A 144179-nucleotide genomic window follows, 5' to 3' on the forward strand; every position below is an offset into this window, starting at 1 on the left:
ACGAGTAAAGTATGATGACACATAAGAATAAGTGGAACCGGGATCAAATAATACAGAGGCATCTCTGTGGTAGATTGAGACAATACCTATAATCACAGCATTCAAAGCAATAACATCTGGTCTAACTGGGAGTGCATAGAAACGAGCCTGACCACCACCTGATCGACCTCCCCCTCTGGGGCGACCAATAGCTGACTGACCCCCATCCCTAGCTACCTGAGTGGGTGGTGAAGTAACTGGAGCTGAAGTCGAGGGCTGACCCCTCTGCTGAGATGGACCCTCAATAAGACGAGGACATTGCTTCCTCATATGCCCAAACTCTCCACACTCATAACAAATCTCTGGTGCTGGAGATGGGGACTGAAGGGAACCCCTAGCATCGGAATGACCAGTAGAAGGACCTGGCATGGAAGAACCCTAAACTGATGGAGTAGGGGACGAACTCTGGGCTGGACGGGCACTGAGTGATGAATGGCCCTGATGAGAACTGTGAGAACTATGACCCGATGATGCCCCACGATAACCTGGGCGAGCTGACTGAGTCTACCTGAATGGACGGCATCTAACATACTGAAACTGACCTCTCGCATGAGCACTACCAAAGCTACCAGATCCCCAAGGCCTCTTGGCATCCCTGTTCTCTCGCTCCTGGCGATGCACTGACTCAATCTCGCAGGCGGTGTCACCAACCTCCTCAAAAGTAGCACCTGACACCCTCTCCCTAGTCATGAGAATCCGAAGTTGATATGTGAGTCCATCAACGAACCTCCTGATCCTCTCTCGATCTATGGGAACCAACTAGACCGCATGACGAGCTAACTCAAAAAACCGCATCTCATACTATGTCACATTCATTTCTCCCTGATGTAACTGCTCGAACTGCATGCGCAACTCCTCTCGGTTAGACTGTGGCACATACTTCTCCAGAAATAGAATGGAGAACTACTGCCAGGTAAGGGGCGCTACACCAACAGGCCTACGCCTCTCATAAGCCTCCCACCAAGTGAAGGCAGCTCCAGAAAACTGAAAAGTAGTGAAAGCGACCCCGCTAGTCTCTAAAATACCCGTTGTACGAAGAATCCTCTGACACTTATCCAAGAAACCCCGGGTATCCTTGCCCTATGCACCACTGAAAGTCGGAGGCTAGAGTCTACCAAACCTCTCCAATCGACGCTGCTCGTCGTCAAGCATAATTGGTACCACATACTCTTGATCTGGAGCAACCGGCTGGGCTGGAGGTGCCCCCGGTGTTTGGAGTCCCTGCACAACCTGCTTAGGTGTGCGAGCAACGGGGGTTTGAGTGCCTCCCCCGGCCTGAGAAGTAGCTGCAGCCGTAGTAACTGAGACCGCCTGAGCCAAACCAGTGCATACTGATAGAATTTAAGCCAGGGCCTCCTGAAGACCCAGAATCACAATGGGCATAGCTGGTGCCTGAGTTGGAGCGTCCACAATTGGGACCTGATTATGAACTGGGCCGGCTGGGGGATCTGCAGATGCTGCCTAGCTGCGATGCATGCTACACCTCTACCCCTACACGGCCTTGACTGCATCCTCGGCCTCTAGTGGCCCCAACTGGTGGTACTGGTGGTCATCCATCCTGACTGGTAGCACATGTCCTCACCATCTATGAGAAAATAGAATAACAAAAGTTTAGTACTAGAATTCAACAGATTCGCACGACAGGAATTTCAAGAATGTGAAGTTTTCCTAAAGGTTCTGCAGCCTCCCGAGGATAAATACAAACGTCTCTGTACCGATCTGCGAGACTCTACTAAACCGGCTCATGAATCACGAGACCTATGTAACCTAGGCTCTGATAACAACTTGTCACGACCCCAAATAACCGGTCGTGATGGCGCCTATCACAATACTAGGCAAGCCAACCCAATCAAGTATCCACAGGCAATTTCTTTTAAATAAAAATGGTTTCTAATATTTAATAAAGTCTCAATTTTTCATAAGAAATATCTAAATCACTGAAATGTGTGGAAAACAATAAAACATCAAACCAACATAGCCCAACAATCTGGTGTCATGAGTCTAGAGCCTTTAAATACAGCAAGTCCGACTGTCTATTACATAACAAGTCTAACTATGCGGAAAACAAGGATAGGAAGGAGGAAAACAGGGCTGCAGATGCCGTGCAGCTACCTTGCAATCTCCGATAAGCTCCGATAATGCTGGGGACCCTCACTCTGCCGCTCGGGCACCTTGATCTACACACAAGGTGCATGGAGTAACATGAGTACGACAACTCAATAAGTAACTAAAGTAAATAAGGTCTAAGAGCAGTGACGCGCAGTTAAAGTCATATATAAGAGTACACAACAGAGTATCAAATCAAACTCAACGGTTTAAAAGCCGAATTTTCCGTAAAAATTCAGTTTCAGTTTAAATACTTTGAAATCATTTACTTAGCAGTCTTCAATAGAGGCTTATTATAAAAAGGAAGAGTGAAATCAGCAAAATGTCATAAATGAGCCCCTCGGGCAAGGTATCACTCATATATATAGCCTCTCGGGCAAGCCTATCGGTCACTCGTGACTCAGCTCTCATCACACAGTACTCACACTCAACACTCTAGATCGATAATATCTCATAACAATCATAATTATAATAATCGTTGCGGCATGCAGTTCGATCCATAGTTTATAGTTGACTACGCTCATTGGGGTGTACAGACTCCGGAGGGGCTCCTACAGTCCAACCGTCAAATCATTGTGGCGCGCAGCCCGACCCAATATATATATATATCGATGCGGCGTGCAGCTCGATCCATATAAGTATCGCTGCGGCATGCAGCCCGATCCATAATATATATATAATCATCACTATTAGGTCCTCAACCTCTCTCAGTCATTAACTTCACCGCCACTCGGGCATAACAGTGGAAATTAGGGAAACTCAACCCAAACAGTTTTCACATTTTAAGAAGTAGAGTGATAAAAACTAGTTTTAAACAATAAACAAGTAAAACATGACTGAGGATATGCTTTCAAACAAATAGAGTGAGGAAAACAGTAAAAATGCCCCTAAGGGTCTCAACAAGTCGGCACAAGGCCCCAAACATGGCATACAGCCCATAATATAGTATAAATCTCTAAAATACGTGATATTATAATATTCAAATCAAATACGCAGCTTAATAGTCGCTACAGACGGACCAAGTCACAATCCCTACCGGTGCATGCCCACACTCTCGTCACCTCATTTGTCAAAACAATACGAAATACCAGGGTTTTATACCTTTAATTCCAGATTTACAATGGTTACTTACCTCAAGCTGGATGAAATACTACTCCGCAACGCCTTTGCCTCTTTCCTCGACCTCAACTCGCGCCGAATCTACCCAAAAACATAATCATAACATTAGAATATGCTAAGGGAACGAAGCCCATGCGAAAATAATCAAATTATACCAAAAAATCTCGAAATTGGTCCAACCCGACCCCTGGGCCCACATCTCAAAATTTGATAAAAGTCACATCAACGGAATTCTTATCCTCCCACGAGTTCATACATACCAAGACTACCAAAATTCGACCACAAATGGCCCATCAAATCCCTAGATTAAGGTCTCAAGTTTCTAAGCCCTAACTCCCCAATTTATGCTTCAAATCCCCTAAATTTCATGTTTAATTAGGTAGAAATCACAATAGGATCGAGTCTTAAGTCCATAATTCTTACCTCCAAGAAGTTCTCTTTGATTCCCTCTTCAATCTCTCTCAAAAAGCTCCAAAACCGAGTCAAAAATGGTGAAAATGACTGTTAAACATTCTGCCCAGTGATTTAAAATCCTTCTTCACGAACGCGGTCAAAGCCTCGCATTTGCGAAGCACAAAAACGTCGTTGACCAAAAATCCTCTTATGCGAATGCGACCACCCCTCGCAAACGCGATGCCTCAGCCACTCGAACCTTCGCAAACGAGATGAACAATGACCCAGTCCTTTGCGAACGCAGGACCCTCATCCCGAACGCGAAGGCCAATGCTCCTGGCTCACACCCCAAACCTTCGCGAATGCGAGGGTCCACTCGCGAACGCGAAGCACAATTGTCTGCAACACTAACAACAGATTTTCTGCAGTCTTTTCCAACTTGAAATGATCCGTTCAACCACCCGAAACTCACCCGAGGCTCTCGGGACCTCAACCAAACTTGCCAACATATCCCATAACTTCATTCAAACTTGTTCCAGCCTTCGGGATGCCCAAAACAACATCAAAACACCAAAATCACATCTGATTCAAGCCAAAAATTTCAGAAACTTCCAAATTCCGCTTTCGATCATAAAGACTATCAAACCAAGTCCGAATGACTTTAAATTTTGCACACACATCCCAAATGATACAATGGACCTACTGTAACTCCCGGAATTTCATTCTGACCCCTATATCAAATTCTCACTTATCAGCTGGAAAACGCCAGAATTCCAATTTCGCCAATTCAAGCCTAAATCTACTTCGGACCTCCAAAACACATTCCGATCATGCTCCTAAGTCCTAAATAATCTCTCAAATCTATCCAAACCATCGGAATTCATATCCGAGCCCTTATTCACATATGTCAACATCCTGTTGACTTTTTCAACTTAAGCTTACTCAAAAGAGACTAAGTGTTTCAAACCTTATCAAAACATCTCCGAACCCGAACCAATCAACCCGATAACATATAATATAGCTGAACAAAATAATAAGAAGCAAAAATGGGAAAAATGGAGCGGTAATTCATGAAACGGCCGGTTGGGTCGTTACACGCGCACCATGAGAATTGTGACCTGGGTGATTCCATGTCACCGTTTAGTGACTCCATCCTGTAGATATCCATATTTTCATCATGCGATAAAGTAATTGAGCTGTAAATCATGCTAGATATCATGTTTATGCTTTATGTCGGTATTGTGGGACCCTTAGTAGTCGTTTCTTGTTGTCATCTCACTATTTTCATTAGTATTCTGTACTCAGTCATGTTCATGCATTTTTATATTATATCTACTTCTCATTTATTTATTGATTCATCATATCATTGTTCCGGGTTTGTTTTTCATGATATTGTGAGCCCGTGAATGAGACTGGAGAGATTGATGAGTGAGTGAGGCCGAGATCCTGGTGATAAGTGACAATTATGGGATCGAGCTACATGCTGCAGCAGTTATATTGATGGTTATGATAGCACTTGGGCTGTAGGAGCCCCTCCGGAGTCTTTAACACACCACAGTGAGTGCGGATGATATTATTGAGGGATGGATTTCCCTGGACATAGATTTGTCCGAAGTACTTGATACTTGGAGATGGATCTTCCCCACAGGGTTGGATTTCCCTTTTTCCTCAGTACTAGGTGAATTATAGTCAGTGGTTGTATATGTTCCGTGATGGATCTTCCCTAGGTAGGATAGCCATATACAGTACTGAGTGGTTGAGCACTTGAGAGTGGGAGCACATGGTGCATTTCATAGACTCTGTGCATTGGCATGTAGAGATAGCTGAGTTGTATACCTTACACTGTTTAGATATGTATTTACTGTGTTTCCTTGAGCTGTCTATTTAACTTGAAAGCATGCCTACGTTTCTGCACATTTATTTCTATTATATCTGTTGCGGTTGAGTTCGTCACTACCTTTTAGTCCAAAGTTTGGATTTGTTACTTACTGAGTTGGTGTACTCACGTTACTCCCTGCACCTCGTGTGCAGATCCAGGCGACTCTGTTCATGGCGGCAGTTGCTGATTGAGGCCTTAGAATGTGGAGACTATCAAGGTAGTTGCACAGCGTTCATAGGCCTTGACTCTCCTTCTTTATCATTTGATGTATTTTTCAGTTGTTTTCTTTAGACATCGTAGTGGATTGTATTCCAAGGAGACGCTCATGTACTCAGTAACACCCCGGTTTTGGGCTGGATTGTATCGTACTTTGAGATTTGTTATGTTTTTCAAAAAGGTTTCTTTTATGTTAACTGCTTCCGTCATTATTTCAAGGTTATTTTACTGTGTTGGGTTGTTGAGTTGAGGCTGGCCTAGTTCTATGATAGGCTCCATCACATCGTTGATTTTGGATCGTTTACAAAAGATTATATAATACACTCACAAGTGTGGCCTAGTGATCAATGAAATAGGTTGAGAATTATGAGAAGTCGTGTTCAAATTTAGCTGGCGCAAAAACACTAGATGATTTCTTTATCGATATCTGTGTTGGTAGGAGGTAATAGATAAGCCTTGAAATAATTGAGGTGTCCGCGAGCTAACCTAAACACTGGTGGAAAAACACTTGTAGTATAATGAAAGACAAAAATAAAAGGATCGGAAAAACAAATAAGTAAACTATATAGTCTGTGCAAAAGTTACTGGGTATCTTCGCTTGCGATCTAGATCTGCCATTGTATCTATAAATATTTGACTATGAATTTAGCTATTATTATCTATTAAGTTGATGTAGCTATAAAAACGTATAAATTTTAAATCCTAGCTAGATCCGCCTCTTTAGATAAGCTTTAAATGTATAAAACGTGTACATGTATAGACAAACAAGATATATAGATCTAGAAGATTATGACAACTATTCTCATTACGTAGTTTTGATTTCAACAAAACAATAGTAGTAGTATTGTAATAAACCTTTTCTTCCTACTCAAATAGCAGTAACACATAAATAGTTCTGATCAATATTAACTACTATTTCAAAAGATCTTCGTTTGGTTATAGGATTAGCTAAGGCAATGAAGGAAATCGTAGAATACCCTGCTCACACTTATTACAAAGGAATATATAGATCTAGAAGATTATAACAACCATTCTCATTGCTTAGTTTTTGATTTCAACAAAACAATAGTCAATAGTATGAGATGGAGTAGAGTACTATTGCAGCTCCCATACCCATAAACTATTTCTTCCTACTCAAATAGTAGTAAATGCATAAATAGTTCTAACATATATGAACTTTTTCAAAAGACTTCTTTTGCTTATAGAATTAGCTAAGGCAATGATGGAAATTGTAAGATATCCTGCTCACACTCACTACAAAGAAATATATCTGGAATAGCTTCTTGGTTTGGGATATTAACACAACGTGTGTGTTGCCAAACTTCACAAATATCACAACAAACCATTCTTTCACCATCTTCATCTTTAGCCCCACAAAGGCAATCCACAACAATATTATCCTTAATTCCTTCAGATATTCCTATATTATTATGATCAATATTTGACATAATCCCTCCTAAAACAATCTTGTTTCCAGGTTTCATCACATTAAAAACCAATTCTGTACCAATAATAGGACTCAAATTGTTAATTGATCTTATGGCAAAGTTCCTTAATCCCCAATATATATTCCCAAATGTTCTTACCACTTCAATCTTTAGCTCATCAAATGTGACATCTTTTCTTAATATGAAGCACTCAAATGGGGTCATTACTTTTTCTTCAACCCCAAATCCATTCTTGGTTACCAACATAATTGCACAATAAATCTTGGATTTGTCAACTTCAATTCTTGAATCCGCCTCCCCTTTATATTCCTTGAGGAAGTATTTCGTGTCCAATATTATTCGAGAAGCTGTTGGGATTGTAGCAAAGATGCTTGTGTAGTTTGACATTCCCTTGAGCTCTTTTAGGATATTCTTGTACAAGAAATATATGTCCTTCATAAGTTGAACCCATGTGATTTTGTATTGTTGATTCCCTTTTGAGTCATTAACCGAAAAACCTTGATCATGTTTAGGGAATGCTTTAGATATATCCTCTAAACAATATTCCAAAACTTTGGTTACTGGATTTAAGCATCGACGAACTAAATACTTCCCAACAATATGATTTCCCAATGACTTGAGCACGAAATCTAGTAATCCAGTGTCACCAATGTATGCACGAGCAGCATCACGAACCTCTTGCCTAGAAATCCACCGCGAATCAGCTCTTTTTAGGGCTTCCACAACAACCCTAATAGCCATCTCAACGCGTTTAGGTGACCATCTACAAGTGTTGTCTACCAATAGGCCCGGGTAACACGAGCTAAGGTTACTTTCTTTTGGAATTCGCGATTTGAGCTCCAGCATGAAATGGAAGGCGTCACAAAGTGTGACTAATGAATGGCCTGATAACATTTGGTACCTTGATAACACTGTTAATATTTCATAATTATTTATGTGATGTGCCAATAAGGCTAATGGCATGTTTTGTATGCCATTGATTGCACTTTGGTATGTTTCTTGAATTACTCCAAAACTTCCACGGCCAAATCTATAGCCCCAATGTCCAAACCACGGCTCACCATAGGCCACTGTATTGAGTAGCCTTAGATCCATGCCTTTCTTCTGTGAGATATCTCTTAAGCTCACTTTCCTTCAAAATAAATAAAATATTAGAAAATTAATTTTTGCATTTAATCTCAAATATTAGTCGTTTTATTAATTTGAATTTGTTTTAAAAGTTTGATGTTTTAGAAAGGTAAGAACTCATTTAGTATTAATGTTTGTTGATTTCTCTTTAGTGTATTAATTTAGTGAAACGTTTGAAAAAAGATAAAGAGTAATTTAGACAAATATTTGTATGATTAAGACAGAGGAGTGTGCAAAAACCTTAAAAGACAAATAATATGAACCAGAAAGTATTGGATTATTATGTAAAGGTTAAACCTCTTGCATTTCTTGTATTATAATCTTTGAAAGTAAAATCTCTAAGGGAAAAGATGTTACTTACCCCACCTCCATATTCTCTTATGGGTAAACTGACTGGAGTTTAATTTGATGGGATATTTGGAAGGAAGAATTTAATTTATATATATTTAGACACAAGCTTTTATTTAGTCGTTGAGAATTGGCTCTATCTAAAAATAATTTAGACTTTTATCTGACACCACTCATAAGAAAAAAATAATTAAAATTGTATGTCCCGTCAAACAGGTTCGCATAAAATGAAACGGACGACAAACCTTGCACGAAGTCCAATGCAAAGGCGATCCCAGAAGTCCATGATAGAGTGGCCAGGCAAGTCAGAACCAGTTTCCAATCCATTGATACATAGCAAATGCCCAAAACCATTAGAGTGAAACACACCATGCATTATATGACCCTCTAATTCAATCAAATTCGACGACGACTTACTTCTAATTTCTCCATCTGTATAATTAGTGTTTTGGTTATTATTGCCTCCTTGATGATCATACCTCAAACAAGCTGCTATTGTATCCTTTGAAGGCAACAGGAAATGATATTTCTTGTTGCATATCAGATGGTTTCCCCAGCCTGTGCTACATTTTAATTACTATAACCATGAGAATTTAAAAACAGCCTACCTAAAATAAAAACACAATATTACATAGATTTTCTTCATTGATGCTAGCAACTCTTTCTTCCCATATTTATTTGACATAATGAGGAACAATTCTAACTTTTTTTGGTGCGAAAGAATTACTTTTACACTAATAATTGGGATTAGCAACCTGAAAATACCGCAGGTTATTTGCTAGAACGACTAGTTCAAATATAATGGTAATGTAAATTTCTTTACACTCATTGCATATATAAATTTTATTATAGTTTTCTTGAATTTAACATTATAATTATTGAAGAAGTGGAGATTCAACATACTACAAAGGTTGATTTCAAAAGGAGAACCGTGCTGAATAATGCAAAATTTCTTTACACTGTGTATATAAGTTTTATTGTTTTCTTACTACAAAGGCCAATTTCAAAAGGAGAATCGTGCCAAATAAATTGAAATTCGCAAGCTGTTAAAGTATTCTCATTTATCTTGGCACAAAGCCGACACAAAATTTTTTTTAAAAAAAATTATAAAATAAATTAGTGATTCAATTATTTGATTTTCCGACGTGTGTATCGGGACTGATCACGACCATTTTCCACCAGACACTCACCTAACATGAAATTACATGTTTTACGAAGTATTTCTTCTTATGTACTGTCACTAGCATCACATCATTTGCAGTACTGCAATAAGATGAAGTGAGATCTAGAGAGAGCTAAGATTAATTATTTGTGTCAATTATCATGGAAACTTTGTCAAAATATATTTAACTTAGCTACAGAGACAATATAATAAAACTTGTTATAATAGGTAGCCTGCTTGCATTAGTTTATTACTATATTTTCGCAAAAACCAAAACCTATCATTACGTACGAAGATACACGAGACGTTAAAAGGGTTACATAAATTGTTAAGTTGAACCAAGTCATGATCAAAATTTCCTTAACCAGAAAAGTGAAACCATATTGATACATCTGCAATTTATCCAAAATTGAATAAAAATAATTTTCAACAGAGAAGCTTATACATACCTATATATTTACAGTGTTTGCAATGATGACTGAGGGATAATTCAACTGGTTCTTCAACAACAAACAGGTATATATGCATCGGCGGATGACGATGAACTTCCAGCTGAAATGACCAGCTAGCCATGGCATGATCACCATTTTCTTCTGGCTGTGCAAATTCCAAAAGAAGCTTAACATTTTGTTCAAAGTTACACCCTATGAACTCTGTAGGAAACCCTTGTTCACCAAAAGTCTTGAACTTAAAAACCCTTTGATCATTTCTCTTCCTTTTCTTTGATCCACTCAGATCTAAATTCGACATCTTAATCTTCTCCTTCATGTAGAAACAAAGAGGAATCAAAATAACATGAATTTCAAGAAAATTTAAAGGGTGTTACTTATTACCACTTACCAACCTCTATAGCTAGCTAGGTTAAAAAAAGAAAGAAAAATAATAAAAAGGATCACACACACTTTGCCAAAAGGACTAAATTTATAAAGGATTTTAATTACAAGCTTGTTGATAAGCATGAAATGTTTGTAGAAATTGGAATTGTTGCAAATCTATCGCAGAAAGCAAGAGTTACATGCATGCAATTAAAAAATAAAGCCATGCTTTTGGCCATGACAAATCTTAACCATTTAAATTGCTTGTTGTCCCGGCAAATTCTAAGGTCAGTTGAGGCACGCTGAAAGTTACGTTATTAAGGGGGTGTACTATATTTAGTATGAAAATTAACACAATATTACTGGCCAACTACTTAGCTAAGTCCTTTAATTTTAAGTAAGAGTTTTGAGTATAAACTCTTAATCAAGACATATAATCACTATCAAACTAAACATTTATGGTTCATGTAAAGCAGACCCTGAGGTATATGTTGGAGGTGTTATTCGCAATAGTAAAGGTGAATGAATCGTTGGATTATAAAATTTATAAATAAAAAAAAGTCCAGTAAAATACTCTTACTGACACTACTAAAAAGATAAGGATTAGCAACAGACAAAATATGTAGTTAAACTCGCTAATTCTATTTATCACTGATTAACAACAACTTTTCAAGAAATTGTGTTAGTTACAAGCGCTTTAACGACGGAGTTTATTTTGTTGGTAGTATGTGTATTTTGACGAACCACCTCGGTTATACTTAAAAGAATGGGATAATGTACCCAAGACTCTCCTTATGTAATACTTCAATTTAATATCTATAATGTATTTTTTATGTAATATGAATAGTGTTCCAAAAAGATATACATATAATAATCCTTCTATGTGCATGAGTTTAATTTGGCGTGAGAGAGTCAAACACCTTATTTACATTGTGAATTCAGACATAACTTATTCAAGTTTCCAATAGAAACTCGGCATCCTTCCCTCCAAGAACTTCCCACCTTACTCTTGGGAAGAGTCGAACTTACAACCTCTTGGTTGGAAGTGGAGGTTGCTTACCATAAGAGCAACCCCTCTTGTCTTAGACATAACTTGTTCAATAAAAGATAAAATTTATAACCTCAGAACTTCCAAGAAAAGTACTATAGATAATAAAAATTACTGTACATAAGTATATAAGAAATCATACGAGAAGATAAATTGTTGGGAGAAATTCAAAAATAGTCAGATTTACAAAGTGATCATTCAAAAATAGCCACAGTTTCAAAAATAATTGAAATTTAGCCACTTTTCATGTGAAGATAAATCAGAACGAAAACACTGTTCAAAATCTGGAAAAATACTCCAGTATACTGGAATCCTAGTATAATATACCAGTCCAGCATAATATACTGGAGATTGTCCAGTATATTATACTCAAACTTTCCGCGTGTTGGAGTTCCAGCATAATATGCTGGAAATTCATATACAGGTGCACCGATCTCCAGTATATATTATGCTGGAACTTTCCGTGTTGCAGCAAAATAGTAGCTATTTTTCAATGACTTTGCAAATGCTGGCTATTTTTGAATGATCAATCCGAAAACTAGCTAGCCCGTGCTATTTTTACTAAATTGTTTTCCTCTCTAAATAGTTTTGAGATAAAATGTACTGAGCATATCCTTAGAATATTTGGAAGAAAAAAAAACGGAAGTTTTACATATTATAGTCACCCTCAAAATAATAGCTAGAAAATATTTATTTTGTTGTATATTATTATCACTACAAGAAAAATGCTCAATAGCGAAGGGAAAACTGGTCCTTAAAAGTAAGGAATTGGTCGCAAATGCTCAATAGCGACCAACCAATCTGGTCCTTATAGCTTCCGCCGCTAAAGGTCATTAAGGATGAGATAGTGTGATGGTCGCTAAACAAGTTTCGTGACCAGTTTAAAACTGACCGTTAAATAGGTTTTAAGGACCATGTTTCTGGTACTTATTTGCATATTTTAGGGACTAAATTTCTGGTCCTTAAAATGTTTTCACAACTAGTTTAAATGTGGTCGTTAAAACGTTTCACGGCAGTTAGAAGCTGGCCGGTATATCTATTCAGAGAAGGAGCTGGTCCCTAAAGAAACAAGTCACAAGTCCCTAAATCACATTTAGTTTGCAACTAGAAAATCGAGAATATTATAATATATAGATAATGTTGCTTTCATAAAATAATACCAAAAATTATCAACATCAGTTAATTAGTTGCACCGTACATCAATGATGTAAGCTAGTCACAACATTGTGTTCATAAACATTTAGCAAAAAACTACATATACTAATAATATTTTCGATTGTAATGTAAAATTTTCTTAAAATTCCCAGCAAAATGATGGTTAATCTGTATGTCGTCAAAAATCGGCTTCTAGTAAGCTTCAATATCCAAAACCTGTTGAAGAAATAAGAAATTTCAGTTAGAAAAAATATATATAACAGACGTATAGATACTCAAGTTTTCGGAAAGAGTATAGTCTCAACAATGATTAGGATACAACCGACTTGTCACCCCCCCCCCCAGACAACAAAATTTAGTGAAAGAAATGATAAATAGATGACTTTGCAAATTTTAACCACATAAGAGGTAAAACAGTGTCACTGAACTGAGCTGCAGAAAGTTACTCCACAGAGATCAATCATTAATCAGCCATAGTAAACATCTAACACGCATATCCATTCAAACAATGAACATTTAAGACACTTTGTAACTCATCTTAATATTTTAAATAACAAGGGATCAATAGACAGCTAAAACTCAAGCAATAGATCACGAGTCTAAAGTACATTGGGGATTATTTTGGTTGTGCTATACCTAGAAGGAGACAGCTGCTCCAATTTCTTGTCTTTATATATTTGTCCAGGACTATTGATTAGGCCACCAGTTTGAAAGTTTGATACTCTTTTTCAGTTCCAGAATCTTTTATAACTAGGCATAACTAAAATAATGCATCACAGCAGTCAACTCATCGCATGATATTTTTGCTGAAAAGTCATTGCGGTTTGCAGATTAGCAATTATGCTAGCATTCTTTTCATAGGACTTTTCATAATGATTGCTGCCACGAGTGTTCTTGAGATGCAATTGGGAGGTGTTAGTATTGATAACTGGTGGAGAAACGAGCAGTTCTGGGTCAATGGTGGTGCCTCATCTCACCTATTTGCTCTTGTCGATGAAGATGATGAGCTCAAGAGAGATGAGGAGGGTGCTGTTGAGGAGGTTGATGAGGATAAAGAGAAGGAGAAAGGAAAGAAAAAGAAGATTAAAGAGGTTTCTCACGTGTGCAGCTCATCAACAAGCAGAAATCAATCTGGTTGCGTAAACCAGTCTTCATTTACAAATGTAGTAAATGAAACCAGTATGTCGACACGCGGTTGTCTGGCTAGGCCATTGTGTTAAGTATATATATAAATAACACACTAGTTTACCAGTCACAATGTATTTATGTGATCACCTAGCTCTCTCCATATATATATATATATATATATATATATATATATGGCACGAATATGTATGAAAGAGCAAAACCAGAAAGTGTAGAATTCATGATAGAGAGATCGATTGAGATGCGTTTGTTTCAAGCACGTCATCCCCCCCCCCCCACACACACACAACTTAGTAATTTTTTGAGATTACTGAAAGCAAAACCAGTAGTATAGGCACTTAGTAGATAAAGCACTGAACAGAACGCAGGGAGCTAAAGCTAAAAAGCCTTATTTACTATTTACCGGAAGCGAGATCTGGTTGCGTAAACCAGAGGAGATCACCAAGGATGAGTATACCTCTTTCTACAAGAGTTTGACTCTAATGACTTGCCACTCAACATTTCCCATGAGATGTTGCAACAGAACAAGATTCTCAAGGTGATTAGGAAAAACCTGGTGAAGAAACCAGCTCTAGGGTTGCTGAAAATGGTGGCTGACCAGACGAAGAAATCAAAGACAAGTGTAGAGGAAAACGCAGATCAAATTGACACCGATGAAATTCGTAATTAACAGAAGAATAAATTCCGCAAATGATATACAATTACATACACTTAAATCAATAAAATAAATTGAGGTTTCATGTAAGTTGTTACTCACCTAGTATCATCAAGGATCCGAATAGTCATTCCCCTGAGCTGGAGGCTGGAAATTGGTTTGTTACGCTAATACTAATTCTTTTATTTTTCTCAGTTCTCTCATCTCATTTTCGAAGTTAGACAGACGATCCTTCAAAGACTGGTTTTCATTTTCAGTTGAATGTAGCTTAGCCAATAATTCAGTTTTTGAGGTAGTTCCACCTTTCAAATCTTTCGCCTTTAATCCACCCCCCAAAGCCAAATACATGACTACGACTTTGAGGTCCAAAGCATTTTTCTACAATCTCTATGTTAGGAAGTGACGGTTCAGACTGCACCAATTCCTTGATTTGAGCCTACAAAGTATATAGAAATTTTTTTGTCAGATTCCATAATAACTAAAAGTAAAGAACATGTTCAATTAACCAAATGCACATGTTTCTCGATTGTTTCAGCATCGACAAGTGTGTTATTCTTCTTGCGAGTCTCAAAGAAAATAGTTGCCAAATCTGGTGGTTAGTCATCTTTTCCGTCCTTTACATAAAAGTAAATATGTCAAATAATGTCTCGTCAATATTAAGCAAAAATATATTTGATGATAATATCTTTTGATAAATAATCTCTCTAATTGGCTTGCTACCAATATGATGAAGCATCTTCAACTTAGTTATATTTGCTGCATTCCTGTTACTTCTCGCCTATATTTGAGTGACAACATTAAATTCATATGCTATAAATAAATTATCAATTAAAAGATCACTGTATAAAATAAAATTACATAATTAGGTATTATGTCAAACCTGAAAACTTTCTGTAGAAAAATGTTCCTTTACCAACCACTCCCATTGTTTCTTGTCTACCCCCTTGGGCACATTCTTAAGAACCTCTTGGATTGGCTTACCCTTCACATATTTTGTATGCAATTGTCCTCTCCGTTTGTTCCATAACTCTTTCATCCATCCCAAAATATGATCACGATGTATATCCATGTCATCACTCTCAAATTTATCCTGCAATACATCAAACATAGATTGATATCCAATATCATCACAGAAACTCCATGTGATAGAAGAAAACATAGTTCTACAATAAGGCTTGAATTAATAAATACCTTACATTTATTTCAATTTTGTGAATTTAGAACATAGAACATGCAGCAACAGTAACGTTTGATGAACAATCAAAGTGTAATTACATACATAATACATGTGATTTGAATACTTATTTATGAATTTGAGGTTAATAACCAAATTTGACAGTTTGATGCAAATTTATGAAACAAGTATTCAATCTGATGTCTACTATTAGGAACTGCATTTTAACTACTTAATCATGGCCTGCTAAGGTCTTTTAAGGCAGTATGGTAGAATTTGCTAACATATTAAAAGTTTTTATATTCAACACCTTAGTTTATATTCTCTAGCTATTTCATGAATGAAACAGCTGCATGTATATTCATTCTAAAGTTAAACTTGCTCATTGGTAAAGATAAAGTGTTTTTTCGCAAATGCTGATACCCCTTTCAGAATATAGAACAATTAAAGAGAACAGCTAAGCTATCATTTCAATGAAGTTAACACCAACTTTTTATCTACTATTACGGCAACTAAGCTATCATTTCAATGAAGTTAACACCAACTTTTTATCTACTATTACGGCAACTAGCAATTCAAAAAGGATTATATACAGTTGATATACTAATTCTCTTTAGAAAGGGAATTCTTAGATGGGCATTTGCTCCAAAGTCCAACCAGTAGCTCATTTGCTCCATTCTTGGTGGGCAGGATACCTTGGTATCCTGTGCTTGTGAACTAGATAGGATAATCAGTGCTTTTTGGAATTATCCAAGGAGAATGGTGTGATCAATACCTCATTACTTAGGTACTACTTCAAAATACAAGTAGAGGAGAGCAAAGCAAGGTGTAACTACTAGTCTACTACAACAAATCAATTTGGTTATTGTTATGCAGTAACCAGTGTCAGTCACTAAGTCTAGTACCTTACAACCTATGTTGGGCGGACTCTCCAAATAGCTACCGCATCCGTGTGGATCCTTCAAAAATTTCACTCTTTTTGGATGATCCGACATGCACCCACCAACACTTTTGGAGAATTCGAGCAACATAGCTTACAACAGAAAACATTACTAGAAATTGGAAGGGTGAAGGGTAAGGAAGATAGAGCAACAAATGTTAGGCATTTGGTTTTTGCCTTATGGTACCACCAACTGTCATACCAAAAAACAATGAGTCAGAAAAACAAGTACCAAAGGATAACTTGATCTTGAACACGGACTACATAGCAATAAGCAACAACTCTTTTTAGAGTGTAAAAGTACCTAGAATCCGATAAGAAAATCAAATGACTTGAATAATCACGAGTTGAATTAACACACAATTTATTTTTCTTTCTATGTTAGCTACAGCACAAGCTAGCTGGTTACTACCCCATTCAACCAGTGAAGTTTTGCACTGCTCTCTTTGATGAAACACTAAAGGTTCTCTCTTAATCACTTTCAAAATGTAGGCTGAAATCTCAACATTGAGGCCATAATCACTTTTCATAAAATCAGTGTCAATCAGGAACTCAATAACCCAAAGGCTAACAGAGTAACGCCAAATCCAATAGTCTTGAATATTACATCCATTGCTGAACCTTGATGTTCATCGTGCAAAGGTAAAAAAGCAAAAATTCGTGGCTAAACCTTTAATGGCCATCCATGGCCAAATTAAGAGTCAATCAGAACTTACTCATAAATCACAAAGAGGTAATAAGAAAAGGAGAAATAGAGATAGAAACTAACCTAGAAGATGGGCCCGTCACAAATCTGCCGTACACCGCCTGTTGCCTTGCCGTTCGCCGCTTGCTGCCGTCCACCGTCAGTCGCGCGGATGTTGCAAAAAACAACTAAAGAAACAAAAATTGTAGAACCCTTTTTCCAATTTCTGATTCAATTGGGAAAAACAAGACGAAGAAGAAAGAAGAAACATAACTGATTAAAGAAAAAGAAATTGAACTCACTATTGATTAGGCGGATAATCTAAGAAAGATGAATTTTCGCACCAACCTAACTTTTGAGTTCTCTGCAACTTCTGAACTTTGATGAAGATTAGCAGCGAGCCTCTTAGGAATTTTGATGGCCTACTTTTTAGTTTTGTCTCTTAGAAGTTTAGGGATTTTGTGAAACTATTTTGGAGGGATTAAGCGTGAAAGTGAATTTGGAGGGATTACCGTGAAATTTTGGAGCATTTTGCCTTCTTTTTTTTCATTACTTTTTTCGTTAGTTTCGCGCGCTATCCCGCCGAAATCAATTATTATAGACCAGATATTAACTTTTGTATAGACTAGAATAAGTATGGTCGTGTATTTAAAAAATAAATTTGTCTTTTAAAGACCAAATAAATTCTCATCGATGTAAGTACACTTTTAGGGATCATATTTAAAATTGGTCGCTAAATGATAGTCCCTAATAAGGCTTTTTCTTGTTGTGTATTATATATTATCAGTTGTATATTTCTTTGTATATTTAGCTAGCAACTATAATTATTGTTAAAATAGCACGGACTAACGAGTTTTCGGACTGGTTATTCAAAAATAGCCAGCGTTTGCAAAGTCAGTAAAAAATAGTTACTATTTTTGCTGCAACAGGGATCTCCAATATAATATAGTGGAGATCGGTGCACCTATGTATGAATTTCCAGCATATTATGTTGGAACTCCAACACGCGGAAAGTTCCAGCATAATATACTGGAGATTGAAGCACCTATGTATGAACTTCTAACATGTTATATTGGACCGGTATATTATGCTGGAACTCCATTATATTATGCTGAAGTTCAAGTATACTTATGCTGAAACTCCATTATAATATGCTGGAGTTCCAGTATACTTATGCTGGAACTCCATTGTGATATGTTGGAGATCCAGTATACTTATGCTGGAACTCCAGTATATTATGCTGGAGTATTTTCCAGATTTGAAGCAGTGTTTTCGTTCAGATTTATCTTAACATGAACAGTGCTAAATTTCTATTACTTTTGAAACTGTGGCTATTTTTGAATGACCACTTGTAAATCTGGCTATTTTGAATTTCTCCCTATTGTTAAAATAGGCTGATCTGCAAAATGTGTTAAAAGCCCAGAAAAGAGAGTAATAACATTGGAGGCCCAATTGGATGATAGGCCCAACTTTCAGTTAATGTTTGGCCCAGCAACAATTTTTCCTCAGTCGTCTTTCTTTTTCTGCCAAGTTTAGCAACGCTCTCCGTCTCCGGCGAACTTTTGCTTCTCTCCGCCGAAAATCAAGCTGTGAGTTCCCTTTTTGTCATCTGTGGTAATCCCTTTTTCTAATGCTCTTTAGTTGTAAATATTCTTAATAGAAAATGAAAAGAAAAGAAAAGGAGAATGCCATAAAAAGTGCATTTTTTTATAATTATATTTTTAGTTTTCAGCATTCTTTTTAGTGGTAATACAATAATCTGTGAACTGGGTTTTGTCCTTTTGGTGTTTACTGTTAGTTACTGCATAAGGAGTATCAACTTCAATTTCTGATTTTTCCAATTTAATATGCATTTTAGCTTTCCATGTTAATTAGTGTCCTGGGATATTCTTAATTGAAAAAAAGAAATAAAAAAGGAGGATAAGTCCATAAAGGTGTAATCTTTATCATTATTTTGCTGGTTTTCAGCATTCTTTTTTAATAGTAAAACACGAATTCAAAATTTACCTGCACCCGGTGTTTACACCAAACCATACTAATTTACTATGGTTAATCATATATTAAGGTGAGATGCATTTTAACTAACTACTATATTTTGGTGATAAGCGTGAAGGGAGCCTTGGAGCAACTAGGTCACGGAGTTTGAGCCTTGGAAGCAGCTACTAATGCTTGCATTAAGGGAAGCTGTCTACATCACACTCTCTTGGAGCGGCCCTTCCCGAACCGTGCGTGAATGCATGATGCCTTGTGCACCGGGTTGCCTTTTATTTTGGTGATAAGTGTGTATGTGAAGACATCTATTATATATTCATCGGGTTTGGGTTTGGGGTTATCATGGTTAGTGTATACTATCACTACATAATGAAAGATTCAAGTTTGATTTATACCTTTTTTATGATTTTTAGAAGTTAATTTTGCATTCTTGTTTACTTCTTATATTGGTTACTCTCAAATCTTCTTAGTATGAAAAAGAAAAATGGGAATTTGGTTATCTAAAGGTGTAATGTTAATCATTTTTATTGCAAACGTTCAGCATGCTTTTTAGTTGTAGAACACGAATTTTGAATTGTGGTTGCCAAGCTCAGGGTCTACTTTCACTGCATAAAGAATTAGCAACTCCAATTTGTATGCTTCGTTATTATATTTGCAAGTTAATATGTGATTTTATTTGGTTCCGATGTTAATCTACTGATATCTTCTTAATATATAAATAGAAAAAGAGAATAATGCCATAAAAGTGCAATATTTGTCATCATATTGCGAGTTTTAGCCACTTGTATTGAAATGGTATATTTCAAGTCATATAGGAAATCGTAGCATCTGAAATCCATGAACTCAAGATATCCCCTCCTGAGTTAAGGTGAGCATGTCAGGAAAATTGGTATATTGATTTTGAACCAAAAGAAAAAGAACTTGGTAATTAATCTCTAACATTCTGATTCTTTTAATTATTCGGCAAGATTCAGCATGAAGTGAAGAACTAGGAATGCTACTTGGAGAAAATGATCGCTCTCAGGAAGTTGAACCTCGGGATAGCAGCTTGCCCCTTTTCTTTGCTCCGGTTGATTGCTGTCAATGGTCATTATGTAGTTTTCAAACACACAATTCAGTCTGGTTGGAGTAGTGAGTTTGTCAATCGGTTAGGTGGCTTCAGTCGAGGAAACATAGAGATTCAGAGTGGAGTCGGCTGCACTGCGTTTGCTCAGACTGCTCCATTTTCTACCATTGCTGGGACAATCTTAGTCCAGGCTCAAGACCTCGGTAAAATGTCTGAGGAGTTAGAAAATGTGATTGATGAAGATAAACTTGATGATGCGTGGGTTTTGTATGAGCGGCACATACAAATGGCCGGGTTTCCTAGAAAATCAATTGTTAATAAACTTGTAGCAGCTTTTGCCGAAAGCTCAGATCTTCGATGGCTGGAGAAGGCTTATGCTTTGGTTGAACAGGCATTTGAGGAGAACAAGCATGACTTACTTGGAAGGAACGCTCTTATCTATCTCTCTTTAGTCCTTGCCAAATGCAGATTACCTATTCCCGCATCTACTCTTGTAAGGAAGCTTGTGGAAACAGAACAGTATCCACCTGTGAGTGCTTGGTCTGCAATCCTGGCTTATATGTCACAAACCTCTAATGGAGCGTACCTTGCTGTTGAATTGATTCTTGAAATAGGTTACTTGTTTCAAGATGGAAGAGTCGATCCCCGTAAAAAGAGCAACGAACCTCTACTTTCCATGAAGCCAAATACCACTTGTTTTAACATTGCTTTGGCTGGATGTCTTCTGTTTGGAACTACTAGAAAAGCAGAGCAGCTCCTTGACATGATGCCTCGAATCAACTTGAAAGCTGATCCTACCTTACTGATCATAATGGCTCATATTTATGAGAAGAATGGACGAAGGGAGGAGCTCAAGAAGCTTAAGAGAGACATGGAAGAGGTCCCTAATGTGACTGACATGCAGTTCCGTCAGTTCTATAATTGTTTGCTTTCGTGCTACTTAAAATTTGGAGATCTTGAATCTGCATCCCACATGGTTTTAGAAATGCTTCGCAAGGCAGAGAAAGCTAAAAATTCTCTTGGTGTAGCTAATTTGCTGCTCGAAGCTTCTAGAAGTGGCAATTCATCACTTGCAAATGTTCCCCTCGATGATGCATTTTATCGAAATCCGAATGGATCAGAAAACTTAGTATCATACGAAGATCTCTGTAGAGACAGAAAGTTTTTAAAGCTGCAGATTATTGCTAAAGACTTACTTGATGTCTTGGTAATTAAGTTGCAGAAGCAAATTGAATTTATTACCAGTGAACGTGGTATTCTCCAGCCTACTGAGAAATTATACGTTAAATTGGTAAAGGCTTTCTTAGAAGCTGGGAGAACAAAAGATCTTGCAGAATTTCTAATAAAGGCAGAGAAAGAAGATTCTCCAGTTTCAGTTGATGATTCTGCCTTGGTTCATGTGATAAACTCTTGTATTTCACTCGGATGGTTAGATCTGGCACATGACCTACTGGATGAAATGCGCTTGGCTGGCGTTAGAACTGGTTCTTCTGTTTATTCGTCTCTTCTGAAAGCATACTGTAAAGAGAACCGAGCTGGGGAAATTGCTTCTCTTCTTAGAGATGCTCGTAAAGCTGGGGTTCAGGTAGATGCAAGCTGTTACAAAGTATTGATCCAGTCCAAGGCGCTTCAGAAGGACACTCAAGGCGCCCTTGACCTGTTCAAAGAGATGAAGGAGACTAGGATACCAAGAACGGGTCATCAAGAATTTGAGAAATTGGTCAAAGGGTCTGCAGAAGGAGGTGAAGCTAGTTTAATGATGACGCTTTTGCATGAAATCAAGGAAGGACAAAAAGTAGATTACGGAGTTCATGATTGGAATAACGTAATTCACTTTTTCTGCAAAAAGAGGTTGTTGCAAGATGCTGAAAAGGCTTTTAAGAAGATGAGGAGTTTGGGACATGCTCCAAATGCACAGACTTTTCATTCTCTGGTCACAGGTTATGCTGCCATTGGTGGAAAGTACGTGGAGGTGACGGAACTATGGGGTGAAATGAAGTCTCTTGCTTTTTCTAGTGGAATGAAGTTTGATCAGGAACTGTTAGATGCTGTGCTTTATACATTTGTTAGAGGTGGTTTCTTTGTTCGAGCAAATGAAGTTGTGGAGATGATGGATAAAGGTAATATGTTTATTGACAAGTACAAGTACCGTACCCTCTTCTTAAAGTATCATAAAACACTCTACAAGGGAAAGGCTCCAAAATTCCAGTCAGAAACCCAGATGAAAAAGAGAGAGGCAGCATTGAACTTTAAGAGATGGGCTGGGTTATGCTGAAGATTCATTGTCTGTTGCCTCAAGGATATGACCCTTAATATTAGAACTTATTGCTCCGATAATTCCTAAATGGGATGTCAGCGAAATGAATGAAGCTACATGTTGATCCATATGTTCCCTACCCGTCATCACTTGATGCTAGTAGATCAAGCCATCTCTGTGGTTTTCTTTGTCATTATCAATTTCTGATCATTAGGTCCTTGTTATCATAAAATGGCTTGCATGCTTTTGAGGAAATCGTCTTAATGATGGTTGATTTTGAAAATCAGTCCATTGCTTATAACAGTGTGCCCATCATGATTTAGTCAATGATTGAAGATCATCTGTTTCTTTTGTGCTCTGGAGTGATTTCCACCCGAGGTTCAGAGTGAAGCATTTATTTTGCTTTACGATAAGAAATCCATCTGTTTAATTGTAAGGATGCATTAATTTTCTATCAAATGGCTTATGCCCGAGGTGCCTACATTATTAACATCCAAAAGAGGGGTTTAGTTTCTGCTAAACCAATGTCTCAAATAGCACTGCCATTTCCCTTCTGCTACTCATCATGATTCATTTAAGGGAACCTTCAACAGATACACAAATTTGCTGAACTGAAGTATTTGGGACAGATGATTCGGCAAGCTCCAATAGTGACAGGTAAAAGAGAATTCTCTCGAATTTTAATACTGTTGGAAACTCTATTTCTCTGTAGTGCTTTGCATAACAACTTTCTCATTTCTGTTGCTTTCTGTTTTTCTTTTTCCAATGAAGTGATCTGCACTTGCCATTTCATGAATTTTATGTGTTTGTTCAGTTCCCATAGCCACTTACAGTCTTAGCTATCATCTATCCATAAGTTTAGTATCTTTATCTTACATTAAAAGCATTAGTCAACCTTATCAAAAAATTAATAGCATTTGTTTACTAGAATAATTCAAGCCCTCCAGATTTAGACGTTAACATGTGTTCCCATCCGAAAGTATACCGGAGAAACTAGAGACCTTTATTCCAGAGGCCTGTTATTTATATGTCATATTGAAGCTTAAATGATACTCCCTCCGTTTCAATTTATGTGAATCCATTTGACTGGGCACGGTGTTTAAGAAAAGAGAGAAGACTTTTGAACTTGTGTAAAATGAGGCACATATATTTTGTGCGGCTATAAATCATTGCATAAAGTTAAATTGTTTCCAAATAGTGAAAGGACTAAAAAGGAAATAGGTTCAAATACATTGAAACGGAGGGAGTATACTATATGGTTTATACACATTTAGTCGTCTGTCTTTAGTTTCCGGCTGTGCTTTCAGGCTCGTGTGATTTTTAAGATAAGTCTTATGTCATTTCTATTTTGTTGTATTGGTTGTTGTGAAAAGCTTGATTTAGAACAATGTTGCTTCCCTATTTTAACCGATAACAATTATTGATATCAAAATAATGACACCTAGTAGTTTACATTTCAGTAGCTAAAGGATTTTTTTTTTTTTTATAAGGAGTAGCTAAAGGATTCTGACTCGAACTTTAGTTGCATTTGACTTGGTGGGGCTACATATTTTGCCTAAATCCATTAGTTGCTAAGCTAATCCTTGCTGTAAATTAGGGGTGTCAAATGAGCGGGTTGAGCCGATTTTGGGTGGCTCAAAATGGGCTGAGTCAATAAATGAGCTTATCAAAACTTACTTGGGCTAGGATGGGCTGGGTCAAGATGGGCTAAAATTTGGGTCATAGCTCAACCCGCCCAACTCTACCAAACTTTAATTAATGTATTCTTTTCTTATGAATTATAATTATTAAATAAGACTTTTTTTCTTTTGTTATGGTTATATAGGTCAAATGGCCTCGTGGCCACTTAAACTTGTATCAGTTTGTAAACCCGATACATGGACTTACACTTTTCCCATTTCAACACTCCAACTTAACGGAATGGATACTAATAAATACATCCAGCAGAGTGTGTATATCAATTGCGCTGACATGTACAACACGTCATATGCTATATTATTTATTACTTGACATGTATTATTTGTGGGTCCCATTTTTAAATACTAAATCAGCAAAAAAAGAAGTTACAAATGCAAAAAGAAAAAATGAAAAACACCTCACACTTATCCCAGTAACCTGTACCCAATAATCCCTCTTCTCTGTTCACCCACCTCCCTTCCTTTCCTTACTCTTTCTTTTTTCTCATGTCTCTTTTTCTTCATTGTTCTCACCATAACAAAAAATTAATTAATTTTGGAATTTCACAAAAAAAATCAATAGAAATTCATAATTTTGAAATAGTGGAGGTCGCCCAATACCATTGCAAATATCTGCCCTTTTTTGCTGCTATTTTAGCGAAGATTAAATCGATGATAGAACAACGACAAAGTTCAGACTATCTTCCGACCACCGGTGGTTGAGGGAGGTTAGGACGGAAAAGGTGGGTGGAGACTAGCAAATGAAAGAAAATATTATTGAAGGGGAAGAGGAAGGGAAAAAGAAATGGAGAAAGGGGAGGGGCTGGGAAATTAGTATAGAAAATTAAAAAAATTACAGAAAAGGGGTGGGAGTTTGCTGGGGGAGACGAGAGAGGTGGGAGGGCAGGGGATAAGAGAAGGGGAGAGGGAAAGGTCTTTTTTCCTTTTCCTTTTTTCTTTCTTTCTTATTTATATTTTATTCTAATTGTAATATTTTTTTAATATAAAAAACACTGTCCACGCACCTTGGCAGCGTGATTTGCACACAATTTAGCCATGTCAGTTGCACCACTTTTACATATACATGGTCAACGGTCAACGGTGTTTATTAGTACCAATTTTGTCAAGTTGGAGTGTTCAAATGGGAAAAGTGTAAGTTCATGCTATACAAGTTTAAGTGGCCATGAGGCCATTTGGCCTTATATATAACATATCAAACAAAAAAAAGTTATTTCTAAGATAATTTGGGCTAAAAGTTAGCCCAACTTTAAATGGGTTGAGATGCATTGGGTCAAGATGGGTTGAGTTTTATAAATGGGTGAATCAATAACCAGTCCAACCTTGGGCGGATTGGGTGAGTCATTTGGGCCTGGGCCAAATTTGACAGCCTTCAATCTTATAATAATTCAGGTATTGTATTCTTGAGATTAGCTATTTCTTCCTCTTCCCCTTCCACTATTCATTTTTCCATGAAATGATTCCTCTTGCATGGGGGAGTGTATATCAAAAATTAAAAGAACATTATTTGATTCTAAGCGTGAAATTTGATAATAATTTTGCTACAGAAGATTGAGAGGAACTATCTGAATATCAACGGAAGAAAAGTCCTATCTCAGATTTGTATAGGACGGTGTAAAATTAATTAGTTTATTACTATGGATTTTGACATTTTTTTGCCCTTGAAAATGGCATAAGAGAAACATTTGTTCTATTGTTAATTCATTCTTTTTTAGGTTGAACAATTTTCTTGTGGTTTTCTTTATATTGCCCGGACTCTCCGAAAATATCTTTGGGTGCTTGTCGGATCTTCTAAAAGTAGTATATTTTTGGAGGACGCGGCATTATTTTGGAGAGTCCGCGGAACAATAAGGTTTTCTAATGTTAGTCTAGATCAAACTAATCAAATCGGGTCAAAATCTGACTATTTTTCAAAAACTCAACTCCTCAGAAATCCAATACAGCTTCTACTTTCAGCTACAGCGTACTGATTCTGGTAAGTTTTGATTGAAAACTGAGACTTATATTTTTAAGTTTACAACTCTTTACAAATCCAATCAAGTTTCTAATTTGAGCTACAGTATACTGATTTTGGTGACTTTTGATTGAATATAGATATTTCGAGAATGGATGCAACACTGAACGATCAGAAAACTTTGAGACTTATTCTCTAAGAAATAAACTTTCTACAGAATCTGGTGACTTTTTATTGGACCACTGAAAGGCTTATACTTTTAATATGTAAACTTCTTGCTGTTACTTGTCCCTTCCTAGTTCACTTGTGTATGTCTTGTTTATCTTTCTATTGCTTTAGGTTTAATTTCATTGGGGGATTATGGTGCTGAGTCGCTTCTTTACCATTCCTCTAAGTCAAAGATGAAAGATCATTGGAAGAAAGAGCTGCCTTGGCTAGAGACGACCCGCTGAATCATGAGGGCCTCCTGCAATGTATCTAGTAGATCTTCCGCTGGCATTGAGCATTCTTCGCCTTGTTCTTTGGTGTGTTTCTAAGCTTTAACCTCTAGCAGAATTGTTAATGATCCTATCAATTATATGTAAGATTTACTTCTACTTATGGTTTTGTGCAGGTAAAACGGTTCGAAATGTGATGACATAGAGAAGTTATTGTGAATTGATATGGTTAATTCATCAAAGTGTAATTTGATATCTCCTAATTATTGTGCAATATTTTGTGCTCTATTGTTTGCAGCTAATAATTAGAGGGATTCTGTATTTTAGTTAACTTTTCCTCTAGTACGTGTTATGTTCTAAGGATTAGTTGGCTATAATTTATTGTTGTATTTTGAGTTCGGTATGAACTATGAAGGTGTTTAGATTGTTGTGTTTTATTGCCTTTGAAGACTTTGATAATTTAATGTAACTATTTTGTGTGTGTGTGAATTCATTAATATAGTTGAATGGAGAGTGCGAAAGGAAAATGATGCTTCAACTTTTAACTATATTTATATTTCTTTGATTTTTTTTCTTTTTCCGTAAAAATAGCACGGGTTAGTTAGTTTTCGGACTTGTCATTCAAAAATAGCCAGCGTTTGCAAAGTCATTGAAAAATAGCACTATTTTGCTGCAACGTGGAAAGTTCCAGCATAATATACTGGAGATTGGCGCACCTGTGTATGAATTTCTAGCATATTATGTTGGAACTCCAACACGCGGAAAGTTTCAGTATATTATACTGGAGTATTTTTCCGGATTTTGAACAGTGTTTTCGTTCAGATTTGTCTTTACATGAAAAGTTGCTAAATTTTGATTACTCTTGAAACTGTGGCTATTTTTGAATGACCACTTGTAAATCTGGCTATTTTTGAATTTCTCCCTCTTTTTCATGATGGCATGCACCTCAATTATTACATTGGGTACTTTACTACCTCCCACCGGAATAGGTATTGGGCAATTCTACTCACCAAGACTTGGTCATATAAGAAGAAATCACCTCATATTTTTTTTTTTTACATACAAATATCAAAACTTATAAAATCCGGTTCTTGCAACCTGTTATGGTTGTAGGCAAACGCACAAGTATCAAGCTTTTTTAGTGTTTTGGAATAAGGGAGGAGAAAATTGGAATTTATCCCTTCATCTTATAACGTGTGACAGTACTTTCGGGACATCCCACTAAAAAATCTCAATCAAAAGTGTGAAAATATGAAAATTATAGTTTGGCAAGGAAAACTTCTATGCTATAAAAGTATTTTCTTCTTTAAAGAGAAAATGTGTTGCAACTTGCAACATCTAACAAAACTATCCAAGAAAAGTCAAAATTTCTAATAGTCATATGCCAAAAAGAGGTGGATAAAGAAAAAGCTAAGTAGCTTAATGGTCAATGAATTACGTGAAAATCATGGAAAATTCTCAAAGTCTTTATTCATTCTGTTTTTTGTCCTCATTTTACAACAACAACAACAACAACCCAGTCTAATCCCATAAGTGGGATCTGGGGAGGGTAATATGTATGCAGACCTTACCCCTACCCGAGGGGCAGAGAGGAGAAGCAAACATCAAAGACTGGAATTTGTAAGTCTTTATTTTATGGTATGACTCAAACATTAAAGAAGAAGCAAACAACTCCCATATCATTCACATTTCCTAGTTCTGATCCCATTGAAAAGGACACATTTTGCATAATTTATTTTAAGAGTCAATTGCCCATTGGCCTGGTTGAAAATTTCTGAGTTGACAAATTACAAGTCCAATTTGGCATCTTGTTATAGTGTTTTGGCACAGATAGTTGAGCAAAAGAAGTCTTACAATGTGGTAATAGGAAGCCTTAAAATACCAAAAAATGACCAATAGCAGCAGAAATGTGCAATATTTTGTTCATGTAATTCTTGTTATTCTTCACTGTTTCAATACAGGTTTTTGCACAGAAGTAGATAGGATTACTAGCACTCAATCTCTGAGAGATCCTGGAATTTTATCATCGCCAGATGGCGTCTTCAAGTTGGGATTTTTCAGTCCTCTAAACAGCACTAATAGGTATGTTGGAATATGGTACAATTTTTCTGAAACAATTGTCATTTGGGTGGCTAATAGGGACAAACCGTTAAGTGATTCTTCTGGGGTTGTGAAGATATCTGGTGATGGAAACGTCGTAGTTATGAACGAAGCGGAAGAGATTCTTTGGTCATCAAACACTTCAACAACCTCTCAGGTAAACTCAATTGCCTTTCTCCAAGATTCTGGTAACTTTGTTCTGGTAGATCGTCTGAACAATGCGACCACAATATGGCGAAGTTTTGAACATCCTTCTGATTCACTTGTCCCTGAAATGAGAATAAGTGAAAACATAAGGACAGGGAAAAGGATAGAAGTAAATTCTTGGACAAGCCCTTGGGATCCTACTTTTGGAAACTTTTCTTTAGGGATGAAATCTGAAATCATTCCTCAGGTATATATTTGGAATGGTAACCGTCCCTACTGGCGAAGTGGTCAATGGAATGGCCAGATTTTCATTGGAGTTCAGGATATGTATTCTGTGTCCGTTGATGGATTTAGTGTAGTGAACGATCGCGAAGGTACTGTATATCTTACTGGACCTGTTGGTTTTAATTTGTTAATGAAGTTCATCTTGGATTGGAAAGGAGACTTAGTTCAATCATTTTGGGACGAGAATGAGACAAATTGGAAGATAATATGGTCAGCTCCCAATAATGATTGTGAAGTTTACGGAACATGTGGTCCATTTGCGAGCTGCAACGATTTGGATTCTCCGATTTGTTCTTGTCTGAAAGGTTTCGAGCCAAAGCATAGGGAAGAATGGGAAAAGGGGAATTGGACTAGCGGTTGTGTTAGGAGGATAGCTTTGCAATGTGAAGTGAAGAATAACTCGGGAAATTCGAGTAAAGAAGATGGATTTCTAAAGATGGAGTTAATGAAATTGCCCGATTTTGCAGAAAGGTCATCTACTAGAGAAGACCAATGTAGAAGCCAATGCTTGCGTAATTGTTCCTGCATTGCATATGCATATGACTCAGGTATCGGCTGTATGTCGTGGAGTAACAACTTGATTGACATTCAGCAGTTCCAAAGCTGGGGGAAAGATCTCTATATTCGTGTGGCACATTCAGAGCTTGGTATGTATTCTGGTGCTCAATGAAAGACTCAATATCCTCTCAGCCCATTTTAGTTAGGGAGAATGACACAAATAGGATACTTTTGTGTCACTGTTGATTTTTTTTACCCCGGTGACAAAATTTTTGGAAAAATAGCCCGGTGCCAGAATCTATGGCAAGGATTTGTGGTAAAATACCGACGATCACCAGAAGTACGTCAGGATTTTGCCACAAATCCTTACAGGTCACCAGAATTTTTCAGCATTGCGACTGAATTACTGGTGCTTTCAAATTCTAGTGATCGCCAGAACCACTTCCCAAAATTCTGACCAGTGTGCTTCAAAATTCTGGCCGGAGACTTTTCTTAATGGGGTCAAATTTAAACGGGGTCCTCATAAGGTCCATCCAGCCAGCAGCATAATCCTTTTCCAACCATTGTAGCTTAATCTGTCATTTGAGATATCATTGACTTAATTGACAACAACAACAACAACAACCCAGTAAAATCGCACTAGTGGGGTCTGGGGAGGGTGGTGTGTACATAGACCTTACCCCTACCCTAAGGGAGTAGAGAGGCAGTTTCCGAAAGACCCTCGGCTCAAAAAGATGAAAAGAGACAATATCAATATCACCAATAGAAACCATAAGAAAAATAACATCATGAAAATGAGAAAGTAGATGCAATGCAAAAGCTTTAGACAGTACATAGACCTGGCACTATGGAAAACGAAAGAGTAGTAAGACGCAACATTGCCACTAACTGACTTCGACAAAAATCCTACCAGACTAGCCTCACAAAGGTACGAAGTAAGGAAAGACTCAACTACCTCCTAAACTACAACCCTAATACTCGACCTCCACAGCTTCCTATCAAGGGCCATGTCCTCGTAAATCTGAAGCCTCGCCATGTCCTGCCTGATTACCTCTCCCCAATACTTCTTAGGCCGTCCTCTACCTCTTCTCGTGCCCTCCAAACCCAGCCGCTCACACCTCCTTATCGGGGCATTTGGGCTTCTCCTTTGTACGTGTCCGAGTCAATTAATTCAATTGACTTAATTGAAGTCCATGTATATACTTTTAAGTTTTTGACTTCAATAAACAACTGATACTGGTTCACCTTTTATGTTTGCTCTACATTGCAGATCATCATAAAGACATAAAGAAAATTGTAATTCCAGTAATCGTTGGTACTCTTACACTCTGTGTTTGTCTGTTCCTTTTCTGTACAAGGATGGTCAGACGTAGAGGTAAAACAGACTAAAAAGTTTGTATTATACATTTAGAAACATTTTGTTAGCTATAGTTAACTTGTATCCCTTCTGATATTAGGAGTGAAGAGCAAGGAGGTAGTTTTACTTGGTAACAGAATGGAAGAATTACCAGTCTTCAACTCCGAAACGCTTGCAAATGCGACAGCCCGATTTTGTGATGATAATAAGCTTGGTCAGGGTGGTTTTGGTCCAGTTTACAGGGTACGATTTTCATCTCTCTCGATCACTTTACAAATTTCAGTAGCTGAAATTGGTACTTCCTTTCAGGGAAAATTGGAAGATGGGAGAGAAATAGCTGTCAAGAGGCTTTCAAAATCCTCCGGACAAGGGCTAGAAGAGTTCATGAATGAAGTGTTGGTGATCTCTAAAGTCCAACACAGAAACCTTGTTAGACTCTTGGGATGTTGTGTGGATAAAGAGGAGAAGATGCTGATTTATGAATATATGCCAAAGAAAAGCTTGGATGTGTTTCTCTTCGGTTAGTGCTTACTCTTCAAATCTTTTTACTTCTCGTGCGCGGTTCTTAAATGAAGGAGAGCCTTGGCATAACTGGTAAAGTTGTTGTCATGTGACCAGGAAGTCACGGGTCCAAGCCGTGAAAACAGCCTCTTGCAGAAATGCAGGGTAAGGCTACGTACAATAGACCTTTGTGGTTCGGCCCTTCCCCCTACCCCGCACATAGCGGGAGCTTAATGCACCGCCTTTCGTACGCATTTCTTAATCTTCTTCCCTGCATTCTGTATTTATATTTGAGAAACATTTAGATGAAGTATACCAAGGCGTTTTGGATTGGACGAAACGTTCCATTATCATCCAAGGAGTTGGCCGAGGACTCCTTTATCTTCACAGAGATTCAAGATTGAAAATAATCCATAGAGATCTAAAGCCAAGTAACATTTTGCTCGATAACAACTTCAATCCAAAGATTTCAGATTTTGGCATGGCTAGGATTTTCGGATCTGACCAAGATCAAGCAAACACAAGAAGAGTAGTTGGTACTTAGTAAGTGGACATTGAGCTATATATACCATAACTTTGCAAGTTTTCTCCCACAAAATGACCAGATTCTACATTTTGAAAGATTTATCTAGTTAATGTAACATTTCTATACGAACTGGCTGACATTTTTACAGTGGATACATGGCCCCAGAATATGCAATGGAAGGAAGATTCTCTGAGAAATCGGATGTTTTTAGCTTTGGAGTTTTAGTGTTAGAGATCATAAGTGGCCGAAAATGTACAAGTTCTTGGAGTGAGACATCCTCTTTGAGCCTTTTGGGATATGTAAGACTCCTCTTATGTGCTAATATTAAAAAAAAAACTACTACATGTCATTGCTATTTGTGCTTCTTTAAATTTGCTGGTTTTTTTAAACTGTTTTCAGGCATGGAAGTTGTGGAAAGAAGAAGATTTATCAACTTTTATCGATCCGGTTGTATTGAATCCAAGCTTGGAAATGGAGATCAGAAAATGCATACAGATTGGTTTACTGTGTGTTCAAGAATTTACTGAAGACAGGCCAAGTATTTCATCTGTTCTTGCCATGCTTACCAGTGAAAATACAAGTCTGCCAACACCATTACAGCCTGCTTTTACTGAAAGACAAGTTAGTTTCTTCACAACGTGTAACAAGAATATAGAAATTGAGTGTAGTGTGAACCAGATAAGTATCACAACCCTTGCTGGTAGATAACATGAATATGTGAAATTACTTGCCTTGGCGTAACTGATAAAGTTACTGCCATGTGACCAGGAGGTCACGGGTTCGAGTCGTGAAAACAGCCTCTTGCAGAAATGCAAGGTAAGGCTGCGTACAATAGATCATTGTGGTTCGGCCCTTTTTTAGCGAGGTAACTCTCACGTAGTGGTTGCTTAGTGCACCGAGCTGCCATTTTTTACTTTTGTAATCCATCTATCTCAATTCATGTGACACTCCTTTTATTTTAAGCATGTTTGACACGATTCATTTTTGTACAAATTTCACAAGTTTCAATTATTCAAATTCATCGAACTGCTCAAAGTTTAAATTTTGCTATGACATTTCCTCTATTGAACCAACTCTTCCACCATTAATATATTCTTATCTTAACACAACATAATACTAAAGTCGAAATAACATGTAAAATATTTGTGTTCAGTCAAATATCACAATTAGAAATGGAACAATAATGGGAGTAACCATACGGGTAATATGGATTATTTGCAAATGGAATTAGGGAAATTATAGTACAAACATCGTATTGTAAGGTTGGTAGAAATACTATGTCCTATTAAAATAGTATATCGAGAGAGTAGCAACAAATATTATCCGTATCATAGTAGATCAAATTATACAACAAATGCAAATCATATACCGTACCGTATTTTGTACTTGAGGATGTCTTAGGAGTTAGAAAATGTGATTGATGAAGATAAACTTGATGGTGCATGGGTTTTGTATGAGCGGCACATACAAATGGCTGGGTTTCCTAGAAATCAATTGTTAATAAACTTGTAGCAGCTTTTGCCGAAAGCATCCACCTGTGAGTGCTTGGTCTGCAATCCTGGCTTATATGTCACAAACCTCTGATGGAGCATACCTTGCTGTTGAATTGGTTCTTGAAATAGGTTACTTGTTCCAAGATGGAAGAGTTGATCCCCGTAAAAAGGTTGCTTTAGCTGGATCCTGGATGTCTTCTGTTTGGAACTACTAGAAAAGCAGAGCAGCTCCTTGACATGATCCTACCTTACTAATCATAATGGCTCATATTTATGAGAAGAATGGACGAAGGGAGGAGCTCAAGAAGCTTAAGAGAGACATGGAAGAGGCCCCTAATGTGACTGAGATGCAGTTCCGTCAGTTCTATAATTGTTTGCTTTCGTGCTACTTAAAATTTGGAGATCTTGAATCTGCATCCCACATGGCTTTAGAAATGCTTCGCAAGGCAGAGAAAGCTAAAAATTCTCTTGGTGTAGCTAATTTGCTGCTTGAAGCTTCTAGAAGTGGCAATGCATCACTTGCAAATGTTCCCCTTGATGATGCATTTGATCGAAATCTGGATGGATCAGAAAACTTAGTATCGTACGAAGATCTCTGTAGAGACAGAAAGTTTTTAAAGCTGCAGATTATTGCTATTGATGTCTTGGTAATTAAGTTGCAGAAGCAAATGGAATTTATTACCAGCGGACGTGGTATTCTCCAGCCTACTGAGAAATTATACGTTGAATTGGTAAAGGCTTTCCTAGAAGCTGGGAGAACAAAAGATCTTGCGGAATTTCTAATTAAGGCAGAGAAAGAAGATTCTCCAGTTTCAGTTGATGATTCTTCCTTGGTTCATGTGATAAACTCTTGTACTTTCACTAGGATGTTTAGATCTGGTTCTTCTGTTTATTCATCTCTTTTGAAAGCATACTGTAAAGAGAACCGAGCTGGGGAAGTTGCATCTCTGCTTAGAGATGCTTGTAAATCTGGGGTTCGGGTAGATGCAAGCTGTTACGAAGTGTTGATCCAGTCGAGGGCGCTTCAGAAGGACCAAGAGATGAAAGAGTCTAAGATACCAAGAAAGGGTCATCAAGAATTTGAAAATTGGGTCAAAGGGTCTGCAAAAGGCGGTGAACGGGTGAAGCTAGGTTAGTGATGATGCTTTTGTTGAAGCTAGGGAATTGCCTTTTTAAACTTTTAGCAGAAACGTAGGGAGTTTTCTAGTCTTTGCTTACGAAGACTAATGGAGTCACATGCGTATTTATAGGTAGGCTAGGAATTCTTAGGCAAATATTTCAATCCTAGGGATTTCTTCATAAATTATAATTATCCTAGGGACTCATAATATATGATAATTTCTTTCCATCAAAGAAACTACCATATGTGCATAACTATAGAATATTATCTGATATATTATTTCTTTTGGGGGACAAGGTAAATAATTTATTACCTTATATGTGGACCACACTAGAAGTCTCTAGAAGAGACAGTAATTTCTAACATTCTCTCACTTGGCACACATATTAAAATCAGATAATCATTTATGAGAGATAAACATATAATATGGCCATAAATTTTATCGCTCAATTAAAAGTTATGCAACAATCACTTTAACTAGAATATATTATTACACGAATCATGGCGGTCATGCTTTTAAACAAACACTTCCTTCCATGTATTACAATGCACTATATATTCTAACAAAGTGTCTAACAACTTTATGAATGAACTTAATATAAGTCATTCAGAGTCCAACTTTATTGATCCAATGATCACAAATAATACATGAAAATCCAAAAGTGTGCACTGTCATGTATATCAAAATAGTCATAATGTCTAGACAAACTGTTAGAGAGCAAAGCAAGACTAAGTTGAGCTACTAAGCCCCATATGGGTTACATGATCCTTGAAAATATTAGCCGGCAGACCTTTAGTCATAGGATCAGCAATCATCAAAGTAGTACTAACATGCTCAAAATTCACATCTTGCTTCTTCACATAATCTATAACCATCAAATACTTTATGTCGATGTGCTTGCTTCGTTTGCCACTTTTATTATTCTTAGAAAAGAAAACTGCAGCTGAATTGTCACAAAAAATTCTCAATGGCCTTGAAATAGAATCGACAATCCTAAGGCCGGAGATAAAGTTTTTCAACCATAACGCCTGTGATGTAGCTTCATAGCATGCTATAAATTCAGCCTCCATTGTGGATGCTGCAATAATGGTCTGCTTGACACTTCTCCAAGATACAACACCTCCAGCAAGAAGGAAAATGTATGCTGAAGTAGATTTACTAGTGTCCTTGCATCCACCCAGATCAGAGTCTGAATATCCAATCACCTCCAATGAGTCAGAGCATTTGTATGTGAGCTTAAAATCCTTGGTCCTTGCAAATATCTCAAGATCATTTTACCAGCTTTCCAATGGTCAAGACCAAGGTTACTTTAATATTTGCCAAGCATTCCTACCGCAAAAGCAATATCAGGTCTAGTACAGACCTGTGCATACGTAATGCTCCCAACAAGTGAAGCATAGGGAATGTCTTTCATTTGCACCTTTTTCCAATGCATTTTGTGAACATTGATTCAATGAGAATTTGTCACCTTTAATTATGGGTGCTATTATATGTGAACAGTTTTTCATCTTGAATATTTCCAGAACTCTTTCAATGTAGGCCTTTTGAGACAGTCCAAGTAATCTTTGGGATCTGTCTCTGTGAATCTCTATGTCAATTGTGAGTACCTAATTTTTGTTAATATTTAATTTTTTATCACTTCTTCTATGTAAATATTTTAGGGGTTTTAACCTACAATTTTTAGCTTTGTTACACTTTTATATTATAGGGTAAAAATACAAAATTTAAAAGGTGAATTATTACTATTAATATTATTTTATTTTTATTTTAAAATAATAATAATAATAAAAATCCGAAAAAATATTTTTTTTTTAATTTTCAAGAGTGATTTAAAAAATAAGAAAAAGGGAAGTATTGAATAAAAAAAATAAAAGTAAAAGTAGGCGGAATTCTCTTTTAAAAAGTAAAAGAATGTAGAAAATTTAAAAAATAAAAGTAACGTTTTGTGAAAATTTTAAAAAAATAAAAATTATAAGAAAGTTGGAATTAAAAACAAATATAAAGGTATCTGAAAATTAAAAAAAATTAAAGTAAAAGAAAGTAGCATTTTTAAAAGAAAAGCAAAAGAAAGTGGATTGTTTTTTTTTAAGAAAAGTTAAATAAGTAGAATTCTCTTTTAAAAAGTAAAAAAAGTGGGATTTTAAATAAGATAAAAGTAATTAAAGTTAGAATTTAAAAAATAAAAGTAAAGGAAGGTGGGATTTATTTTTATAAAAAAAATAAAAGCAATTTGTAAGTGGGATTTCTTTTAATTAAAAAATAATAAAATAATAAAATATTTTAAAAACAAATCTGAAAAATCTCGAAAATTTTGCTATAAATAGAAGAGAAAATTTGAGAAGAAAGAAAAAAAAGAAGAGAGGGGTAGGAGAAAAAATTAGGTTGAAGGTTTTCATTAAATATTTCTTTCAACATTTCGGGCCTTGAATCTTGGGTTTGAAGAAGAGTTGATAGAGATTTTGTTGTTGCTTCTGTATTGACTCTACAACTTTCAGATTTTATTCATTTGAATTCACTCTCTTGTAGGTATGTAATTCAAGCTCTTGAGTTAAAAAATGTCGGAGCATCTTTATTGAAGCAGAAGTAAATTGATTTGGTTCTTTTGATAAAGTTTCTTTCGTATTGGATCTGTTCGCATGAATGATGTTTCTTTGATTGAGTGAATTGAGATTTGCAAATGTTAACGTTATTTTAGTATATTCATGACTCTGTCTCATTTTTGTTTTTTTTTCTTTATTTTTTTTTTACTTTTTTTTTTATTTTTCTTGGCTCATGACTTGTAACTAGCAGGTATTGTTTTGTTTATATTTAGATTTCAAGATCATGTAGCACCATGTTCATATTTTGAAATTTAAAAAAGTATGTGAAGTTGAACAATTTATCAACGTTAAGATGTAAAAAAAAATAGATTGCGTTAGTGGAATGATCTAATCTTCAATTTATATTATTGGCTGCATATTTTCTTAAATTAACCATGTGAAGATTCAACTTCTTCTTCTTCAAAATGGTACTGTAGAAGTTATAGTGGTGATACTACAACTTTCTCTTTAGCATAGTGTTTAATAAATTAATTATTTTACGTGTTCTTTGTTATAATCAAGTTTAAAATGCATTTTTGTATGTCCATGTTTGTTTTGTTCCTTCTGGTTCATCCGAATAGTTCTCAGCATGATTTCTTTTTCTTTTTGTGTTCATATAGTCATTTAAGATTCATTATTTTGCTATAAAATTTTGTTAGTTTCTTTCTAGAATTTGAAATCGAAAGTCGGTTTTTTGAAGATGATATGGAGATGAACCCAAAGCTGGCACTTGTCTTTTGTTATTTTCACATAAATGTCAACTCCACCTTTCTGAATTGTAGTATGCTATAACAAAAGGCTCCAGTGATATACATGTAGCTAACCCATTTCTTTAGGTCTTTTGTACTTATCAATTATACCACTCCATCCACAATAAAACCTCAAAACGCATGGCCCTCATTTAATTAATTTTAAATTCATAGAATTCGAGGCATGCTATTTAGCGTATTTTCTACGGCCCTCGCAAAGTTGAAAAATGTGTAGTTGCTTTAGGCGCGTAATTTAAAATTACATTCCTAAACTCGTGTGTGCATTTCATGTGACCCAAATCCAAATCCCAACAATGTTAAATAAAATGTGTCATGGACTGCGGGTGCATTTATGTGACGTGGTTCAAGACATATTTTAAATGACGTTGCAATCTTCCTAAAAATGAATAAGAGCGGTTAATAAGTTAAAATTTAACCATAGGCTAAAACATGTATTAAAATCAGATAATATGCCAATTATAACAGTTGAGCGACCGTGCTAGAACCACGAAATCGGGGAATGCCTAACACCTTCTCCCAGGTTAACAGAATTCCTTACTTGGATTTTTGTGTTCGCGGACTGTAAAACAAAGTCAATCTTTTCCTCGATTCGGGATTTGAACCGGTGACTTGGGACACCATAAATTATCCCAAGTGGCGACTCTGAATTTTTAATAATAAATAAATCTCATTTCGATTATCACTTTAAGTTGGAAAAAACTCCCTTATACCCTTTCCGGGGTGTAGGAAAAAACAGCTCTGGCGACTCTGCTGGGGAAAAGAACCCAGAATCTCTGGTTCAGGGTTCAGAATTCGAGCTTAGAATAATTGTTATTATGTGGCTTTATTTATTATCTGATTTTATTACATGTTTGGACCTAATGTGTTAAATGTTGCTTTTACCGCTTTGATATTATCTGAATTGTATATAAACTGCTACGAAACTCTTCTCTTCTCATCTTCGGGGATGTGCTCGCTGGTCGAGACTCCCTATTCTGTTAGTGTCATATCTTGAAATAAGAAAGAGGCTCGGATAAGTTACTAAGCCGGATGGCCTTTTGGTTCCCGGTACGTAGCCCCCTCCTCGGCTCGAGTTGTCCGCTCGGGTACACAAGTCTAGAACAAATACCCAGGTTTTGAACCTAGAATAACTCAGCCTCATGTCGGATCCCTAGTTGGAACGTTTGTTTGCATCATGTGCATTTGACTTTAGAGACTCAACACAGGGGTTGGGTCTGTCTAGGACAGGTGTACCTGAAATGAAAAGACCATCTTGGTGCATCCTATGTGCTACATGTTGCATTTATTCAAGGGTAAAACGGTCATTTGGCGGACCAATGATAGTTGAGGGCAAATGAAAAAAAAGAAGAAAAAGAGAGGGTGAAGTGTGAGGATGAAGCGAGTAGGGCCCAATTATATTTTTGTTACATTTTATTAAGAAAAAAAGAGCATGGAAACTTCAAAAAGATTTTGCACTTTTTATCATTTTTTCAAAAATCAAAAAAAAAGGGGAAAAAGAAAATAAAAATAAAGAAGAGTTTACATGTTTCATCATTTTTCAAAAAAAAAAAAAGAAAGAAAAGAAGAAACAAATATTTTCTCTAAATTAGTTGTTATTTTTATTTCTTGCCCGTATCCAATTTGCCCGAACTACGCATACTTGATTCTCGTCTTTCGGGGCGTGATACGTAGGCAACCCACATAGGGTCCGGTCTTCCTAGTAAATCTTAGGTTCTTGGCTTTGCAGGGTCATAGCCAAATTTTGCACTTCTAGCCACCTTTTGGTCAAATAAGTCATTTTGCAAAAATAGCGTCAATCATGTCTTGCATGTGTCTTAGGGAATATTATTGTCTCACATAGTGCTAGTTTAAGTTTTCTCATACAGGTGTGGATCTACTTACTGGATTTTGAGCATGACAGATATCTCAGGATCATTGCATTCAAGAGCTGCTCGAGGAGCCATTTTATGTTTTTGAGTCAATTGTTTTTGTTTTGTTTTCCAGTCTTGTATAGTAGTATTTAGTCTTTTAGGTGATGTTAGAGTTTGTAATAGTCAGGTTAAGTTTGCCGAGTCTTTTGTTATTGTATTTCTTATTTTGCATGTGGAAATGTGTTACAAGTCGAAAATCCAGGAAAAAAAAAGAGAAGAAATTTTGCATTTCTGTTATAAGAAATAAAAACAATCTCCTTTGAGATTGTTTTTCCTTTAGGCAATTAATATTTAGGACTTAAAATAAATTGTTTTTATATTTCCTCTACTATATTAGGACCAAAATTCATAAAAAAGAGAATTTTCTTTTAGTACTTCTTTAAGGTATTAATTCCAAAATCCAAAAAGATTTTCTTTTGAGGTGTTTCTTAGGGAAATTAGTGAAAAATAAAAATAAATTCTTTTTATTTTCATTAGAACTTTAGGATATTGTACATAGAAAAAAAACATACTTTATCCTTTGTTTATCATTAGAAATTCTTCTTTAGGCAATCAAAATTGAAATCCAAAAAATATTTTATTTTATCTTTTTCATTGCTTGTTTCGAAACCTTGCATCAGAATATCAAATAAAAATTCTAAATATTTTTCTGTGGTTCACTCTTTAGATTTTCTTCCTAAAGAAAAGGAATCAGAAAATATCTTTCTCTTCTAGAGTTTTTCCTTAATAGAGTATTTGTTTCAAAGAAAAGAAAAAAAATCCGTTAAGCTTGAGTTTAAAATAGGTTATAGAACATTAAGTTTAGAAAATTCAAAAAAAAAAAAGATTTGCTTCATTTATTTCTCTTTTCTTAGCAGAGTAGTCATCAAAGTAAAAAGAAAAGAAAAAGAAAAAGAAAAAGAAACAGAGAACGTCAGTTTGTTTCCTTTATTCCCGATCTTCCCGAACTACGCAAAGATCTGATTCATGCGGCGTCATGATACGTAGGCAACCTACATAGGGTTCGATCGAATCATTTTTTATTTATTAAAAGAAAAAAAGAAGAAAAAAAAAGAGAAAAAAACAAAAAAAAAGAGGTGAAATTATGGGATGTGAGAAATGAGAAGGAAGAAAAAGAGCGATAATTAGAAAGAAAAAAAAAGGAAAAGAAAATGAGCGAGCTAAGAAGTGCGAGGAAAGAAAAGTAAAGAGAAGATTCAAATGGACAAATTGGGATGATGCCAAGTGACCTTATGACCCTCGAAGTCATTCTAGAACCGTTAATTATGGCTAGGTGCATGGCACACAATGTGATATTTTTGCTGTTAAATACCCTAACGCTAACGTGATGTCATCATTTTGTTATATTCATAGCAGAAGGGTAGTTGGTTTGTGGTTTTTAAAGTGGTAATTTTTCTCTACAACACAAAGTCAAAAGGCAATGGCAGACAATAACAGAACTGAGTTGGTTGATACCGGTTCCCAAAAGCAGTTGGTTGAACAGGACAATGGGTTGGTTGAAGAGGTAAAGATGTTAAGACAACACATGGCGGACATGTATCAGGCTTGGATGACTGGTAAGGCACCACCCCTGCCACCACCTAGCTTCATAAATACTACCCTTACCCAAACACCGGTCACAGTGCTAGATGATCCCCCATACTCTCCAGATACACCCGCTTATCATGGCTTTCCCAACCACCCTAATAGCTCAATCACTCATCTTCCAATTACTTTTCCCAAAAATTGCCCTCCGGCCTTATCCACCATCCCCAACAATGAACACCCACTCAAAGCTCATGATGCCCAATATTACCCCTCAGAGGTTGCCCACAAGGTTCCCAACTCATACAAGCAGGATCTGCGGGATGGGCCTCATATTGTAAATGAAGAGTTCACAGGAAGAAAAGGGCGATACGGGATGCCCAGGAGGTTGAAAGGCATAGAACGTAGAACAATCCCTAAAGAACAAGCAAGGAATGAGAGACCAGTGTAGCATGTCTTACAAAGAATTGTCTATGTCCCCCGACGTTCGTCTGCCTGCGGGGTTTAAAGTGCCCAAGTTTAACTTGTATGATTGGTGTGGGGATCCGGTAGCCCATTTGAGGGATTATTGTAGTGAAATGAGAAGTGTTGACGAGAAAGATAATTTGTTGATGGCGTACTTTAGTGAGAGCCTGACTGGGGAAACTTTGGAATGGCATAATCGTCAAGATGTTGGTAAGTGGCCTACATTGGGTGACATGACTCAAGATTTTGTTCGATACTTTCAATACAGATCAGGTGTTACCCCAGACCGCTCCTCCCTATCTAAAATGGAAAAGAAACCGGAGGAAAGCTTTAGGGAGTTTGGGCTCAGGTGGATGGAGCAAGCGGTTCGAGTCAATATCCCGATTGGTAAAGAAGAAATGGTTAAGCTTTTCCTACAAGCCCAGGGGCCCACCTACTTCAGTCATTTGATCCCGGCCATGGGGAAGCCTTTCAATGATGTGTTAAAAATAGGGGAGCTAGTAGAAGAGGGAATCAAGTCATGCAAAATCATGAGTTGTTCGAAAAACATTCAGAACATCCCAATAAGCTTGGGTAGAAGAAAGAGAAACAGAAAAGATGATCCAATGGGCTTTCCCGATCAACACTTCCAGCCTCGACATCGTCCCCGTGGATATCCTTATGCACCAGATGATCCTCCCTAGTGCCACTTCTCTCCACAGAACTCCCAAAGTCATACATCACTCTCCCAGTACCCAGCTCCACAAAATGCCTATCTACCTCCACGAGCCTATCGAAAACCCCCTGGATCAGGTTTCCGGCCCAATCAAGCATTTAAGAATGAGAGGTTGCTGAAAAAAGAAAAGGCTTTCACCCCATTGGGAGTGTCATATGCCAGTTTGTTCCAAAAGTTGAAGCAATTGGACATGTTGAAGCTGATTCATATAAAAATGCCAAACCCTCTATCAAAGAAGTTTGATTTTTCTCAAAGGTGCGCATATTGCTCAGATGCCTCGGGGCATGACATAGAGAAGTGTTGGAATCTGAAGAAAGCAATTCAGAAGCTTATTGATGCAGGTGTCATTGTCGTGCAAAATCCAGATGCAGCAGACACTAGCCAAAGTCCATCGCCTACTCGCAATGAGACGCATATGGTGAGTATGATTTGTTTTGAAAAGGAATATGAAGATTCTTCTGAGATCCTCGAAGGCCCACGCGCTGCAAAGTTTTCAATGTTATCAGAGGTTGATCTTAAGAACGAACCAGCAAAGGGAACCCTAAAGCAATTTGTTAAGAACAATGTGATGGAAGTTCGTGAAGGTCCTAGTAATGTTGATGTAGAATTCAGTGGATAAGATGCCGAGCTTGGCAATTGGAGAGGCGCTCCTGTCTTGGTTAGACAGGGAGGAGTTTTGGTGGTTTATTTTGTTGTCATTTCTGTTGTCCGGGTTATTTCAGGGTTGTAATCCAGATATTGTCTTGTGACTCAAACCCTTCCATCCTCTTATTTTGCCTAGTTTATTTAGTCTAGTAGCCTGCTTAGTGTTTTCTAGGTTTGTTCTAGGTTTGTAACACCAGTCTAGTTTGTCTGTTTTGTTGTCCAAATCCTTTCACCATCTGTCTAATTCAAGTTTCTATTTTTTGTTATTTTTAGTCATTTTTGTTTAGTTCTCTTTTCCTTTTATAGTCTTTTTCATGTTGACTCTAGTGACGTGACATGCACGCGTAATTCTCAGCCTGGTTTTAAAAGTCAGTTTAATCATGAAGCAATAAAACAATGTTGAAGATGTAAGGACATTTGAGGGAAATAAGTAAAGGCATTTTGAGATCACTTCAAGCCCGAATTGTGTGAAACTGGGGCAGATAGAACATAAAGAACCCCTATTGAAATAGATCCCACCGCATCAATTTGAAGATAAAAGCAAGTTTGCACCAAATTTATAGGGGGCCGTTCGTGGTAATGAGAGTGAGAGTGTTGTCCAATGGTGCTTTGTATATAACAAATGTAGAAGGCGAATGTATGGGTACGGTCATCAAGTCTGGCGCAACCAAAAGATGTTACAAATGTTTTCCTTGGTTTGTTTAATTGTGTTGTTTGTACTTGGCATGTTTTGAAGGTTGGAATGACGAAGACATTTTGTTCTGCTATCTAAACACTTTATCCCTCGTTATCCCTTTTGAGCCTTATTTATTTTCTTTCATACCCCTCTATCGGAATCAGTAGCGAATATCAGAAACACAAGCATGAACGATAAGAAAAGGAAGAAAGAAAAAGAGAAAAAAAGGAAAGAGAAAGAAAGAAAGAAAAAGAGAAAAAAAAGAAGAAAAAAATAATAAAAAGAAAAAGAGAAAAGCAAAAGAGAAAAAAGATAGAAGAAAGAGAAAAGAAAAAAAAACACAACAAACAAAGTAATTTCTATGACATGAACTACGTTCGAACTGATTCCTTTTAAGGAGACGTAGGCAGCCTCACGGTTCTGTCCCATCAAAATAAAAATCCAAAAGTCCCCAAGCAAAGAAACTGGGGCAGAAGTTGTGTTTGCTGTAAGAAATCTGATTCCAAAAGTTGTAATTTTAAACCCATGTCGAAACTGTTTTGAGCCTTTGATACCCTTTCTTTCTAACCATATCCAAAAGCCCACATTACGGTCCAAAGAAAGACCTTACGACCAGTCTTCGAGAGATGCCAAGTCGAGCAAATAGAGGTGATTCATATCAAGGTAACACTCTGGTCCAAGCAGGAAAAGTAATGAAAATGAGAGAGTCTTATCGGTGAAAACCCTCATAGGCACCGTAAGGCGACGAGAGTTGAGAGAAATATAAATGAGAGAGTCTTATTGGTGAAAACCTTCACGGGCACCTTGAGGCGACGAAAGTTGAGAGAAAAAATCAAATGAGAGAGGCTTGATGGTGAAAACCCTTTGGGCACTACAAGTCGAATAAGGATTGTAAATCAGATTGGATAATTGGAGAATTGAAGCCCAGTTTCACGGCTTAGAGGGTACAACAATAGTTGAACATCAGACTTGCTTGACAGAATAGGCCACAAGTGCATGTCATGGTCGTTAGAGTTGGTATCCAATCTGATAGGTTTCTCCTTTGTAGTTTTCTTGTTAGGAATCATCTCTTTCCCTTGTCCTTTACTCTGTTTCTTTTGTCGTGTTTTCTGAGTCTGTTTGGTCAAAACAAGTGAAACGACTTCAAAATTTTCCACCAGCTTTCCAAGTGCACAAAATGAGATCTGGCTAGCACATCAAAGCGTCATAAGTCAGGAAAGAACAACAAGAGCACTGAGTTGGTAACAATCAACATGCGTTGGGATCCATGTGAAATACAAGGGACAAAAAAGGTGGTAAACCAGTGACAAGCAAGATCTTCCATGCATAAATCAAAGCTATCATGGCAAGTGATGGAGCAATAGACCTCAAGACCAAGGCCAGTGATTTAAATCAGGAAAGAACAACGTGCGCATTGAAGTTGGTAATAATCAATATACTATGGGGATCATGTGAAACACAAAGGTTTGGTAGATGTTGGTTCATGAGCAATGCAACAGATAGAAGGTATTGGGTCTGAACGGATCAGAGGTATTTTCTGTGATAAGGGTGACAGAGAAAGTGGCCAGTCAATAAATAGGCAAGGTCTTTCAAGTTGAAACCAAAGTTATCATAGGAAGTGAAGGAGCAATCGCCCTCAAAGTCAATGCCACAAACCAATCACCATATTTATAAACTCACAAGTTCTCTTTGTTTGAAACAGGGACAAAAATTGTGTCCAAATCAAAGCTTGGAAGTTTGATTTTTTTCAAGTGTCATGCCAAAATTTTGTCAGCCCAAAGGCGGTTTGATAATGGGAAAGGAAAATTTGTTCGACCTGTAGGAACCCTCCATGAGGAAAAGCATAGTTCAGAGGCAAGGAATTTTGTTCGTTCTACAGATATCCTCCAGAAAGAAAGCATGGCTCAGGTAAGTTCATTCTCGGCTTTTCAGGACCCTCCTGGACAATGTGATTTAGTTCTAAGACCTTCATAGAAAATAATATTTAGCATAAGTTTTACCTTTAGGAAATAGAATTTAGCTTTGAAATTGTCACTTTTAAGGTGAGATTTATTTTGAAATTTTCAGGACCCTCCTGGAAAATGGGACTTAGTTTAAAATTCAAAATACACGACTGAGTAGCAAGATCTGGCATAAATGTACCCCAAAAGAATATTAGTTGGTTTCAAAATTTCCATTCTGGAGATAGAATTTAGTTAGGAGTTGTCAGGACCCTTCTGGAAAATAGGACCTAGTTTGAAATTTAAAACAGTCATGAGTAGTAAAATCTAGCATAAATGTATCCCAAGGAATAAGATGGTTTTAAAGTTCGCATGTTTAAGATATGATTCAATTAGGAGTTTTCAGGACCCTCCTAGATAATGGGACCTAGCTTTGAGATCTCCATTAGATAACAAGGTTTAGCATAAGTTCTTGTTGTAGGGTAATATAATTTAGCCGTAGAATTGTCACTCTTAAGATAAGACTTGATTTAAGAGTTGTCAGGGCCCGCCTGGATAATGGGACGTAGTTTAAAACTGGTTTGGATAACAAGATTTAGCATAAGACATACCCTTCAGTAGATATAATTTAGCTCTAAAATTGTCATTTAATTAAGAATTGCCAGGACCCTCCTGGATAATGGGGAGTAGTTTAAGACCTCCTTAGATAACAAGATATAGCTTAGATTTAAAATCGTCGTTTAGTTAAGAGTTGTCAGGACCCCCTGGATAATGGGACCTAGCTTTCAAATTCTTAGTAATATTTGGTGATGTGATTCAGTTTAAACTCACAGATGCGCCCAACTACCAAACTGGAGCAAAAAATTTTCTTTTGTTTTGTCTATTTTTGTTAAAGTCAGGTGCCCATCTGAAGAATAGGGAGAACAACACGGATATCAAAGATAAGAGTGTGACCAAGTACTAGCAATCGGGCGTCAACCTAGAGAACAAGGAACAACAGTTAAAGTATTAGCAATCAGGCATCCACCTGGAGAACAAGGAACAACAGTTCGAGTTTAGGCAATCAGGAGCCCACCTGGAGAACAAGGGAAAACAAATCAGGTTTCAAGGAAGATTGGCACAAGTATTGGTAATCAAGCACCCACCTGGAGGAATGGGGGAGAACAAGTCAAAGAAAAGAAGTTTCAAGAAGAAGATGGACCAAGTTTCAGAAATCAGGCATCCACCTGGAGAACAAGGAAAGACGGTTGAAATTTCAGCAGTCAGGAGCCCACCTGGAGAACAAGGGAATACATTCGAGTTTTAGTAGTCAGGATCCCACCTGGAGAGCAAGGGAATACATTTCGAGTTCAGCAATCAGGAACCTTCCTAGAGAACAAGAGAATACATTTCAAGTTTCAGCAGTCAGGAACCCACCTGGAGAACAAGGGAATACATTCGAGTTTTAGCAGTCAGGAGCCCACCTGGAGAGCAAGGGAATACAATTCCATTTTTGGCAATCAGGCGCCCACCTGGAGAGCAAGAGAATACAATTCAAGTTTTGGCAATCAGGCGCCCACCTGGAGAGCAAGGGAATACAATTCAAGTTTTGGCAATCAGGCGCCCATCTGGAGAGCAAGGGAATACAGTTCAAGTATTGGTAATCAGGAACCCACCTGAAGAACGAAGGGAAGCAGCAAGTCAAGTGTTGGTAATCAGGAGCCCACCTGAAGAACGAAGGGAAGCAGTTCAAGTTTCGAGGAAAAGCAGTGCAAGTATTGACAATCAGGAGCCCACCTAGAGAACGAAGGGAAGCAACAAGGTTCAAAGGAGTTCAGCAATCAGGAAACCACCTGAAAAACGAAGGGAAGCAGTTCAAGTTTCGAGGAACAGCAACGCAAGTGTTGGTAATCAGGAGCCCACCTGGAGAACGAAGGGAAGCAGCAAGGTTCAAAGGAAGACAACAATCAGGAGCCCACTTGAAGAACAAAGGGAAAACATCTCAGAATGCAATTCAAGTCAGCAACAAAAGAATCTCACTTAGAGAGTACAAGTCAGCAGGGCAGCAGAAACTGCAAGTTCAAGATATAGATAGGATTCTTGTAATTCGTATATCATAGTTTAGTCTGGCTTCTTTTATTTTGTCACGGTGTAATAAAGAGTTCAATAAGCAGCAATAGCAGCAAAATCACAGCTCTTCGGTAGTACCAGCTACCAAAACTTCTTGAACTACATGCAACTTGATTCCCCTATAACCCGGGATATGTAGGCTGTCCAAAACCAAGACTCGGTTGCACCCTTTCTATTTTCTCTTATCCTTATTTCTTCCCTTTTAAATAAAAATATGTTCAAAAATTAGTCACATGGCTCACATTATCTTTGCTTGAAAACTCTTCATGTTTCCAAACAAAGAGGGGCAGCTGTGAGCACCTAATTTTTGATAATATTTAATTTTTTATCACTTCTTCTATATAAATATTTTAGGGGGTTTAACCTATAATTTTTAGCTTTGTTACACTTTTTATTATAGGGTAAAAATACAAAATTTAAAAGGTGAATTATTACTATTAATATTATTTTATTTTTATTTTTATTTTAAAATAATAAAAAAATTCTGAAAAAATATTAATTTTTTTTAATTTTCAGGAGTTATTTAAAAAATAAGAAAAAGGAAAGTATTGAATAAAAAAAGTAAAAGTAGGTGGAATTCTCTTTTAAAAAGTAAAAGAAAGTAGAAAATTAAAAAAATAAAAGTAAAAGAAAGTTGGAATTAAAAAATAAATATAAAGGTATCTGAAAATTAAAAAAATTTAAAGTAAAAGAAAGTAACATTTTTAATAGAAAAGCAAAAGAAAGTGGATTATTTTTAAGAAAAGTTAAATAAGTGGAATTCTCTTTTAAAAAGTAAAAAAAGTGGGATTTTAAATAAGATAAAAGTAATTAAAGTTAGAATTTAAAAAATAAAAGTAAAGAAAGGTGGGATTTTTTTTATAAAAAAATAAAAGCAATTTGTAAGTGAGATTTCTTTTAATTAAAAAATAATAAAATATTTTTTAAAAAAAAATCTGAAAAATCTCGAAAGTTTTGCTATAAATAGAAGAGAAAATTTGAGAAGAAAAAAAAAAGAGGGGGAGGAGAGAAATTTAGGTTGAAGGTTTTCATTAAATATTTCTTTCAACATTTCGGGCCTTAAATCTTGGGTTTGAAGAAGAGTTGATAGAGATTTTGTTGTTGCTGGTGTATTGACTCTACAACTTTCAGATTTTATTCATTTGAATTCACTCTCTTGTAGGTATGTAATTCAAGCTCTTGAGTTAAAAAATGTCGGAGCATCTTTATTGAAGCAGAAGTAAATTGATTTGGTTCTTTTGATAAAGTTTCTTTCGTATTGGATCTGTTCGCATGAATGATGTTTCTTTGATTGAGTGAATTGAGATTTGCAAATGTTAACGTTATTTTAGTATATTCATGACTCTGTCTCATTTTTGTTTTTTTTTTTTATTTTTTTTTACTTTTTTTTATTTTTCTTGGCTCATGACTTGTAACTAGCAGGTATTGTTTTGTTTATATTTAGATTTCAAGATCATGTAGCACCATGTTCATATTTTGAAATTTAAAAAAGTATGTGAAGTTGAACAATTTGTCAACGTTAAGATGTAAAAAAAAAATAGATTGCGTTAGTAGAATGATCTAATCTTCAATTTATATTATTGGCTGCATATTTTCTTAAATTAACCATGTGAAGATTCAACTTCTTCTTCTTCAAAATGGTACTGTAGAAGTTATAGTGGTGATACTACAACTTTCTCTTTAGCATAGTGTTTAATAAATTAATTACTTTACGTGTTCTTTGTTATAATCAAGTTTAAAATGCATTTTTGTATGTCCATGTTTGTTTTGTTCCTTCTGGTTCATTCGAATAGTTCTTAGCATGATTTCTTTTTCTTTTTGTGTTCATATGGTCATTTAAGATTCATTATTTTGCTATAAATTTTTGTTAGTTTCTTTCTAGAATTTGAAATCGAAAGTCGGTCTTTTGAAGATGATATGGAGATGAACCCAAAGCTGGCACCTGTCTTTTGTTATTTTCACATAAATGCCAACTCTACCTTTCTGAATTGTAGTATGCTATAACAAAAGGCTCCAGTGATATACATGTAGCTAACCCATTTCTTTAGGTCTTTTGTACTTATCAATTATACCACTCCATCCACAATAAAACCTCAAAACGCATGACCCTCATTTAATTAATTTTAAATTCATAGAATTCGAGGCATACTATTTAGCGTATTTTCTATGGCCCTCGCAAAGTTGAAAAATGTGTGGTTGCTTTAGGCGCGTAATTCAAAATTACCTTCCTAAACTCGGGTGTGCATTTCATGTGACCCAAATCCAAATCCCAACAACGTTAAATAAAATGTGTCATGGACCGCGGGTGCATTTATGTGACGTGGTTTAAGACATATTTTAAATGACGTTGCAATCTTCCTAAAAATGAATAAGAGCGGTTAATAAGTTAAAATTTAACCATAGGCTAAAACATGTATTAAAATCAGATAATAGGCCAATTATAACAGTTGAGCGACCGTGCTAGAACCACGGAACCGGGGAATGCCTAACACCTTCTCCCGGATTAACAGAATTCCTTACCCGAATTTTTGTGTTCGTGGACTGTAAAACAGAGTCAATCTTTTCCTCGATTCGGGATTTGAACCGGTGACTTGGTGTCATTATCCCAAGTGGCGACTCTGAATATTTAATATTAAATGAATCCCGTTTCAATTGTCACTTTAAGTTCAAAAAAACTCTCTTATACCCTTTCCGAGGTGTAGGAAAAAAGGAGGTATGACACCAATGACATAAGAGGCTTCACCCATATCTTTCATCTCAAAATTCTGGATAAGGAACTGTTTAGTCTCGTGCCACAATCCCAAGTCACTACTTGCAAGCAAAATATCATTCACATATAGGACTAGAAAAATATATTTGCTCACACTTATCTTAAGGTATATAAACTGATCAATGATGTTCTCCGTAAATCCAAATGAAAAAACAACATTATGAAATTTAATATACCATTGGCGGGAAGCCTTCTTTAGCCCATAAATGGATTTATTCAACTAGCAAACAAGGTGACTTTTGTCCTTATCACAAAATCCTTCAGGCTGGCGCATGTATACCTCCTCTTTAAGATCTCCATTCAGGAAAGCTGTTTTCACATCCATTTGTTGTAACTCTAAATCAAAATGAGCTACTAATGCCATGATTATTCTCAATGAATCCTTCTTTGATACTGGAGAGAAGGTTTCATGGTAAGCAATGCCTTCCCTTTGAGTAAAATCCTTGGCTACAAGTCTGGCTTTATATCGTTCGATATTACCCGATGAGTCTCTTTTAGTTTTAAAGACCCACTTGGAACCTATGGTAAAGGATTCTTTTGGTAATTCGATGAGATTCCAGACTTTATTTTTAGCCATAGATTCTAACCCTTCTTTTATGGCATCATACCAAAGTGTGGAGTTTTCTCCACTCATGGCTTGTGAAAACGAGCATGGATCATCTTTTAGTCCAATATCATATCAGACTCTTGGAGATATACAACATAGTCGATAGAAATAGCTGATTTTCGAATTCTTGAGGATTTTCTCACTCCCACTGGTTCAGACAATTCTTCAGTGGGTTCAGGTAAAGCGGGTTGATCTTCATGTGGCTCCTCAAGTGGTAGTGGCTCTTGAACTTGTTGTTGTTCAGATAATTTATGAGAATTTTTCTGAGCAACATTCAAGTTCCCAATATATAAAGGTACCACAGGTGGTTCCCTTATTTCTTCCAATTCCACCCTTTGAGTCAAACCACTCCCACTCTCTTCATGCTCCTCACAAAATTTAGCATTTCTAGCTTCAACAATTTTAGGAGAATGAGAAGGACAATAAAACCTAAATCCCTTAGAGTTAACCGCATAACCTATAAAATAACCGCTTATTGTTCTTTCATCCAACTTCTTTAGTTGTGGGTTATAAACCCTCACTTCAGTTGGACATCCCCAAATATGTAAATGGTTTAAACTAGGTTTCCATCCTTTCCATAACTCAAAAGGTGTCTTTGGGACAGCCTTGGATGGAACCCTATTTAAAATATACACAGAGGTTTTTAAGGCTTCACTCCATAAGGATAAAGGTAAACTTGATCTGCTAATCATGCTTCTTACCATATCCATTAATGTTCGGTTCCTTCTCTCTATCACACCATTTTGTTGTGATGTTCCTGGCATAGTATATTGAGCAATTATACCTTCACTTTTAAGGAACTCAGTAAATGGACCCTTAACTTGTCCCTTATCTGTATACCTACCATAATATTCTCTACCCATATCAGATCTTACAATTTTGATCTGAGCACCAGTTTGTTTCTTTACTTCTGTTTTGTAAACTTTAAAAGCATCAAATGCTTTTGATTTGTTAAACAGAAAATAGAGATACATATATCTTGAATAGTCATCAATAAAAGAGATAAAATATCTCTCACCAATCAAGCAAGGGGTAGGAAAAGGTCCACATATGTTTGTATGTATCATCTCAAGTAATTGAGAACTCCTTTTGGCACCTTTAGTTGATTTGTTGGTTTGCTTACCCTTTATGCAGTCCACACAAGTCCCAAAGTCAGAAAAATCAAGAGCTTTTAGAACTCCATCATTAACCAACCTTTTGACTCTATCAATAGAGATGTGTCCCAATCTCTTGTGCCAAAGACTAGATGAGTTCTCATTGATAATACATCACTTAGTGCCAATTTCTTTATCATGCAAAGTTAAAACATTGCATTCAAATGTGGGGTCTAGCTCAAGTTTATATAAATTTCCATTCAAATTTCCAAAACCAATAACTTTATTATCTTTCAAAAGTTTCATAGAAGGATGATGAAAATTCAAATCATATCTACTAATCGATAGTCTTGAAAGAGAAATTAAATTTCTAGAATATTTTGGAACATTAAAAGTATTTTCTAAATCTAAGTAAAAACCATCCTTTAAAATGAGCCTATAATTCCCCACGTGAACGCGTCCTATTTCCAGAATAGACGTATTGTTCACTTCCTATCGGCTTCCTCTGAGTTAGAAAGCCCTGCATGATTTTGGCAATGTGAATTGTAGCACCAGAATTAATCCACCATGTATTATCAGAAACTTTAGTAAAATTAAATTCATAACATACAAAGGTAAAATTACCTTTCTTCTCAAGCCATTTCTTGTATCTCAAGCACCTTTGAGAAGTGTTCCCAATTGTCAAAGGTGCTTTTCTTCTTCATGGGAATACTTCTGCCCTTCTTTGCATTTCTCTTACCATGAGTCACCATATTAACACTTTCAGATGTCTCATGCTTCAACCTCTCTTCTTCTTGAACACACATGGTAAAAAGTTCATTGATTAACCATTTATCCTTATGTGTGTTGTAAGAAATATTGAACGAACCATATTCCGCAGGAAGTGAGTTGAGAATGAAATGCACAAGAAATGGTTCAAACATATCAACCTCAAGGGACTTGAGTTTAGCAGCAATGTCTCTCTTCTCCATAATGTGCTCACGCACTATACGACTTCCGTCGAAAGTCATACTTGAGAGCCTCTTCATAAGGGTGCTGGCTAATGCCTTGTCAGAGCTTACGAATTGTTCATCAATTGCCTTCATATAAGCTTTGACCTTATCGCTATTAGGGATAGAACCCCTAATGCTTTGGCTTATGTGGGCTTTTATGAGCATTAAACTTAAGTGATTAGATCGCTCCCACTACTCATAATTAGCCTTAGTAGCTGGCATACTTAATTCCATGGGAATAGGTAGTTCATCCACACGGAGTGCCAAGTCCAGATTCGAGCACCCTAAAGTGAGAAAGACTTTCTCCTTCCATTCAGCATAATTGTCACCAGAAAGCATTGGAATTCGAGCATTCTCATTAAAAATAGCGGTAGGAAAAGCGGTAAAGACTGCAAAACAAGGATAAACATACATAAGCTATGAAGTACAATCCATCAAGGTGAATCGCGTAAAATACCGATTCTTCGTAAATTCTAGACCTTCCTGTGGGCAGAGGTTACAACCCATGCATAGAATTTACTTTACTTTATTAGACTAGTAAACCAAAACACATAGAAATTAATCTGTACCTGTGGACATAAGATAATTTCCAACTCAAAAGTTTACTATCTCATTCCAATTAATCTCACCAAAATGGTTACCTCCCTATAGGGCCGGGTTTACCATTTTAATAAGATAATCGGATAAAATAGATGTCATTATAATATTAATTTTAATCACAAAACTTTATGTGATTAAACAACTTAGTTTCTTTTATATCAACTACTCAAGATGCTGTGGCTACTCCTAAATACATAATACAAAAGAAAATTTCAAAATTGACATCTTACAATGATAAGCCTTTATAATTGACTTTCACTAGAATATTGATTTGTTTCAAAGTGGAGATACAAAGTATAGGCAGGATGCCTATATATCCTCAAATAATTCTTATAATTAAACTAAATATTATAAAAACTTCCAAAGATTTCAACGAACACATATGTTATATTACATAACTGAAGACCAAAGTGTTTGTCAAAGTCTCACTAGGCAATTCCTCCAGATTATTAGTACTTTGAATTGGCCAGTGCTTCAAGAACACTTCAAAATTCTTTGTTTTAAAAGGCAACAACTAAATACTTGTACCAGAAAATAAAGTTTAACTTTGAAAAGATAATATACGAATGTAAGCACGTGATTTTTGACCCTTCCCGGGAATTTTTACATTCTTAGCTTAAATATTTAATTTAGGACTAATATAGCCATTTTGACTATTTTTACTTTATTTTTCTCGCAAAAGAAAAAAATTACAAAAAAAATATATATAAATTTTAGTTTATGTATCTCTCATAAACTTGAAAAAATACAAAAATTGTACTTTATTTTGGTACTTTATATAAATTCGAAAATTACAAAAAAATATAGTTCTATTAATGTTTGCAGTCATTATTAATTTTGGAAAAATACAAAAAAAATATTACTTCATATTTTATCTTTATTAAAAAACGAAAATTACAGAAAAATAGTTTTATTAATATTTTATAGTCATTTTAATTTGGAAAAAATACAAAAAAATATTACCTCATATTTTATCTTAATATTTAAAAAAAAACGAAAATTACAAAAAATAGTTTTATTAATATTTTGTAGCTATTTTAAATCTTGAAAAATATTTAAAAAGATATAGTTTTGTTTAAATACTAGTCTTATTTTTGGTAGTTATTTTGCTTACATAGGACTAGTTAAGCAACGTGTTCCTATTTCTCGGGTCCGGGCAAAAGAATAATATTCGGGTTCAAACTACCCGGTTTTAGGCCTAATTTTCGGACCTAGCCCATAATAAACCGTGTCCAGGACACATGGGGAACCCCACCACGCGTGGGGGACATAAACCTTGAACCCCACCACGCGTGGGGCTCATTTTTCTTGGCAAAACATTACAAAACACGGACAAACAAGCCAAAAAGGGGGACTTCCGTTTTTTTTGAGAGATAGCTACTGTAGACCTTCTTCTTAAAAAGAAGAAGGAGAAAACCTACTGAAAGGACCACTGTTCCTCCGTCTTCCTTAAAAAACCAAAAAAAAACCTACTGGAAAGGCCCTTCGACCACCGGACCACCCTTCTCCTCCCAAACACCACCCCGATGCCATAACCGAAAACCCTCACGTCCCGCGACCAACCAGTCACCACCTTTCGGCACCCCCACGTACCATCTCCGTCGACCCACTACCAACCTGCAACCACCCATCACCAAACGACCACTCCGTCCCGGCCAGCTGACCCTCTCCGTCTCCCCTGCATCGTCAACAAACACCCAAACCCCACGTCCCAAGGAGCAGTCGACAAAAAAACCAGTCCACCAAAACCTCCGACCACCCTAAACCATCGTCAAACAACCATCACCCCGTCGAGCAGCAGCCGTTGCTGCTGCTGCTGTGTCACCTTCCCCAGCGCCACGACCAACAGCAACAACCAGTTTCCCTGTCGTTTCCTCACGCCCAGCAGTGGATCAAACGACCACTGAACACCGTCCAAACACTACTGCTTCAGCTACACTGTCCAAACGCGACCACCACTGCTTCAACTGATGTTATCGTTGTTCTTTCACTGTTGTCGTGCAGTCCGTTGAGGTCGTCTTTGTTCGTCGAGGTCCGGCGCGTCGAGTCCGTCCGTTGAAGTCGATGTTGAGGTTCGGTCCATGGCTCTATGCGTTTCTGTTTATTCAGGTTAGTAAGCCTCGATGTATTAGATAAAGAAATTTTACGTTCAATGTTCGAAGTTGCAATATATCAATTGATATGATAATTTTCTGCTTATGTGTTCATCGTATGCATTTTTGCTCATTTTGCGTTATGTGATTCCTGTTTATTTGATGTCATGTAATTAAGTTGGGTTAATTGTTCTACGACGCAAGTTTGATGTTAATTTGTTCGTGGCCCTTTGCTTAGTTCATTCGGATAAAATTGGCATTAGTACTCGTTGTTACTACTCCCGAAACACTCGTTCGCTAAACTCATTTTATTAATTTTTTGACAAGTTATGAGATTTTAGTTGTAAAGAAGTCGTAAGGTTAGTATTGTTAAAGGCGTAGAAATGACATCCTTTAAAAATAAATAAATAATAATAATAAATAATAATAATAATAATAATAAAATAAATAAAATGAGACGAGCCTCGCCGAAAAAAAAATACAAGCTGCGGGGCCCTCTAAATGTATATATTAAATACTTAGATTCCGGGACGGGCCGTTAGCAAATTTCACGGCCTTACCCAAAATAATAATGCGCTAGTTGCTCTAGGCGCGCCTTTAATAATTTAATTTTCCTAAACTCGGATGCACATTTATGTGACCCAAATCTAAATCTCGACGGACTCGAAATGTGTCTCTAATCACGGTTATATTGATTATGGCGTGGCCCGAGATGCATTTCCCTGACGTTGCAAATCCCTTTAAAAAAATAAGAATGAGATGAGCCTCGCCGAATAAAAAACACAAATTGCGGGGCCCTCAGCAAATAAAATTACTTAGAATTCGGGAGGGTCGTTTAGCGAATTTCACGGCCTCCGCAAAATAATAACGCGATAGTCTCTTTAGGCGCGCGTTTAATAATTTACTTTCTTAAACTCAGGTGTGCATTTCATGCGACCCAAATCCAAATCTCAAAACATCAAATAAAATGCATTCCAGATTGTGGGTGCATTTCATGTGACGCAGTCCAAAGACGTGTTTTAAGCGATGTTCACATTCTTGTAAAAACAATAATAATAAAGCGGTTAAAAGTTTGAATTTGCACATAAGTTCATACTTGTATAAAATCAGATAATCAAGCCGAATATAACAATTGAGCGACCGTGTTAGAACCACGGAACTCGGGAATGCCTAACACCTTCTCCCGGGTTAACAGAATTCCTTATCCGGATTTCTGGTATGCAGACCATAATATAGAGTCATTCTTTTCCTCGATTCGGGATTAAAATTGGTGACTTGGGACGCCCTGAATCTCCCAAGTGGCGACTCTGAAATAAATAAGCAAATCCCGTTTCGATTGTCCTTTAATTGGGAAAAACTCCCCTGCGCCCCCTCGGGCGCGGAAAAAGGAGGTGTGACAGCTCTGGCGACTCTGCTGGGGAATTGGCCCAGAACCACTGGTTCAGGGTTAAGAATTCGAGCTTAAAATAATTGTTATTATTTGGCTTTATCTATTATCTGATTTTTACATGTTTGAGCCTAATGTGTTAAATGCTGCTTTTACTGCTTTGATATTATTTGAACTGTATATAAACTGTGCCGAAACCCATATCCTTTCTGAGTCTTCTGAATCATGAAGAAGGGTGTACTTCGTACGACTTCTTTTCTGTATAGTGTCAAATCCCAATTTAGAACGAGGTTCGGACAAGTTGCTAAGCCGGTGAAGCTTCTGTATTCCCGGTACGCTGCCCCCCCTCGGCTCGAGCTGTCCGCTCGGGTAAGCCAGGTCTAGAACAAACACCCAGGTTCTGAAACCCAGTATGACAAAACCGCTGCTGGAAATTAAACCCAGAACCACTGGTTCAGGGCTCAAGGATTCAAGCTTAGAATAATTGTTATATTTGGCTTTATTATCCGATATATATTGCATGTTTTGACATAACATACTAAATGTTGTCTTTTACCGCTTTGATATTATCTGAATTGTATATAAACTGTGCCGAAACCCTTCTCTTCTTACCTCCGGGGATGTGCTTACTGGTTGAGACTCCCTATTCTGTTAGTGTCATACCCTAAATAAAAGAGGCTCGGAAAGTTTCTAAGCCGGCTGGCCTTTTGGTTCCCGGAAAGGAGCTCCTTCCTCAGCTCGAGTTGTCCGCTCGGGTACACTGTCTAGAACACCGACCCAGGTTTTTGAACCTAGTATAACAAAGCCACATGCCGGATCCCTAGTAGGAACGTTTATTTGCATCATGTGCATTTGACTTAGGGGACTCAACATAGGGGTTGGGTCCGTCTAGGACAAGCAACCTGAAAATAATAGACAATCTTTCGGCATCCTATGTGCTACATGTTGTATTTAGTCAAGGGCGTATGGGTCATTTGGTCATTTCCAGCATGATGTTATTTTAATCAAAGCATGGGGAACATTTGTGGAATCCAAGAAGCCTTGGAATTCCCTATGTCCCCCACGCTTGCTTTTTGGGAAAACACATGGGGAACATTTGTGGAATCCAAGAAGTCTTGGAATTCCCATATGTCCCCCACGCTTCATATGTTGGGAAAAGCGCATGGGGAGCATTTGCGGAATCCAAGAAGTCTTGGAAATCATTATGTCTCCCATGCCACATTTTTGAAAGAAATAACAAATATAAAAAATAAAATTACAAATAAAACAAAGCATGAAAATTCAAAAAGATTTTGTATGTTTTCATTATTTTCCACAGATTAAAAAAAAATCGTGAAAAAGAGGAGAAAAAATGACAGTGTAGAGATATAACTACTTATTTTTAGAGAAAAATCAATGTCCGAGTAGTATCGAAACTCTGCCGAAATTTTGAGAAAATGAAAATGAATGTCTTATTAGTTTGTTATATTAAAAGCAAAGGAAAAATAGAGAAAAAAATCATCATTGTTCTGTCTTGTTTTTAAAAATATAGAAAAGAAAATAGTTTGTTTAGCCGTAAAAATGAAAATAAAAAAAAAGGTTTTGTTTTTAAATGGGTTTTTATTTATTTATCTGTTTATGAAAATGTCAAAATAAAAATAAAAATAATAAAATAAAAAGAGTTGGGCGCTGAAAGTAGTTTTATTATTTGTTGCAAATATATATATATATATATATATATATATATATATAAATCCAAAAGTTTTTCTTTATTTCCAAAATATGTATATATATATCTTTATCTGTTGCAAGAACATTTGTCTTACCAAGAATTTTTAGAATCCCAATTTTCAAAACAAATAATCCAAAAATATTTTCCATTATTGACTTCTTTAGAAAGTCTTTCTAGTTGTTTCTTTAAAAAATAAAATAGAAAAAATAAAAAATATATAATATAAAAAAAAAATCCGAAAATATTTTGATTCTTCTTTTAAAAATTGAAAAGAAAATTCAAAATTCAAAAAAAAAAACATTTTAGAAGCATTTCTTATATTAAAGGTAAAATTTCGAAAATATTTTCTTCTTTTCTTTAGAATAAAAAAAAAACGAAAATTCAAAAAATATTAGTCTTTCTTTTAAAAAGAAAATAAAAAAAAATGCTTCCTTTCTTCTTTTAAAGTAGTTCTTATGACCGAACTACGCGGGTTTGATTCTCACCGGATGTGAGATACGTAGGCAACCCTCATCGGGTCCAACCCCACATTCTCAAAAAAGAAGGAATGTTTTATGTTTTTCGTTAATTTGTTTGTTTGTTATGAATGAAAAATAATAGTCTATTTGATTGTTGTGGGAAAAATAATAAAAACAAAAAATATAGAAAATGGAAAAGGGTCCTCTCAAAAATAGTTTATTCGCCCGAACTACGCGGGTTTGATTCTCACCGGATGTGAGATACGTAGGCAACCCTCATCGGGTCCAACCCCACCTTTTGCTAAAAAGCCAAAAAAACAAATAATAATAATAATAACAAAAAATATATGTCAAATTTTAATTTTGTCAGGTGACGCTGTTTTATGAAGACATAGCCGAATGTTCCCGAAAGGGACGCCGGAAGGCTGACTTTGCATAAATAGCCACCTTCGGGTCATGTTTAGAATTTTTGGTCTAAGTTGACCCACACAGCCTTATAAATCTTCGTCCCCGAGGCGCTGAAGGGCCGTGTTTACAACGCCAAGTCTTTTATTGTAATTTGAAAAGAAAAAAAAATCAAAGAGTCAGCGGTCATGTGAATACCGTCTTTTGTCATAATAAGCCGAGCCAGCTTCGGCCGCGTCTTAAACCGTTCTTGCCGAAATAGCCTTAGAGTATCTTTCAGTTGTCGAAAGGTTATTTTCGTAAAAGAATGGACAAGTTTGTAAAGTGTCAAAATAATCCTCCCCGGCCTCAAAATTCATGTGAAATTTGGAAGGGGCTACATTTGCAAAAATAACCGTTTGGTTGCATTTGTCGAACAGAGAAAGGGAGCTAGCCTTTTGTTTTTTGAGTTTGTAAAGCTTTTGATTAGAATATGTGGGTTGTTTGATTTTCGAGTTTGTAGGTCATCTTCAAACCTTTGAAACCCAGTTTGTTCTAATATGAAAAAATGTTTAGTATTGTTTATCTTTTAGTGGTCCGAACTACGCAAGGTCTGATTCATGCGGGGTCATGATACGTAGGCAATCTCCATAAGATTCGACCACACACACAAAAAAAAATGATATAAAAGAGAAAAAAAAAAGAAAAAGAAAAACAAAGGTAAAAAATAAATAAATAAATATATATATATTGATAATAATAAGGACCGACTGAGTCCATTCTAACATATTTGGTTTTGAATTGTGAAGAAAGTTGAGGTGGTTGGTTTGTGCCTCAAAGAAAATGACAACTAACGTCGAAGCTGTTACAAGTGCTCCAGAGACTCAGAGTGGGAAGGTTCCTCGTCATGAGTCACAATTTGCGACACAACAAGAGCAGTACCACTCTCCTGAGTACCACTCGTACTCGTTTGATCTTGCTGCAAAAACTGAGAAGCCTGCCCGAAAGATGGTACAGGAAGAAATGACCCGAAGAGTGAAAAGCTTAGAACAATGGTTGGAAAACATGCAAGGGTTGGCAGGCCAAAAGAGTGTTGCCTTCAAAGATCTATGTATATTCCCCGATGTCCACTTGCCGCCTGGTTTCAAGACTCCAAAATTTGAAAAGTACGATGGACATGGAGATCCCATAGCCCACCTGAAAAGGTATTGCAATCAACTGAGAGGGGCAGGAAGAAATGAAAAATTGTTGATGGCTTATTTTGTGGAAAGCCTTACGGGAGTAGCCTCCGAATGGTTTATGGATCAAGACACGTCTCGCTGGTATGTCTGGGATGACATGGCACAGGCCTTTGTCAGACAGTTCCAATACAACATCGACATTCCCCCAGACCGCATTTCCCTTTCAAACCTGAAGAAGAAACCAAGTGAAAGTTTCAGGGAATATGCCATAAAATGGAGAGAGCAAGCAGCTCGAGTTAAGCCACCCATGGATGACCACGAGCTAATTACTGTCTTCCTTCAAGCGCAAGAGCCAGATTACTTTCAAAACATGGTGTCCGCAGTTGGCAAAACCTTCTCGGAAGCAATCAAAATTGGAGAAATGGTAGAGAATGGTCTTAAGACAGGCAAAATTATAAGTCAAGCTGTTCTTAAGGCCGCAACTCAGGCTGTCCGGGTTGAGTCAGATAATCTTAGCGGCACAAATGAGGAGATTGAAGAAATCATGATGACATCAGGGTCTAGAAGAGGTCCCAGGAGAACATCTCGAGGGTATGAGCAGCCTCCTCAAATTTTCTATGGCTCCCCTGAGCAGTATTATCCACCTCAGGACGCTCAATACTCTGTCGCTCCACCTCAGTATGTTGTCCAGCCACCAAAACACCCCAGGAGGCGAGCACGAGTATCACAAAATCTCCAGAAGTCTCCACAAAATTTTCAGGTGCCCTATAACCCACAGCCAAGCCAGTGGTATAAAGGGGAACAAAGGTTGAAAGATAATTTTACACCAATAGGAGAGTCCTATGAAAGCTTATTTGAGAAATTAAAGAATCATGACATGATTGCACCTATTCCTCCAAATCGTGTGGACCCACGTGCAAGAAGCTTTGACCCTTCTAAAAGGTGTGAATACCATTCCAATGTCCAGGGGCACAATGTTGAAAGCTGTCGGGATTTGAAAAGAGAAATAGAAAGAATGATCCAAGAAGGGCGGATTGTGATCAATAACAGTGACATGGAGCACTCGAACCCCCTCGAGAACTTGCCGACGGAGGTTGATGAGGTTGAAACTGGTAATGGTCTCAACAATACTGATGCGAAGCTCAGTGGCTAAGATGCCAGTTTTTGCTAAAGTGGGAGGACGCTTCGTTTCCTTGGTCAGCAAGAGAGAAGCTTGTGGTGGCTTATTTTGTGGTCATTTCTATTGTTCGGATTATTAAGGTTGTAATTGGAATTTTGTCCTGTGTCAAACCTTCTTATCTTTCCATTTTGTCATAACAGTTTGTTTAAATTTTGTCCAATTTGTGTTAGGATTTTATTCTGGTTGTTTTGTTTGTTTTATTATTCAAACCATTTCGCCGGTAGTCTAATACAAAGTCGGTCTTTTGTTAGTTCCAGTCGTCTTTTGTTTAGTCCTTTTATCATTTCGTTCAATGCCGATTCTAGGGACATGACATGCGCACACACTTTGGGCCTAGTCTTTAAAGTTAATCATAAAACCCTGGAAAGGCGATCAGACCATTTAAAGAAAATAAGGACGGTTTGAGATTATTCAGAGCTCGAGTCATGTGGAACTGGGGCAAGTTAAACACAAAGAAAACCGTTAAAGAAAGATTCGCCTAAATTGGCATGAGGGTCGTTCATAATAATGAGAATGAGAGTGTCGCCCAACGGTGCTTTAGAAGTGACAAATGAACAAACAGATGTTGAATATAATTGTCAAGACCAGCACCATCAGAAGAGACTACAAATTTAAATTGTGTTGTTTGCACTAGGCATGTTTTGAAGACTGGAATGACGAAGGCATTTTGTTCTGCTACCCAAACACTTTATCCTTCGTTAACCCCTTTTGAGCCTTATTTATTTTCCTTTCATACCCCTCGTTCGGAATTAGTAGCAACGAATAGAATACGCAAGCGCGGCAGGTAAACTAAAGAAAAAAAAGAAAGAAAAGAAAACAACAAAACGAAAGAAAAGAAAAGAAAATTGATAACAAAGAAAAAAGGAATCAAATGAAAAAGAGGAATTGGGAACTACGTTTGACCTGATTCCTCAAAGAGGATACGTAGGCGCTTCACGGCTCGGTCATAGTTTTGAAAAATGAAAAAAATCAATTAAAATATCCCCAAGCAAGAAACTGGGGCAAAAGTTGCGTTTGTTGTAAATAAATCTAATTCCGAAGGTTGTAATTAATAACCCAAAATTAATGCATTTTTGAGCCTTTAATACCTGCCCTATCCAAAACCCACATTACGGTCCAAAGAAAGACCTTCTGACCAGTCTTCAAAAGATGCCAAGTCAGACAAATGAGAGTCTTACCGGCGAACATAACATTCTGTTCCACAACAGAAAGGACTCTAATCTCCAACAGAAAGAGTCATACCGGCGACACTCCAAATCCCCAGCTGGAAAGTGATACAAATGAGAGAGTCTTATCGGTGAAAACCTTCACAGGCACCATAAGGCGATGAAAGCTGAGAGAAAACCAAAATGAGAGAGACTTGATAGTGAAAACCCTTCGGGCACTACAAGTCGAATAAGATTGAGAATCAGAGGGGGAATCGCCAATGGAAGATCTTAAAAGATGATTGACGGCAGAGGATAGGCCACATACGCATGTCATGGCCATTAGAGTCGGTATCTGCGTTTGATAGGTTTTTATTTATAGTTTCTTTTGTAAAAGAGTCATCGTTTCCTTTGTCTTTTATTTTGTTTCTGTTATCTTTCTCCTTTCATAAAAAATTTTCCCCAATAGAGTCTGTCCGGTCAGAACAAGTATGAAATGACTTCAAAATATGCCATCAGCTTTCCAAGATGAGATCTGACCAGTATATCCGAATGGTATAGTCAGCAAGGAACAAGCGCGAGGTCAGTGTCAAAAAAGATATCCCCAGCAAAGGGAATTGACAAAAGGATTGACGAGCATCAAGAGGGATATCCTTGCCAAAACCAAGGTTATAAACCTCAAAGACAAGGCCCGTGAACAGAGCAAGGAGAGCAAGTGAGCATGATTTGGCGAAATCCATACTAGACTAAAAGGTCGGGAAAATGCCAGTTTCCGAGCTATGCCACAAAAGAAGATGGATATCCCCAGCAGGAAGGGATTATCCCCAGCACATAATATCATCCCCAACAAGTTGTGGAACACAGAGCAAGGAGGGAGAAAGGGAACACCATCCCAGCAGGAGTATCACAACCAACCACCATGTTTTAAACTAACAATTTTGTTTGATTTGAAACAGGTAAGGGAAATGGCATTGAGGCAGAAACGCATGCCACAAGGGATATTATCAAACTGGGGCAGAAAATTTTCCTTCCATTTAGAAAATTTTCTGGAAGTCAGGTACCCCCAGCTGATAACATTTTACCCCAACAGGTAAGTAAATAATTCCTCAACAGTGTTATCCCTAGCAGTTGCGAGGGGTCCAACACAAGGTTGGAAAGTCGGTATCCTCAGCGGTTAGACTTCAAAGGAGGAAGCTAATAATAATAATAATAATAATAAAAAAAAGAATAATAATAAAAAATGGGGAAGGTAGAAAAGGAAAATTCATCCCAATCCCCAGCAAGTATTCGAGGTAAGACATTTTCAAGTCTTAAAGATATTTTGGGTTCATCCGCCCTCAAATAGGATATGTCGGGTTCATCCGCCCTCAAATAGGATCTGTCGGGTTCATCCGCCCTCAAATAGGATATGTCGGGTTCATCCGCCCTCAAATAGGATCTGTCGGGTTCATCCGCCCTCAAATAGGATATGTCGGGTTCATCCGCCCTCAAATAGGATATGTCGGGTTCATCCGCCCTCAAATAGGATATGTTGGGTTCATCCGCCCTCAAATAGGATATGTTGGTTTCAGTCTTTTATTTCAAGTGTTGAAATTGGGAGCCCGCCCAGATAACAGAGGCATAAATTCAGTCTTTTTATTTCAAGTGTTGAAATTGGGAGCCCGCCCAGATAATAGAGGCATACATTCCACGTCTTTACCCATAGGAGATGCATTTCCTCCTAAGTTTTAGTTTTACCCATAGGAGATGCATTTCCTCCTAGGTTTGTTTCAGTTTCACCCATAGGAGATGCATTTCCTCCTAAGTTCAGTTTTACCATAGGAGACGCACTTCCTAAGTTCAGTTCTACCAATAGGAGACGCACTTCCTAAAGTTTATATGTTTCACCATAGGAGACGCACTTCCTAAGTTTCAGTTTCACCAATAGGAGACGCACTTCCTAAAGTTCAGTTTCACCATAGGAGACGCACTTCCTAAAGCAAGTTTCACCAATAGGAGACGCACTTCCTAAGCAAGTTTCATCAATAGGAGACGCACTTCCTAAGTCAGTTTCACCATAGGAGACGCACTTCCTAAAGTTCAGTTTCACCATAGGAGACGCACTTCCTAAAGCAAGTTTCACCAATAGGAGACGCACTTCCTAAGCGAGTTTCACCATAGGAGACGCACTTCCTAAAGTTTAGTTTCACCCAGTAGGAGACGCACTTCCTAAGAACAGTTATCCCCAATAGGAGACGCACTTCCTAAGTTTATTGTACCCACAGGAGACGCACTTCCTAAGTTTATTGTACCCACAGGAAACGCACTTCCTCAAAGTTAAGTTTTACCCATAGGAGATGCATTTCCTCCTAAGTTGTTTTTGAAGAAAAAAAAACAAGACCTAGTCTGATGAACCTTCTCCTAGGATCCAAATCTTAGTCTGACGAATTTTTCTCCTAAGATAGAGACCTAGTCTGACGAACCTTCTCCTAGGATCAAAATCTTAGTCTGATGAATTTTTCTCCTAAGATAGAGACCTAGTCTGACGAACCTTCTCCTAGGATCAAAATCTTAGTCTGATGAATCTTTCTCCTAAGATAACCAAAAAACAAAAAGAGACCTAGTCTGATGAACCTTCTCCTAGGATCAAAATCTTAGTCTGATGAATCTTTCTCCTAAGATACCAAAAAGAAAAGACCTAGTCTGATGAACCTTCTCCTAGGATCCAAATCTTAGTCTGACGAATTTTTCTCCTAAGATAGAGACCTAGTCTGACGAACCTTCTCCTAGGATCAAAATCTTAGTCTGATGAATCTTTCTCCTAAGATACCAAAAAAAAAAAATGACCTAGTCTGACGAACCTTCTCCTAGGATCAAAATCTTAGTCTGATGAATTTTTCTCCTAAGATAGAGACCTAGTCTGACGAACCTTCTCCTAGGATCAAAATCTTAGTCTGATGAATCTTTCTCCTAAGATAACCAAAAAACAAAAAGAGACCTAGTCTGATGAACCTTCTCCTAGGATCAAAATCTTAGTCTGATGAATCTTTCTCCTAAGATACCAAAAAGAAAAGACCTAGTCTGATGAACCTTCTCCTAGGATCCAAATCTTAGTCTGACGAATTTTTCTCCTAAGATAGAGACCTAGTCTGACGAACCTTCTCCTAGGATCAAAATCTTAGTCTGATGAATCTTTCTCCTAAGATACCAAAAAAACAAAAATGACCTAGTCTGATGAACCTTCTCCTAGGATCAAAATCTTAGTCTGATGAATTTTTCTCCTAAGATAGAGACCTAGTCTGACGAACCTTCTCCTAGGATCAAAATCTTAGTCTGACAAATCTTTCTCCTAAGATGCTAAAAAAAAAACATTTTGAAAAGAGTCATTTTCCTAAAACCAGGCGCCCACCTGTATAACAAGGGAATACATCCTAATCTAGTGTTTAGTTCACTCTCAGCACTGCATCAGTAGTATCAGTGGGCTACGATTTTGCTAACGACTCACAAACCTCCCCAGTGCAAACGAGGTTAGGAAATTTTGTTTGTTTTGTTTGTTTTGATTGTCAGGGACCCGCCTGTAGAACGGAGTTTGTGGTATGTCAAAGATCGAAGAAGTCAGGAGTCCGCTTGTCAAAGATCAAGCAGTGACCCACTAGAAAGCAGAAGGCTACAACAAAAATCCCAGCATTCAACCAAGTTATAAATAGCAGAAGCTCGCCTCAAGAATGCGAGTCAACATCTGAGATGGTCGACAAAAGCTGGACACAACATAAAAGAGAAAAAAAGAAAAAGAAGAAAAACAAAAAAGGAGAAAAATACGAAAGTGGAGAACAAATGTGGTCTGTTCAAGAACTAGCGCCTACAACTAGCAAGTATCAAGATTCAAATCCAAAGTCTGTATGAAGCACCATTCAAGACTCAAGACCAAGTTTCAGAAGACTTAAGAGATAGGAATCCTTGTAACTAGTAGCTGATAGGCTTAGTTAGTCTTTTTCAGTTTTCATTTTTGTTGTAATGACAGGACCGCGGACCGGAACCTCGACGGAACGGCACCTCGATCGGCTCTCCACCTCGGTACAACTTCACTATCTCTCTCATTTCCGAACTACACGTGGCCTGATTCCTGTAAAACCAAGGATATGTAGGCAGCTCAGATACCAGGGCTCGGTCACATTCCCTCCCTTTCCTTAGTGTAGTCCGTCCAAGTAATGGTCGGGTCAAAAACACGTCTAGTCGTTCTTTGTCGGAAAACTCTTCGTGTTTCCAGTCAAAGAGGGGCAGCTGTAAGCACGTGATTTTTGACCCTCCCCGAGAATTTTCACATTTTTAGCATGAATATGTGAAATTGGGTCTAGTATAGCTATTTTAACTATTTTTACTTTATTTCGTTGCAAAAAGAAAATTTCAAAAAATATATATATAAATTTTAGTTTATGTATCTCTCATAAACTTGAAAAATACAAAAATTGTACTTTATTTTGGTACTTTATATAAATTCGAAAATTACAAAAAATATAGTTCTATTAATGTTTTGTAATCGTTTTAATTTTGGAAAAATACAAAAAAATATTACTTCATATTTTATCTTTATTAAAAAACGAAAATTATAGAAAAATAGTTTTATTAATACTTTATAGTCATTTTAATTTGGAAAAAATACAAAAAAATATTACCTCATATTTTATCTTAATATTTAAAAAAAACGAAAATTACACAAAATAGTTTTATTAATATTTTGTAGCTATTTTAAATCTTGAAAAATATTTAAAAAAAAGGATATAGTTTTGTTTAAATACTAGTCTTATTTTTGGTAGTTATTTTGTTTACATAGGACTAGTTAAGCAACGTTTTCCTATTTCTCGGGTCCGGGCAAAAGAATAATATTCGGGTTCAAACTACCCGGTTTTAGGCCTAATTTTCGGACCTAACCCATAATAAACCGTGTCCAGGACACATGGGGAACCCCACCACGCGTGGGGGACATAAACCTTGAACCCCACCACGCGTGGGGCTCATTTTTCTTGGCAAAACATTACAAAACACGGACAAACAAGCCAAAAAGGGGGACTTCCGTTTTTTTTGAGAGATAGCTACTGTAGACCTTCTTCTTAAAAAGAAGAAGGAGAAAACCTACTAAAAGGACCACTGTTCCTCCGTCTTCCTTAAAAAACCAAAATAAAACCTACTGGAAAGGCCCTTCGACCACCGGACCACCCTCCTCCTCCCAAACACCACCCCGAAGCCATAACCGGAAACCCTCACGTCCCGCGACCAACCAGTCACCACCTTCCGGCACCCCCACGCACCATCTCCGTCGACCCACTGCCAACCTGCAACCACCTATCACCAAACGACCACTCCGTCCCGGCCAGCTGACCCTCTCCGTCTCGCCTGCATCGTCAACAAACACCCAAACCCCACGTCCCAAGGAGCAGTCGACAAAAAAACCAGTCGACCAAAACCTCCGACCACCCTAAACCATCGTCAAACAACCATCACCCCGTCGAGCAGCAGCCGTTGCTGCTGCTGTGTCACCTTCCCCAGCGCCACGACCAACAGCAACAACCAGTTTCCCTGTCGTTTCCTCACGCCCAGCAGTGGATCAAACGACCACTGAACACCGTCCAAACACCACTGCTTCAGCTACACTGTCCAAACGCGACCACCACTGCTTCAGCTGATGTTATCGTTGTTCTTTCACTGTTGTCGTGCAGTCCGTTGAGGTCGTCTTTGTTCGTCGAGGTCCGGCACGTCGAGTCCGTCCGTTGAAGTCGATGTTGAGGTTCGGTCCATGGCTCTATGCTTTTCTGTTTATTCAGGTTAGTAAGCCTCGATGTATTAGATAAAGAAATTTTACGTTCAATGTTCGAAGTTGCAATATATCAATTGATATGATAATTTTCTGCTTATGTGTTCATCGTATGCATTTTTGCTCAGTTTGCGTTATGTGATTCCTGTTTATTTGATGTCATGTAATTAAGTTGGGTTAATTGTTCTACGACGCAAGTTTGATGTTAATTTGTTCGTGGCCCTTTGCTTAGTTCATTCGGATAAAATTGGCATTAGTACTCGTTGTTACTACTCCCGAAACACTCGTTCGCTAAACTCATTTTATTAATTTTTTGACAAGTTATGAGATTTTAGTTGTAAAGAAGTCGTAAAGTTAGTATTGTTAAAGGCGTAGAAATGACATCCTTTAAAAATAAATAAATAAATAATAATAAAATAAATAAAATGAGACGAGCCTCGCCGAAAAAAAATACAAGCTGCGGGGCCCTCTAAATGTATATATTAAATACTTAGATTCCGGGACGGGCCGTTAGCAAATTTCACGGCCTTACCCGAAATAATAATGCGCTAGTTGCTCTAGGCGCGCCTTTAATAATTTAATTTTCCTAAACTCGGGTGCACATTTATGTGACCCAAATCTAAATCTCGACGGACTCGAAATGTGTCTCTAATCACGGTTATATTGATTATGGCGTGGCCCGAGATGCATTTCCCTGACGTTGCAAATCCCTTTAAAAAAATAAGAATGAGATGAGCCTCGCCGAATAAAAAACACAAATTGCGGGGCCCTCAGTAAATACTTATTACTTAGAATTCAGGAGGGTCGTTTAGCGAATTTCACGGCCTCCGCAAAATAATAACGCGATAGTCTCTTTAGGCGCGCGTTTAATAATTTACTTTCTTAAACTCGGGTGTACATTTCATGCGACCCAAATCCAAATCTCAAAACATCAAATAAAATGCGTTTCGGATTGTGGGTGCATTTCATGTGACGCAGTCCAAAGACGTGTTTTAAGCGATGTTCACATTCTTGTAAAAACAATAATAATAAAGCGGTTAAAAGTTTGAATTTGCACATAAGTTCATACTTGTATAAAATCAGATAATCAAGCCGAATATAACAATTGAGCGACCGTGTTAGAACCACGGAACTCGGGAATGCCTAACACCTTCTCCCGGGTTAACAGAATTCCTTATCCGGATTTCTGGTATGCAGACCATAATATAGAGTCATTCTTTTCCTCGATTCGGGATTAAAATTGGTGACTTGGGACGCCCTGAATCTCCCAAGTGGCGACTCTGAAATAAATAAGCAAATCCCGTTTCGATTGTCCTTTAATTGGGAAAAACTCCCCTGCGCCCCCTCGGGCGCGGAAAAAGAAGGTGTGACAACGAACCCTTCCAAATTCATTACGAAACATTGAAACACATAATGAGTAGATACAAGGCAGACCATATTTGCACTATGTCTTAGTAATATAAGACAAAAATGTGATAATTAAAAGCAAATAAATCGTGATCAACACTTTGTCAATGCATATGCTATGAGGGAGTATTTAAACAATCAACAACTAGACAAGCTTAAAGAATATGAAATTTCTAATGTCTCAAACTTGTTGCCTCTTTACTCTTCAAAGCAATTATTTTAATCTAGTCTAATCATTCTACATCAATGTTTTAAAGAACAAGACTACATAATAGCTATTATGAATTAAAGCAAGCTCTCCTTTTATACTAAGGATAAAATCATAAGCTCTACAAATTACACGAGAGTCCAACTTATTCACTCATGTGGATTAAAACAGTTCGAGCAGTTGAGACACAATTTAAAAGTTAGAACCAATTCCATCTAACAGAATATAACTCCATTGTCGACAAATCAAAGACGGGCTGTGTTATATATATAGAACTAAACACACAGATTTGAGCAAAACGATATTTGCATAGTTATGAACACAATCTCGACACCGAACAACACGACCAAAGGTAGGCTCTGATACCACATGTTGAAACATAAACACATACACAGAGCCAACACCGCGGAAATAAATAAGGAACGTACCTTCGGCCATTGTTGTACAAGCGTTGTAAGGAATCGCCTTTTTAAACTTTTAGTAGAAAACTTAGAGAGCTTTCTATCGTAGGATGCCAGACTGATGGAGTCACAGGCAGAGGCGAATCCAGGATTTAAATTTTATGGGTTCAATTTTTAATATTTTTAATATTGAACCCATTATATATTTAAAGTTATGGGTTCAAATCTATTATTTTTACAATTTTAATGAATTTTTACAGATAAATTTCTACTCCACGTTGAAAGTTATGGGTTCAATTGAACCCGTAACTCTCACACTGCATCCGCCTCTGGTCACAGACATATTTATAGGTAGGCTAGGGACTGTTAGGCAAATACTTTAGCTCTAAGGACTTCTCCATAAATTATAATTATCCTAGGGACTCAATATATATAGTAATTTCTTTCCATCAAAGAAACTACCATATATGCATAACTACAAAATATTAAGTGATATATTATTTCCTTTGGGGGACAATGTAAATAATTTATTACCTTATATGTGGGTCATACTAGAAGTCTCTAGAAGAGAGCGTAATTTCTAACAGCTTTTGCATGAGATCAAGGAAGGACAAAAAGTAGATTATGGAGTTCATGATTGGAATAATATAATTCACTTTTTTTGCAAAAAGCGGTTGTTGCAAGATGCTGAAAAGGCTTTTAAGAAGATGAGGAGTTTGGGACATGCTCCAAATGCACAGACTTTTCATTCTCTGGTCACAGGTTATGCTGCCATTGGTGGAAAGTACGTGGAGGTTACAGAACTATGGGGCGAAATGAAGTCTCTTGCTTTTTCTAGTGGAATGAAGTTTGATCCGGAACTGTTAGATGCTGTGTTTTATACATTTGTTAGAGGTGGTTTCTTTGTTCGAGCGAATGAAGTTGTGGAGATGATGGAGAAATGTAATATGTTTATTGACAAGTACAAGTAACGTACCCTCTTCATAAAGTACCACAAAACACTCTACAAGGGAAAGGCTCCGAAATTCCAGTCAGAAACCCAAATGAAAAATAGAGAGGTAGCATTGAACTTTAAGAGGTGGGCTGGGTTATGCTGAAGAGTCAATTGTCTATAGCCTCAAGGATATGACCCTGCAATATTGGAACTTATTGCTCCGATAATTCCTAATGGGATGTCAATGAACTGAATGGAGCTCCATATGCCTAGTTTTGACGTAATGACCTTTCTTTATGTTGAGTTAATTAACATGGCGGTTTCATGGATTTGATGTAGGAGCAGAGTGGAATCTGGATTTTAATACTGTTGGAAACTCTTTCTCTGTAGTGCTTTCAACTTTCTCATTTCTGTTGCTTCCTGTTTTTCTTTTTCCAATGAAGTGATCTGCACTTGCCATTTCATGAATTTTATGTGTGTTTGTTCAGTTCCCATAGCCACTTACAATCTTAGCTATCATCTATCCATAAGTTTAGTATCTTTATCTAACATTAAAAGCATTAGTCAACCTGATCAAAAAGTTAATAGCATTAGTTTACAAGAATAATCCACGCCTCCAGATTTCCCATCTGAATGTATGCTGGAGAAACTAGAGGCCTCTATTCCATAGGCCTGTTATTTATATGTCATATTGAAGCTTAAAGGATATGTTGATTATATGGTTTATACGTACACATTTAGTTGTCTGTCTTTTAGTTTCAGGCTGTGCTTCCAGGCTCGTCTGATTTTTAAGATGAAGTCTCATTTCATTTGTGTTTTGTTTTATCGGTTGTTGTGAAAAGCTTGATTTAGAGCAATGTTGCTTCCCTATTTTAACTGATAACAATTATTGATATCAAAACAATGATTAGTATTTTACATTTCAGTAGTTAAAGGATTTTGACTCGAACTTTAGTTACGTTTGACTTGGTGGGGCTACATATTTTGCCTAAATCCGTCAGTTGCTAAGTGTCACGGGGGCGTTTTTGATCAGTCAAAACTCACACCCGCGCGGCAGTCAAGTTGTACACTTGACTCAGCCTTCCCCAAACACTTAGCCAATTTTCAATAAGTTTGGCTTAAACAAAATTTTGGCAGCAATTCAATAAGAACACACGCATATACGGGAAAATCCCAACCTTTACATTAATATGGAAAATATACAAAGGACCCTCACTTTGCTATGAACACAGTCCGCTCACAGCCCACTTTTGACGAAGAACACAAGTCGTTCTTGGCCAACACTAAGATCTGCCCAAGCCAAACTTTAGCCCCTTTTTGAAACAACTGAAACCCTCACGTTTCACTCTTGTTTCCCACTTAGAATTTCACACGAAATTCCCCACACACTCTGCCTAAGTCACAAAGGCCCTATTTATAGAATATAGGCAGCCCTTAGACTTGACAGCACATGACACTTGTCGTCTACAACTTTTGCTACTTGTCGGGCTAAGACGAATCTGTTCCTAACATGTAGTTGACATCCCCAACTACTTACACTACTAGAAATCCGGAAAAAAATGACCAAAAATTAGCGACCAAATTTGGTCTGTCAAGAAAAGCGACCAAAGTTGGTCGCCAAACTGCCGAAAATAATAATAAAAATATTTGAAATACTTTAGCGACCAAAGTTGGTCGCTATTTGGCCGCAAATTTAGTCAAATTGTTGACTGGACTGGTCAGACTTGCTTGGTCAAATATATACTGAGATTAACGACCAATATTGGTCGCTAAAGTGGGACTCACATTAAATTTGTTAATAATTTTATTATTATTTTATAAAACTTATAAAATATAGATATATATAATTTAAAACTTGCGACCAACGTTGGTCGCTAATTGAAGGATAAGATGACAGCGACCAACATTGGTCGCTAATATGGGACCCAGTTATAATATTTTAATAAATATATATTTATTATAAATATAATTCAAAAGCTAGCGACCAAAGTTGGTCGCTTAATGAAATAGAGACCAACGTTGGTCGCCAATGTGGGACCCAGTTCTAACGTTTAATAATTTTTATTATTAATTTAAATATTATATAAAATATAAATAAATCTGATTAAAATTTAGTGACCAAATTTGGTCGCTAAATTAAATTCATGTACTGTTAGTGACCAACTTTGGTCGCTAAATTAAATTCATTTACAGTTAGCGACCAAAGTTGGTCTCTATATGGTCAAAATTAAAAATCACTTTTGTATTTACTATGTAAATAATATAAATGTAAGTCGTTAACACTTTTGTAATACAAGGGATGAATAGTACTACGAAGCGGGCGTGTGTGTCTATATATATAATATATATATACTTACGCTATATACTATGCACTAAGTATAAGTGTATTAGGTAATACTGTATCGAATATAGCTTATATATATAATATATGTACTTACGCTATACTATGCACTAAGTATAAGTGTATTAGGTAATACTGTATCGAATATAGCTTATATATATATATATATATATATATATATATATATATATATATGTACTTACGCTATACTATGCACTAAGTATAAGTGTATTAGGTAATACTGTATCGAATATAGCTTTTATATATATATATATATATATATATATATATATATATATATATATATATATAATATGTACTTACGCTATACTATGCACTAAGTATAAGTGTATTAGGTAATACTGTATCGAATACAACTTATATATATATAATATATGTACTTACGCTATACTATGCACTAAGTATAAGTGTATTAGGTAATACTGTATTGAATACAGCTTATATATCTATATAATATATGTACTTACGCTATATACTATGCACTAAGTATAAGTGTATTAGGTAATACTGTATCGAATACAGCTTATATATATAATATATGTACTTACGCTATACTATGCACTAAGTATAAGTGTATTAGGTAATACTGTATCGAATACAGCTTATATATATAATATATGTACTTACGCTATACTATGCACTAAGTATAAGTGTATTAGGTAATACTGTATCGAATACAGCTTATATATATAATATATGTACTTACGCTATACTATGCACTAAGTATAAGTGTATTAGGTAATACTGTATCGAATACAGCTTATATATATAATATATGTACTTACGCTATACTATGCACTAAGTATAAGTGTATTAGGTAATACTGTATCGAATACAGCTTATATATATAATATATGTACTTACGCTATACTATGCACTAAGTATAAGTGTATTAGGTAATACTGTATCGAATACAGCTTATATATATAATATATGTACTTACGCTATACTATGCACTAAGTATAAGTGTATTAGGTAATACTGTATCGAATATAAGTGTATTAGGTAATACTGTATCGAATACAGCTTATATATATATAATATATGTATTTACGCTATACTATGCCTTAAGTATAAGTGTATTAGGTAATACTGTATCGAATACAGCTTATATATATATAATATGTATTTACGCTATACTATGCACTAAGTATAAGTGTATTAGGTAATACTGTATCGAATACAGCTTATATATATAATATATGTATTTACGCTATACTATGCACTAAGTATAAGTGTATTAGGTAATACTGTATCGAATACAGCTTATATATATATATATATATAATATATGTATTTACGCTATACTATGCACTAAGTATAAGTGTATTAGGTAATATTGTATCGAATATAGCTTATATATATATATATATAATATATGTACTTACGCTATACTATGCACTAAGTATAAGTGTATTAGGTAATGCCGTATCGAATATAGCTTATATATATAATATATATACTTACGCTATACTATGCACTAAGTATAGACTGTTTGACCAAAATAGCGACCAACGTTGGTAGCCATTTTTGACCGTTTGACCAAAAGGCGACCAAAGTTGGTCGCTTTTGTAGGATATAAATATATATATAAAAGAGGAAAATAATTATTTTATTTATTTATTTTCAAATATAGGGACCAACGTTGGTCGCTATTTTGATCAAACAGATAAAAATAATTTGGCTACCAAAATAGCGACCAAGTTTGGTCGCTATTTTTTTTAACAGGAGCCAAAACGGGTTTCTGGTCCATTCTTTCAAAATTATTCCCCAAATTAAAATTTTTCTCCTCTAACACTCAAAACCTCTTCCCCCCTCCGACTTCCAGCAGCAGCGACGCCCCCGCCACCGGCGACCCCTGACGACAGCAGCAAATTCCGGCGACCTCCACTCCCAAGGTTAGTTTCTCTCTCCTTTCTTTTATTTTTCCGAAAAATAGTGATTTTAGGGGTTCAATTCCAATATATTAGGGTTCAAAGTTATATATTATTTGTTCAAATATGTTTAGTTCAAAGTTAATTCCATGTTAGGGTTTAATTTCTCCATGTTAGGGTTCAATTTCTCCATGTTAGGGTTCAATTTCTCCATGTTATATATTATTTGCAATTTTTAGGGTTCTTATTAATACTTTTAGGGTTCAAATAAATTAACTATTTAGGTAGACTAATTTATATATGGGGTTAAATTTCATTTTATGAAGCAACAATAATAGGATATGAATTGGACTTTTAGTTAACTAAAAAAAGATTAGGCTATGAATTAACTAATTTAATTTGTTCTTGCTTTATTTAAATAGATGGAACATCGTTCTTGGATGTACAATAGGAATTATCCTAATCGGCGGGGATTGCGGGAGGATTTTGTAGAAGGGGTTGAAGGACTTTATTAGACATGCAATGTCACTTCCGCCATACATAAAAGAAGGAGTAATTAGGTGCCCTTGTGTTAAGTGCGACTGTATGAAGTTTGGAAAACCGGAGGAAGTTAAGGTTCATCTTTATATGGTAGGGTTTATAGCGAATTACTTTGTGTGGACTAATCATGGAGAGATGAATGGTAGCCATGAGATATTTCATAATATGGTTGTTGGTGAAAGTAGTAGGTCGAGGGAGAAAAGAAATAGTGATTCCAGAATTCATGATATGGTTGCGAATGCTTTTGGAATGCACTTTGGGGGTGAGCCCAACGAAAATGTTGAACAAACTCCTAATGATGAAGCAAGACATTTTTATGAACAGTTAGAGGAAGCTAGTCGTCCACTACGTGAAGGACGTCCGCACTCTGAGTTGTCTGTTGCAGTTAGATTACTAAGTATCAAATCTGATTGGAATATTTCTCAAGCAGCCATGGATTCTTTCATTGACCTTATGCGTGAACTAGTTGACGAGGAAATCGAATTACCTAGTGATTTCTATAAGGCAAAGAGATTAGTTTCTAAGTTAGGACTTTCGTCAATGAGAATTGATTGTTGTGAAGATGGTTGCATGTTATATTATAAAGATGATGCAAACTTAAGCAGTTGTAAATTTTGCGGAAAGTCTCGTTTCAAGAGGCTTTCCAGCGGGAAGATGGTCACTATCAAGGCGATGCATTATTTACCTAGGCTAAAGAGGTTATATACGTCGATGAGTTCTGCTCCTCATATGAGATGGCACTTTGAAAATAGAAGACCACCTGGTGTTATGTGATCCTTCAGATGGAGAAGCTTGGAAGCACTTTGATAGGACATATCCATGTTTTACTAGTGAACCAAGGAACATTCGGTTAGGTCTGTGTGCGGATGACTTCACGCCTTTTTCTGTATCTGCGACACCGTATTCATGTTGGCCTGTCTTTCTTACACCTTATAATCTACCACCCGAGTTGTGCATGACTAGTCCATATATATTCTTAAATTGTATTATCCTCGGTCCACGTAATCCGAAAAGTTTGATAGATGTATATTTGCAACCTTTGATTGATGAGCTAAAACAATTGTGGTACGATGGTGTTGAAACATATGACATATCAACCAAGCAGAATTTCAATTTGCGTGCTAATTTAATGTGGACAATTAATGATTTTCCTGCGTATGGAAGTTGTCTGCGTGGATGACTGCTGGAAAGCTAGCTTGTCCTTACTGCATGGAAAATAGTAAAGCATTCACTTTGAAACATGGCCGAAAGCAATCATGGTTTGTTGTCATCGTCAATTCTTGCCTGAGGATCATGAGTTTAGAAGGATGAAAATGCTTTCAAAAAGAATAAACTGGAATATGATTATCCACCTCCGATACTTTCAGGTGATGAAATTTGGGAGAGGGTCCAGAACTTCAGTAAAGTTACTGAAGTTCCACCGCGTAGATTCTCCGGATACGGTGTTACTCATAATTGGACCAAACAGAGTATATTTTGGGAGTTGCCTTATTGGAAGGATAATCTTCTCCGTCACAACCTTGATGTCATGCATATTAAGAAGAATTATTTTGACAATTTGTTCAACACAGTGATGGATGTTAAAGGTAAGACAAAGGATAACCCGAAGGCTAGAATGGACTTACAAGAATATTGCAGGCGGCCTGAATTACACTTGCAGACAACAAACAATGGTAAGTTATTCAAGCCCAAAGCAAGTTACACATTCACTTTGGAGGAAAGACGACAGATTTGTGATTGGGTAACGAAATTGAAGACGCCTGAGGGTTATGCGTCGAATTTTGAGAAAAAAGTTGATATGGAGGTAGGGAAGTTGAGCCATTTGAAAAGTCATAACTGTCATGTTTTCATGGAGACCTTAGTGCCTATTGCGTTTTCTGGTTTGCCTGAAAGAATCTGGAAACCCATCACTGAGATTAGTTTGTTTTTCAAAGACTTGTGTTCTTCCACATTAAGGGAAGAAAACCTACGCCAGATGGATCAGAACATTCATGTAACTTCGGGTAAGATGGAAAAGATATTTCCATGTGGGTTTTTTGATGTGATGGAACACCTTCCAATCCACCTTGTACACGAGGTACGACTTGGAGGGCCTGTTCAATGCAGATGGATGTATCCCTTTGAGAGGTAATATTATAGTCCATATATAATTTTCTGTTTTATTTGAATGTTCTTGGCTAACCTAAAATTATGTAGGACAATTGGCAAATGCAAAACAATTTGTTAAGCAGAGGAATAGAATTGAAGGATCTATATGCGAAGCTTATCTTGCAAAGGAAACTGCTCATTTTTGTTCTTATTATTTTGAGAGCAACGTGCCATGTGCTAGGAATAGGCCCAACAGGCACACGGTCGACCTTACGAATGATCCATTATATCCGCCTATGTACATATTCAGTCAACCAGGCCGATGTTCTAAGGATGGTAGAAAGAGAAATTTGAGTGGTATGGAGTTCAAGTCAGCTACACTTCATGTGTTGCTAAATTGTCCCGAAGTAGTACCATTTCTCAAGTAAGTATTGATTTAATAGTTATTAAAATATAAAATTTACCGTGATTACATCTCAATGCAACTACTAAAAATATTTGATGTGTCACAGTCACTTCGTGGGTCAATTTGGCCAAGATGCTGTATATACGGCATTTCATAGGTGGTTCAAACAATTTGTAAGTATATCCTTAAAATATTCTAACACTATGTAGGTAAACAATGTTTGGAAGTTATGCTAACTTATGAATTTTGTTAACAATATGTAGGTAAATGATCCAAATAATGGTGTAAATCAATTTTTGAAAGATATATCTTGGGGACCTGGGGTTGAGGTCACAACATATTCCAAGTACGTTGTGAATGGTTATAAGTTTCATATAGAGGGTTGCTCTAAAAATAAAAAAAGCAACAACAGTGGGGTGTGGGTTCAAGGTGGTGATGTCAACCAAGTTGGAGATATTGATTATTATGGTATGCTCAAAGAAATAATAGAACTAGAATATTCAGGTAGGTTATTTAAGAAAATTATTCTCTTTAGATGCAAGTGGTTTGACCCAAATCCAACAAGAGGTACGAGAGTACACAATCAATATAACATAATTGAGGTTAATCATACGAGGGAGTATGATCGCTATGATCCTTTCATAATTGTACATAATGTTAGGCAAGTATATTATGCTCCTTATCCATTTCGGCGGAATAAGTCTGATTGGTGGGTTGTAATCAAAACTAAGCCTATAGGTAGGGTCAAAGTCGAGAATGTGTTGGATGTTGCATATCAAAACAATATCTCCAGTGTTCACCAAATAGTGGACGAACTTTTAGAAAATGATTTGGAACACCCTGAACACATATTGGAAGAAGTTGATATAAATGAAGTAAGAATTATAGAAAACGAGGAAGAAGAATCAACTGATGAAGCTCAAATTAGTGAGGAAAAAGAATTCTCTGACGAGGAAGAATATGTCGATGAGCTTTAAAAAGTTGGTTTCTTCGATAACTCTCGTTTATAGATAGTTTCCTTATATGTTTCAATCTAAATATGTATTATATTATGCAGATGACAGGCAAGGGTCGAGGTAACAATGAAGGTAGTGGTACTCGGGGTCGAGAAAAGGCTAGGAAGCAAAATAGGAGGGTAGAAGATACTACTCATCAATCTTTTCCACCATCTTCTGATTTGCCTATCACTATGCCACAGCCTCTACGCCATGGCTATACTGAGTTGCCACAACATCACCAGCCCTACACCTTCGTGCAGACCCCGGGTGTTTCTTCACAGGGCTATCGGACTGTGCGTCCGACATACAGTCCACCTGCCTTACTACCACGTGGATCCCGCCCAGCAGCATCACATGGATCGCATCGATCCATGTCACAGCCACATGGATCACAGCCATCAGTGTCACAGCCAGTCGGGTCACAGCCACTCGGGTCACAACAGTCAGTATCACAACCACTTGCGATCCGTGCAGCTATGTCGCAGTCACAGGGATCACATCTATCGTCATCAGCGACTCCACCTATTGGAGGCCTTCGCTTGCGGGATAGTAGCTCTGACCCCTACTCCTTCCACACATGCCTCTGATACACATGTTTCGGATGATGATACTGATGCTGCTACTGCTTCTGACGAGGAGGTGCATTATGATCAGTATGGCAAGATCATCATAGTCACTGAGGGTGATGAGTAAGAGTTATTTGTTATTTTTATGTTTATTTTTTTGTACAGTTTTTACTAAGATATTAATTTGTTTTATTTATTAAATTGCAGGTTCCTCCCGAGTAATATTACTACGAGGATAATCACCAAAGCAACCAGAAAGCTTTATGATGCCCCTTATGCGTCTTGGCGTGAATTCCCATTCTCACTGAAGGAGGCAATTTTCAATGAATTTAAGGTATAAATGTTCTTTTAAGCAGTATAATTATTTATATTTATGATATTTCCATATAATATTTAACTTTTGAAATACAGAGCAAGTGTGTATGGGAACACCAGTATAGCGCGGACGTGGCTGCAAATTTTAATCTCAAAGCTCGCAAGCGGTTGTCGCATTCTTTCTCCATAGCTAGACAGCTGAACCAGAAGCCTGGCTGGTTGCTTTAAGAGTTTTGGGATGATTTGCAAAGGCAATGGCTTACTGCAGAGTTCTTACAGAAGAGCAAAAAGGGAAAGAAAGCTCGCGCATCTAAGAAGGGAGGATCATTGCACACTAGAGGTGCGGTCAGCTAGGGGACAATAAAAAGAAGAATGGTACGTAATTACTTAATTTATTTTAATTTTCAAAGTATATCTATTCTATTTATTAATTAAAATTTATGAGTTTTCAGGAAAAGAAGTTGGGCCGTCCAATAAACCAAGATGAGCAATTCAGGGAGACTCATATTGTGAAGAAGAAGAAAGAGACGGATCAAGAAAGGTGGGTCGAGGGACGTGCCTCGACTGTACATGTAAGTTTTCACTTTTCATTAAGTATTTTCATTTACTTTTATGTAAATTTTGAAATACTAATTCAATTTACTTTTTCTTATAGGATCGCTTTAGAGTTGAAGCTGAGGAATTCATACGCAGTCATCCACCTAATGAGTCGGGCACGCCATTTCAACTTTTGGCCGAGGATGTTAAAAGACTATGGACACGGGCTGCAGGCGGTCCAAAATGGGGGAAGGTATACGACCTTCCTACTAAGACATTCCATCGCTATAGGTGTGGAATGCAAGGAATAGGGAATTTCTCGCAAGCCGAGCAACTTGATGGGGAGAGCCTCTCCGCTATGCGGGAGACTGTGACAAAGCTCACATCCGAGCTAGAAGCGTCCAAGGAAAGAGAAAAGCTTAGAGATGCTCAGTATATTGGCGTGGTCGCTCAGTGCCAGAGCATGCAAGAGTAGATCAAAAATCTCCTAGCTGGATCTTTTTCGATTCCCCGGTCTCGGCCATCATCGCCAGAGGCTGCCCGTCCCCGTGCTCGTTCGTCCCGTCCTCCAAGTGGTCGTTCCTCCCGATCTCCCCGTGATCATTCTTCCCGTCATCGACAAGTAGACCCTTCTCAATACCGTGATGATGATGAAACTTCATCAGACGGTGATGATAATGATGTACCAAACAATGAATGAATTTTAGACAATTTGAACTAGACAAATACAATTTGTTTTCCATTGGGTTGTAATAAGAGTTAACTTAGTTTGGTAGTTCTATTGAAATTTACACTTTCTTGGTTTTAATGTAGCTTTTAATGTTGTTTTTGTGTTGTTGTTGTTGTTGTTGGGTTGTTGTTTGGTATTGTTATTGGAATTGTTGTTTGAATTGTTGTTGTTGTTGCTTGTTAGGGTTTTGGTATGACTGGCAGGTGGTGTAGCTGCCAAAACAGGCAGTTTCTGCCAAAATAATACACAGAAAAGCGACCAAAGTTGGTCTCTATTTGGTCGCTTTTCATGTTAAAAAAAATAATTTTCTGGAGAATAGCAACCAACGTTGGTCACTATTTACTCAGATTTCTACAAAAAGCGACCAAACTTGGTCGCTATTTCATTAAAAAAATAAAATTTCTGGTGATATAGCGACCAAAGTTGGTCGCTAATATTTAAAAAATAAATTAAATTCATGTATTTAGGGACCAAAGTTGGTCGCTAGTTTAATAAAATAAATAAATAATTGAATAAAAAAGCGACCAACATTGGTCTCTAGTTTCCAGATTTTAAAATATAATATTTGGATTAGAGACCAAAGTTGGTCGCTTTTTAATGATTAATAATAAATAAATAAATAACGTATTTTATATTTAGAGACCAACTTTGGTCGCCAAATTTATATTATTAAATTAATAAAGCGACCAAAGTTGGTCTCTATAGTCAATATCCGGAAAAATTGGTCCATTTAGTTTAGAGACCAAAGTTGGTCGCTAATTAGCGACCAACTTTGGTCCCTAAATAAAAGGGACCATCAATATAGCTACCAGGCCCTTTTGGTCGCTTTTTAGCCCAATAGCGACCAACTCTGGTCGCTTTTTGCGGTCGTTTTTCCTAGATTTCTAGTAGTGTTAGGACACAATATACACGAAATGGGGTCATGATACAAGCATCATCAGATCATGGGACAAAGGGGGTTATGACAAGGTAACCGCCAACTACTTTCCATGTGCATTGGATGTGCCATCTTCACTTGGCCAGCTGATTCATGCCCAAGGCTGGCATTGTGCCCAGCCTTGGCTCATCTTGACATTGCTCGGCGCCAATGCTTTGCCCGCAATCCGCTGCCTATGATTTTTCCGCACATGCCCGATGCCGCTGCCGCCCGCACACTGTCTTGGCCCAATTTCTGCCTTGCCCATGTCAACCTTCATTTCCCTCGTGCCATTGCTTGTATTTTCCTTCACATAGCTTTGACTTAGCTATTGAAAGCCTTTTCCATCATCCCACATTTCCGTCTTGTCTTAGCTTAGCCCGCACTTAGCTGCCACAACCCAAAGTGCCGTGCCACTGACTTTGGCGCGCATGTCGTGCCATGCCGCCCTAACATTTCCCACGCAGCTTTGTCAAGCCTTTGCCAAGCGCGCCTTGCCTGTCCCAAGGCCTTGGCCAATACTTGCCTACAACAGCCCTCAATGAAAATGTATTGTCCGTCACCCGCATGATCGTTTTGCCTGCACATAGGCCAAATGACAAGGCCATCATGCCCAAATCCTTGCCACAGTCGTGCCACGCCCGATGACAAAGAGTCAGGCCCTAACAAACCACCCGCACCCTTTGAAATCGACGTCCTCATCGAGCCAACTCAATGAAGCAGCCCCAAGGGGTTGTTGACATACACCGCCCCGGGTTCTCCATTCCCATCTGCCACAATGGCATTTGCCTCCGCCACTTGTTCCTGTTTCTCTGCAGCCATCATAACATTCACCCTAGCCTGCATTGGACAGTCCTTCTTCAAGTGCAGTCCACCCCAAGTGAAGCAGCCTTTGAACTTGCCGCTCCTTTCTTTGCCGTTGTGATTTTCTTGTCTCACATTCTTGGCAAAGCCCTCATCTTTGGCAGCTTGGCCCTTCCCTCTTTTCTTCCATTCCCTAGCTTTCCCGTCAGCCTTTGAATGCGAAGTTCCAGCAGGGTCATCACCTATGTTCAGGTCAACCAACGCATCTGCCGCAGCAATGGCAGTAGAGAGGCATTGAACATTCTGCCTTCTCAACTCCAATTGCGCCCAACCCTTCAATCCACTCATGAAGTAATGCAACTTGTCTTCTTCTGCCATATTACTTACATTGAGCATCAAGGACGAAAATTCCTTGACATACTCCCTCACCGTGCCACTTTGTTTCAAGCGAAACAGTCCATCTCGTGCCAACCACGACGAATTAGTTAGAAGGAATTGGGATTTTAATTCCTTCTTCAACATCTCCCAAGTTCCAATCTTGGGCAGTCCAGCACTTTCCGTTTCTGCCATTCGTGTGCGCCACCACACCTTTGCATCACCAGTCAAATACATTGGTGTGATTGTCACCTTGTCGTCATCCGTCACACGTGTAGCATGGAAATACTACTCCATATCTCACAAGAAATTTTCCAGTTCTTTGGCACTTCTTGCACCCCCGTATGCCTTTGGCTCCGGAATCCTCAATTTTGTGTGTTCATCACTTCTAGGGACAACAGTTTGCAATTCCCTTCGAAGTTGAACCACATCCTCGCGCAGTTCTTCCTTCTCTTGGCGTACCAAGGCCATTTTGTCAGTGTTGTCTCATGTCTCGCTGCATAATCTGCCTCTAACCGTGCCATTCTCGCAAGAACAAAAGAATCGCCATTTACTTCGAGAGCCTGCCCAACGAGTGCTTCCAACTGTTCTATCTTTTGACGCAGTTCCGCATTTGTGCCACCAGCCATGTTCTCAAATAGCCCCACGAATTCTGCCACCGATCGTCTTGCCACTGCCATGAACTAGCCTGGCTCTGATACCAGTTGTCACGGGGGACATTTTTGTTCAGTCAAAACTCACACCAGCGCGGCAGTCAAGTTGTACACTTGACTCAGCCTTCTCCAAACACTTAGCCAATTTTCAGCAAGTTTGGCTTAAACGAAATTTTGGCAGCAATTCAATAAGAACACACACATATACGGGAAAATCCCAACCTTTGCATTAATATGGAAAATATACAAAGGACCCTCACTTTGCTATGAACACAGTCCGCTCACAGTCCACTTTTGACGAAGAACACAAGTCTTTCTTGGCCACCACTAAGATCTGCCCAAGCCAAACCTTAGCCCCTTTTTGAAACAACTAAAACCCTCACGTTTCACTCTTGTTTCCCACTTAGAATTTCACACGAAATTCCCCACACACTCTGCCTAAGTCACAAAGGCCCTATTTATAGAATATAGGCAGCCCTTAGACTTGACAACACATGACACTTGTCGTCTACAACTTTTGCCACTTGTCGGGCTAAGACGAATCTGTTCCTAACATGTAGTTGACATCCCCAACTACTTAGGACACAATATACACGAAATGGGGTCATGATACAAGCATAATCAGATCATGGGACAAAAGGGGTTATGACAAGGTAACCGCCAACTACTTTCCATGTACATTGCATGTGCCATCTTCACTTGGCCAGCTGATTCACGCCCAAGGATGGCATTGCGCCCAGCCTTGGCTCATCTTGACATTGCTCCGCGCCAATGCTTTACCCGCAATCCGCTGCCTATGATTTTGCCGCACATGCCCAATGCCGCTGCCGCCCGCACACTGTCTTGGCCCAATTTCTGCCTTGCCCATGTCAACCTTCATTTCCCTCGTGCCATTGCTTGTATTTTCCTTCACATAGCTTTGCCTTAGCTATTGAAAGCCTTTTCCATCATCCCACATTTCCGTCTTGTCTTAGCTTAGCCCGCACTTAGCTGCCACAACCCAAAGTGCCGTGCCACTGACTTTGGCGCGCATGCCGTGCCATGCCGCCCTAACATTGCCCATGCAGCTTTGTCAAGCCTTTGCCAAGCGCGCCTTGCCTGTCCCAAGGCCTTGACCAATACTTGCCTACAACAGCCCTCAATGACAATGTCTTGTCCGTCACCCGCATGATCGTTTTGCCCGCACATAGGCCAAATGACAAGGCCATCACGCCCAAATCCTTGCCACAGCCGTGCCACGCCCGATGACAAAGAGTCAGGCCCTAACACTAAGCTTCCTTGCTGTAAACGACTGTCGGTTTTATGATAATTCAGGTATTATATTCTTGAGATTAGCTATTTCTTCCTCTTCTCCCTTTTTTCATTTTTCGTCTCTTTGATGAAATGATTCCTCCTGCATGGGAGAGTGTATATCAAAAGCTAAAATAGCATTAGGAATATTTGATTCTCAGCGTGAAATTTGATAATAATTTTGCTATAGAAGATTGAGAGGAACTATCTGGATATCAACAGATGAAAAATCGTATCTCAGATTTAGAGTATGGGAGGTGTAAAATCAATTAGTTCATTTCTATAGATTTTGCAGAAACAATGTCTTGCAGAAATGCAGGGTAAAGCTGCATATAATGAACCCTAGTGGTCTGCTCCATCCCCGAACCCCGCGCATAGCGGGAGTTTAGTGCACCTACCTGTCCCTTTTTTTTATTACTATAGATTTTGACATTTTTTTGCCCTTGAAAATGGCATAAGAGAAACATTTTCTCCATTGTTAATTCATTCCTTTTTTGGTTGAATAGTTTTCTTGTGGTTTTTTCTCTAATATTAGTCTACATCAAACTAATCAAATCAGGTCACGATCTGACAAAACATGTGTAGTTCATATTTTTCAACAAACTCAACTCCTCAGAAATCCAACACAGCTTCTACTTTGAGCTACAACATACTGATTCTGGTGAGTTTTGATTGAAATCTGAGATTTATATTTTTAACAGATAAGCTTTCTACGTTATCTGGTTATTATTGATTGAAAGACTGAAAGGCTTATAGTTTTAAGTTTACAACTCGTTACAAATCCAACACAGCTTCTAATTTAAGCTAGTACAGTATTCTGATTTTGGTGACTTTTGATTGAATATAGATATTTCGAGAATGTATGTAAGACTGAAGGATCTGAAAACTTTGAGGCTTATTCTTTTAAGAAGTAAACTTTCTACAGGATATGGTGATTTTTTATTGGAACACTGAAAGGCTTATACTTTTAATATGTAAACTTCTTGTTGATACTTGATGGTGGGCTATAACCTCGTGTTTTAGTCGTTTATTTCACTCTAATTCATTACACTTTAATTGTGTTTGAGCTTTAATTGTTAGTGTTTTGCACTTATTGTGTGTTTTATGCCTTGTAGGAGCGATTCTCAGGTATGTAGATGTTGTGGAACTAATTCGAGCTATTTGGAGCTTTGAAGTCTGAGGAAAAGCCCAAGGGATTAAGTCGGGATCATGTTCGGGAGTCGAGGATTAATTCTGGATGTCAAAATTCAAGGAAGAATCAACTGCTGAAGAAATGCACTAGTGCGGGGCACGTACTGTATGACGCATTAGTGTAATTTTATGTGAGAAATTTCCAAAGTTCACAAAATGGGCATCCAACTTATAGTTTCCCACCAAATGGTATTTGGGAAACATGGACATGAAGCAACAGAAAATGGGCATCCAATGCATAAATGTGATGCTAACTCCATGAAAGTCCATAACAAATCCTGTTGGAACAATATTGTTATACTCTCATATTTGCTGTTCTCCTGATTCAGTGAATGGAGGCATACAAATACGAATTTTCAATTCGAGACATTCTCTTAGGGTGCACCTCTGATATTAGGCTATATAGATGGTATTTACACCTTAATATTACCATGCTTTATCGTTGTTTTATAGGCAAATTAATAACAAAATGCTCTAAATAGTGTTCTTTTGCTTTGCAGGAATTAATCTAAGTGAGGAAGCACTACGGAGAATTTTGGAGTCAATAATGTGAAGAAAACGCCCAATCAAGAAGTACCCGAGCACAAAGAAGCAAAAATGGACTAAGTGAATTCCACCGCGACCGCGGTGGAACCATGGCAGATCAAGACTCGAGGCAGAATGTTCAGTGTTCACCGCGGTCGAGCCGCGATCGCGGTGAACTGTTCACGCGCCAGAAATTTGGGGACCAAAGTGTAACTCGGGGAAAACTTTTCCCAAACCCTTATAAACTTTAGAAGCTCGCCCAAGATATTTTTAAGCTTGTTTTTAGACTACTTTGAAGGCAAGAACAAGTATGAGAAGATCAACCAAACATTAGAGTTTTTCTATCTCCTTTTATTTTTCTTGCAATTACCCATTATGAATAATTTAGTAGTTTTATCTTGTTTTGTCATGAGTAGCTAATTTCCTAGTCTAGAGTTTTGATAGAACCTATTGAAGGATGAACTTCTTGTTATGATAATATAGTTTGCCCAGTTTAATCTCTATTTGTTCAGCTATGTTCTTGTTGTAGTTAATTGACAGGATCCTCAATTAGCTGTGCCTATTTAGTGTGCATAACTCGGGAGAGAGTGCATATTTAGGTAATTGTTGAACAACACCACTCCCAAAGTATATGAGGGATCAATAACCGAGGGTTTAAAGGTGGGATTAGGGATAACGAAGCCTTGGGTGCAATCTAAGTGAGCTGTAATAAATAAAGCTAGCTAGCGTAACTCGGGAGAGTGCGTCTAGTAAATTGTCGTGATTACTCGGGAGAGATTTACGGTAATAAGAGTGCTCATGATTGACAGAGACTATTTGGTGAATCTATGTGAAACATAACTGGAAGGAATTCCATCAATAGGGGAAATCATAACCTTAGAACCTTCTCTTAATTGTTTACACTTAATCATAGTTAGTTTTCAGTTGTTTATTTACTTTCATTCGTAGTTAGGTAAAATACCCTCAATTGTTATTTACAACGTTTGGGAAGGTGATTCCGTGGAATTTAGTAAGTCTAACGAGAGTAATTGATAGGTTAATTCCTTGTGTGTTCGATTCCAGACTTGTAACTGGATTATATTTGCAACGACCGCTTAGTCCTTTTTATAAGGCATAGTTGGGCGTGATCAACCTCTAATGGTAACGGAGTAATTTTTGTATGCAATAGGTTGTTACGTATTGAAAGGACAACATCGCCAATAAGAAAGTGATCAATATCGAACCAAATCAACATCGATCGTCAATTAGAAGGAAGCAAGTCGCTAATCCATGAAAAGAGGAAGCCCAGATGACTTCAACTTTACCATTGTGTGTTATATCTTCGAAACAAATCGAAACTCTGTCACTGGTCCAGGTGCTTTGATGTAGAAATCTGTCCCTCTCATGTTTTGTTTTTATTTCCGCTACTAATACGACACTGCTGAAATTTATTGAACACCCAACGATTTGGAATAGTTTCTCTATGCAGTTGAAGCAGTTTTTACTCTTACGATTATGAGAAGCAAAATCCTGTTTCTCATCATCGTTTTTGAATTAAACAGAGTAGAATTACTAAGAAATCAAAAGAAACTCCCACTGCTTAGTTTCCTAAGTCATCTCTATCATCTTTTCCTAAGTCAAAACAATTCTGGCTATAATAAACTAAAAAAATGTCAAAACCTTTTTCCATCTAAAATTAGGATTATTATGTTTATAAAAAGGGTTCCAATACCACTTACTAAAATAATCATTACTTAAAATATTGTTATTTGACCAAGAGAGAAGTTCTAATACTCTGCTTAATTTTTCATGATGAAGTGTCACAAACGTTGTGGGAAAACTCGTAAGGGGCTGGAAAATAATGATGGAACTATTACTGGACATCTAGGGTTTTCTCCTAAAGATATTCCTAGGAAATCTAGGACAAAAACAACCGTAAAAAATATTATGAAAAAGGACCAAAAGTTTAATCGATCAACTACTCGAATTTGCAACATGAAGAATGCTACTGCAAAGAGAAAAGAGAAATCGAATGGTGTGCAAAAAGACAAACATTTGTTACTGTAAACCAATTTCAGAATAAGTGATTCCAAGACCTATTCCTGATCTTGATGCATTGATGTGGGATGAAGATATGTTTATCAGTTTTTTGAGACAACATTCCAGACTTGAATATATATATCATGTATAGACAGAGGCGGCTTTACCATATACATATTAGTTTGCATGTGCATACCTTGTATAATTAGAGTTGGATTAATTACTATATATGTACACTTAATGTTGAGTTTGATTTATTGAGTTTGTATGCCTATTGTTTTATTTTAAATTTTAAATTCGTCTGTGACTGAATGCTATCCTTGAATTTATTGAAAGCATGAAGCTGCTTTGGAGACATTTCATCAGACTAGATAAAAGTATCATCCCACATGCCAGCGTATCTTGCAATGGAGCTAAGACATCTTAAATGTGTTGGGTTGATACATAATTCACCTTGAATTTATACCGAATTTACAGTTACATACTTAAACTTTGTGAGTGAACAAATCTATTCTTGTACTTTTTCAAAGTACTTTAAAAAAGATACAAACGAAAAAGTGTGATCCTGGAAACCAACATGCTTGAGGTTAAGATAAACAAAGGTTCTAAACATTTCATATATCACAGTTCACCATCCCAGTAGTCGGAGCCAGCCAGGACATTTTCTGTGGGATTTCCTTCTCTTAATCCTACTCATGTTAGTACATTATACAGATTCCACATCACCGTCCTCATGGGCAAGCATTATATATGTAGTAAAAAATACCTAACTCATACTCCCTCCGTTCCAACTTATGTGAACGTGTTTGACTGAACACTAAATTTAAAAAAAAATAAAAACTTTTGAAATTTGTGGTCCTAAACAAGTCAAAAAAGGGGCCGAGAGTATTTGTGTGGTTATAAAAGCTTCTCATTAAGGATAGAATTGGAAGTTTAAGCTAAATTATTTCCAAATTTAAAAAGGGGTCATTCTTTTTGGAACGGACCAAAAAGGAAATATGTTCATATAAACTGAAACGGAAGAAGTATTATAAGTTAAAGTTAAATTACCTCGCGTCTTTTCTCCATTATAAAGATAAAATTCCTACATTATAAAGATGCCACATCACCGCCCTCATGGCCCAAATTCTAGACTTTCTAATTGATATGTTACCCAAAAAATGTATAGCTTTGTAGCAACATCTGTTGATACATATATGTGTACGATGGTAGAAATTAGAATTACTATATAAAAAAAAAAGATGATAAACTAATATTTCAAATTAGTTGTTGCATCACTAAAGTTTGACTAAAAATTCAAAAGTACTCTTTGAGCACTAAATGAGCTAAAAAAGAATTTTAAAAAGGAAAGTTATGTCAGAGTTAGAGAGACTCATATAAAATACATATGAAGGTCGAGAAACAAGTCGAACGTGGTTGGCTTTCCATTAACAACTGAAGTAGCCACAAGGTTTCCAGTGACCCCGAGAACACACCAATTTAGGCTGGGCATATGTCGGGTATAATCAATAGCGCGATATCGAGTTATTGGGTTAATAATTCGATAACGGTTTAATATTTTTTTACTATTGGGTTATCAGTTCGGGTCTCAGTTTGCACAATTTCTTAACGGGTTAACCGATAACCCAATAAGAATTAGTACTATTTCAGTTATGTTTGGACAACTGTTAAATTACTAGTACTCTTGTTACTCTTGCTACAATTAGACTCTGAAAAAAGACATTGATCTCTTGATTATGGTTTGGCAAAAACCAAAAAATTATTATTTATGTTCCTTTGAACTGCTATTTTTAGCGAATTGGAGATGGAATGCTTGTGGAGTTGTAATATCAATTTTTGAGATTGCACAGGTCTTGAATTTGTCAAAATGAAGCATGCTTCAAATATTAGTTGTGGCCAGAACGCAGAAATGGGTAGTATACTATATGTGAATTGTTCTCTTTTTTGCTCAACTCCAGTGATTTTTTTTTTTTTTGCTTAACTCTAAATTGAGTTATCTTATCGGATAAACCGATAACCGAACCAATAAAGGTCAATAACCGATTAACCGATAACCGACAATCGATATCTTATCGGTTCGGTTATTGGTTTATCATAATTGTAAACCGATAACCGATATACTAAACTGACAATATTCACAATCGAACCGAACCGACCGATACCCACCCCTATGTTGAATTTGGCAAAGTCCCACATCGGTGGGTTAGCCATTTGGTTGGGAAATTTTCCCTACAAAAGAAGGCTTAATGTTTAGGATTTAAAGACACCTCTCATTTGCCTTCTCATCTGTTTAAGACATTTATATCTTCTCTCTTTAGTATTATTTCACTTGTATTTTTGGAGTGGAATAAAATATTGGTTGTATCCGAGGAGTAGGCAAAATTAGCCGAACCTCGTAAATTCTGGTGTTCCTTTTATTGTTGCTTTATTGTCTTATTTATTATTTGGTGGCTGTCATAATTTTTGGTATAGTAGTTGTGACTTATTCACACTATATACATTTGGCTTCCGCAACAATTGGTATCAGAGCCAAGGTACTGTCTTAGTATGCTCTGTGGTTGCAGCATAGTCTGATCTTCCACATCAGAAAAGATTTATCTTGGTAACTGTGTCAAGATTCTGTCTTAGTATGCTCTGTGGTTGCAGCTTAGTCTGATCTTCCACACCAGAAAGGAAATAATCTTGATTTGTGTCGTCAGCTATTAAATAATATTTGTGTCAAAGATGGGAGACAATAAACAAGAAGAATCTACATCAAGTGTCAACAATACGTCATCATTGGCATCTTCGCTTATGACAAGAATTGTGTCAAATGCGAAATTTGCGGTAGAAATATTTGACGGGTCCGGACATTTTGGGATGTGGCAAGGCGAGGTTCTAGATGTCCTTTTTCAACAAGGGCTAGATCTTGCTATTGAAGAAAAGAGACCAGATGCTATTGGAGAAGAAGATTGGAGAATTATCAATCGTGTTGCTTGCGGTACCATTCGATCCTACCTTGCTAGAGAGCAGAAATATCCATACACAAAGGAAACTTCTGCAAGTAGATTATGGAAAGCACTGGAGGATAAATTTTTGAAGAAAAACAGTCAAAATAAATTGTACATGAAGAAGAGACTGTTTCACTTCACCTATGTTCCTGGTACCACGATGAATGAACATATCACCAGTTTCAATAAGTTGGTCACAGATTTGCAAAATATGGATACAACTTATGATGATGGTGACTTGGCCTTGATGTTGTTGGCGTCACTTCCTGATGAGTACGAGCACCTTGAAACTACTCTACTCCATGGAAATGACGAAGTTTCTCTCAGAGAAGTTTGTTCGGCTTTGTACAGCTATGAACAAAGAAAGCGAGAAAAACAGAAGGGCGGAGAAGGAGAAGCACTATTTGTGAGGGGTCGTCCTCAAAATCAAACGAGGACAAAGAAGGGAAGATCCAAGTCAAGATCCAGACCCAGCAAAGATGAATGTGCCTTTTGTCGAGAAAAAGGGCACTGGAAGAAAGACTGTCCGAAGTTGAAGAATAAGGCCAAACATAACAATGGAAAGGCCATTATGGATTCAAATGTAGCTGATTGTGATGATTCAGACTTCTCATTAGTTACAACAGAGTCATCAACATCATCAGACATATGGTTGATGGACTCGGCTTGTAGCTATCATATGTGTCCCAACAGGGACTGGTTCGTGGAATTTCAAGAAGGAGAATATGGAGTCGTCCACACAGCGGATAACAGCCCTCTTACCTCATATGGCATTGGTTCAATACGATTAAGGAACCATGATGGAATGATCAGAACATTAACAGATGTTCGATATGTACCGGATTTGAAGAAGAATCTCATCTCTGTGGGAGCCCTAGAATCAAAAGGGTTCAAAATCATTGCAGAAAATGGAGTGATGAGAGTATGCTCCGGTGCACTAGTGGTAATGAAGGCTAATCGGAAGAATAATAATATGTACCGCTATCGTGGCAGTACAGTTATTGGGACAGCGACAGTGACATCCAGTGACGACAAAGAGGCAGAAGCAACCAAGCTATGGCACATGCGCTTGGGACATGCTGGAGGAAAATCCTTGAAAACTCTATCAGATCAAGGATTGTTAAAAGGAGTCAAGGCTTGCAACTTGGAGTTTTGTGAGCATTGTGTTAAAGGGAAACAGACAAGGGTTAAATTTGGTACAGCGATCCATAATACTAAAGGCATTTTGGATTATGTACACTCTGATGTTTGGGGTCCTTCCAAAACACCTTCATTGGGTGGGAAGCACTATTTTGTAACCTTTGTTGATGATTTTTCCCGAAGAGTGTGGGTGTATACAATGAAAAACAAAGATGAAGTGCTGGGAATTTTTCTCAAATGGAAGACGATGGTGGAGAATCAAACAGGCAGGAGGATCAAGTGTATTCGCACAGACAATGGAGGTGAATACAAAAATGATCATTTCAATAAGGTCTGTGAAAATGATGGCATCGTCCGACACTTCACTGTTAGACATACACCACAACAGAATGGAGTGGCAGAACGTATGAACCGGACCTTGCTGGAGAAGGTACGGTGTATGTTGTCCAATGCTGGCTTGGGCAAAGAATTTTGGGCTGAGGCAATTACATATGCATGTCACCTCATTAATCGTCTACCATCTGCTGCTATTGATGGCAAGACACCATTTGAAAAATGGTATGGAAAACCTGCTGTAGATTATAACTCTTTGCACGTGTTTGGCTCAACTGCATATTATCATGTGACGGAGTCAAAATTAGATCCAAGGGCAAAGAAGGCTATTTTTATGGGAATTACTTCTGGAGTCAAAGGATATCGCTTATGGTGTCCTATGACAAAGAAAGTAATATTCAGCAGGGATGTTACCTTTGATGAATCTATGTTAAATAAGGTAAAAGAAGATACCAAACAAAATAAAGGTGCTTCTAAGCAGGTGGAGTTTGAGGGAAAATTTATTTTTCCTACACAAGAAGCAGAGGAGGAAACAAATGAAGATTACCCTCTGGAAGGAGAGCCAGTAGAGGAGATTCCAACTCAGGAACCTCAACAACAACTTGAATCAATAGCAACCAGCAGGCCAAAAAGAACAATAACGAAACCTGTTCGTCTCATAGAGACGGTTGCTTGTGCAACCTCAATTGTAGCTGATGATGTTCCTACCACTTATAAAGACGTTGTCCAAAGTTCAGAAGAAGATAAGTGGAGGATTGCCATGAATGATGAAATACAGTCCCTTCATCAGAATCATACATGGAGATTGGCCAATCTCCCGAAGGGAAAGAAAGCAATTGGGTGCAAATGGGTATTTGCAAAGAAGGAAGGATTTCCTAACCAAGTAGATGTTCGCTACAAAGCAAGATTGGTGGCCAAAGGATATGCTCAAAAGGAGGGAATTGATTACAATGAAGTGTTTTCTCCAGTTGTAAAACATTCCTCCATTAGAATTATGTTGGCTTTGGTAGCACAATTGGATTTGGAACTAGTTCAGATGGATGTAAAAACTGCGTTTTTACATGGAAACTTGGAGGAGGAAATCTACATGACTCAGCCAGAAGGATTCAAAGTTGCTGGAAAAGAAAATATGGTGTGCAAACTTGAAAAATCATTGTACGGATTGAAACAATCTTCTAGACAATGGTACAAGCGATTTGACGAGTTTATGTTGCGGCAAGGGTACAAGAGAAGCAAATACGATCATTGTGTGTATTTGCGCAAGCTTAAAGATGGTTCCTTGTATATCTTCTCCTATACGTTGATGATATGTTGATAGCTTCCAAGAATTCGGAAGAAATTGATAAGTTGAAGATTCAACTGAAGAAGGAGTTCGAGATGAAGGATTTGGGTGAGGCAAAGAAAATTCTTGGCATGGAGATAATTAGAGATAGACGTTCAAAGAAACTCTGTTTATCTCAAAAGGAATATTTGAAGAGAGTACTTCAACGTTTTGGCATAGATGACAAGACTAAGCCAGTTAGTACTCCACTTGCTTCCCATTTTAAGCTAAGTACTACTATGTCGCCAATGGATGAAGCTGAACGAGAGTATATGTCAAAGGTACCATACGCAAATGCTGTTGGTAGCTTGATGTATGCAATGGTTTGCACAAGGCCTGACATTTCACAAGCTGTTGGAGTTATTAGCAGATATATGCACAATCCAGGGAAGGAGCATTGGCAAGCTGTGAAGTGGATTCTACGGTATATTCATAATACTGTAGATGTCGGGTTAGTTTTTGAGCAGGAAGATAATCAGTCTGTAATTGGATATTGTGACTCAGATTTTGCGGGTGATCTGGACAAACGAAGATCAACTACTGGTTATGTGTTTACTTTTGCAAAGGCACCAGTTAGTTGGAAGTCTACTTTGCAGTCAACAATTGCTTTGTCTACAACAGAGGCAGAGTACATGGCTATTACAGAGGCTGTGAAGGAGGCAATTTGGCTTCAAGGATTGCTAAAAGGAGCTTGGTGTTGAACAAAAAGGTATCACAATTTTTTGTGATAGTCAAAGTGCTATTCAATTAGCGAAGAACCAAGTTTATCATGCAAGGACGAAGCACATTGATGTTCGGTATCATTTTGTACGAGAAATCATAGAAGAAGGTGGAGTCACGATGAAGAAAATTCATACTACAGAGAATCCTGCTGATATGCTGACAAAAGTGGTGACTGCGGTCAAGTTTCAACATTGTTTGGATTTGATCAACATTGTTGAACACTGAAGATTGAAGATGAAGACACAACCAAAATTTGTTATTGAGAGAAGATTGAAGATGTGGAATTTTGCCAAGGTGGAGATTTGTTGAATTTGGCAAAGTCCCACATCGGTGGGTTAGCCATTTGGTTGGGAAATTTTCCCTATAAAAGAAGGCCTAATGTTTAGGATTTAAACACACCTCTCATTTGCCTTCTCATCTGTTTAAGGCATTTGTATCTTCTCTCTTTAGTATTATTTCACTTGTATTTTTGGAGTGGAATAAAATATTGGTTGTGTCCGAGGAGTAGGCAAAATTAGCCGAACCTCGTAAATTCTGGTGTTCCTTTTATTGTTGCTTTATTGTCTTATTTATTATTTGGTGGCTGTCATAATTTTTGGTATAGTAATTGTGACTTATTCACACTATATACATTTGGCTTCCGCAACCCCCTACACCAATTTCTTCCATCAATTTGTCCATTTGTATGCTTTCACATAAATAAAAAAATACCAGTGGAATCTCAGCAATCAAATGGATGATAAACAAGAGCAGACTGATCTGAAAGAGCAAAGATCAACTTCAACACATCCTCAAGTCTAGTTTGAATTTCAAAATTGAAAGATCACCAAGATATAAATTAGTCTAAAAACATACATCTCGCGGCGTAAAATGATATATTGCTGTCTAAAAATCTATATTTCTAATTAGCCAAAAGAATTAACTCCAACCAAAACCAACACATGCATGGATTTCGTTGCACAAATTGGAAGAGGAGAAAGTGGTAATCTATAGCTTACTTTAAGCTTAATTGACTGTACTATCCAATTGATGACTTTTAGCATGAAGTGTATCACATATGAAAATTATCCTGGCACTTCATCATCATACTGACCAAATAAAATAAATTTTCATGCGTCGGGCTACTCATGCTTATCTTTTAGAATACAAAAAGGCAGGTAAAAGACTTGAAGGTAAGAGTATTTACTCGGAGTAGATGCAGTTAGCAAATTTCCGCAAACTTCAAAGTCTCATGATGGCAAACTGATGGAAACATTGAACTACAATGTGCTTTAACTATCAGACTTCGGAAAGAAGAACCAGATTTTTGTCTTATTCAACCAAGAGGTTCTGAGTTCGAGTCTCCCCAAGAGCAAGGTAGGAAGTTCTTGGAGGGAAGGATGCCGAAGGTCTATTGGAAACAACCTCTCTATCCCAGGTTAGGGGTAAGGTCTGCATACACTAACCTCCCAAGACCCCACTAAATAGGATTATACTGTTGAAGTTTGGCAAAATGCCAAAGTCCCACATTGGTTGGGAGTTAAGTTTGGGGGAGATTTTTCCCCTATAAAAGAAGGCCTAATGTTTAGGATTGAAACACACCTCTCATTTGCCTTCTCATCTGTTTAAGGCATTTGTATCTTCTCTCTTTAGTATTATTTCACTTGTATTTTTGAGTGGAATAAAATATTGGTTGTGTCCGAGGAGTAGGCAAAATTAGCCGAACCTCGTAAATTCTGGTGTTCCCTTTATTATTGCTTTATTGTCTTATTTATTATTTGGTGGCTGTCATAATTTTTGGTATAGTAGTTGTGACTTATTCACACTCTATACATTTGGCTTCCGCAACAATTGGTATCAGAGCCAAGGTACTGTCTAAGTATGCTCTGTGGTTGCAGCATAGTCTGATCTTCCACATCAGAAAAGATTTATCTTGGTAACTGAGTCAAGGTTCTGTCTGAGTATGCTCTGTGGTTGCAGCTTAGTCTGATCTTCCACACCAGAAAGGAAATAATCTTGATTTGTGTCGTCAGCTATTAAATAATATTTGTGTCAAAGATGGGAGACAATAAACAAGAAGAATCTACATCAAGTGTCAACAATACGTCATCATTGGCATCTTCGCTTATGACAAGAATTGTGTCAAATGCGAAATTTGCGGTCGAAATATTTGACGGGTCCGGACATTTTGGGATGTGGCAAGGCGAGGTTCTAGATGTCCTTTTTCAACAAGGGCTAGATCTGGCCATTGAAGAAAAGAAACCAGATGTTATTGGAGAAGAAGATTGGAGAATTATCAACCGTGTTGCTTGCGGTACCATTCGATCCTACCTTGCTAGAGAGCAGAAATATCCATACACAAAGGAAACTTCTGCAAGTAAATTATGGAAAGCACTGGAGGATAAATTTTTGAAGAAAAACAGTCAAAATAAATTGTACATGAAGAAGAGACTGTTTCACTTCACCTATGTTCCTGGTACCACGATGAATGAACATATCACCAGTTTCAATAAGTTGGTTACAGATTTGCAAAATATGGATACAACTTATGATGATGGTGACTTGGCCTTGATGTTGTTGGCGTCACTTCCTGATGAGTACGAGCACCTTGAAACTACTCTACTCCATGGAAATGACGAAGTTTCTCTCAGAGAAGTTTGTTCGGCTTTGTACAGCTATGAACAAAGAAAGCGAGAAAAACAGAAGGGCGGAGAAGGAGAAGCACTATTTGTGAGGGGTCATCCTCAAAATCAAACGAGGACAAAGAAGGGAAGATCCAAGTCAAGATCCAGACCCAGCAAAGATGAATGTGCCTTTTGTCGAGAAAAAGGGCACTGGAAGAAAGACTGTCCGAAGTTGAAGAATAAGGCCAAACATAACAATGGAAAGGCTATTATGGATTCAAATGTAGCTGATTGTGATGATTCAGACTTCTCATTAGTTACAACAGAGTCATCAACATCATCAGACATATGGTTGATGGACTCGGCTTGTAGCTATCATATGTGTCCCAACAGGGACTGGTTCGTGGAATTTCAAGAAGGAGAATATGGAGTCATCCACACAGCGGATAACAGCCCTCTTACCTCATATGGCATTGGTTCAATACGATTAAGGAACCATGATGGAATGATCAGAACATTGATAGATGTTCGATATGTACCGGATTTGAAGAAGAATCTCATCTCTGTGGGAGCCCTAGAATCAAAAGGGTTCAAAATCATTGCAGAAAATGGAGTGATGAGAGTATGCTCCGGTGCACTAGTGGTAATGAAGGCTAATCGGAAGAATAATAATATGTACCGCTATCGTGGCAGTACAGTTATTGGGACAGCGACAGTAACATCCAGTGACGACAAAGAGGCAGAAGCAACCAAGCTATGGCACATGCGCTTGGGACATGCTGGAGGAAAATCCTTGAAAACTCTATCAGATCAAGGATTGTTAAAAGGAGTAAAGGCTTGCAACTTGGAGTTTTGTGAGCATTGTGTTAAAGGGAAACAGACAAGGGTTAAATTTGGTACAACGATCCATAATACTAAAGGCATTTTGGATTATGTACACTCTGATGTTTGGGGTCCTTCCAAAACACCTTCATTGGGTGGGAAGCACTATTTTGTAACCTTTGTTGATGATTTTTCTCGAAGAGTGTGGGTGTATACAATGAAAAACAAAGATGAAGTGCTGGGAATTTTTCTCAAATGGAAGACGATGGTGGAGAATCAAACAGGCAGGAGGATCAAGTGTATTCGCACAGACAATGGAGGTGAATACAAAAATGATCATTTCAATAAGGTCTGTGAAAATGATGGCATCGTCCGACACTTCACTGTTAGACATACACCACAACAGAATGGAGTGGCAGAACGTATGAACCGGACCTTGCTGGAGAAGGTACGGTGTATGTTGTCCAATGCTGGCTTGGGCAAAGAATTTTGGGCTGAGGCAATTACATATGCATGTCACCTCATTAATCGTCTACCATCTGCTGCTATTGATGGCAAAACACCATTTGAAAAATGGTATGGAAAACCTGCTGTAGATTATAACTCTTTGCACGTGTTTGGCTCAACTGCATATTATCATGTGACGGAGTCAAAATTGGATCCAAGGGCAAAGAAGGCTATTTTTATGGGAATTACTTCTGGAGTCAAAGGATATCGCTTATGGTGCCCTATGACAAAGAAAGTAATATTCAGCAGAGATGTTACCTTTGATGAATTTGCTATGGTAAATAAGGTAACAGAAGATACCAAACAAAATGAAGGTGCTTCTAAGCAGGTGGAGTTTGAGGGAAAATTTATTTTTCCTACACAAGAAGCAGAGGAGGAAACAAATGAAGATTACCCTCTGGAAGGAGAGCCAGTAGAGGAGATTCCAACTCAGGAATCTCAACAACAACTTGAATCAATAGCAACCAGCAGGCCAAAAAGAACAATAACGAAACCTGTTCGTCTCATAGAGACGGTTGCTTGTGCAACCTCAATTGTAGCTGATGATGTTCCTACTACTTATAAAGACGCTGTCCAAAGTTCAGAAGAAGATAAGTGGAGGATTGCCATGAATGATGAAATACAGTCCCTTCATCAGAATCATACATGGAGATTGGCCAATCTCCCGAAGGGAAAGAAAGCAATTGGGTGCAAATGAGTATTTGCAAAGAAGGAAGGATTTCCTAACCAAGTAGATGTTCGCTACAAAGCAAGATTGGTGGCCAAAGGATATGCTCAAAAGGAGGGAATTGATTACAATGAAGTGTTTTCTCCAGTTGTAAAACATTCCTCCATTAGAATTATGTTGGCTTTGGTAGCACAATTGGATTTGGAACTAGTTCAGATGGATGTAAAAACTGCGTTTTTACATGGAAACTTGGAGGAGGAAATCTACATGACTCAGCCAGAAGGATTCAAAGTTGCTGGAAAAGAAAATATGGTGTGCAAACTTGAAAAATCGTTGTACGGATTGAAACAATCTTCTAGACAATGGTACAAGCGATTTGACGAGTTTATGTTGCGGCAAGGGTACAAGAGAAGCAAATACGATCATTGTGTGTATTTGCACAAGCTTAAAGATGGTTCCTTTGTATATCTTCTCCTATATGTTGATGATATGTTGATAGCTTCCAAGAATTCGGAAGAAATTGATAAGTTGAAGATTCAACTGAAGAAGGAGTTCGAGATGAAGGATTTGGGTGAGGCAAAGAAAATTCTTGGCATGGAGATAATTAGAGATAGACGTTCAAAGAAACTCTGTTTATCTCAAAAGGAATATTTGAAGAGAGTACTTCAACGTTTTGGCATAGATGACAAGACTAAGCCAGTTAGTACTCCACTTGCTTCCCATTTTAAGCTAAGTACTACTATGTCGCCAATGGATGAAGCTGAACGAGAGTATATGTCAAAGGTACCATACGCAAATGCTGTTGGTAGCTTGATGTATGCAATGGTTTGCACAAGGCCTGACATTTCACAAGCTGTTGGAGTTATTAGCAGATATATGCACAATCCAGGGAAGGAGCATTGGCAAGCTGTGAAGTGGATTCTACGGTATATTCATAATACTGTAGATGTCGGGTTAGTTTTTGAGCAGGAAGACAATCAGTTTGTAGTTGGATATTGTGACTCAGATTTTGCGGGTGATATGGACAAACGAAGATCAACTACTGGTTATGTGTTTACTTTTGCAAAGGCACCAGTTAGTTGGAAGTCTACTTTGCAGTCAACAGTTGCTTTGTCTACAACAGAGGCAGAGTACATGGCTATTACAGATGCTGTGAAAGAGGCAATTTGGCTTCAAGGATTGCTAAAGGAGCTTGGTGTTGAACAAAAAGGTATCACAATTTTTTGTGATAGTCAAAGTGCTATTCAATTAGCGAAGAACCAAGTTTATCATGCAAGGACGAAGCACATTGATGTTCGGTATCATTTCGTACGAGAAATCATAGAAGAAGGTGGAGTCACGGTGAAGAAAATTCATACTACAGAGAATCCTGCTGATATGCTGACAAAGGTGGTGACTGCGGTCAAGTTTCAACATTGTTTGGATTTGATCAACATTGTTGAACACTGAAGATTGAAGATGAAGACACAACCAAAATTTGTTATTGAGAGAGAATTGAAAATGTGGAATTTTGCCAAGGTGGAGATTTGTTGAAGTTTGGCAAAATGCCAAAGTCCCACATTGGTTGGGAGTTAAGTTTGGGGGGGATTTTTCCCCTATAAAAGAAGGCCTAATGTTTAGGATTGAAACACACCTCTCATTTGCCTTCTCATCTGTTTAAGGCATTTGTATCTTCTCTCTTTAGTATTATTTCACTTGTATTTTTGAGTGGAATAAAATATTGGTTGTGTCCGAGGAGTAGGCAAAATTAGCCGAACCTCGTAAATTCTGGTGTTCCCTTTATTATTGCTTTATTGTCTTATTTATTATTTGGTGGCTGTCATAATTTTTGGTATAGTAGTTGTGACTTATTCACACTCTATACATTTGGCTTCCGCAACAATTGGTATCAGAGCCAAGGTACTGTCTAAGTATGCTCTGTGGTTGCAGCATATGTTTGTCATTGCACGTCGGCATCCCTTGTGCCTTTGTGTATATATAGTCTGTAGCTTAGCACAGAAGAGAGTAAAACCATAAATTAGGATCTACCTAAATTCCATTGCTTTTCATTTATGTTTTCCTACCACATCTCATGATCATCAGTTATTACAAAATTAAATATAGTTAAATAAGATATTAAATTATCAACAGATTTGATCATGATATTTTGCAAAATACGTATAGCAAAGTATATATCACCTATGGGCAGAATGTTGAATGCCTCAAACATAATCCGGGTCTTAATACGTAATAAAAAATTGTTAAGTTTCTTCATACTTTCACGCTCTATTAGAAGAGATTAACCTGTAGGTTATATTATTCCTCAAAGAAAAAGAAGAACGGAAATATACACAACAAATATCTTTAAAGGAACTTAAGCTCTCAAAACAGTAAAAGTAGAATGTGATAAACATGGGCATGTTCATGACTTTAGATATCTCGACACTTTGCTAAGTTCCTTCACTCTCTTCTTGATGTCTTGCACTTAGTCCTTTTCTTTGATGAATTTTTTTAGTAATAACAGATCAAGTACCAAGTTAGTGCTATGGCATTGTACAAAAGCGATACGAATCCTTCAAACGTCTAAGGATTCCAAAAATTCCAGGAAAGCATCAGTATGGGTAGGAAAGTCTGCAGTAAGAAATAACATAAACAAACAGATTTGCCTTTTAATCCCCAGAGGAAGTTGGGGAAGGGTGTTGTGGCAAAGATTTTTTTACCCCAAATTGACATCTCATATCAACTGTAATGTGGATCCTCAAAATTGATAAATAAAGCTCCTATATATATTCGAATACAACAATCTCCATATCACACAGTTGGATCAGTAGATAATAAAATTGAGCAAAGGGTAGGAATAATTTTATGGCATGTAACAAAAATGATCAACTTTTATACAATATAAACAACACCCACGTGAGATAATGTAAAAACAAAAAATAAGCAAGCATATAAAACTTACCCTTCTTAAGGAGGAGGCAGAAAACTCCAAGCGCTCTATGTAAAGTAGTAATGAAAAAGAATAGATATGTTGTGGATAGAACAAATCCAGAAGTTGAGATTTTATAGTAAGAATAGGAGAAAAAAAAAGAGATATGCAAGAAAACTGAGGAGGAAGTCACAAACAAAAATAGAGCAAGCAGTGGGAAGCATGGGCGGATCCACATAGGCTCTTCAGCACTCATTAACTTTACCACAGGATATGTATAGTTATATACAAAATTTGAGGCGTTTGATATAGAAAACCAGGAAGCAGTCAAGAAACAAAAGAGTTGATGGGTGCTTTGGTCAAGTAAGGGTAGTGGTAGGGAGTTCGACTCTAACTCATAATATGCTCAATTTTACTGTCTTTCTTTTACCACCAATTAGGTCTACTTTATTTATTTTCTTTTCATACTACTTTTTCCTTGAATTTTATTTTACCTTCCCTTTTTATTATTTTTACTTTTCTATTTTACCTAATAGTTCTCTAAAACAAATAAGGAAAGAAACTCCAATGTTCGAGCCCTTCTAAAAACAAATAGTTCCTCTAGAGTGGCAAAATCCATCAAAAAAAATTCTCACCGGGTTACACGCGTCTATAATATTAATGCAGAGTTTTTGTATTAATATTTTTGACCGTTATGTTCAAATAGTTGTGCACTTATACTATGTGATTGGTAGTAACTACACGTCAAAAAATGTTAAGCACCCACAAAAATTCTGGATCCCCTATTGAGAAGATGAAGACGACTCCCCAAATAATAGCGCAGGCGAATTTTTTTTGCTAAGCATGCGTCAAAGTGGGAAGCAAAAGGGGCAGCACGTGTGTCATGTTGTAAGGGCAGTTTTCAACCACTGCTATATTGAGTATAAGGGGCAAAACTGAAATAAATGAAATTTTATGGTTTTTCTGTAAACTCACATCGACCAGAAGCTCCTCTCGATTCTCCTTTCTTAGTTTGCAAAGCGTTACATATCTCAGACAACATATGTTTTGAGAGATCTTTCATCCTAAAAAGACAACCAAACTTGCAACATAGTAGGTACTAAGAGGCCACTTTGTACAAGAGAAAGGAAATATATTAGTAGACACGTGAATCTATGCTCCCGCCCTAAATTATGTATAGTAATGCTATATTTTTTAAAAAAATATTTAAATATATGTGTGTGAACCCATGCTCAAAGTATTATATGATGTGATGGTTATTGGGTGTGCCTCTGTTGGCCCAAGTGAAGGTTAGTTTTGAAGACTAACAAAGGAACTCAGGCATGAACCAGGTCCATCCTAGTGGAGCACAGATACAGATAGACTTAAGCATGTGGGATGCACGTGAAGGAGATAAACCTAACTTGACAGATTTGATATATCCTGATCCTGATCGAAAAGGTTGCAGAAATGATAAGGAGAAGGACTCCTTAGTCAAAGAGAACACGGTTTAATAAAAGGCAGGAGTTAGAGGTTGAGATCAACTAGAACTCTTCCACCAAGGAAGAGTAGCATCAGAATTCTAGTCAATCTCTATTTTACTAACTCTATAAATATCAGTGTTATTCTCTTTTACAGGTGACGCACATAAGAAGAAGTTAAACGTGAATTGAGAGCAAAATAGCAAGGCAATTTTGCAAGCAGTTCATGTGTGATCCAAGTGTGCAAACCTGAAGCTACATGAACTAGATAGAAGAACCAGTTCCAAGTGTCCGTCTTTTATTCTAGTTCAATTGTAGTAGGTGGTTTCATATTGTACCTTTCAGCTTTATCTAGAGGCAATTGTAATAGGTACTTAGAGTTTTCACGTTAGAGTTAACTTAAAGTTGTCGCAACAGTCAGAGACTATGTGTTACAACAGGATTAGAGTTAGTCCTAGGTTTACAAAAGAGTTTTTGTAAATGCAGTTTTTGGCTCACTGATTTTAGTGGAGAATTTGAAAAAAACCTACTGGAAAGTAGGTCATGTTTTATTTCACCTTTTGAGCTAGGTGTTTTCCACGTAAAAATCTCTGTGATCTTTAAATTCTGTACTTATTATTCCGCAACAGTCGTAGTTGGAACACATAAAAGAACCAAGTCCTTCTATAATCTATGCACGCGAAAAATTGGACATCACACAAATCACCCCCCCCCTCTTGTGTGATATTGACGTATAAAACATCAATTGGTATCAGAGCGGATTATCATTGAAGAGGCTAATACCTTAGGAACAGATCAAGATGAGTGCACCACCTAAAAACTGAGAAGGGCAATCCACTCCTAGGCCTCCACTCTTTAATGGCCAGTACTGCTCTTGGTGAAAAAAACATGATGAGAGATCACATCATCGGAGAAGACTATGAGCTATGAGACATTGTCACGGATGGTCCCCTGGCTACCACAAAAAAAATGCTGAAGGAGTAGATGTGCCAAAAATAAGAGCTAACTGCACTGCTGAGGATTTAAGGAAATGGGAGAAAAATGCTAAGGCCAGGAAATGGCTTGTGTGTGGACTTGGTCCAGACGAGTACAATAGAATTCAAAGTTGTACCACTGCTAAGGAAATCTAGGATAATTTGCAAGTTGCACATGAAGGAACACCTCAAGTGAAGATGTCCAGAGGAACACTGTTGTATTCTCAATATGAGAACATCACCATGAAGGAAGGTGAAACCATCCAAGAGATGTATACAAGGTTCACAACACTAACAAACGAACTTAAGTCTCTTGGAAGGATTATTCTTGAAGAGGACAAAGTTGAGAAAATTCTGACAAGGGTTCTTCCAGTTAGTTGGGAAAGCAAAATCACTGCCATCAGGAATCAAAGAACATTGTCACTCTTAGGTTGGACGAGCTAATTGGAAATCTCACTGACTATGAACTTAGAAGGCAAACCATTAAGATGGATGCACCCAAAAAGGAAAAGAGCATGACACTCAGAATCTCTGAAGGTGCTGATCTAGAAGAAGACGAAATAGCTATGATCACAAAGGACTTCAAGAAGTATCTAATGAGAGGAAAGGGTCCCTCAAGAGGTGCAAACAATAACAAACCAAGGGTTCCTGAAAAACAAACCAATAAGGGCTGCTACAAGTGTAGGAAGACTGATCACCATATCAAAAACTATCCTCAGTGGGAAGTTGAATGGAGGAAGGAAAGAGCTGAACGAAGAAACAGGAAGAAGGAACATGTTCATCCTAAGAAGAACAAAGTATCAACAAAAGCTATGGTTGCTGCCTAGGGAGAAAGCTTAGATGATGATTCAGAGAATGAAGATGAAGATGAACAAACATTTATGGTCATTGGAGAATCTGATGAGGAATCTGAGGTAAGTGTAATTCATCTCAAAGACAAGATTAAATTTTTGTCTAAAGAAAGTATATCTGAGTTACTTTTAGATTTCATTGATGAATCTTAGGTCTTAAACAATGAAAAGGAATAGTTGTCTAAGGAATGTGTGATTTTGAAAGCTACGTGTAAAAACCTGGAAATTAGGGCTAGTGAAAGTGATAGTAAAAATGCCGAGTTAAAGAACCAAATTCTTGAACTTGACACCATTGTCCTAGAGATTAGATCTGAAAATCTAAAACTGAAATTAGGAACAGGTAAAAAGAAAGCTGATCACACACAACTCACTTTGGAAGAAAACCTAGGAAAAATAAAAGATGAGTTGTACAAAAGAGATGAGCAGATAAGAGTCCTAAAAGAGGATCTAAGCAAGGTTAATCATGAGCTAGACAAAACCTGTAAATGGAATAAGTCCTCTGATACACTTTCATGGCTACAAGAAAACCATAGTAGCAATAAGAGAGGACTTGGCTACGGGACCCCTGCACCTAAATGGGATCCCAAAAGCAAGAATATCACACTTCATGAAAACAAAATCTACACACACTGTGGTAAGACTGATCACTACAAATGTGAATGTACTACAAAAGAAAAGGCTAGTCTAAAAAATAAAACATTTCTTCAAGGAAACAATAGGCTGCCAAAACGGGCGAAAAAGAATCTAATTCATCCTTTTGCCTATAGAAAGGGACCCAAACTAGTTTAGGTTCCTAAGACTAATCCCTGATTTCCTTTTGCAGGTCCAAGTGAAGGGGAGCAACCCAATATGGTACATGGATAGTGGCTGCTCAAAGCACATGACAGGAAACAAGAACCAGTTCCTTTCACTTGAGGACCTCAAAGGAGGAAATGTCTCCTTTGGAAATGGAAAGAAAGGTGAGATCATTGGGGTTGGAAAGATAGGTAAGACAGATTCTCACTCAATTGAGAATGTCTACTTGATAGATGGCTTGAAATATAGTCTAATCAGTGTATCACAACAGTGTGACAGAGGTAACTTGGTAGCACTCACCTCTATAAAATGTTTTGTGATTAATCTTACCATTGACAAGATTGTTTTGCAGGGAAAAAGAGTTAATAATATTTACATTGTAGATTTGTCCATACTCTCTGAAAATGAACTCACTTGCTTAAATATGTTGGATAATGATTCCCTCCTTTGGCACAAGAGACTTGGATATGCCAGTCTGAGTCAACTCAACAAATTATTCTCCAAGGACCTGGTGATAGGACTACCTAACATCAAGTTTAAGGAAGACAAGTTTGTGAGGCTTGTGTAAGGGGAAAGCAGGTAAGATCCTCTTTTAAATGCAAGAAAGTGGTAAGCACCACCAGATCGATGGAACTAGTTTATATGGATCTCTGTGGTCCAATGAGAACATTGAGCAGAGGTGGTAAGAGATATGTTATGGTGCTTGTTGATTGTCATGACCCTAAAACCGACCCGGTCGTGAAGGCGCCTATCGTGAAACTAGGCCAGCCGACACAATTCTCGAATTAACCATTAATCAATAAAAATCATTTTTAAGACTTTAATTAATCAAATATCTTATAATGTAAGTCTAAATGAACACTGAAGAATAAATGCACAAGCCCGACATCGGGGTGTCACAAGTCACGAGTATCTACTAAGGTCTGAATACAACAAAGAGTCTAAAAATGTACTAAGTACAGTCTAAGGAAGACATAAGGGAGAAAGTATTGCTGCGAACGTCGGCAGCGAACTCGTTAACTCCGATGACTCTGCCACTGAGAAATCAACACCCGCTACTGGGTTTAGAAACACCTAAATCTGCACACAAGATACAGGGAGTAATGTGAGTATGCCAACTCAGTAAGTAATAAAAGTAAATGAAAGCTGAGCAGTAAGAAAACACGTAAACCACGTCATAACACTACAACAAATGTAGATCATTTCCAAAGCAGTACACAAATCATTTACCTCGTAAATCAAACTCAGTTTCAGTAAAAATCTTTTTAAAACAACTTTCAATGTTTTCAAACGAGTGATTAAACAGTGAGTATAAATAATAGAAAATGTAAACAACTGCTCGGGAAAAACAAGTACCATAAACTGCCCCTCGGGCATAATATGAACAGAACTAGCCCCTCGGGCTACCTCACAATCACTCGTAATCAGCCCCTCGAGCATAACATGAATCAATAACCGCCCATCGGGCAAACATGGATCAAGAGTAGACCCTTGGGCAACAACATGAAATAACAACAGCCTCTCGGGCTACATCATATCACTCACACTGGGTACCCGTGCTCACTGGGGGTGTACAGACTCCGGGAGGGGCTTCTTACGGCCCAAGCGCAATAATAAGCCATCTCGTAGTATAATCAAAAAGGCTCTCGGCCTCATATCAAGGCCTTCGTGGCATAACAAATCAGGACTTCGGCCTCATAATCATAAATCAGTACCACACTGTTGCGGCATGCAACCCGATCCCATAATAACCTCACAACACTAGCCCTCGGCTTCACTCAGTCAAAAATCTCTCATGCCACTCGGGCAATAGTAAAACATGATGCTCATCCCAAAATATCATTTAAAATATCAAAATGGAGTAAATATGGCTGAGTTATGAAAACAGTAGAATATGGCATGACTGAGTACAAATATGAAGTCAAAATAGTGAGGAATAGTAACAAAAATCCCCTTAAGGGTCCAAAACAGTTGGCACGAGACCCAAATATGGCATTCATCCCAAAATATGTTAATACTTTCCAAAACACAATGATATCAAACAGTTTTCAATCAAATATGTGACTTAACAGTCATACGGGACAGACTAAGTCACAATCGCCAAAGGTGCACAACTCTACGCTCGTCATCTAGCATATGCGTTACCTCAAGTAGCACAACTATGTGAAATCCAGGATTTCATACCCTCAGGACAAACATTTACAATCATTACTTACCTCAATCCAGTCCAAACTCTAGCCCGCGATGCCTTTCCCTCTCGACTCGGCCTCAGAATGCTCCAATCTAACCGAAAATAGATTCATACTATCAAAATATGCTTAGGGAACAAAGCCACTCAAAATAACCAATTTACATAAAAAAAATCCCGAAATTGGTCAAATCCAACCCCCGGGCCGCCATCTCGGAATCCGACAAAATTAACATCAATGGAATCCTCATCCTCTTACGAGTTCATGCATATCAAGAATACCAAAATCCAACCACAAATGATCCCTCAAATCCCTAGATTAAGGTCTCCAATTTCCAAGCCCTAAACCCCCAATTTTTGCTACTGATTTTCCATAGATTTCAAGCTTCCAATGTTAAAATTCATCCTAGAAACAAGTTTAGGGTCCAAAAATTTTACCTTCACGAAATCCTCTTGAATTCTCTCTTCAATTTGCTCTCCAAAACGTTCTCCCGAATGAAATATGGTGAAAAACCACACAAAATCGCAAAGAACCAAGTATATAGATTATGCCCCAGCTAAACCGCTTCTGCAGTACAAAATCTCGCACTTACGGACCCGTACCTGCAGTCCCAGGTGCGCTTCTGTGCAAATCACTTAAGCGCCCTAGACCGCACCTGCGATCAAACTCTCGCACCTGCGCTATCGCCGGTGCGCTCAATCCGCATCTGCGGTTCCAGTGCCCCTTGCCCATTTCCACATATGCGACCCTAGTTGCACTTCTACGGGCCCGCACCTACGGTCCCCAAGCTGCAGGTGCGGTTATGACAGACTTCAACAGCTTCAGCTGCAACTCCTCAACTCCAACTTTCCGTCAACCATCCGAAATCACCCCGAGGCCCTCGAGACCCCAACCAAGAGCACGAATAAGTCATATACCACTATCCACACGTATACAAATCTCCGAAACACCTAAAACAACAACGAATCCACCAAATGACATCGAATTCAAGCCTAAGGTTCCAAAAACTTCCGAATTCCGTTTTTGATCAAAAAGTCTATCAAACCTCGTCTGAAAGACCTAAAATTTCGCACACACGTCACATTTGACACAACAAACCTACTGCAACTTCCGTAATTCCATTGCAACCCCTATATCAAAATCTCACTTATCAACCGGAAAACTCCGAAATTCCAATTTCGCCAATTCAAGCCTAAATCCACTCCGGACCTCCAAAACACATTCCAATCACGCTCCTAAGTCCCAAATCACCTAACAGAGCTAACAAATCATAAAAATCCAAAATCCGAGATCGAATGCAAAAAAGTCAAAACTTGGTCAAACCTTTCAAATTTTAAGCTTCAAACTGAGAACTGTTTTTCCAAATCCGTTTTGATTACCCTGAAAACCAAAACCGACGATTTACATAAGTCATAGTACATCACATGGGGCTAGTCATAACCAATAACTGGCGAGTAAAATGCAAAATATCAAAACGACTGGCCGGGTCGTTACATCATTCCCCACTTAAACATACGTTCGTCCTAGAACGTGCCCAGAGTTGTTCTGAAAACCATCAAATCGTTGTGTAACCTCACCATGCACATACCTGGGGCTGATCCCACTTCACCCTATCTTATATAGGTCTGATAACACAATGTAACTGAAATTTTGCAATCCAACCTAGCCCATAAACCTTAGAACCACATTTGCACTTCTGAAATCATCTACAAGATTAGAATCTCACATTTATACTTTGAATAATCCCGAACAAGCTATAACAAACCACACCTGCAACCTCATATGCAATTACATGATATACCACATAGCTCAAACTCTCGTAGCGATAACGTCTGATCACAGCGGTTGCTCAGAACAACCGAATATCGATAATAAACCTCTTATTAAATAAAGCCTCATTCCAACACTTCCGTATACTGCCAATGATAAATGAAACACGTAGAAAGTCATAACCATCCCTCAGATCAACCATTCATGAAGCTCCCTCTCCTTTGACAAGGAACATAGCAAATTTCTGAGTCGAACCTCGATATTATCCTCCCAACATGCTGAAACCAAATCCGTTTGTATTCATTCTAGATCCCAATGATCTCATCTAATCCAACACAACTATTCTGGTGACATGACACATCAATACCATTTAAATCCACAACTCGTGAAATTCGCGCACCGATAAGCAACAACCCGAGCGTACGCAAGTCATGAGAAAAAAACAAAAAATGACTCAAATGAGAGAGCCGTACCGCAAGCTCACCAGTACCACCACACACAAATGCTGAGAACTCGCCACACATCGTAGGAACAAAACATACGAATCTAACCCGAAGGATCATACCTCCAAATAATTTCGCTGCAATGCGCGACCCTATCCAAACACTGGTCCACATGAAACACCTCAAGTCACTATGCTTAAAATCGACAACCACGCGCAATTTGATGTCTAGAACCAAAGCAAATCATCATAACCACAGCGAATCAATTGACATAACATTACACAAACCCAAAAGGACACAACCGATACGCCATCTGCTGAGCAATACCCAATACTCTTTCCGCTCGAATTTTCACTAAGAGACCCTAATAAAACTGCACCACATGTGCCTATAACTAACAAATCCTAACGTCTTGCAACACGGAAAGGTAACTCATAGATCTCCCCAGATCACTAATAAACTCAATAACAATTGAATCAACACATTCCTCAACAATACAATTCGAAGTCAACCAAGCCGATTCGATGTAGAACACACATCCATATTGGCCTACCAATGAACCCCTTATCAAGGAGTTCCTGAAGCTGCTCATTCAACTCCTTTAACTCCGCCGGTGCCATACGATATGGTTCCCGGCACTAAATCAATACCGAAATCAACAACCCTGTCCGGCGACATTCCTAGTAGCAGGAAACACATCCGAAAAATCCCTCACCACCAGAACTGAATCAATGGTAGGAGTCTCTGCACTTACATCTATCACGAAGGCCAAATAAGAAAGACAACCCTTCCTAGCCATCCGCTAGGTCTTTAAAAATAAAACCACCCTACTGGGAACATAATCCATCAAACCTCGCCACTCAATCTGTGGCATTCCTAGCATAGCCAACGTCGTCGTCCTAGTGCAACAGCCTAGAATAACACGACACAGAGACAACCAGTCCATACCTAATATCACATCAAAATCTAGCATACTAAGCATCAAGGATCCACTCGGGTTTCCAACCCTCCAATAGTTACCACACAAAACCGATATACGTGGTCCACAACCACGACCTAACCTGTTTATGAGAACTCTCAGTCTCCAAATCCATACAGCACGCAAATCACCATATCCGCACCCAACTTCACCGTCCAAATACACAACACACCTCTAATACCTAATCATACCATGAGAGGTACTCCTATAATTCTTCTGTGCCACCATGCAAACTCAAATATCAGTAGTCGATCCAACCAGAGAGTGTCGCAATACTAATGAAGTACCCTCAACTCAAACACATCACCCTTGCTAAAATGTATACCCTCATCAAGCCACATCAATTAGTGATCTCATTTATCTAGTCATCTGAACTATCCATGCTACCTAAGAATTTGTGATCTTCCTTTCAAAACTGAACTGTAACCTTACACATGCATATCTCAATCCTACACAACACACCACATATACCATACCATCCTAGGATAAACATGAGAACTTCATATCCCTTCCGAGCCACAAGCAACTACGTTCTTACTAGCTAAGAACTTTCCATTGATCCCATCTAGAAGAAAATCACTACACATCCCATGCTACTCACGCTCGTAGAAAATGTATATCTCTAATTGTGGTAGAAACCATCAAGAACTCTCTGAATTCTATCTGCACAAAACTAAACCGTCAGGGCTGAATCCTTCTAACTCAACCAAGTTACGCAGGTCACTAAAACCCAAAAGCATTTCTGCGAAACACCTGTAGAAACTCATTACCTCATAAGCACCCAAAGAACTAATTATATCCTTTCCCATGCCGATCCGACCTACTACCAAGCTATCCCATCTATCCAAGTTCCTTCTGATTTACCTTCAACTTGACACTTCTTCTCACTATAACACCACAATCCTCGACGCGTACTCGCCACACGAGACCCAAGCATAGAACCACACTGTCTAAGGCTCATAAGCCGCTGAATACTCTCTTAAGTATTCCCAAAAGCACCACATTCAAAATATTTACCCTGAAAAGACTTCCTGAGAATCCAAGGCCATTACCTTCACCTTCCTGATACTGATATATAGAATCCCATAATTGATATAGAAATACCACAAGTCTTGACACCCTCCAATGCAAACCTCAGTTTCTAGCCAAATATACAACTTGAAAATCCTCAATTATTACATGTAAAATCTCAAACCCATTAGAACCATTCTCGAGAGTCATCTACTCTACTATAACCGCAATTAGACCGATCTAACAGACCGAACGACCTGTGCTCCAATAACACTCCAATACCGCAGAATGTAACCTCACCTTAATGCAACCAAGCAACTTCATGTTCTATGCATCGTACATCCTTTACCAATAACAACTCAAGTCATTCTGTGATTCTCATACACTCATAAAGAATAATATAACCTTTATTGAAATTTCCTTTACTCGAGCCAACCTCAGTCTCAACCTCCGTAAGCCATAACTGATTCACTAGTACGCTTCAAACTAGAACCAATATGGCACATAACCGTGCAATCAACTAATCAATAGCAGACTTCCCCACTTGGCTCAAAGTCATAGATCAAAACACACAATAACTCATAATGCCCATACTCTATCACTGCCATAATACCATAGTGAGACTCGACTAAACCCATTCATAAGCTCGTGCAACAGAAACCACCCAGCGCTTCTAATCATCTACAAAAATCTCGCATTCACTCTCGTAATAGTCAAGACAACTCTCATACGCGATCCAAACTCAAACTGCAACACGTATAATTCACTAATAAAAGAGGACTCCCGACCAACAATATAAGGATCACGCAGACCTCAGAACATTCCGCAGAATATAATCTGCTTGCTTAGCCTCAAAATGGTATCTCTCTACACTCTTCCATAACCATAACTATTATGCAATAACTTAACCTTCCTAAGTCTGAATTCATATCACGACATGAAATTTACTTCATTCCACAACTAGTCAACATGAAAAGATCCTTCAACACACCCGTAACTCGGGCTACACATCAAACCAAGATGGAAATTAAGCACCAAATAGTTAATTCTACCCTCAAGCAACCTCTTCTTGCCACATTCGAACAATCTGAACACATCTCACAATCAAACCATACTCATCACGTAGCCATCCAACCACAATTCCCACCAATAAGGACACAAACAGACATATAAGTCCCAAATGCACGTGCTCACACAATCAAAGTCTCAGTACTCAAGCCACATACAAAACTCGGCCTCAAGTCCTCTAGACCGATCCATCATCAACATGCCAAGATCACATCTCACACCTCATCCAGAGAATCGCAAGCCGTCGATGCACAAGTGATACCAAGCGCTCATGTGCGCATGGAAACACGTGGAAGGAATTTCAAGAGTTACATTTAAGGCTGAATCAATGACGCACGATAAGAATTCAAGAATGTGAGATTTCCTAAAGGTTCTGCAGCCCCTCGGAGATAAGTACAAACATCTCCGTACCGATCCTCAAGACTCTACTAAACCCGTTCATGACTCGTGAGACCTATGTAACCTAAGCTCTGATACCAACTTGTCACGACCCTAAAACTGACCTAGTCGTGATGGCCCCTATTGTGAAACTAGGTCAGCCGACAAAATTCCTGAAATAACCATTAATCAATAAAAGTCATTTTAAGCCTTTAATTAATCAAATATCTCATAATGTAAGCCAAAATGAACAGTGCGGAATAAATACACAAGCCCGACAACGGGGTGTCACAAGTCACGAGCATCTACTAAGGTCTGAATACAACAAAGAGTCTAAAAATGTACTAAATACAGTCTAAGGAAGACAAGAGGGTGAAACCAATACTGCGAACGTCGGGTGGCTACCTCATTAACTCCGATGATTCTGCTACTGAGCAATCAACACCAGCTACCGGGTTGAGAAATGCCTAAATCTGCACACAAGGTGTAGGGAGTAATGTGAGTACGCCAACTCAGTAAGTAATAAAAGTAAATAAAAGCTGAGCAGCAAGAAAACACGTAAACCATGTCATAACACTACAACAAATGTAGATCATTTTCAAAGCAGTACACAAATCATTTACCACGTAAATCAAGCTCAATTTCAATAAAAATCATTTTAAAATAACTTTCAATGTTTTCAAACGAGTGATAAAATAGTGAGTATAAATGATATACAATGTAAGAAGCCCCTCGGGCAAAATAGGTACCATAAACCGCCCCTCGGGCATAATATGAACAGAACTAGCCCCTCGAGCTACCTCAGAATCACTCGTAATCATCCCCTCGGGAATAACATGAATCAAAAACAGCCCCTTGGACAGACATGGATCAAGAACAGCCCATCGAGCAACAACATGAAACAACAACAGCCCCTCGGGCTATATCATATCACTCATACTGGGTACCCGCGCTCACTGGGGGTGTACAGACTCCGGGAGGGGCCCCTTACGGCCTAAGCGCAATAACAAGCCATCTTGTGGCATAATCAACCAGGCTCTCAGCCTCATGGAAAGCTACCTCGTGGCGTAACACATCAGGACCTCGGCCTCATAATCATAAATCAATACCACACTGCTGCACGCAGCCCGACCCCATAATATTCTCACAACACAGGCCATCAGCCTTACTCAGTTAGAAGTCTCTCATGCCACTCGGGCAATAGTAAAACATGATGCTTAGCTTAAAATATCAAAATAGAATAAATACATATGACTTATGAAAATAGTAGAATACGGCATGACTGAGTACAAATATGAAGTCAAAATATTGAGGAATAGTAGTAAAAATTCTCTAAAGGCCCAAAATAGTTGGCACGAGGCCCAAATATGGCATTCAGCCCAAAACATGATAATACTTTCCAAAACACAATCAAATACGCAACTTAACAGTCATATGAGACGGACTAAGTCAAAATCCCCAAGGGTGCACGACCCCATGCTCGTCATCTAGAGTATGCGTCACCTCAAGTAGCACAACAATGTGAAATCCGGGATTTCATACCCTCAAGACAAACATTTACAATCATTACTTATCTCAATCCGGTCCAAACTCTAGCCCGCGATGCCTTTGCCTTTCGACTCGGCCTCCGAATGCTCCAATCTAACCAAAAATAGATTCATACCATCAAAATATGCTAAGGGAATAGAGCCCACTCGAAAATAACCAATTTACGTAAAAAAATTCCAAAATTGGTCAAACTTGACCCCCGGGCCTACATCTCGAAATCTGACAAAATTAACATAAATGGAATCCTCATCCTCTTACGGGTTCATACATATCAGGTATACCAAAAGCCGACCACAAATGACACCTCAAATCCCAGATTAAGGTCTCCAATTTCATAGCCCTAAACCCCTCAATTTTTGCTACTGATTTTCCATAGATTTCAAGCTTACAATGTTAAAATTCATCATAGAAACAAGTTTAGGGTCCAAAAATTTTACATCCATGAAATCCTCTTGAATTCCCTCTTCAAATTGCTCTCCAAAGCTTTCTCCCGAATGAAATATGGTGAAAACCCATACAAAATCGCGAAGAACCAAATATATAGATTTTATCCCAGCTAAACCGCTTCTGCAGTACAAAATCTCGCACATGCGGTCCCAGGTGCGCTTCTGTGCAAATCACTTAAGCGCCCCAAACCGCACCTGCGATCAAACTCCCGCACTTGCGCTATTGCCGGTGCGCTCAATCTTCTGCATTTGCGGTTCAAGTGCTTCTTGCCCATTTCCAAATCTGCGGCCCTAATTAAGCTTCTACGGGTCCACACCTGTGGTCCTCAAGCCGCAGGTGCGGTTATGATAGACTTCAGCAAATTCAGCTGCAATTCCTCAACTCCAACTTTCCGTCAACCATCCGAAATTACCCCAAAGCCCCCGGGACCCCAACCAAGAGCACGAATAAGTCATATACCACTGTCCACACTTATACCAATCTCCGAAACGCCTAAAACAACATCTAATCCACCAAATGACATCAGATTCAAGCCTAAGGTTCCAAAAACTTCCGAATTCCACTTTTGATCAAAACGTCTATCAAACCTCGCCCGAAAGACCTGGAATTTTGTACACACGTCACATTTGACACAACGAACCTACGATAACTTCCGAAATTCCATTATAACCCCTATATCAAATTCTCACCTATCAACTGGAAAATGCCAAAATTCCAATTTCGTCAATTCAAGCCTAAATCTACTCCGGACCTCCAAAACACATTCCAATCACTCTCCTAAGTCCCAAATCACCTAATAGAGCTAATAAAATCATAAAAATCCAAAATCCGAGATATAATGTTAAAAAGTCAAAACTTGGTCGAACCTTTCAAATTTTAAGCTTCAAACTGAGAACTGTTCTTCCAAATCCATTCTGATTACCCTGAAAACCAAAACTGACGATTTACATAAGTCATAATATATTACACGAGGCTAGTCATGCCCAAGAACTGGCGAGCGAAATGCAAATGCTCAAAACAACCGGTCGGGTCATTACATTGATGAATACTCTAGATTTATCTGGACATTATTTTTAACATCTAAAGATGTAGCATTTGACATGTTAACTTTTTTTTGTTAGAAAAACTCAGAAACAACTAGGTAATTAACTTGCATCAATTAGGTCTGATCATAGAACTGAATTTGAAAATGCTAAGTTTGCTGAATTTTGTGATATGCATGGCATAAATCATAATTTTGTTGCTCCTAGGGCTCCATAACAAAATGGAGTAGTTGAAATAAAGAATAGGACACTTGAAGATATGTCTAGGACTATGCTTCTTTCTAGTAAACTGCCCCATAGTTTCTGGGCAGAAGCTGTAAATACTGCATGCTATATCATCAATAGGTGCATGACTAGACCTCTTGTAGAGAAGACTCCCTATGAGTTACTTAAAGGGAGAAAACCAAATATATCCCATCTTAGGGCATTTGGATGCTAGTGCTTTGTGCACAATAATGGAAAAGACTCCCCAGGTAAGTTTGATCCCAGAAGTGATAAGGGAGTATTCTTGGGATATTCTTCACATAATAAAGCTTATAAAGTGTATAACAAAAGAACTATGTGTGTAGAAGAAAGTGTACATGTGGTTTTTGATGAAACTAACATTCTTTCTGAGAGACAGGAACATGAAGATGAAGCTATTGTGCTGGTAAGAAGTTTAAATGAAATCACAGCCCAGGCTGAAGCTGTACCAAAAAAAGGAACATGTGATAAAACAGGTTCTTCTATCTAGAGCAACCTGACGGGGGAACTGAATCAAATACCTCAATGGAACCTGTCTATGAGCCTATTCCTTAGCAACAAAACATTGGAGAAACATCAAGAGGAAACCAGTTGGTTGTGAAACCTTATAAGTACCAAAGTTCTCATCCCATTGAGAACATAATCACTGATCCAACCTCTGGAATTAAAACTAGATCTTCACTAAAGAATATTTGTGATTTTGATGCTTTCTTATCTCTTATCTATTCCTATACTATAAGTGAGGATAAACAGACAGGTCATGGTCAACATGTATGCCTGGCCCAATATTATCTGATTGCTTGTGTTTGTAGCCCAACACAGGTAGCCCAACTTTGATAAGTATTAAGTCACCGTTTCATTTCTCTTACTATACACCTGATACTTTCTGAAAAGAAAAGCTCCATCTGCAAACACCGCCTCTTCTCTTCATACCTCTACTCTCTCACTCCTCCCTCTGTCTATTGGTATTTTTTACTGGGTAATCTTATTCTCATCTTGTGTTTCTTCTATTGATTTATTTCAGTCCTTCATAATATGCTAGGTATTTGTGTTTTTCCCTTAATAGAGAAGGATTCCTGTAGAGAAAGTGCAATATGTTAATAAATTTTGTTATATAGGTGTTTGACAAAATTCTTCAACCAGGTTTTCAATTAGATTTCTTATGCATGCTCCTGTATCTTATTATCTCTGGTTTCACTCTTTGGTTGCATTTTGAGTAAGGACTGCCATGTACTTTTTTAATCTCTCATTTTCAATTGGATAATGATTCTGATTCTTCTTTTTTACTTAGTATTTTAGACTGTTGATTTGTGCCTCTATATTTTCCTATTTCTTGCTGCATCATTTTAATTTCTAATATATCACCATTAGATGTTGTTAGAAGGGTATTTATTTGAATTGTTCTGTTACTGAAACAAACTTCATACTAATGTGAAGAAGAAGAAGAAAAAGAGCCAGTGCTTTGTAATTTTTCTTTCTTGAATGAATACCTTGCAACAAATAAATTATCTTACTATGTTTTTGGGCTGCATTGGGCTGCATTCATAGCATATAACATTTTTCTAGGTTTTTGAGCATATTAGATAAGTGAGTCAGGTAAGTCACCAATACTTCAATAGGTATGAATACCTTGTGGTGGTAAAGAATGTCATGCTTTTCATATTGCTATATATTTTTTCTTAATATACGGAATTAGTTATAACTAAAAACTATTGCTATAGGTTAAAGATAATGAAAAGGGCATCAACACACAGGTAGCATACAAAAATTTAAAAGGGCGACAATTTCAAGATTCAACCATGTACTCCTCTTCGTTTGAGCCGTGGTAGCTTTTACATCACTTTTCAAATTTCTTTGACCTTTTTGCAAGTACATAGCAGCCATTGGAAAGTGTAAATTTTCATTATAAATTTCTTATGCAGAGGATTTTGAAAATGAGAGTCCAGCATCTTAAGCAAATTGATCAAATCCTAGCATCTCTACAACATAATGTAAAATGCCTTAACACCATAACTGTAGTATTTCCCAATGGATTTCTTAGTACCCTTAGATAAACCCGCTACTATCCTTGTCCAGTTTATCTTAAAGCATGAGGTAGCCAACCTTTGAGTTAAGAAGCTTGATTTGGGTTGTGAAGTAGTTATCCTGGAAGTATCTGAAATTTTATTTGTTGTCGCAGGCTTCATTAGCGACTCTATTCGTCTTAAAATTCAATACAACAAGTTCTAAAACTGAGTGATACTTGTTTTTTTCTTTGCAGCAGGTGGAGACTCAATTGTCTCTAATTGATCCTATTATTGACCAAGGCCCGCTCAAGAGAACGATAGTATGAGATATGATTGGCGTGTAAAACTGTTGCATGGGAACAAGAACTGGGACAAGGTTGTCTAGATAGTTCAGAGTGATAGTTCAACCAAAAGTTTCTTCCACAAGGGATTTTGTTGTAGATTACTTGGCATTGAATCTAATCTTATGGTGAGACTGCTCGACGAGAACTTGCTACCATGCCAGGTAACATCTGCATCAGATAATATTGTGTTACATTATGATTTCCTAGACTAGGAAATATAAATTGGAGCAAATGGAAGACACTGTCATATGGGATTGTTCATTACTAGAATTGTCTTCTACTATTTTGACACTTCTGCTTATATCTCAAGTTAGCAACTGACTCATTTGTATTAGTTTAGACTTCTTTCCTTTATGGAATTTTATCATAGGAAATAATAAAATTCATACAACGATTTAGTGCTCTTGTGAGGAAAACATGAAACACCATAAATATTTTACATAAAGAAAAAATTGAAATGGAGGACATTGGAGAAATCTTTTCGTTTCTCTCTCTTTTAGTTTTCTCTCAATGCTCTGTTCACATATTTGTCGACCTTTTTAAATAAAGAACAAAAATTCATTTATAAAACTAGAATTTATAGAGTAGTACTACATTTGTATTATCTCTTAAGACAAACGAACATAAATTAAATAGTTGAATGACTAAAACCTGTCATCTTTAATTTAGTTGGTACATATATGTTGTAATCGTAAACAATTCATGAACACACTTCCTTATTTTTGCTCTCCAGCTTCATTTTCATATTGGGATATGCGGTATCTTCTCTATAGATAGTTACTCCTCTTATCATTTAATCAAATTCACATATTTCAGCGCTTTTGCGGCAACACTTCAATCTGGACAAGTAACAGCAACCACTACTACAATGCAAGATGTTTGCTCAACATGACTAAGGTGAAAAACATCTTTGCATTCCCGCCCCTCATATATTCATCTTATCTAATTTAGCACATCGACGTCTCTACTAAGTGCTACTATTGTCTTTTATCATCATAAAACTTTGATGCAGCTTGCACGGCATGTCTAAGCTCTATATATTGCGGTGAAGCTGTGTGTGAAAAATATACATCTCATGAGACTACCCATCTACTAACATGTGGCCGTTGTTTTGCTTAATCAATGTACTTGTCTTTGTGGGAATGATAGTTGATAATAAGAAACGCATGAATTTAACATCTTACTGTAATTTAACATTTGAGATTTCTATTTTGCCGACGTACTTTCACCTTCAAAAACTTTATTAATTTCATACGTTTTACCTTTGACTCTTATCAGAAAACTGAAATACCAAAAAGCTGTCAATTGAAGAGGAGATTTTGAGGTGCTTGTTTAGTGACACTTAAAATATGCCAGATGAGAAATCCCTTGTGACAAGGGTCAATACTTTATGTTGTATTCTTCAGAAGCATCCTACTACAGTTAATAAGAGTGATAACTGTGTCGCTGTTGTGAATGGAGGAAAGAGAACTGATGGATTGATCAAAATTTCTTTTCCGTAGCAACAAGTGAAAAGAAGGTTGAAGATTCTACTGCATCAGAGGATAAATCAAAGATCCAACTCCATAAACGTCAAGAAAAGATTCGGTAGGCGATTTGTTGCTGAATCTATCAAGAATTGCGTCATTGCCTCAGTTTTTGTTCAATATCTACGATGATTATGATTACCAAGCTAGATAGCTATCTGTTTAGTTTATTATCATCCTCAAGGATTATGAGTTGTTACTCTTGAATATAGCAAGCGTAGTCCAAATTTGAGCTGTTGAGCCCGTGCTTAGTACAAGAGATTTCCCACTAGTTGAACCTAAAGATGTTGCTGAGGCTTTGCAGGATGCAGATTGGGTAAATGCAATGCAAGAAGAACTCAACCACTTTGAAAGGAGTCAAGTCTGGCATCTGGTTCCCAGACCCAAGGACATATCAGTTATTGGCACAAAATGGGTCTTCAGAAACAAGCTTGATGAAGATAGAACAGTTACAAGTAGAAAGGCAAGATTGGTAGTTCAAGGATATAGCCAAGAGGAGGGCACAAACTATGATGAGACCTTTGCTCCAGTTGCAAGGTTGGAAGCAATAAGACTCCTCATAGCCTTTGTTGCACACATAGAATTCACTCTTCACCAGATGGACGTCAAGAGTGCCTTCCTCAATGGCTACTTGAAGGAAGAAGTGTTTGTCAAGCAACCTCCAGGGTTTGAAAGCAAGGAGTGTCCGGACTATGTGTACAAACTTGATAAGGCACTATATGGGCTCAAGCAGGCTCCTCGAGCATAGTATGATTATCCAAATTCCTGCTTGAGCATGGCTACAAGAGAGGTAAAATCGATAACACTTTATTCTTGAAGGAAAAAGGTAAAGACCTTCTAGTAGTGTAGATATATGTTGATGACATAATATTTAGAGCAACTACTGGGAAATTAAGTAAGGATTTTGCAAAATTAATGGGGAGTGAATTTGGAATGAGTATGATGGGTGAGCTTAATTTCCTTTTAGGCTTACAAATTAAACAAAACTCAAATGGAACTATGATCCATTAGCAGAAATATTTGAAAGAGTTGCTTAAAAGATTTAAAATGGAAGAATCAAAAGAAATCGATACTCCTATAGCAACAACCACAAAATTGGATATAGATGAACCTAGTTCATCTGTAGATCAAAAGTTGTATAGGGAAATGATTGGCTCTCTCTTGTATCTTACTGCTAGCAGACTAACATTGTTTTCAGCATAGGTTTTTGTGCTCTATTTCAGGAAAATCCAAAGGAGTCTCACTTGACTGCTTTCAAGAGAATTTTGAGATATCTAAAAGGCACCACTAACCTTTGCCTTTGGTATCCAAAAGGTAGTAATTTTAACCTAGTGGGATATGCTGACGCTGATTATGCAGGTTTCCTTATGGATAGGAAGAGAAACTCAAGTATGACACACTTCCTTGGTTCATGTCTTGTGTCATGGGCTACTAAAAAGCAAAATTCAGTTGCCTTATCTACTGATGAAGCTGAGTATGTTGCTACTGCTTCATGTTGTGCTCAATTGTTGTGGATCAAATAGTAATTATTAGACTTTGGAATTGATGTTGGTTGCATCCCTATTTTTTGCGATAACACTAGTGCTATTAGTATGACAAATAACCCGGTTCATCATAAGAGAACTAATCACATAGATGTTAGGCACCATTTTTTGAGGGACAACTATGAGAAAGGCTTGATCACTGTAGAGTTTTGTGCTACTGATAAGAAGATTGCTGACATCTTTACAAAAGCACTGAGTAGAAAGAACTTTGAAAGGAACAGGTTATAATTAGGGATGATTAAGATCACCTAATGAAACCAGTTCAGAATGCACAATGAAAAAAAAATGAAAAATGATAAATTTTTTTGTTAGAAAATCTGAAACTTGTGTAAATAACTAGATTAATCTTTGCTCAGTCTCATACTATAAATAGTATACTCATGTGCCATGTGTTAATATGACTCATTGATCTCTAACAATATTTTCTCTATTTTGGCAAATTGAGACATAATCAAGAGGATTCTCAATGAAGAACCTGGTTCATCAATGCTGGTTCATCTGAATAGTGAGGTATGTTTTCTACACTCTACATAATTTGAAATACTAATATTTAAATCATGAGTAGAGTCCAATCCTAGTCCCAAAATCTTCAAAGCCTATCCATTTAAGTTTGAACCAGTTCCGTTTTTAATTAGAATCCTCACCGTGTTAAATTGCCTAGATTCTAGGGAAGCCTAACCGCCTATTCAAACTGAAATTTCAGGGTGATTAGACTTCTATTTGACTACTAAAAGCTTTCGCTCAGTATTAATACTTTCCTACTTTAAATTCATCATCACCACCACTGCCACTCTCCCATAATTTCAAAAGCCGTCAAAACTTTCTTTTCTTCTCTTCTCTTTTCTTCCAAAATTCAAACCACCCATCCTTCACATAACTTAGAGAGAATGACTAACCCACAAGACGACCCAAGTACACCTCCTCCACCTACCCCCTCCGGTTCCTCCACTACTCATTAACCCAACACTACCCTTCAACATAGGAGAAGGCGAGTAAAGATGCTTGCTCGCAAAACTGTGGCTACAGGTGCGCTTTCAAGAAAATTAAAGGCACAGTTAAAGGCTAGTCAAGCCCAAGATTCCCAAAATTCTGATGATTCGTTCAAGTCTGCGAGTGAGGGGGGAGGAACTAGGTCTTCTGATTCTGACCAGGTAACTTCTATGCAAAATCCCTCTACCGAGGTAATCTCTGATTTGGCTGAAGACTTAGAAAATAGATTTATTTTGGTTGGGTCTATTGTGGATGTGGAAACAACTGAGTCAAGAAGGAGAGGAGGTAAAAATAAAAGAGAAAAAGAAAAAGAGAGTGAGGGCGTGTGTGGTGATGAGAGTGAAAAAGGGAAAGAAGTGGTTGATTCTTCACCCACCTCTGAAACTGGTAGATTGGCTATCTGTGGAACTGAGCCAAAAAAGGTGGAAGAAAGTAGCAAGAAGGCAGGGGGAAGTGGTTCAGGGGAAGCCACTGAAGGGCTGGTAAATCTAGGAAAACAAACAGATGCACCTGGTTCATCTATTGAAGAGACCATGGCGGATCTTCTGAAAAAAGTTGGTGATAGTTATAAGCCCAAGAAAAAGAGAACTCCAAAAACAAAGACCCCTGGCACTGCAAGAACAAATAAGATTAAGAAGGCTGCTCCTTCTAAATCTACTAAAATTCCTCTCCCAAGAGGACGAGCCACGAGGGGACAACTGAAGCAAAGGGAGGAAGAATTTCAGAAAGCTTTAGATGAGAGCAAGAAGAAAAGAATGGAAAAAAGGAAATGAAAAATGGCAGAGCCTGTTAAGGCCGTTGATGTGGATGAGTTGGGCCCGGTCCGTCAAGGTGAACATGAAACTGTTAAGGTAGAAGTTCAGACCCCTAAGCCCAAGAAGGTCAAGACTTTCTCAAAGAAGTCTTCATCTGTATCTAATCTGCTGAACCCTAAACCCTAGCTAAATGGACTAGGTCTGCAGTGAAAGCTAAGAAAGTGAGAATTACTAAAGAAGAAGATGATTGGAGTGGTGAAGAGGAGGATGAGTCTGATCATGAACAGGACAAGCTGACAAAATTTAGCAAACGCACTATCTTAAAGGGCAGACTCTTGAAGGATTTGGAGGAAGAAGGGGGGGTTCTACTTCTTGAGAGGCTAGAGGTACAGGGATGGAAGGACATGGTCCTTCAGCTAGATAGCAGACAAGCCAGGAATGAGATTATTGAATTCATGGCAAATGCAGAGGTCAAGGATGGACGAGTCACCAACCTGGTGAAAGGGGTTCATATTTCGTTTGATGCAAAGGAGCTGGGTGAAATCCTTAGTATACCTTCTAAAGGATTTGATGATTACACAAGGTAAACATGGCCAAGTATGGACTCTCTTCCTACTGCACTAGCTATCACTAGGAAATTCTGTGAAAATAAAGAAGAAGTTAATAAGGCTAAGGTTGTGTATAAGAGTGAAATGAAGCCAGCCCACAAGGTGTTGTTTGAATTTGTCAACAAGTGCTTGTTGCCTCGGCAGGAAAGAAGGCACATTGCCAACTATATGTACTTGGTGTTGATGGAATGTCTGGATTGTGGGCTGCTGATCAACTGGCCTGGGTTTATAATCAAGCTTTTAGATAGGGTTATCAATGGATCCAAGATCCATGTTACTCCTTATGGCTTCATTCTCACCACTGTTCTTGCTCATTGTAAGGTGCCACTGAAGAAGTGAGAGATGACGACAAACAAAGATCATTTTAGAAGAAACACCTTGATTTCTTGCGATTATGAGATCACTGCCACTCCTAATACACCTAGTTCATCTAAAAGGACACTTGTCAATAGCAAGGTTAGAGCCCTAGTGCAGGAAAGTGGGGCAAAGGATGCTGAGATAGCAAGGCTGAAGACTCGCTTGGCTGAAGTAGAATCTGAGAGAGATGCTCTTAGAACTGAGCTCACAAAGGAAAAGGAGAAGAATGATGGAATCCTTCAAGATATGTTGCACCTTCTCCAAGCTAAAACCCAAGCCCCCAAATCTTCCAAGCCTTAGTTCCTTAGCCCTGCCTAGACCCTTCTGTGACCCATATTCGGGATGTTTTTTTTTCTTGATGCTCATGTTTTAACCGTTTTGTTTCATTTTGTGGATTGTGGCAGAACGTACTCCCTATCAATGAAATTTGCTGCTTTTGCTCTGATTGACTGTTGATATTTCCTTGATAGTTTGAGTTAGTAGTAGATTATTGATAATTAATCCATGAATGCACTTGTAGTTGCCCTAGTGGCCATGAGTAATTTTTAAAATTTGGGAATCACATATTGTTTATGCAACTTTTCGTTGATGCCAAAAGGAGGAAAAGATATTGTACTTTATATTCTGAATAGTTCTATTTATAACCTAATGAACCTGGTCTTTGATGATAAGTGGAAAATCTTTTAACATTACATCAATGTTGAGCTGAGTTCTAACAGGGCCTAAATGTACGAAAAGTACAGAGTTTGTCATCATCAAAAAGGGAGAATTTGTTGTCCCAAGTGAAGGTTAGTTTTGAAGACTAACAAAGGAACTCAGGCATGAACCAAGTCCATCCCAGTGGAGCACAGATACGGATAGACTTAAGCATGTGGGATGCACATGAAGGAGATAAACCTAACTTGACAGATTTGATATCTCCTGATCCTGGTCGAAAAGGTTGCATAATTGATAAGGAGAAGGACTCATTAATCAAAGAGAACACGGTTTAATAAAGGGAGGGAGTTAGAGGTTGAGATCAACTAGAACTCTTCCCCCAAGGAAGAGTAGCATCATAATTCTAGTCAATCTCTATTTTACTAACGCTATAAATCTCAGTGTTGTTCTCTTTTACAGGTGACGCACATAAGCAGAAGTTAAACGTGAATTGAGAGCAAAATAGCAAGGCAATTTTGCAAGCAGTTCGTGTGTGATCCAAGTGTGCAAACCTAAAGCTACATGAACTAGATAGAAGAACCAGTTCCAAGTGCTTGCTTTTATTCTAGTTCAATTGTAGTAGGTGATTTCATATTGTACCTTTCAGCTTTATCTAGATGCAATTGTAATAGGTACTCAGAATTTTCAAGTTAGAGTTAACTTGAAGTTGTCGCAACAATTAGAGGTTATGTGCTACAACGGGATTAAAGTTAGTCCTAGGTTTACAAAAGAGTTTTTGTAAATGCAGTTTTTGGCTCAGTGATTTTAGTGGAGAGTTTGGAAAAATCCTATTAGAAAGTGGTCGTGATTTTTTCACCTTTTTACCAGGTGTTTTCCATGTAAAAATCTCTGTATTCTTTAATTTCTGTATTTATTATTCTGCAACAGTCGTAGTTGGAATACATAGAAGAACCATGTCCTTTTATAATCTGTGCACACAAAAAATTGGACATCACACAAATCACCCCTCCCCTCTCTTGTGTGATATTGATGTATAAAACATCAACTTCTCTAGGTGAGGTTGTGAGTTTAAATTTTATGTCAATCTTATTATTTTTTCCTTTTTTTTTCTAGAAGTAGATGCCCATGGGAGATGGGTGTGTCTGGTGTTATTTTTTGTGTATTAATTAAGTACTTTTTCTTTTTATTTCTTTTTTTTTGTTTGGTTTATTATTACAAAATTTTCACACATTGTAATTCCTATTCTTCTTTTGTCGCTGTAAAATATTATATGATTAAACAAAATATGTATATTAAAACTAGTAGCAATGTATGATGTAGCATATAGTCAATGGGTTCAACTGATCTCAATATTTTCAACATGGAAAATAGATATAGATGTAAGATTTTTTTAAAAAAATAATATTTTTGAACTTATAATTCCAAAAGTGCAATGGGTATGCAATTGTAAAAACTAAAGGTTGAACCCGTAAAATTTATATTCTAGATCCACCTCTTTTTAATAGTGCACCCATCTTGCCAAAATCCTGGATCCGCCTCTGCCTGCAATGTATCTAGTGGATCTCCTACTGAAGTTTAGCATTCTTCGCCTTGTTCTTTGGTGTGTTTCTTGAAAGTACAAGAAGGGTTGAATTGCTTATTTTTAACAACTTTTATCAATAGAGTGACTAGATTAACAATTAGTTGACTTGAGGTAAGAATAAAATAATAATAGTACATGCAGAATTTAAATGCAGGAAGTAAAGACACAAATTTTTTTATACTGGTTTGGATTCAATATGAATCCTAGTCCATTCCCTTTGGGTTGCAATGGTGTTCTCTTTTAGTGATTGTTGTTTCCTGAGTATTGATTGAATGGCGTAGCTTAACACCAATAACCTAGTCTTTATATCTCTCTTTTCTTTTCTTGATACAATGCCTCACCGATGTTTATTTCTTTTCCTTCTCTCACTTAGTTACACAACAAATCTAATAAAAGTACAATGCTTGTTTGGAGTAGAACAAAAAGAGGGTAGATGGTTCGATTAAAGTATATTTTTCCAAGTCTAAATCTGTCGTATAAATACTTTGCAGGAGGCCTTAGAAACTGAAGAGATTTCCAACCCAAGAGATTTGATCCTTGGAAGGAATCGCAAATTGATTCTTTCCAAGAATAAGGTTAATTCCCGTTACTCTTCCTCGATGTGTGGACTTTGAAAGCTACTATGACATCACTATTTTGTATCACCCAGGCAAGACCAATGTGGTGGCCGATGCTTTGAGTCGCTGGGCAGAGAGTTTGGGGAGTTTGGCTTATTTACCAGTATCGGAGAGGCCTATGGCAATGGATATTCAGGCCTTAGCCAGCCAGTTTGTGAGATTGGATCTTTTAGACCCCAGTCGGGTTCTAGCTTGCATGGTTTCTCGGTCTTCTTTATTTGATCGTATCAGGGATCGACAGTTTGATGACCCCCATTTTTTTGTCCTCAAGGACAAGGTTCAACACGATGATGCCAGAGACATGACTATTGGTGATGATGTTGTATTGAGGATACAGGGTCAGATTTGTGTACCCAATGTTGATGGGCTTCGGGAGTTGATTCTGGAGGAGGCCCATAGCTCGCAGTATTCTATTCATCCGGTTCCGCGAAGATGTATCAGTATTTGAGGCAGCACTACTGGTGGAGGCAGATGAAGAAGGATATAGTTGGATTTATAGCTCGATGCCTCAACTGTCAGCAGGTGAAGTATGAGCACCAAAGATCGGGTGGGTTACTTCAGTAGATAGAGATTCCGGAGTGGAATTGGGAGCGGATCACCATGGACTTTGTAGTTGGGCTCCCACGGATTTTGAGAAAGTTCGATGGGTTGGTCCCGGGTCGGTCCCGGGCTGGGCCCGACCCACAATACACCCTTAGTCAGCTTATTACAATTTAATGCTTTCTACAATTTATTTTCTTCTAATTTTATTTGAAAGGAGGAAAATCAAGAGAGATTGTGATAAGAAAGGTTTAAATTTTTCTATGTGTTACGATTAAACGATTTTCTATAAATAATACATCCAATCAGTTTCTTATACTTGACTTGACTTCAATATCCTTTTAGCTATAACATTATTAATCCCGAATATTTGATCAGTTGTGGAAATAAGTATCTCGAATCCAAAATCATGTTATATATAAAATTTTAGACTTTTCAAAATTGTCCAATCATTTCGGCTTCTCTTCAATATTTATCGGTATTTTTTATAAATGTCATGCACAAGTCAATAGTCCAAGTTAGAATGAGATAATATGTATTTCCACATGACTTTAGCAAAAATCTCTAGATAGTTTTACTATTTTAAAATTGACAATTAATGGAGCATGAAAGATGTCCAGAATAGAGATTTATCCCACTATTCTATGGTAATGTAAAGCAAATTAAGCAAAGACAAAAGAAATATAAATCATACGAGTGGAAAGATACTAATCAAATTAGGACTCCAGAATAGAGCTTATTAAAGGATTAGTATCCAACAAGAGAAATCTAAATTATACGAGATGAAAAATATTTAATACCTTGTGGCTTGCTATTGAAGATCGTTGTAATATCTAGTGGCTTGCTACTCAAGATGATAGAACTAATCTAGTTTCGATATGAGTAGTAGAATAGGTTTAGAAGTGGGACTTTGAATATTAATTACTTGGTCATTTGTAGCCATTTTTATGATCCTAAGACCCAAGAAAAAAAATGTAATCCTTTGTTATTAGTTTTTTTAAACTTAGTATATAAAATATATTTTTCATATATAAATTTATTTGGCATTTTTCGATTTATTTTTATAAAATTAAAAACCCACCATGTTATATGGTACAATTACAAATTTATATAAAAACATATAATTTTATTAAAATAAACTTAATAATCGATTCAGTACGATTCAGTTCAGTCGATTTTTAAAAATTCATTGACACCCTTAAAGTGCATCAAGTAGATGCGAAAAGGTTACAAAAGAAGTGAGTTTGTCGGCACAATACAATTTAATGCTTTCTACAATTTATTTTCTTCTAATTTTATTTGAAAGTAGGAAAATCAAGAGAGATTGTAATTAAAAAATGTTTAAATTTGTCATGCCTTGAGCTTGGGGGCGAGACCGACACCCAGTGCCTCACCTATTCTAGCGCATCACTTGCAACTAAGAGACTTTGAACATGTAATGTCATACTTTGGCCATGGGCCACATTACAAGATAATGTGCGATGCAAAATATGAAACTAAATGGTGACTAACGCTGACTAAATGTCGACATAAAGCTGGGCCGGCAAGGCCATCATAATTACTACAACTGACAAGCCAACAAAATATACGTATAAGGCCTACAAGCCCAGCATACTACATTAACTGACAGGATATGTCTATAAGCCTCTACTGATAGATGTACTGTGATCGGAATAGGGCCCCGACTTATCCATAACCTATCTACATATATACATAAGATGTACGCAACACTTCTAGTCCCCGAAACTCCGAAGGACGGGGAGCTTACCGATAAAGCTGAACTCGGGCAAACACCTACTGAGGAGGTCTACCCATTTATCCGTCTGAACCTGCACGCATGAAATGTAGCGCCCCCGGAGAGGGATGTCAGTACAAAATAATGTACCGAGTATGTAAGGCAATATACTAAAATATGAAACCGTACTGATAATATAATAACTGAAATCAACTGGGAGTCAAGGAAAACCTGAAGATATGCTCATATGCTGATAACTTAACTCTCTCAATATAGCAAGTAAAATAACTTTCCGGCCTTATAACGCTCGATAAATATATATTTGCTCTTCCGTAGTAGGCTCGCTCATAGGCACTCGGCCATACTAGGCTCTGTATCTCGACCAACTGGGCTCGCTCATATGCACTCGGCCACAACAGGCTCGGTGTAACTTACCATCTGATCAGAGGTTGCCCAATAGGAGTCTACCCATCGATTATAGCTCGATGGTAATGAAAATAATTTAATACTATATATATAAACTCTTTGCTCTCTTGGCTGGAAGAAGAAAATAGTCAATTGAATATGAAGTCCTGATAAGGAGAATATCGTGACATACAAAATTAGGAAAATATACGTAATTTACGAGACTAACAAAATATACATAAATTCGGGATATGAATTTTTCTCTATACCTCTACTTTACCCATTATTAATGTCCTATAGTTTCATTAGATTAATTACTCACCAACTATCTAACACGTAAGAACTACAAGTAATATTTTAATTAGCTTAAAGGTCTGATTGATTATATATATATATATAATAACCTCTCTAATTATATTAGTGGCATATGAAAAAGCTTCCATTTACCCTAAGCTGCTACTAGTACTGAATCTTCCATTAACCTTAGAAGTTGAACATTGTCTTATATATCTTGTACAACATTAAAAGGGTAGCACAATGTATCGTTATCAAACTCAAGTAATTACGGGTCATGCTAAAATGAAGGAAAAATTCGTATAATATTTTTGGAAAAAGTTGCATCGTACTCCTTTAGAACCGCAAAATTCCTCTGTTGCTAAAACTCTAAAATTCTCGCTAGAATTGTTGGAATTTTATAAGTCACGTTGCTAAGGCATGAATCTAATCTTAAGTGATTTTGAGAATGAAAGGTTGAAGGAATTTTATGGATGGGTAACGTTCTTTTCATTCTTTAATGTTGGAAATGAAAAAGTTATGTACGCCTATGACACCTAACCAAGGAATGACTCTTAGTCATTTCCTTATAGTGTGGCTAGTTGCCACGTAGGGTGGGAGGGTTAATTTTAATCTTTATTCACTTATTAGGTAATTAGGTAATGTCCCGTTACTCGATAATTAACCAATTACCCGTATAATTAAAAATTATCTCAAATTACTTAAAATTTTACTTATTTTAAATATATTTTATATATCTTACTATCACGGCCATATGATACCTTGTATGGTACTACAACAACAACAACCCAGTATAATCCCACAAGTGGAGTCTGAGAAGGGTAATATGTACGCAGACCTTACCCCTATCCCGAGGGGCAGAGAGGCTATTTTCAGGAGACCCTCGGCTCAAGAAAGTAACAAGAGACGATATATTAGTACCATCGATAGACTCATAATAAAATAACAGCAATATAAGAGATGCGAAATATGAAATACGAAATAGATGGATGGTATAGTAATAACCAGCAAATAAAGCCCTGCATCAGTAGACGACTAGTAGCATCCTTAGACTAACTCCTAACTGGCTAGTCTCACTCTAGTGTGATGTAGAAATATTCACAACTTTCCCCTAACCTACAACCTTAATGCTCGACCTCCACAATTCCCTGTCAAGGGCCATGTCCTCAGTAATCCTAAGTCGCGTCATGTCCTGCCTGATCACCTCTCCCCAAGACTTCTTAGGTCGCCCTTTACCTCTCCTCGTGCCCACCACAGTCAGTCGCTCACACCTCCTCACCGGTGTATCAGTGCTCCTCCTCTGAATGTGTCTGAACCATCTGAGTCTTGCTTCCCGCATCTTGTCCTCCATGGGGGCCACGCCCACCTTGTTTCAAATATCTTCATTCCTAATCTTATCCATCCTTGTATGCCAGCACATCCACCTCAACGTCCTCATCTCTGCTACTTTCATATTTTGGATGTGTGAGTTCTTAACCGGCCAACACGCAGTCCCATACAACATGGCAGGCCTAACCACCGCTCTATAAAACTTACCTTTTAGTAACGGTGATACTTTCTTGTCATATAGGACTCCCGACGCTAACCTCCACTTCATCCACCTCACCCCTATACGGTGTGTGACATCCTCATCGATCTCCCCGATCCCCTAAATTACCAATTCAAGTTACTCGAAACTACCCCTCTTGGGGATAACTTGAGAGTCAAGCCTCACTTCCACTCCCACTTCCGTCGGCTCAACCCCAAATTTGCACTCGAGGTATTCCGTCTTCATCCTGCTCAACTTGAAACCTTTAGACTCAAGAAGCATGTCTCCAAACCTCTAGCCTCTCGTTGACGCCGCCTCATGTCTCGTCAATTAGAATAATGTCATCATCAAACAACATGCACCATGGCACCTCCCCTTGAATATGATGAGTTAGTGCATCCATCACCAGGCAAATAGGAATGGGCTGAGCGCAGACCCTTGGTGCAACCTCGTACCAACTTGAAAATGCTCGGAGTTGCCTCCTACTGCCCTAAATCGAGTCTTAGCTCCAGCATACATGTCTTTAATCACCCTAATGTAGGTAACCGGGACCCCTTTATCCCTTAGGCAGCTCCATAAGACCTCCCTAGGAACCCTGTCGTACGCTTTCTCTAGATCAATAAACACCATGTGGAGATCCTTCTTCCTATCCCTGTATTGTTCCCCCATCCTCCTAATAAGGTGGATAGCATCTGTGGTAGATCACCCCGGCATGAACCCCAACTGAATGTCTGAAATAGACACCGTCCTTCGCACTCTCATTTCTACCACTCTCTCCCAAACTTTCATGGTATGACTCAAGTAATTTGATACCCCTATAGTTGTTACAACTCTGGATATCACCTTTGTTCTTATATAACGGAACCATTGTACTCCACCTCCACTTTTGAGGCATCCTATTAGTCTTTAATATAACATTAAACAATCCAATAAGCCATTCCAAGCCTGCTCTACCCATACACCTCCAAAGTTCAACCGGAATTTTGTCTGGCCCAGTGGCTCTGCCCCTTCTCATTTTACGCATTGCCTCTATGACCTCATCGACCTCAATGTCCCTACAATTACTTAATTCATGGGGATTATCGGCATTCCTCAATTTCCCTAGTATAATATCTTGATCCCCTTCTTCACCTAGAAGTTTATGAAAGTAGGTCTGCCACCTCCTCTTCATCTAGTCATCTCCTATCAAAACTTTGTCGTCATCATCTTTTATGCACCTCACTTGGTTCAGATCCTGAGTTGTCCTCTCTCTCACCTTAGCGAGTCGGAATAACTTCTTCTCCCCGTTTTTGTTCCTCAGTTCCTCATACAGATGAGCAAAAGCTATCGTTTTAGCCTCCGTTACTGCCATCTTCACCTCCTTCCTAGCTACTGTATACCTCTCACTGTTCGCTATCTTCTCCTCCTCGCCAGTGCTTCATACTAACCGCAGGTAAGCCGCCTTCTTTGCTTCCACTTTACCTTGGACAACTATATTCCACCACCAGTCTCTTTTGCGGCCACCGGTGCGTCCCGTAGATATCCCTAACACCTCTCTCGCCGCCTTTTTTATACAATCGGTCGTCGTCGACCACTTAGTGTTCGCGTCCCCACTACTTCTCCAATCTCCCATTGCCGATAACCTTCCTTCCAACTCCTGAGCTTTATCCTGAGTTAAGGCGCCCCACCTAATCCTCGGGCGGCCTCGTGCTGACCTCTTCTTCCTCCTTATCATAATACCAATGTCCATCACCAAAAGCCTATGTTGCGTTGCAAGGGTCTCACCTAGGATAACCTTGCAGTCCCCGCACAACCTTCTGTCGCATCTCCTGTATGGTACTAGTCCATAAATATCGGGTATTAACTATTGATACCCAATTTTTTCCTATATATTTTAAATATGCATAAATAGATTCAAAATAGCACACACACACACACACACACACACACACACACACACACACACACACACACATATATATATATATATATATATATATATATATATATATATATATATATATATATATATATATATATATATATATATGCACAAGGTTTTTATAATTTTAAGAATTTAAATTGATTTATTTTCTTCCCTTTTATTTATAGATTCCCCAATAATTATTCCCAAAATTATTGTTATGATGATTTATTCATTTAATTTCTATACTTATGCCAAAATATGTCTAATATAGTTTTCATGCATTTTTAAAATTACATTAAGTATTTTTTAAGCTAAATTGCATATAATTGCAAATATTAGCCCTTTTAATGTATAATTATATTTTATATGTGTAAAATTGGCCCCTATATTTTAAAATGATAATTACATATTTCAAATCATTTTGGTATAGAAAATTATTTTCAGAAAATGATTTATTATTTATTATAAATTAAAATAGAGAAAAGTGGCTATTTAAATCATAGCCATATTTGGATTTCAATTTTAGCCTAATTTGAACCCAGTCCCAGCCCAATTTCCCACCCAATTAACCCGACCCAGGCCCCAATTACTCCTACCTAACCCAAAGCCACATTAAATCCCAACCGTTGATCTAAATGATCAACGACCCTCATTTGCCCTTTCCTTTTCTAACTCTAAACAACCCCCAACCCTAATCACTTTTCCAAACATGTTGCCTTTGAATCCTCTGGTCTTCTCTCTTCTCTCAGCCTAACCCTAGCCTTCTTCAACCACCGCCTCCCTTTCCGGTCATCTCCGACGACCACCTTTCAACCACAAGCCTCCAATGGTCCCCCCATCGCCTTGCTCATCATCTCTGAGGCCTTCAAGGGCCCTAGACCATGCCGATTTGTATCTAGGGTTCGTGGTTTGGTTGTTTACGGCTTCTCCGATGTGATTTTGGGCAAAATCACACCATATATGTTACGATCTTTGAAGTTTAAGCAGGTTCTTCCGTTTCTATTTGGGTTTCCTTTGAAACCCTAACTTTCATTTGTATCTCTCAGATCTGTGCTCTTTTAATGATTTAAGTTTGTTTCTTTCTATGTTTTACACTATTCTCAAACCTCTTTTGAAAATCGTCAACTTTAAGCCGTTTTTACTTTCTTTAAAGTTAGAATTTCTTAGAGTTTCTTCTACACTTGTTTAAACTGGGTTTTCCTTATGTTTGAACTTCTTTCCTTGCATGTCTTGACTGATCCTATATTTTTGCTGCTTTTTAACTCGCCTATGTTAAAAACCCTAATTTTTAGATCTTCTTTGTTTTGGTTCTGTGTGTTAGCATGACTACTCGATTCCTGTTAAGTTCTGTGGTTGCCATGCTTCAAATGGGTTTTACTGAGTCCTTAGCCTACTTATATCACTTCTATATGATTGTATTCATCTTTATTGTTCATCTCTTGCTTCTTTCTATCGATATGGCTGACCTTGCCTGTTTGCTACATCTGATTATTCTTCTCTATTTATATATTGAAATGTATAATCATGACCCTCTCTTGATTTGATTTTGATTTCCTTATTTGATGGTTTGATTGAAAGGTTTTCTTTTAAAACCCTAAGACTCTGCCTCGTCCGTTTAAATTGACTAATCTCGTACCTTATTTGTTGTGGTACTTGGTTCTTACTAAATCATTCCTTAATTGGGGTTTTCTGAACCTAGCTCTAATTGACTACTTTATGCTTGCTGAACCTTGATTCTTTCCTTATTTAGTCATGTACTGATTTTGTTCTTGCCTTATGTGATACTGGTTCTTACCGTTTGATTTGATTCCCTTAACTTAAGGAGTACTTTCCTTGATTTCTCACTGACTGATTCTGAGTTCCTCAATTACCATGCTACTATGATTCTTACCTTATTTTACTACCTATTTTCAACTATAAATACTCTAAGCCTTTCATTAACACAGACACGAACACTTGGTTTCAAAAACTATCTCTCTTACTAAAAAATCTCTGCTCTCCCTTGTGCTATTTGCTACTGTTAAACGGTTGCAAGCCAAAGCTAACCATTTGTGCTTTCTTGTTCTTTCATTCTATTTATTCTCCTCTTCACTGGTATGTCCTAATTTCAATATAAAGTTCCAACAACAACATGCATATACTATTGTTTCAGTTTCTCTTGTTTCTGGTTTGTTTCTATTTGTGGTTCTGTTGTGAAATTTGTGGTTAAAAGTTACCTTATCAGCATGTTATTATGTCTTCCACTTCCTTTAGATTAGTACATTCCCTTATGTGTGCTTCTGAGCATGCCTTACCAATTGTCTCTTACTTATTGTATACTTATCATCTTATATCCCATAGATCCCCAAATCCCTATCACCCCTCTATGTGTTTGTGTTCTTCATGACTGATTTTGTGACTATGCCAGTGTTAGCTATTTCTGAGCATGTCTAAACCAGTCCTAAGACCTTTGCTGAGTTATGTGTTTGCAGCCAAATGTTCTATGTGTTCCAAACCCCCTTGACCCCTGTGTGACTACTGAATTCAATTGGTTATGTAAACTAGCTGTGTATGATCATATCCTAAGGTGTTTGAACTTTGTTAACTACTCCAATCTCTTTTTCAAACCTCTGTTGCTTTACTGAATTACTTTGTTAAAGTACAGTCTTACTAAAACCTTTTCAACTTGTGTCCTTCACTTCTCATTTTACTCATAGTCAATAAGTTCTGCCCCCTCTAATTTGTGTACTGCCTTGGGATCCTTTTGAGAACCCTCTGAACTCTGGCATACTGAGGCTGGGCTTTCCACACTGCACTTGTTCAATTCTTTCGTTACTAAGTCTCGGTGTAAGCACTGCCCGGGATCCTTGAGATCTTTAGGGAACTTTGATGCACATAGACTCTGATTTTGTCTATGGAACTGAGGCTTATGAGACCATTGGAGGCTTTGGGAAACCTGGGACTAATTGAAGGCTCCCTATAGAATAGCTTCTTGATTTTATATTTTTACTTATGTAACTCATTCATTGGTCTGTAATGATTTGTAAACAGATATTGGGGTATTTAGTAAAAGGGTGGGTAGATGCATATTTTCTGGGGTAATACGGGTAGAAATCCTGCTCTTAGGACATTATTTTTCAAAGTCTGATTGCTTGCCTAAATAGAAAACATGCTCATAGGTTTGCTCTTTCATCTGATTGCTTTGCCTAATAAAAATCATGCCCATAGGATTTCACTTTTAAGTTGTTTGCTCATCGAGTAGGAACCATGTCCATAAGGTTTTGCATTCTGACATGTTAGAAACCACGTTTATAAGTTCCAAACAGTCATGTCTTAAAATCAGTTTAATAATAGATGTCATGCCTATAGGATTCAATTCCAATTCATGTTATAATGAGTATTTCTGTATGTTGCTGAAAATCGATTAAAATCAGTAATACACCTAGATATCATGCATATAGGGATCTCTACTCGCAATACTGTTTGATAATCTAATTTAGTCTAATAAATTAACCTCATTATGCCTAGTTCATTTTTAAACTGGTCTTATTCAGTATTAAGTGTTTTCCGAAACAAGTTCTTTCAAACTGCCTCAACTTCATTAGATATCATCCCTATAGGTATTAAAGGAGTGTATTTCAAAATTTGTTTATTTTTGCATTAATACAGACACAAGTATTCTGCATATAGGCAAGCCTTAGGGCGTTTTCAAAATTTCCTTTCTGTGAAACTGCCTCTATCGCTCAATGTTTTTTTATTCTAATAGGCTTTTAAAAGAGTCCCTAGGCAACTACTAGGGTACAACTTCTGAGTATAAAAGGTTTTGTCTGTTTCTGCATATTAGATATCCTACTTTGGGACTTTGACTAATAAACGACCTTAATTATGTTTGAGTCGTGCTGCTTATGTGTTTGTTTGAGGAGGAAACTCTGAGCCTCTTAATTGCTCCCATTATGTGAAAATCTTAAATGTTTTGATTGTCGCATTAGAAGTTTCGCCTTTCTAAAACCTTATGGGTAAGTCTAGAACTACCTATAAGTATAGGTCCTAACTCCCTCCAGGACCATTAAGAAGGGACGGGTAGCAGCACGCAATAGGAATCATTGACCAAACACTCACTTTACATGACCAATAAGGGGATGGGAAGGGTAGACATGGGATATGATGACTACGCGTGGGGTGATCCTATAGGATAACCAACCTAGGACCCCTCTTTACCTGAATCCTCTCTTTATTTAAACCTTTGTTTGTTCAAACCTTTATCCTCCTACTCGAGTTATCCAATGTGCTTTACTTGCAACTTATTTGATTCAATGGAATAATTTGTGAATATAAGTTTGGCCGGAACCCACAGTTGTGGACCAAGAGGGATGCCTAACACCTTACCCTCGAGGTTACTTCGAGCCCTTACCCTAATCTCTGGTAATGTAAACCAACCCAAGAGTTAATCACTCTAGGTGCCCTAACGCACCATAATCCGTTAGGTGGCAACTCTTCAAATACCCAATTCCCAAAAGGAAATGAGTCATTACACCTCGTGAATGTCGAAACCCGTTTTCGCAAGAGAAAAAAGGGGGCACGACAACATGGTGACTCTGCTAGGGATATTTTTTGGCTCTTACCATAACGAACTTATCTTTTACAAATTAGTCCAAGCATGCTTTATCTCGTTCCCTTCTCCCGTATTTGAATTTAATTGCCTATTTTAAGCATTTATGTTTCTTTTATTCATGAAACCAACTTGTCTCTTTGTTTTCCTTTTTCTGTAACTGCCTTTTCAATTATTTAAATATTGTATTTATTTTTCCTACTTGAAAATACCTGACTACATGTTATTAATTGCTGCATAGATCATGCTCCGCATCATATTCCACTCGTGCGCCTCAAATCCTATAGCAACGCTTTAATGAGTGGTTGCGTTCTTCCTATTTACTACCCTTAAATTCGGAAAGTCTTATTTGCAGTAAAACCAATCGATCAGTGGTGCAGTCGACGGTTCCGTGCCTTCCCCCTCAAGTTGTCCGCTTGAGGGTACCAGCCTAAAACCCCATAGAAACCTTACTTTATTTAAATTGTGCATGCATCATGGTCAAACCTAGTCAGATCAGTTATTGTCCACATAATGATCCTTTAAGATAAGCCTTATCCAAAGTCCATCGGGTTTTTCATAATCCCAATGGACGCAACCACATTTTCTGCATTAATTTGGAGAACTAAATGCTGATATACTGATCATAAATATATAAATAGTAGAGTTCGGCGGGGGTAAGGTCCAACCCTTTTGTTTTGCAGAAAATGAGGCACGAGATCCCCAAAATCGGTATGGTTAGCAGCATCCCCTCATTGCTGCTAGACTGGTGGGAGGATATTCCCTCAAGTGACAAGAAGCATGTGAAAAAGTACCTGTGTAACTTGTCTTCCCTGCTAGATATTGAACCAAACAACAAATTGATCGAGGCTGCCACCCTATTCTGGGATAGTGAAAGAGCTGTATTCCGTTTCGGCGACATAGAGATGACATCGCTTCTAGAGGAAATAGGAGGACTTGCAGTGTTAGCTTGGGACAGTCCTGGGCTTTTGGTGCCAAAAAACCATATGGGTAGGGGATTTTTGAAGATTATGGGGCTGAAAAGAATGTCGACCTAGTGTGCTTAAAGGATTCCAACATACCTTTCGAATATCTGTACGAGAGGTATGGCTATAGCAAGTCTTTCCGCACTTACCATGATGAGATCGTCCTCACCTCACTGGGTCACATCCACCGCAGAATGTTCGTGTTCATTATGTACTTCCTAGGGCTAATAGTATTCCTAATGAAAAAGGGAAGAATCCACACTAGGTTGGCCATGGTCGCCAAAACTTTGATAGAAGGGATTAATGGGCAGACATATACCATAGTCCCCATGATCATAGCTGATATCTACAGAGCCCTGGAGCGCTGTCAGAGAGGGGTCAAGCATTTCGAGGGTTGTAGTTTATTGCTGCAGCTGTGGTTGTTGGAGTCTCCAAAAGGGTCGCTACCGTCAAGAATTTCCGTGAAGGGCTTGGAACGATCACATTGCTTTCCATCACCCTAAGCAGATGACCTACATTCCGGACAGATTTGCTCAACCGAAAAATGCCATTGAATGGGTAGAGTTATTCGACAATCTGACTGAGGGACAGGTGTAGTGGATGGTTGAATGGTTTCCAATAGACGAGTTTATTATTACGTCTAGGGATTCTCCACACTTGGTGTTGATCGGGTTGAGAGGAATATATCTGTATGTCCCTATGCGAGTTATGAGGCAAGTAGGTAGGAAACAGGTTGTACCAAGGGTCGTCAAGATGAGTCATTTCAGGGCGGATTTCCAAGACGACGATGTACCTTACAAGTGCCATGCTTAGCACATGTGGCACTGCAAAATCATTGTGGAGAAAAGCACCATTAAGCCAAACAGATATCATGCGGGGTGCAAACCTCTCTACCCTGCATGGTTGGAGGACAATTTGAAAGGAACGGTGACACTGGGGACTGGTCGAGGGAACAAAATCATAGACGAGGAAGCTGAAGCCCAAGTCAAATACAACAGGCTGCGCAAAAGGGTCCACGACTCTAAGAATGAGCATCGGGAAATACATGAGAGGAACATGAGGTTGATTGAGGAATGGAAAGAGATGGCAGTCACTTCCAACAGGAAACTGGAATATCTGGAGCGAGGAATAGTGGAGCTAGAGGGAAAAGTCATAAAAAGGATTGAAAACTGCCAGAATGCTGAGGGAGCCGAGGGAGAACATCTGGCCCTAGCCTACTTTCTGCTGGGACTGCGTGAGCTGGGAGATCTGTTTGATGGAGTCCAGAAGATCG

General features: G+C 37.8%; 6 protein-coding genes and 1 pseudogene across 44 annotated transcripts; 5 read left to right on the top strand and 2 right to left on the bottom strand.

Annotated features, from left to right (window-relative positions):
* Window positions 1–6766: 6766 nt before the first annotated feature.
* LOC104225354 (PHD finger protein MALE STERILITY 1) lies at window positions 6767–10796 on the bottom strand. Its single transcript, XM_009777129.1, has 3 exons — window positions 10288–10796; window positions 8922–9234; window positions 6767–8332 (listed from the first exon to the last, which is right to left on the bottom strand). Exons 1-3 carry the CDS (start codon window positions 10604–10606, stop codon window positions 6964–6966), a joined length of 2001 nt encoding a protein of 666 aa, XP_009775431.1. The 5' UTR covers window positions 10607–10796; the 3' UTR covers window positions 6767–6963.
* Window positions 10797–12813: 2017 nt separating this feature from the next.
* LOC104225361 (uncharacterized) lies at window positions 12814–18030 on the bottom strand. Of its 6 annotated transcripts, XM_070171868.1 has the most exons (8): window positions 17759–18030; window positions 17541–17644; window positions 16737–16964; window positions 15538–15747; window positions 15378–15435; window positions 15173–15271; window positions 14760–15093; window positions 12814–13072 (listed from the first exon to the last, which is right to left on the bottom strand). In XM_070171868.1, exons 3-6 carry the CDS (start codon window positions 16860–16862, stop codon window positions 15258–15260), a joined length of 408 nt encoding a protein of 135 aa, XP_070027969.1. In that variant the 5' UTR covers window positions 16863–16964; window positions 17541–17644; window positions 17759–18030; the 3' UTR covers window positions 12814–13072; window positions 14760–15093; window positions 15173–15257. The 6 variants fall into 6 exon arrangements, 2 of the variants coding, with proteins under 2 accessions (XP_070027969.1, XP_070027968.1); XR_710572.2 differs by lacking the exon at window positions 16737–16964 and having other exon boundaries at window positions 15173–15435; window positions 17759–18022; XM_070171867.1 differs by lacking the exons at window positions 15173–15271; window positions 15378–15435 and having other exon boundaries at window positions 17759–18021.
* A 933-nt stretch (window positions 18031–18963) lies between these two features.
* LOC104225400 (pentatricopeptide repeat-containing protein At1g03100, mitochondrial) lies at window positions 18964–27383 on the top strand. Of its 21 annotated transcripts, none has more exons than XM_009777216.2 (6): window positions 18964–19070; window positions 19563–20316; window positions 20423–23428; window positions 26396–26685; window positions 26759–26943; window positions 27033–27383. In XM_009777216.2, exon 3 carries the CDS (start codon window positions 20459–20461, stop codon window positions 22787–22789), a length of 2331 nt encoding a protein of 776 aa, XP_009775518.1. In that variant the 5' UTR covers window positions 18964–19070; window positions 19563–20316; window positions 20423–20458; the 3' UTR covers window positions 22790–23428; window positions 26396–26685; window positions 26759–26943; window positions 27033–27383. The 21 variants fall into 21 exon arrangements, with proteins under 21 accessions (XP_009775518.1, XP_009775539.1, XP_009775494.1 ...); XM_009777237.2 differs by having other exon boundaries at window positions 26396–26642; XM_009777192.2 differs by having other exon boundaries at window positions 26396–26440; window positions 26560–26943.
* An 830-nt stretch (window positions 27384–28213) lies between these two features.
* LOC104225383 (G-type lectin S-receptor-like serine/threonine-protein kinase At1g11330) lies at window positions 28214–33263 on the top strand. 3 transcript variants are annotated; one of them, XM_070171870.1, is made up of 9 exons: window positions 28214–28476; window positions 28818–28938; window positions 29033–30035; window positions 31157–31261; window positions 31344–31486; window positions 31553–31763; window positions 32050–32287; window positions 32419–32569; window positions 32670–33263. In XM_070171870.1, exons 3-9 carry the CDS (start codon window positions 29060–29062, stop codon window positions 32976–32978), a joined length of 2133 nt encoding a protein of 710 aa, XP_070027971.1. In that variant the 5' UTR covers window positions 28214–28476; window positions 28818–28938; window positions 29033–29059; the 3' UTR covers window positions 32979–33263. The 3 variants fall into 3 exon arrangements, with proteins under 3 accessions (XP_070027971.1, XP_070027972.1, XP_009775470.1); XM_009777168.2 differs by lacking the exon at window positions 28214–28476 and having other exon boundaries at window positions 28616–30035; XM_070171871.1 differs by lacking the exons at window positions 28214–28476; window positions 32670–33263 and having other exon boundaries at window positions 28612–30035; window positions 32436–32515.
* Window positions 33264–33662: 399 nt separating this feature from the next.
* On the top strand, window positions 33663–72720 carry LOC104225375 (pentatricopeptide repeat-containing protein At1g03100, mitochondrial-like; annotated as a pseudogene).
* Window positions 72721–106082: 33362 nt separating this feature from the next.
* LOC138889377 (uncharacterized) lies at window positions 106083–109408 on the top strand. The gene is made up of 5 exons (XM_070172680.1): window positions 106083–106247; window positions 107599–107970; window positions 108022–108108; window positions 108223–108501; window positions 109193–109408. Exons 1-5 carry the CDS (start codon window positions 106083–106085, stop codon window positions 109406–109408), a joined length of 1119 nt encoding a protein of 372 aa, XP_070028781.1.
* Window positions 109409–120841: 11433 nt separating this feature from the next.
* Window positions 120842–131774, top strand: LOC104227507 (uncharacterized). Of its 12 annotated transcripts, XR_011406726.1 has the most exons (6): window positions 120842–120938; window positions 122220–122470; window positions 123126–123206; window positions 123588–125889; window positions 130820–130903; window positions 130978–131774. XR_011406726.1 is itself a non-coding variant. In XM_070171875.1 (5 exons), the coding sequence occupies exon 5, from the start codon at window positions 126378–126380 to the stop codon at window positions 127140–127142; it is 765 nt and encodes a 254-aa protein (XP_070027976.1). In that variant the 5' UTR covers window positions 120842–120938; window positions 122220–122470; window positions 123126–123206; window positions 123588–125309; window positions 125825–126377; the 3' UTR covers window positions 127143–129609. The 12 variants fall into 12 exon arrangements, 6 of the variants coding, with proteins under 6 accessions (XP_070027976.1, XP_070027975.1, XP_070027974.1 ...); XR_011406723.1 differs by lacking the exons at window positions 130820–130903; window positions 130978–131774 and adding an exon at window positions 129206–129609 and having other exon boundaries at window positions 123588–129100; XR_011406724.1 differs by lacking the exons at window positions 130820–130903; window positions 130978–131774 and adding an exon at window positions 128809–129609.
* Window positions 131775–144179: the final 12405 nt, after the last annotated feature.

This window comes from Nicotiana sylvestris, chromosome 4 (genome assembly GCF_000393655.2).
Source record: "Nicotiana sylvestris chromosome 4, ASM39365v2, whole genome shotgun sequence".
Lineage (NCBI taxonomy): Eukaryota > Viridiplantae > Streptophyta > Magnoliopsida > Solanales > Solanaceae > Nicotiana > Nicotiana sylvestris.

Excerpts from the sequence above, each read along its gene's own strand:
- LOC104227507 (XM_070171872.1), top strand. The coding sequence starts at position 126,378 with ATGCTTGCTCGCAAAACTGTGGCTACAGGTGCGCTTTCAAGAAAATTA.
- LOC104225361 (XM_070171867.1), bottom strand. The coding sequence starts at position 16,862 with ATGTTGCTCGAATTCTCCAAAAGTGTTGGTGGGTGCATGTCGGATCAT. Across the intron at positions 15,748-16,736 it reads CGCCCAACATAGGTTGTAAG|GATAAATTTGAGAGTGATGA; the intron begins GTACTAGACTTA and ends GATGTATTGCAG. Across the intron at positions 15,094-15,537 it reads TTTCTACAGAAAGTTTTCAG|GCTCAAATCAAGGAATTGGT; the intron begins GTTTGACATAAT and ends TATACTTTGTAG.
- LOC138889377 (XM_070172680.1), top strand. The coding sequence starts at position 106,083 with ATGAACCAGGTCCATCCTAGTGGAGCACAGATACAGATAGACTTAAGC. Across the intron at positions 106,248-107,598 it reads CCTTAGTCAAAGAGAACACG|GAATCAAAGAACATTGTCAC; the intron begins GTTTAATAAAAG and ends CACTGCCATCAG. Across the intron at positions 108,109-108,222 it reads AATCTGATGAGGAATCTGAG|TTGTCTAAGGAATGTGTGAT; the intron begins GTAAGTGTAATT and ends GAAAAGGAATAG.
- LOC104225400 (XM_009777216.2), top strand. The coding sequence starts at position 20,459 with ATGATCGCTCTCAGGAAGTTGAACCTCGGGATAGCAGCTTGCCCCTTT.
- LOC104225383 (XM_009777168.2), top strand. The coding sequence starts at position 28,745 with ATGACCAATAGCAGCAGAAATGTGCAATATTTTGTTCATGTAATTCTT. Across the intron at positions 32,288-32,418 it reads AGAAGAGTAGTTGGTACTTA|TGGATACATGGCCCCAGAAT; the intron begins GTAAGTGGACAT and ends ACATTTTTACAG. Across the intron at positions 32,570-32,669 it reads CTTTGAGCCTTTTGGGATAT|GCATGGAAGTTGTGGAAAGA; the intron begins GTAAGACTCCTC and ends AACTGTTTTCAG.
- LOC104225354 (XM_009777129.1), bottom strand. The coding sequence starts at position 10,606 with ATGAAGGAGAAGATTAAGATGTCGAATTTAGATCTGAGTGGATCAAAG. Across the intron at positions 9,235-10,287 it reads CAAACACTGTAAATATATAG|GCTGGGGAAACCATCTGATA; the intron begins GTATGTATAAGC and ends AATGTAGCACAG. Across the intron at positions 8,333-8,921 it reads TGCATTGGACTTCGTGCAAG|GAAAGTGAGCTTAAGAGATA; the intron begins GTTTGTCGTCCG and ends TTTATTTTGAAG.